The 142,184-nt window shown below is 54.3% G+C and overlaps 1 protein-coding gene across 5 annotated transcripts; it reads right to left on the bottom strand.

Moving 5' to 3' along the window:
• Positions 1-29,720: 29,720 nt before the first annotated feature.
• On the bottom strand, positions 29,721-123,649 carry DNMT3A (DNA methyltransferase 3 alpha). Of its 5 annotated transcripts, XM_081101376.1 has the most exons (24): positions 123,505-123,642; positions 95,802-96,062; positions 87,338-87,442; positions 73,454-73,724; positions 67,036-67,079; positions 66,490-66,636; positions 44,884-45,099; positions 44,461-44,619; positions 43,984-44,091; positions 43,582-43,738; positions 43,120-43,269; positions 42,970-43,014; positions 42,188-42,267; positions 41,611-41,723; positions 41,320-41,503; positions 40,988-41,072; positions 38,876-39,021; positions 38,012-38,102; positions 37,677-37,825; positions 36,637-36,722; positions 34,631-34,700; positions 33,203-33,321; positions 32,332-32,469; positions 29,721-31,229 (listed from the first exon to the last, which is right to left on the bottom strand). In XM_081101376.1, the coding sequence occupies exons 2-24, from the start codon at positions 95,862-95,864 to the stop codon at positions 31,085-31,087; spliced, it is 2,871 nt and encodes a 956-aa protein (XP_080957502.1). In that variant the 5' UTR covers positions 95,865-96,062; positions 123,505-123,642; the 3' UTR covers positions 29,721-31,084. The 5 variants fall into 5 exon arrangements, with proteins under 5 accessions (XP_080957502.1, XP_080957503.1, XP_080957505.1 ...); XM_081101377.1 differs by lacking the exon at positions 29,721-31,229 and having other exon boundaries at positions 31,476-32,469; XM_081101379.1 differs by lacking the exons at positions 29,721-31,229; positions 87,338-87,442 and having other exon boundaries at positions 31,476-32,469; positions 123,505-123,649.
• Between the last annotated feature and the right edge of the window lie 18,535 nt (positions 123,650-142,184).

Genomic DNA, 142,184 nt, shown 5'->3' with positions numbered 1-142,184 from the left:
AGGATACAGTAGGCTCTCCTACGAGATGTCCCCGCAGCCACTCGTTCCAGACAGAACTCTGGGACCAGCAGCCACCGTTCAGATGCAGTGGTGGCCATAACATCCTTTTGTGGAGAAATGCCTTTGTTCGGGCCTCCGGCATGGCAGCTGCTTTTCCAGAAGAATGAGAGCTCTCCAGTTAGGGTGGAGACGGGGAGCGTGACGTGGTGGCCAGGAAGGACTGGTCATGTACATCCATTAGTGATCACGGGAGAGGCATTCAGAAGCCCTGGAACTGCCCTCCTCCCTCCAGACCCAACAATGGTTGCGTGGAGCGGGCTTGAAGTGGCCTTTGTACCGAGCACTTAGCTCAGTCCCTACCTCTGAGCCCCGCCCGTTGGGTGCCCATCTTCCTGTTCAAAGGCATGGAGCAGCCAAGACAGTGGGTCCAATCAGCCAGCCTGAGGCCCAGAGAGCCCACACCTGCCCTCACTCCCGTTGCCCCGGGAGAGTGACGCCAGGTCCAGGCAGAGCTGGTGCACAGTGACCTGCTCCCCGGCAGCTCCGAGAGCTCATTTCTCCCATAAGCACCCAAACCTGAGCACGTGTGTGTGTGTGTGTGTGTGTGCGTGCACGTGTGTGTGTCAGTGACTGCTCCACAAGGAAAGGGAAACTTTTAAAATATATTTTTGTTGACTTCAGAGAGGAAGGGAGAAGGAGAGATAGAAACATCAATGATGAGAGAGAATCATTGATCCACTGCCTCCTGCACACACCCCACTGGGGCTGGAGCCCACAATCTGGGCATGTGCCCTGACCGGAAATCGAACTGTGACCTCCTGGTTCATAGGTCAGTGCTCAACCACTGAGCCATGCTGGCTGAGCTAGGAAAGGGAAACTTTATTGAGGCCCCAGGGTCACGGTGTTCAGGCAGGAAGCCACCCAGTGGGCCCAGGAGGTGGTGGAGGGGCCCTGTTTACCCCTTTTCTTGGGGCTCAAGTTGTTGGTGGGGCCACACTTGTTGCAGCAGTTGATAGAGGGGGGAGGTGGGCTTGCAGGTGGGTGTGACACGCAGCCGATGGTCTAGTCCCAGTTGTAGCTCTGGGCGAGCTGACAGAGGGAGGGATCGATGATGCCACCCAGCAGGAGGAGGCACCAGGTGCAGGGTGGACTCTTTTCTGAATATTGCTGCCTGAGAGGTGCGGCCATCCTCCGGCCAAAAAGTCAGGCACTGCTGGTCAGGCGGGATGCCCTCCTTGTCTTGGATTTTAGCTTTGACATTCTAGGTGGTGTCACTGGGCTCCACCTCGAGGGCCATGGTCCTGCCAGTCAGGGTCTTCACAAAGATCTGCATCTCTGCATCTGCTGCGGATGCCAGCATATCACCCCTCTTTGAAGAGCTTTCCAGCAATATTTTATATGAAGCAACATTCTCGTGGAAAATGGTCAACCAAGGATTTAATCTTTAGCCAGACTATCTTTCAAGAATAAAGATGCCTGGCCGGTGTAGCTCAGTTGGTTGGGCATCATCTCATGCACAAGGAGGTTGCCAATTCCAGATCAGGCACATGCCTGAGTTTCTGGCTCTGTCCAGTAGGGGGCGTGCTGGAGACAGCCGATCAATGTTTCTCTCATTGGTGTTTGCATCTCTCCCTCTCACTTCCTCTATAAAATCAATAAAAACATTTTTTAAAGGTATTTGTTGGTGTTAATCACTAGAACAATAACATACACCTTCCTAAATGCCACAGAATGAGAAAGAAATAACACATCTAGTGGAAAATTTATTGGGTATGTATAACATGTATTTATGCAATGTATGAACTATAAAGTAATATGACAAGCCAAAATCAAATAAATATATTCATATACGTAAATGGACTCGAATCATCTTTAAAGAAAAATATTTTTAGACAGGTTTAAATACTTCAATTCAGTGCTGTATAAATAAACACAAAATGGGGAGATTTGGGAGGAAAATTGATTTTTTAAATTGTGGTATATTCACAGAATGGAGTACTACCCAGCAATACAAAGGAATGAATTCCTGATACATGCAGCAGCATGGCTGAATCTCCAAAACATTTTATTGAGTGAAAGAAGTCAGGAGATATCGTACGTACCATATGGTTCCATTTAAATATGTTTTTATTAATTTTTTTAGAGAGAGAGAAAGGGAGAGGGAGAGAGAGATAGAAACATCAATGAGAGACAAGCATCAACATCAGTCAGTGCCTACTGCACGCCCCTCCTGGGATCAAGCCCACAACCCTGGCCTGTGCCCTGACTGGGAATCGAACCTACAACCTCTTGGTGCATAGGTCGATGCTAACTGAGCCACACCAGCTGAGTCCATAAGGTCCCATTTATGTTAGATCCTTGAATGGGCAAAACTCATCTAGGGTGAGAGAAGTCGGGTGAGTGGCTGCTCCTGGGATGGTGAGGGAGTTGACTGGGAAGAAACGTGAGGAACTTTCTGGGGTTCGGGACATGTTCTGATCTAGATGGCGGATGGGGTGTGGGTTACACAGGTGGGTGCATTTGTCCAAAGCCAACAAAGGCGCACTTACCATGTGTACCATCCACTCTGCACCCCCATGTTAAAGGGAAGAGTGGCCACGTTTGCCCCAGAGTCTGAAGTGCAGCCCCAGCAGAGCAGGGCAGCCTCCCCCGCACCAGCCACCCCAGCAGCACCCACCGTCCGTCTGTGGGATGGGACCCAGGGCTGCTGGTGGCCTGGCCTGAGATGGGCATGGAGAGGACAATGTCCTCAAGGGGCCCTGTCTTCAGCGGAAGCCAGTGGGAGAGAGGCCTGCGGCTCTCTCTCCCTGACAAAGCCATGGCCTGTGTCGGGCAGTTGCTGGCTCCATTCTGCAGGCCTCAGGGGGACGGGGACGGGGAGGGAGGGCGAAACAAAGGGGGTGGTCACGTCTCCATCTTCTCGCTCAGCTTTGAGCTTTGAACAAGCTTGAGGAGTGGAGAGGGCAAGTGTTTTGCTCTGCCCCGGGTTGAAGAGGCAGATTTCCCAGATGGAGATGAACTCGGGGAGGGAGAAGCTTTCAGAGAGCGCAGGCAGGGGAGCCATTTGCCATTGTGCCGGCCGGCCTTCAGCCCACAGCTCTCCAAGTGAAGTGGATGGAGACAAAGGCTGGGAGCCCAGTGACTCACAGCCCCACATGTGTTTTAGACACGAATGATGGCCAAGCCAGGGTAATGGATGGGAAGGTCACCTGGGGATGGAGGGAGGAAAGAGGGAAGCTGGAGGTGGGGGTGCCGCTCTGAAGTTCTCAGGGGACCTGGGGTCCCTCTCACAACCGGCCTGAGGGGCCTGCTTGACTATCTGGAATGACAGACTCAAAACCCCAAGGCTCGCATGTGGTTGGCAAGGTTGCGCCCTTCGTAGTCAGGGGAGGTAAAGGGTGGTCACCGTCCCGCAACCCTGAGTCTGGGCAGAGCATGTGGCCGAGAGGGGTCAGTTGGGACCAAGGCCAAGAGGGGGTCCTCTTACCCACACCCACCCCTGGGGACAAGGCAGGGCCAGCAAACACACCGACACAGGCCTCCGTGTGGGCCGTTATGCCTCCGGTAATAGTTTATTCTGTTCACCTGTGTACATAACTTCGGTGGGTTTTTAAATTTTTTTATATATTTTTATTGATTTCAGAGAAGAAGGGAGAGGGAGAGAGAGATAGAAACATCAATGATAAGAGAATCACTGATCGGTTGCCTCCTGCATGCCCTCTACTGGGGATTGAGCCGGCAACCCGGGCATGTGCCCCTGACCAGAATCGAACCCGGGACCCTTCAGTCCCCAGGCCAACACTCTATCCACTGAGCCAAACCAGCCAGGGCAACTTTGGTTTATTTTTTTGAGAATTTATTTTAAAGAAAGAACTCTGCAAAAGAGTAGATTGAAGGAAGCAAGCGTGGAGGCGGGGACCCCAACAGGAGACTCCAGAGGCGTTCGAGTGTGTAATGGTGGTGGCCAGTGTTGGCCCTGCAGGTGGAGAGGCTGACGGGTTTGAGGTTTATTTGGGAGGCAGAACTGGGGGGACTTACTGATGTGCTGAGGGGCCAGGAGGTAAGTGCGTTAGAGAATGGTCCCCAAGGTCTGGCTTGAACAACTATGTGCCAATTACCAAGACAAAGGCTACTGACACACTGGGTGTGAGAGCCCTTCGAGGCCCTGGGGGGAGCCTGCAGAGGCCACGGTGAGAACCTGCAGACGCTGCTGGGAGTGTAACAGGGCGGAAAACGGCTCCTCGTGAAGTAAAGCACAGACTCGCGAAGGGCCCCGCCATCCACCGTCCCCCGTGCACATGCAGAACTGAAAACATACCACACAGACACTGCGCAGATGCTCACAGCCACACTGTTCACAACAGCTGAACCATGGAAATAACCGTGTCCGTTCACTGGCGAATGGATAAACAAAATAGGATTTATGTTTATGGTGCACAATGCGACTTTATTTGCACACAAAGGAACAGGCTACAATATGGACGAACTGAAAACCGCTGTGCTCAGGGGAAATCTGAGGCACAAAAGGGTCTGTCACATGATTTCCTTTCTAGGAAACATACAGAACAGAAAATCCATAAACAAAATAGATTAGCAATTCTTTTTGTTGTTGTTGCTAATCCTCACTCAAGGATATTTTTCCATTGAATTTTAGAGAGAGTGGAAGGGAGGGAGGAAGGAGAGAGAGAAACATCAATGTGAGAGAGACAGGTTGATGGTTTGCCTCCTGGACACAGGATTGAACCTGCAACCCAGGTGCGTGCCCTTGACTGGGAGTCGAACCCGTAACCCTTTGGTATGCGGGGCAACGCTCTAACCATTGGGTCACACCAGCCAGGGCTAGATGGCAATTCTTTAGACCCGAGGGCAGGGGGTAACGCGGAGTGGCCGCTCATGGGCACAGGGTTTCTGTTCAGGATGATGAAAATGTTCTGATTATACAGTGGTGATAGTTGCACAACCCTGTGAATCTACCAAAAACCACTGAAATACACCCTTAAAATGGAGAATTTTATGGGCTGTGAATTGCATCTACAAACAAAAAGCCAGCTGGCTGGCTGAGACTGGAGCGGTCAGAACCAGAGACTGAACCGAGGGAGAGTCAGCACGGAGGGGACATTTAAACCCACGGGACGGGACGGGACGGAGAGTCACACCGAGGCAGCACGCGCGCGGGAGGCAGAGAGAGGGAGGCGGCCACGCTGAGAGCTCGGGGGGCAGAGGAGGGCCCGGGGGGGGGGCGCGGGGAGCAGAGGCCGCAGAGCGGGGGGCGGACGGGGGGCGCGGGGAGTCGCGGGCTGCAGGCCACACTTCCGACCCGCTCTTTGGAATTCTGGAAAGCTGCTGAACTCAAAGCGAGCCGGCGGTTCCACGCCTGTTTGAGCAGGAGACTGTTCTTTTTGGATATAACGATGTGCGTAGCTCCGTTAGGAAAAAAACGGACTGTAATGGACGGTGCGCTGGCCAAGATGCTGGGGAAACACGCGCGCGCGCCCCGGAGGCCTCCGTAAACGTCACGCTTTTTCTCTTTAACCTCAGCGTCTGTCCCCAGCGCCCCCCCCCCCTCCCCGGGCAGCGCAGCCGCCACCGCCTGACACGCGCCCCCGAACGACGGGGCAGCTGCGCACGGGAGTCAGGAGCGCACGCGGGCTCTTGTCCCGAGTGGCGACTGGACGGGGCCTCTCCAGCCTCGCGCTCCCCCCGGACCCGCGGGCTCGCAAGGCCCATCCTTCGGGGAAGGGCCGGGCTGGAGGCCCCCCTCGCCGCCCGCACCGAGCAAGCCCCAAGGGCCCCCACGCCCTACGCGCTTCAAATGCGCGGCGAGCCCCAGTTCACCGGCCCCGAGCCCCCGCCGCGTCCAGGACGGCCAACCCTGCAGCGGGGCCCGCAGCCGCCCCCACGCGGGACCCTCCAGGTCGTCCCCCCCCCCCCCCGCCACCCCGCCGCCCCGGCCGCACACAGAGGCGGAGGTGGCGGCCCGGCCGGGGTGCGCGGGAGGCACTCGCCGCGATGCACTGACGATGGCCTGGCCCAGCACCGCGGCCCCCGAGCGTCAGCGCCACCTCCTCCTCCCGGACGGGCGAGCGGGCCTCGGCCCGACCCCCGACGGCTGCTCGGGGCGCAGCTGGGAACGGGAAGCCGCGGGTCATGTGACTTTCCTCTCCGCGAGATCGGCGAGGCCGCCGCCTGCAGCGCCACCTGCTGGGGCCTCTGCGCAGTGCCGCGTGCCCGTGGGCTCGGCTCCTTGCTCACCCGCCCTCCGCTCCTTCCTGGTTCATTCATGGTTCATTCATTCTTTCCACCATGGTTTACTGACAGTCTCCTCTGTGCAGAAAGACTTCAGGACTGGGGGTTCGGCATAGGAATCTCTGGGCGGCATTTGTGGTCATCGCGAAAGATGGAAGCCACAAGTGTTTATCAGCAGGGAGCTGATGAAATCAACTATGTCGCCAAAAGGGAATACTATGCGCAGTAGAAAAGATGAAGCTCTCCATAAACTGATAGGGAAGGGTGCCCGAGAGATGTTTTCAAGGAAGAAATGCAAGGTGCAGCCTGTGTGTGTGTGTGTGTGTGTGTAATATTTTTGGTGTAATTGGGAAAATAAGACTGTATGTACATATATGCAAAAGTGTGTTATATTTGCATAAAGAAATACTAGAAGACTAATAAAAATGATTCCTTATGGGGGTAGGAAAACCTGGATAGCCGGAGGCAGGAATGGGAATGACACTTCTCTAGATACATTTTAAAAATGATATAAAAAGGTATCTTTATTGTTGAAAATATTACAGATAACTCCTCTCCCCCCAATTACCCTCTCCACCCATGTACACCACAGAAATTGGCAAACACTACAAATCAGCACCCCTTTTTCCCCAGAGAGCCGTTTGTTAAACATTTACCAGCACACCACTGATAATGCCGAATTCAGAGCATTAGAATGAGGATTAAAGAATATTAAATTAGATTAAGTGAGGTAATGAAAGGCAGCATACAGCCTATAGAGTTAGAATAACTGATCCTGATACCAGCCCCTCTGCCTATCAGCTGTGTGACCTGTGCAAATTGCTTACCCTCTCTGTGCTCCATGTTCTGTAAAGCAAAATAAAACTTATCTTCTGGGAGAATTGTCATGAGGAGTAAATGAATGAGTCCACACAAAGCTCTTGTAATAGCGCCTCGGACAGCATTCCCATTCAGTAAATGCTCATTATTATTTCAGGAACATCCTGACGCTGGTTCACAGTCAGGGGCTCCATTTCTCCTCTGAACTTGGGCTAAGGAGACCACCCTTATTTAATGTTTTCACTGAGGAGGCATTTTCTGCTGGAGTCAGTCCAATCATGTACAAAGTCCTGGGGGTGCACACTTCCCCTTGAACATTGTCTAGGATTAAGTCAAACACATGGAACTAAGGGATCATGTGCTCAGACACAGGGGCCCATTTGCAGGTCATGTGTAAAGGTCAGGAACCCCAGCCGTAACCGGTTTGGCTCAGTGGATAGAGCGCCGGCCTGTGGACTGAAAGGTCCCAGGTTCGATTCCGGTCAAGGGCATGTACCTGGGTTGCGGGCACATCCCCAGTAGGAGGTGTGCAGGAGGCGGCTGATCAATGTTTCTCTCTCATCGATGTTTCTAACTCTCTATCCCTCTCCCTTCCTCTCTGTAAAAAATCAATAAAATATATTAAAAAAAAAAGGTCAGGAACCCCAGAGTCCTTGCAATGTGGGTGAGGAGGACCTGGGCAACAGATGAGACCGACCCACGTGTTTGCTATATACTAGTAGCTGTAGTGTCAGGAAGATTAAAAAATTCTCTGACATCAGAGCTGTGCATCCTACAAGGCTACTCCAGTTTTAACTATCAGAAAACTGGGGCCCAGAGAAGGAAAGATCACAGTTAGGAACCTGATTTTCAATTGTAATTTCCTTAAGGACATGGGGCCATTTCTGATTAAATCAATACAGTCATTTTGAGCCAATGAGTTGGTAAGTATGGGGACCCTGAAATTTCATCTCTGAGGCATCCGTTTCCTTAGCTTTGTATTTGTGTAATAGGATAACAGTTTTGGACAAAGAAGAAAATGGGTTCGACACATTCCATATGCTTTCACTGCCCTGATTACCCGCCTCATAGCGTCTTAAAATGCCAGCACCTGGGCCTTATCCACAGGACACGTCTGCATTTTGGCCAAGTCAGTTACAGAGCCAGAATTTTTCATTCGGTCACTGGTTGGCTCATCGTCACGTAGAATGTCCGAGCTCCGGCTGCTGGGGTGTCCCTAACTCGGGGATCCCAGCCCCACAGAGCCAGCCCCAGCCCCACAGCTCAGCCCCAGCATGGACCACGAAGGTGGGGGTTCTCTTCTTTAACAGAATATACATGAAGAAATAGTCACGGTGTTACCATCTGATGCAAACGACAGTCTAAAATGTGCTCTCCACCCCAGGTTCTGCAGTCTTTGTAGCAGAAGTGATGCCCACTGCCGATCTGGGTTTGGGGGCGGTGAAGACAGGGCCTTCCCATTTGGACAGGGGAAGACAGGAGGCTGCCCATTGGACGGACTTTGCAAATCCAGGCAGGGCTTCATTCCTCGGTCACCACCTTCCTCATGGGCTCCACTCATTGAAACCATTTCTCATTCACCCATTAGAATGAAGGTCAAAGTGCAGCCAGTTTCCATCAGGCAGGCAGAGGGCATCTGCAAAGGGCGTCAGAGATACAGTGAAAACCCCAGCCACCATCGCGCATCCTGAGGGCCCGAGTGGTTTCTTGTACCACCACCCAGAGTGAAACGTGGACCCTTAAATACTGTCCTGGCCATTGTGCCTTCAGCTTCAGGCTTCAGTGCACCATTCATTATGGCTCTTCTGTTTAGTGACTCGAGCATGTCGACCTTCTTGTTCCTCCATGGCAGCATCTATTCACTGTCTCCTGACAGTTTCAGGTGGAAACTTGACGTACAAGACCTCATGCCGGGGCCGCGTCTACCGAGTGTCCAGAGGCAGGTGAGAGCACGTAGCCCCCTCCGGCGTGCAGCATGACCAGGAGGAGGTGCCCCGGGGACCTGATGCCTAGGTCCCCTGTGTCTCTGAAATGCTCTGTCCCTAGGGGCCTAAGGTGAGAGTGTATATTTTCATTTACTTTATAACTGCTCTCCTCTAGAATGGCTCTTTCTTAACCACAGTTGGAAGTCTTTAACCTTAAATAGGGGGACACAGGTGAAGGGTCTGGAGCTAATTCTTGGGGAGTCGTTCACAGGAGAAGCAGGTGTGCCTGTGTCCTCTGTTCCATCTAATGTGAAGACTTAGGAACTACTGGCTTAAGACACAACCAAGGGTGACTAAGCTGTGCCTGACTGGGGGTGTCTGGCCCGCTGGCAGATAGAGATAAGAGAGCGGGTCCCTCATGGGGGGAGGACGTGGGGGGTGAGGGAGGCTCACGGAGGGGAGAGCCTCTCCGGATGGACGGTGTGGCTGGGACGAGTTGAGGATGAGAAAGCAGGCTGTGTGCACACTGTCCTGTCCAGCGGCCCAGCATCCTATGCATGGTTCTCGCAGGGACTCTTTTTCACTGAGCACGTTGACAAGTGCATTTCCCCACCACGCTGTTACTAAAGACGGGCTCTGGGAGAGACAGGGCGGTGTGAGCCAGGCTCTGCCCCGGGTGCTGATGACACAGCTGCAGGGTTTCTGAAATCTTCAAAGAGAAGACAAGCATCATGTGACCCTGGCTCCTGGCCCAGCCCCCCAGGCCAAGAGAGGAAGGAGTTGGCCCATACAATCGGTATTAGGCCTGCTGTTTACCCAGAACATCCAGGTGGAAGTCACCAATAAGCCACTCAGTTCCTGCTGCAGAATGCCCGTTTCCATGGACACCTGGCCTCAGAGTCCTCTCACCTGTCTCTGGACGGCTGCACACTCACTTGTGTGTCTATGTGAGCGTGTGCACACTGGTGCTGTATAGACGAAGCTTGCAGTGACAGGGGAGCCCAAGGTCACTCTACAATGCGGTGTCCTTTGAGTTGCATTTAGCCAGGACCCGTTTCTCAGCCTCCTGCAGCCTGGCAGGGACACAGGCAGCCACATGGTGGCCACAGCTGCTGGAGGAAGGAGCTGCGGCCTCCTGGTGGGAACTGGCTACCTGCTCCCTATCTCAGGGATGCATGGCGATCTCCCCTGGCTGTTGATCCAGCTTGGAAGGGACCTGAATGACTTAGGAGCTGACTAACCACCTAATTCATTCTGCATATACTGTTTCTGGCTGGCACAGCCACCAACTGGTCCCAGGTGTGATCTGGTTAGAAGTGGAGGTTGGAAACCCCAAGGCCACTCACATTCAGGAGCAGTTTTTGTTTTTCAGACTAATTTGACTGTCTGTTCGGCTTCAAAAGCAGTTAAATGTGTTGAAATCTGTGCACGTTGGCTTCAGCATTACTAGCTGGCTAGATCTTCAGGTTACTGTCTTTTCTCTTTAATTAAGTCCATCACATAATAATGTAGACACTTGGTGAAAATTCCAATAACTGACTCAGTGATACCCATTAAACATGAACTTTTCTTGTGCTTAGGTTATTTTTTAATTATGAGATTGGAAACAGGGGGCTAATTTACTCCAAGTTATCTATACATATAAAAGGCTAATATGCCAAGTGTCCCCTCAGGAGTTCGACTGGGAGACCGATCACTCGCCATGATGAGTGCTGACCACCAGGGGGTGGCACAGAAGGAAGGAAGGCCCCAGCCGGCAGGCCCCGATTGGCTCTGATCGCTGGCCAGGCCTAGAGACCCTACCCCGTGCAAGAATTTCATGCATCGGGCCTCTAGTTTTATCAATAAGAGAACAGCAACTAGCTTTGTTTTAAATGATAAAAGGGCCTTTGATATCAAGTAATGGATACACAGCCAAGTTCCACTGGCTCAAGCAGCAAGAATGATACCGGCTTATGTAACAGGACAGACTTGTGAGCCTGCTGCACGCACAGCTGGTTCAGGGGTCCCAACCGCAACAACTGCTTCTCTCCATTCTCGAGTCCTTGGCCGTCTTCATGGTTTGGACTTTTTCCTCCTCTGCTACAACCATAGTCAATAGATACGGCAGAAAAAGACAGTTGATCAAAGGCCAAGTTTCTTATGACTCATGATCACCAAGTAAGAGAGAGCTGCCCCTCACTCTGAAGGTTGGAAAGAGCTGAGGACCACCTGGCCCACTGGGGTCATGGGAACACTGGCTCAGGGCCCTCGGGGGTGGGAGGAGGGCCACCTGGCTCCTGGCTTCCACCATGGTCCACCTTGGGGAGCTTCACACCCTGGCTGCCTAGGTGGGGTACGGTGGGGCAAGCTCAAACCTCTGTTTCCTTCCAGGCCCCAGGGCCACAGAGCCAGCGAGGTGGGTTTCAGGCGCTCTGGGGTCTAGGAAGGTGGCCCAGAAGCTGCCAGGAATGGGTGGAGTTGGAGTGATGGCTGAGGCCAGGGAGGATGGTGCTGATGGGTGAGACTCCATCAAGCAAGGCCTCAAATGCCACAGTCAGAGGGCTGATTCCATTGGCCAGGTTCCTGCAGCTCTTCTTTTTTTAATATATCTTTTTACTGATTTCAGAGAGGAAGGGAGAGGGGGAGAGAGAAGAAACAAGGCTAAACATCATGGATTACTTAACACCCTGCACTGTGGATGGGGCTAACATGCTCCACAGCTGCACAGGGGTGTGAACTCCATGGTGTAACTATGCCCTCCGTGGCAGCACAATTCATGCTACAGCTTACAGTGTCCGAATCTGAGGTGGCCGACCCATTATCTTTTGTCCGGACCATAGCCTTCTCCCACGAGAATGGATTACAAGAGGCAAGCGACCTCTTTACACTGGCTCTCGAACATTTGTCAAAATCAACAGGGGTGCCATAACGGGATTGCCTGAGGGACGGATTGGCAAAATGGCTGAGGACTTGATCTCAACAGGCGACTGGATAAAAATTAAGGATACTATAGGACAAAACCTCGCCCAATTATTATCAGTTCTCTTAAGTGAAAAGGGTGTCCATGTTCCAAATTTACCGATCATAATGGGTGGGGCCCTTACTCACAGGCTCCCTACAGCCTCAGATGACCGTGCTGGACTTGCTGGAAGCCTAAATGTCATATCTACTCATGTAGGATTCACAACCAACTATATGACTGATTTCGCGAAATCGCAAAAGGACTATACCATACACTTCCAAGCTGCTTTTCTGCATGGATTGAACATCTTCTCTTCTCGGTTGCATTACAGTGTATTGCCTGAACAAACCTATTACTTAACACTCTCTGTAACAACCGCACGAGGGAGATTCAAGAAGATTTCTTCTCATTGTCCAAACCTCCAGTCTACAGAGGGATTCCAATCGAAAATCTATCCACACAGGCAGAGACAGGACCAACCAATCGGTATGGTGACCCGGCAATTGCAGCAAGTTTTAAGCTAGGTGTAGAATTATTCATGTCATTACACCAGGAATCCCATGAACTAAACTCTCTTCTCGATTCTGGCCAATCACCTCGCCACCTAGAAAGGTTCTCACCAAGTCATCTATCACCACTACCTGGCCACTTGATTATAGTTTCATTTTGGTATGCGGGCAGCTTGAGAAGTTTAGTTAAATCCATCTCATCTTATTTGAAGGCTGTGTCTTACATCCCTGCCTCATCCCCTACACTTAGGTGGACTTGGGATGTTCTTTTCTCCTTGACGGATGCAAACCAAGTATTTGATCTGGCTGCGAAGGTGGGGGTGTTAAACAAGTTACTACCCATAGGGGTGTCCTTCAGAAGTACTTTAGTTGCAAAATTACTATTAACTGGATCAATATACAAATCTCCTGGGATAACTAGAGTCATGAGGGGAATGAAGCTAGATAAGATTTAACGAGATGTTGCATCATCACCAGACATCAATTCTCTTATAGGAATGCGGAAGCCCCTAGTGAGGCTGAGAAAATGGGAGGGTGATATTAAGGAAACTATTGCATTTATTGCAATTTACTAATTGTCAAACGCATTCCTCTATTCACTCCATTCCCATTCCCCTATCACAACACTGGCATTTATCTTGAAGCATCCATCTTATATAAAAACTGCTGTTTGAAATTTTAACCCTCTATTTCTGGCTTCTGTAAAGGCTTGCTGGCTTAAATAATAAGGAAAATAAGACTGCTCCCATTTCAGAGAGGCCATTAAAACTTCTCCAGATGAAGTTATCAGTGCTGGCACCAGGCCAAGCCTTTGGTCGAGGTCTCAAAGCCCCAGCACATAGGGCCCTTTAAGAACTTGCAAAGGGAACCAGAAAAAACCCCATATTGGGGAGACAAAGAGGGTAAGATAGTATAAATACAGGAAACTTCCTGCGTGATTTCACCCAGAATTTGAGATACATTTTCCTCTGGTCCCACGTGTAATAAATGTAACTCCATCTCTCTAAGTGTTGCTTGGTTCTTCTCCGGTTTTTCTGTAAAAATCTCATCTATTAAAAGCCCTCAGTACACACAGGAGGATAGAATTAATTGTTGCTCCCAAGGACACACCTATTGAAGTAACTATTGACTTATGCCATGTTACACGTGTTGTTGTGCATACATCTGGAGACCCGACTGTTCTTGAAAAAGTTGAGTTAGCAGATCTTTGTGGGGCTGTATCAGCAAATTTACTGTCACAATTATCATTAGCAACTCTTAAGTCCGCAAAATCCTATTATGATCATTCGGGAACAATTCCAGGTGCAATTTACTATAAAGCAATAGATGATATTTTTAGTATTCAAGGACCATGTGGAGGGTTTCACACAATGTGTCTGGTAGAGAATCAGGCCCCCACGGATCTCAGGGAAGTTTGCTGTAAACCTTATCAGCCTTCGTGCCTATGCCCGGCTGTTTGTCCAGTTTCAGAATCATTCTTTAAGTTAGTCGTGATGCATGCGCATAACTGTTTAGAGGCCATTGAAGAATTTCCACTTTACTCCGGAAGGTCAAGAAGAGGAGAAACTGAATGGTCAAGGGAAGTAGGAGGTGAAACAGGACTGAGTGATTCAGTTTATCACCTTCACCAATCCCTTGAGCTTATCCGTAGGGCACTAAGTATTACTTGTAAGCCCCAGTGGTCTTATTATTTACAGGAAACTAATGGTGGGCTGACATTATCGCTGTATAAACCTGGTTTGCGAATCCAGGTTGAGTCAGTTATCTCCTCAATCATTCTTAAATACGATAAACATGTGGATTTGTCTTGTTTGGCTCGCATTCTATCAGTGCCCTTCACTGTGATTTAAGGGGAAAAAAATCACAGTTCAGGGCCTGGCAGGCAGGAGGAGCTCAGACAACACTGTCAGGCTTGCCAGTTCTCTCACGCTCTGCCCCATCCCCAAGCTTTGCTTCCCTGAGCAGTCCCTACCCAGCCAACCGGTGTGCGTCCTTAGAAACGCTCTGGGTCACACCTAAACAAGAGAACCTGATGGTGGGCCCCAACCTCTAGCAGGTGTGCAAGGCGGGCTCTTGAGAGAGAGCTAAACAGATGACAGCCCCATCCTTGGGCCACCTTTCTGGTCTGTTTCCCAGTCATTTAAGAACTGTATTCATATCGGCAAACTGCTCCTGAGAAAAGCAGCACTACAGTATGCCTGCCTCCCGGCATCCTCACCTCTCAAACCTGCTGCCAATGCCTGCCAATTAAGGGTGGGTTTTCTTTTTTCTTCCAGTTTTTTCTTTTTAATATTAAATTTTAAAAAATATTTTTATTGATTTCAGATTGGAAGGGAGAGAAATAGAAACATCAATGTTGAGAATCATTGATTGGCTGCCTCCTGCATGCCCCCTACTGGGGATCGAGCCAGCAACCCGGGCATGTGCCCTTGACCGGAATCGAACCCGGGACCCTTCAATCCGCAGGCCAACACTCTATCCCAGGGGTGGGCAAACTTTTTGACTCGAGGGCCACAATGGGTTCTTAAACTGGACCGGAGGGCCGGAACAAAAGCATGGATGGAGTGTTTGTGTGAACTAATATAAATTCAAAGTAAACATCATTACATAAAAGGGTACGGTCTTTTTTTTTTTTTAGTTTTATTCATTTCAAATGGGCCGGATCTGGCCCGCGGGCCGTAGTTTGCCCACGGCTGCTCTATCCACTGAGCCAAACCAGATAGGCCAGTGGTTCTCAACCTTCCTAATGCCGTGACCCTTTAATACAGTTCATGTTGTGGTGACCCCCAACCATAAAATTATTTTCATGGCTACTTCATAACTGTCATTTTGCTACTGTTATGAATTGTAATGTAAATATCTGCTATGCAGGATGTATTTTCATTGTTACAAATTGAACATATTAAAGCATAGTGATTAATCACAAAAACAATATGTAATTATATGTGTTTTCCGATGGTCTTAGGCGACCCCTGTGAAAGGGTCGATCTCCAAAGGGGTCGCGACCCACAGGTTGAGAACCACTGAGCTAGGCCTTTTCTTCCAGTTTTGTCCAACTTTTAAAGTCCTCCTTTTTAAGCTATCTACACAATGCTAAAGCGTGTGTTGGGTGTTGGTGTATAGAGTGTGCCACGGCAGCACGACCAAGGGTGATCCCGAGTGGGGGGGTGAAAGGATTAAGGAAAGACAGACAAGAGAATAATAGCTGGGTCTCGGTGGGACGCTGCTCCCTGATGAGGAGACAGCGCCAGCGCCCACAAGCCGTGTCTTTATTTTATAGCAGATGCCACGAGGCAAAGTAGGGGCGTGATCACGTTGTTTACAGCATTCTCGTGAGCTCCAACCCTACTCAACTACATGCACCTGAACTCTAGCACAAGACACGTGGGGCTACGTGTTTGGACCATAGGTTCAAGCTTACAACCACAGCCGTTGGCTATGATTGAGTTGGGAGGGCCCTGCCCTTCAGCTGGGACTTGCACGTGGCAATGAGAGGACCCTGTCCTTTCATTAGTCCGAGGCTTAAACCTGGCCAAAACACCGTACCCGCGCCCCACAATAGAGTATGTATTTTTATGTCTTTCTACAATAAGCTTGCCTGCCGTTGTTAGAAACTTGTATTCCTGCTGTATTTTTAAAGTAAGATTTTTTGCCAGCCTCTATTGTCCACTGTTCCATACTAACTGCTTCCCTGGTTCTGGGTTCCTGCCTTTGGTGCCATCAGTTGAATGAGTTCTCTCCTGGCTTCTTACTCCCCTAGATGTTCCTGAAGTTCTCATGTCTGCTCTCTACCCAGGAGTCTGGGGATCCAAGAGGCATTTGTAGCTCCTCCATGGAAGGGCATGTGGTTGGAGATGAGGGAGTCAAACCTGGAGCACAGCAGAGAGAGGTGATTTTTTAAATTTCTGTGAGCTGTTGTCTGGGTTTCCATGTATGTGTCTGGCTGGTTGAGTGTCATTGTATGCATGTGTATATGCACCTGACTCTTTGTGTGTGTGTGTCTGCCATTGTCCATAGGTGTGGATGTGCTGAGTGGAAGAAGGGAGCCACCTACTCATAACATCTTAGCTGAAGTCCTGAGGAAGATGCAGAGGGGATCACCAGGGCCGGTGGAGGGAGCAGGAAGTGATCAAGGACTGAGCCCTGGGAGTGCGGAGTTTAAAGATCAGGCAGGGAAAGGACGATGAGCCACAGTCAGGAAGGCAGAGCGAGAAGTGAACAGGTACGGAGGAACGTGTGGCATCATGGCAGGAATGAACTTCCAGAAGGCTGTGGTCAGAGGTACCTGGGAGAGCTGAGGCTGAGACGTGCCTCGTGGATTTAGCCCAGAGGAGCTAAAAGGCTCAGGGGATGGGGCTAGGCCTGCAGGTGGAAACAGGGCCGGTGGGGCTGAGCAGGTGTGAGTGGGTCAAGGCAGAAGTGCGGCCAATTCTCCGAGAAGGGAGGGAGGAGAGCCAAGAAGTCGCCAAACACAGACAGGCCTTTTCAGACAGGAGGGGAGATGTAAGTCAGGAGGCCGCTGACCTGAGCGCACAGACACCCCACGGAACACACGGAGACGAAGACAGGACACGCGGGACCCAGGCAGACACCAGAACCCCTCACCCATATCAGAAGCAGTTCTCCTCGGTCCCGTGATTCCTGTAGATCCCACCCACAGGAACTAAGGGGCATTCAGACATATACACACACAGAGGTCGGCAGAGGTTTGAAAAACACCTAGATAATATTCTTCAGCCCTTAAAGTGAAGGAGATCGTGTCATCTGCAGCAACATGGATGGCCTTTAAGGCATTATGCTAAATAAAGTAAGCCAGACAAAGAGAAATTCTATATGAACCCACTTATATGTGAAATCTAAAATAAATGTAGAAAAACTCATAGACAGAGATGAGATGAGTGTGTGGTTGCTGGGGTGGTGGAATGGCGGTGGTGGTGAAAAGATAGATACAGCCCCCAGTTCTAGGATGACTAAGTTCTCGCGCGGCTGTGGTTAAATGAGCACAGCTGTAAGGTCTATCTGAAAGTTGCTCAGGGGGGCGGGCCGCAGCGGGGACTGCGCGGGGCTCAGCGCCCCCCATTGGCCCGCCAACAAAACAAGTTGCAGGTCCCCGCCGCGGCCCACTCCCCCTCCTCCTGCTCCGGGGCTCGGGGTTCCGGCCGCAGGAACAGGGGAGACCCGAGGGCCACTGGCTCCAGGAAGCTTCCCTCCAGAGCAAAGCGCCCAAGGTGCACCCAGTCTTCAGCGTCTGCCTCCTCCGGCGGCCAGAGACACGCCGCCCGGCGCTGCCGCCGCCCTCCCTCCCCTCCCCTCCTCCTGCAGCCGGCCCTCTCCAGCTCCAGACCCGGGACTCCCCTCGCTGGGCCTCACCCTGGGCTCTGCTCCCCGCCCCTCCGCCCGCTCGGACCGCGCTCCCCGGCGCCGCTGCCTCCGCCGAGCTCCGTGGGCCCGTGCACCCCGCTCTTCTCAGCTTCCTTCCGGGCGCCCTGCCCCTTCCAGGTCCGCAGTCCCCTCCCGCTGCCGGCTCGGCGCATAGAGCTTTCCAGCTCCGTAACTTCTGTGTTAATGCCGGGCCGTGACTCGGCCTTCCACCCGCGCCCTGCGGACCTCCCCGGCCCGGCCCGGCCCGGCCCGCCGCCCTCGCTCTCCTACCCCCACGCCCAGCCCCCGCCGGTGCCACAGGAAGCGAACTAGAAGTCGGGGCTTCCACGGAAGCAGCAGCGGCTGCGCGTGGCTGACTTCGATCCCTTGAGAAATTTGTTAAGTCTCCCCCAAGGATATGTTTTTCTTTTCTTTTCTTTTTTTGTGGTTTTTTAAAAAATTGACTTGAGAGAGAGAGAGGAAGAGAGAAAGAGACGGGGAGAGTGCTGGGGGCAGTTCCTCAGCCATGACCCCTCTGGTTGCAGGAAGTTGGCAGAACACACGGGCGACAGCAGGTAGAGGGGACATGCCTCATTGCGAATAAGCAGCCCACAAGCTGGCTGGTCAGCGGCAACTTATAGACGCGCTCAGACCGGCGCGGCCTCGTGCTCATTAGCAGAAGCAGGTTACAGGCGGGTGCGCCTGCGCAGAACGGGTATCGCGCCTGCTGAGTCACTGCCCTCCCGCACGTGTGGGGCAAAGGGCCTTCAACATAGTGCAGCCGTGTCTGCCTGCTGCTCACATGCCTATGGCGAGCAGGCCTTGAACCTTTGGGTACGCTGGGCAGGGAGAAACAGAGAAAGAGAGAAACACAGATTTGGGAGAAACGTTGATCAGTTGCCTCCCGTGGGTGGCCAACCCGTGGGTCAAACCCTGACCTACTGTGTGCCCTGAGCAGGAATCAAACCTGCAACCTTTTGGCGTCGGGGAGGAAGCTCTAACCAACTGAACCGCCCGGACAGGGCCCCGAGCGTGTTTTTTTTGTCGTTGATTGCTCTTGCTTTTTCCCAGGGCTCCTTCTGGGGGTGGATGTGTAACCCAAAGGCCCAGGTGAGATGCATAAATCTCTGCCCTGGAGGAGCTCACGTGGAAAGCCTTGTCCCAGGTTCTCAGGAGCGAGTCACAAGAGAGCCAATTCCGTGCCGGTAAGCAACATCACCCTTGTGTGTGGGCTGGTTAAGTTTCTAGTCTAAGGACCTGATTTTTGCCACTTGATGGAGGTTCCTTGATTTCTGTTCTTCAAACACCTTTTCTGCCTGACACATCAATTATACAGGAAAGGATATCGACAACTGTTTAGCCAAATGCCGCACCCGGAAGAAATAATTTGTGTGCCTGTATCTCTCAATTGGGATGTCAATCACTTTCCTGTATCGCCAAGTGTAGGTAGTTACGTTGTTAGTGTAACATAACCTATCCTAAACTGCCTAATTGAAGTTGAACAGAATGTTTAATATCCTAAGTTTTAGCATGGTGAAAGTTGATCCTTTTTCCTAATATTATTTTATATTTGCAAGTTCTTTAAAACAAGTGCATCCTGGTTTTTAACTTTTTGGAATGAAATAGAGAATTTAAATCATCAAGACAAATAATAGAGCAAATGAACTTCACCTGCTTCATTATTTGGGTTACACTACCTTCTTTATTGGGGAATTCTGTAAATGACATAATACAGTAATTAATAAATAATAATACAAGAATACACTCTGTGGCTCTCGTACTCACAACTGTAAACCTCCTTGAGCCCCACACTATCTCTTTTAAAGCTGGTGTAAGTAAAGCAACTCGAAATGCATACAAGAATCGGCAGAAAGATCAATAGAGAGACCAAAAATAGACCCAACTCTACGTGGAAATTTAGAATATGTGGGGGAAATGGATTATCCAGTAAATAGCATCAGGAAAATGGCTGATCATTAAAAAAAAAATTAAATGTGGATCCCTACCTTTCTCCTTCACATCAAAATAAACTGCAGGCGGATCAAAGATTTAAATGTAAACACTGAACCATGGAAGCATGAGAAGAAAGCATGCATATATTTCTTTTGCAACTGCAGAGTAGAAGAGCAAGATACTGATTCCATAAGCCATGAAGGAAAGATTAATCTGATTCTAAAAAGTGTAAAAGTCCTTCACAGCAAAAATAAAGCCTGCTGGTTGGCAGAGCTGCAGCCAGGGGGCCATGCCCTGGGCCTCAGAATCCCCACAGCCACTGAAGCCCACTTGTCTCACACGTCCCAAGTGCTGCCACCAGGCCTCCTCCGCGCTCAGGGTGGCTGTGGTCTGCGTGAGTAACAACAGGAACGGGGAAGCCCACAGCATCCTCAGGGGAAAGGTTCAATGTCAGGTCTTTCGGAACTGGATCTCTTGTGAAACTCCCAGGCCCGGCACCCAGGTGTCTCGTGGTTTATGATTTCTCAACGACATATGCACAGACGTACAGCAATATTCTCAGGAAAGACAGAAAATGCCACGTCAGGAATGGACGCTCACACAGACTGGGAAGGAATGAGAGAATCAAGCCCTGGCCAGAGGGATTTCAAGAGTGCAATAATCGCTCTAGCCAGTTTGGCTCAGTGGCTAAAGCGTTGTTGACCTGCGGACTAAAGGGTCCCAGGTTCGATTCCAGTCAAGGGCACATGCTTGGGTTGCGGGCTCAATCCCCAGTGAGGAGCGTGCAGGAGACAGCCAATCAATGATTCTCTCTCATCATTGATGTTTCTATCTCCCTCTCCCTTTCTCTCTGAAATTAATAAAAATATTTTTTAAAAAAGAAAAGAAAAGAGTGCAATGATCCTTCTGATGTCTCCTTTCCCTGTGAGGAGAGGGCCTGTGACTGGCGGATGCCAGTACTGGCTCAGAGCCTCCGACGGGAGACTCCCCGTGGGGTGAATGCAGGGAAAGAGACAGAGAATGAGGGAGCCCCAGGGCTTGAGCCGGCTCTGTCCACCTAGCCCAACTCCACACTCACAGGGATGGCCTCAGCGCCAGGTGGGAGCCTGCTGGGCACCTGCTGAGCGAGTATTGGAATGGGATGGGTGCCAGCCACCCCAGATCTGGAAGGGCATGCAGACGGGGCCCCCTCCTGGCAGGTGCACTACCTGCCTCCTCCACCGTTCACTCCCCATGCCCGACCCGACCCCTGATCAGCGGGAAGTACAACTCGCTCCCACCTGGGTGCACGAGGTCCAGGGGGAAGGCTGCTCAGACTCCCCCTGCATCTCTGAGCCCTGGACCCCCACCCTCCTGGCCCTGCCCGTGCACCTGCAGCTACAGGAGGTGGTCCTCCAGCCAGCCCTCCCGCGGAGCCTTCCTCTAACCCTCACCACCTGCAAGCCTCAAATCCACGGAGCAGGGAGCCACGAATTGGTCCTAGAACAACCAGGAAAGAGGGGATGGCTTCTCAGAGGAGGCAACGTCTGAGTTGGGTCTCGAAGCATGAAGAGGAATGAGCTTCATGTCCACGAACGGAGAAACCAAGATGACAGTGGCTTGCCCAGATCCCACAGAGGCCGACCTGGGTCCCTCCCTCAGAGCTCGTTGCTCACAGGGTATCAGCCTGGGAGACATTTTCAAAGGATTTGTCAGTCGTTGGGGAAAAATCCAGTGTGCAGGGGTGTTAACTCCCTCTGCCGGTGCCAGTTGGTTCCTTTCTAATAATACCTGGGACCAGGACAGAGATGCAGGCTGGCTGCTGTGGTGACTCCTCTCTCGCCTGGGAGGCTGGGCTGCTAAGGGGAGGGTGGGAACCTGGGTTCTGCTCAGCGGGCTCCTTGGTCGGCCTGGGGGACACTCATTCTCCTGCCCCGCTCTCATTTGACACGAACTGCCTTGCTTTCCCTGTTAGGCATTAGGGTTCTGCGTGAACAGGGCTGCCAGATCGAAGGGATACAGGACAGAATATTTGGGACATACTTAGGCCAAATAGGATGTACTAAATAAGAGACACTTGCGCTAAAAGGTTACCTGTTGCCTCTCTAAAATTCAAGTTTAAGTAGGCATCTGGTATTTTATCTGGCAATCTTAACTGCAAAAAAAAAAAATTAATTTAAAAATAAAATAAAAACAAAGCTAAACAAAAATAATAAAGTGAAATATAAGACGATTTTAAATCATATCCAATAAACTATTAAAAGTTAAAGGGAAATATTAAAAAGAAAATGAAAGATGACGCCTGCCCCGGCCCAGGCCCCATCGCGGTCGGCAGGATGGCGGGGCCTCCCCGGCTCTGCGGCCTCGGGGGGCTCGGCGGCCACTCGCCCGGGAGAGTGACCCAGCGGCAGCCGCCCGGGATCGGACCGCCCTGCTGTGCCTCCAGGTGGCGATCGCCCCGGAGAAACGGGGGCCTGACACCCGGCGCCCCCACCCCCAGGCGCCCCACGGACGGCGGCATTTCAGTCGCGTTGGAATGGAGGCCGGTGTGTCTAGAAACGGCTTCCTGCCGCTCGGAGGGCGCACCGGAAGAGAGAGCGAGCGAAGGCTGTTTCCAGGAACGCCTCCCCCACCCGCTGCGCCTCTGCCGCTCCGCTCGGGGGTGCTGGGGGAAGGGCTGGGGCGGCACCGCGTCGCGAGGTCCCAGGAGGCCCAGGAGGCAGCGCCTCTCGCTGAACTTTGGGTCCCCGCGCCCTGCCATTGAGTCCCGGGCGACACTGTGTGGGTGGGACCGAGCGGGGTTCCTGGTGTGCTGCCTACAAAGCTGAACGCCGCGAGGCAGGGAGAGCGTTTTTGCTGGCGCGGAGAAAAGCCTGTCTGTGCGTTAGGAAAGAGGGTAAGAAAGGCGTCCTTCCAAAACCCCGCCAAGGTAACACACACAAAAAGAAAACCGCAGACCCACATCTCTGATGAGTGCAGATGCAAAAACCCTGAACAAAATACTAGCAAATTAAATACAACAAGGTAGTCCATTAAAAAGACAATACATCAGGATCCAGGGGGGTTCATTCCAGAGGCACAAGGATGGTTTGACGTTTGCAAACTGATCGGTGTAATACATCACATTAACGCAATAGAAAAATCATATGATCTTATCGAGGATGCTAAAAAGCATTCGATGAGACACAGCATCCATTCATGATTAAAACGCTCAATAAAATGGGTATGGAAGGAAAGCACCCCCCTCCCCCCATAATCAAGGCCACGTATGGCAAACCCTCAGCTCACATCACTCAATGGTGAAACACTGAGACCAGGAGAAGGACGCCCCTCTCAGCACGCTTACCCCACATGGCGCGGGGAGTTCTGACCGGAGCCGTCAGGCCAGGGGAAGAGGTAAAAGGCGTCCAAATTGGGAGTGAAGGAGTGAGAGTGTCATTTTTTGCAGATGACATGATTCTGTACGTAGAAAACCCTAAAGCAGCGGTTCTCAACCTGTGGGTCGCAACCCCTGAAAATACATCCTGCATATCAGATATTTACATGATGATTCATAACAGTAGCAACATGACAGTTATGAAGTAGCAACGAAAATAATTTTATGGTTGGGGGTCACCACAACGTGAAGAACTGTATTAAAGGGTCGAGGCGTTTGAAAGACTCACCATCTTTGGCCAAAGCCCTGAGCTCAGCAAGGGCCATGGGTTGGCATCTCTGCAGACAGGACTCCCGCTCTCCCAACCCCGACCAGGCCACTCTCCCACACATGTGCAGGGGTTGGGAGCACCAGAGGCCACATGCTTGTCAAAAAATAAAACCCAGGTTTCTGGTGAGAGGACAGAGGTTCAAGGCCGGTAGCTGAAAGCTGCCCAAGGTCAGACAGGACTCGGATCCTCGAGCTCTCAATGCTGTGGTCCTTCTTCTGACGCAGTCCAGGCACCTGGGACTTCCGTTGAACATGAAGGACTGACTGAGAGTTGAACCCAGCTGTGAAAATTGCTGCTTTAGTTGTCCACCTCTAAGAGGTCACGGGCCCATAACCCCCCACATCTTCAGGCATGTTCCTTCCAACCCAGCTGCACCCCCTCACAGGGTCCCAGTTGAGAGGAGGAAAAGGTACCACTGAGGAGCCGTGGCCATTTAAAATGTATTAGAGCATGACTGGCGTGGTTCAGTGGTTGGGCATCGACCTATGAACCAGGAGGTCACGGTTCGATTCCTGGGCAAGGGCACATGCCCGGGTTGTGGGCTCAATCCCCAGTGTGGGGTGTGCAGGAGGCAGCCGATTGATGATTTTCTCTCATCGTTGATGTTTCTATCTCTCTTTCCCTCTCCCTTCCTCTCTGAAATCAATAAAAAAATATATTAAAAAAATTAAAGTGTATTGGAAAGGAGGAGAAAGGGCTCTTTGGGGTGAAGCCAGGAGACCATCCCAGGGGAGCCCCAACCCCTTTGGGTGTGACTTCTTTGTGGCCCCACCTCCAACATGCACTTCCTCCCCTCCCTGCAGGCCCTCACATAACACCCACATCCCCCAGGAATTACCCACTGTGTACGGCCCTGCTATGTATGGCTTCCGCCTCCCTCTCTCCTTGATTCCACTCAAGACCCATCGAGTCAACCTTGCTGAACCCACGGAAGCTGCTCTTGAACCCACAAGCCTGGCCCTGGTGGTGTGTGTTACCTCTTCCCCAGCCGGGAGGACTGGGAGGCTGGGACGACCCACCCGGGCAGTCTCCGTGGGCTGTGGACTGGTCACTGCACAGCTGCCTTGGCTCCTGCCCAGCCGACCCTTCCCTTCTACCACCAAATGACACTTTGTTTCAACGCAGAAGTTCACAGGGTGGTTTTTCTGGCCTCAGGAACTTGAGGGCACCCCCCCCCACCCCCCACCCCCACCCCCATCTCCTCAACCTTCAGGTAGAGTCTCTACGATCCCGTCTGAACGCCTTTCCTCCCAGGCTCCCCAGGCAGGCACGCCAGGTGAGCTAATTTTCAAAGTGGCCGAGTGGTGTTGCTTCCCCACTGGGGTTAACACACGTGTCTGAACTGGACCAAACTGAAGACGGTGTTTCTTTCTGAACGGAGAGTCTCAGCCCTGAAGAGAGACTGTCTGTGTTGGCCACAGGGAGGGAGAAAGGCAGGCAAATGTGTCAGGAACCACCCAAATGTTCACCTCCTGTGCCCCCCGAAGTCTCATCTCTGGGAATGTACTAGTATCTTAAGGAAAAAATACAATTTATAAGGGGAAACGCCAACACAAAGATCTTTATTGCAGCTCTATTTATAGCTAAAATAAAACGCATAGGTAGAGAAACAAACTTCCAACAAGGAAATGCCATGCAGACATTAAAGAAAATTCTACATCAACACTGAAAAATATTAAGAAAAAAGTCGGATGAAAGTTAAATGTACATTTACAATTCTGTCAAGAAAAATGCCCATGAAAAAAGCCTGTTATTTTTTTCCCCCTCAAAATTTCCCCTTTGAATGTCTTTCAAAACTGCCAGCAAAGTGGTGCCGCCCGAAACCTCCCCCAAATCTAACAAAGTGAAGAAACCTCGAATAGCCCTCCGTTCGTTGGGGACGAGACGACTGGCCGATCCTGCTTGGCACTTAGGGGACAGACAGACAGCACGGCACGCCCGGGGTCTTAGAGAGATGGGGGAAGTGCCCCCAGTTTACACGTGAGCACTCCTCTCTGGATGGGGGCGACAGGAGACTAGTGACTGGCAGGCAGAGTCATGAGGACGAAGGAGACATTGTGTATGGACCCAGGCAGTGAGAGGACCCCCTTGAGCAAGGCCAGCGGTACCCCACATGGCTGTCCAGGGCTTAATGCACTCGGGGCGGCCCCTGGCCCCGCTGGCCAGGGGTGAAAAAGAACCTTTCTGATGCGGGGCTGAATGGGCCGATTTCTGCAGACCGGCGGCCTCATGCAACTCCCCGAATAATCCCCACCCTTGGGCTGGCCCTGGCAGTGTCTGCAAACACTTCTCGATTCTTCCTTCAGCCCAAACGCCTCTCCGTTTCAGGGTCTCTTGCACAGCCCAGACTGTCCACCGCCCGGCTGCTCTCCCCTTAGACACCCTCGTGTGTTGGGGAAACCAAAAGTCCTCCAGCCCCTCTGACCAAGACCCGGGCACAGAGCCCTCTCTTGGCACTTAAGGGACTGAAAACTGTCGCTCATCCCAGGACAGAATTCGATTTTCCGGCAAATGTGTCTCCCTGTAACTTATCTCTGAGCTTCGAGTCAACCACACTGTCCTTTTTTCCACCCCGTTCGCAGTCCCTACTCAACGTTCAGGCAGGTGATGTTTTAGAGAGGAGCTGCATCGTCTGGACCCAGAGCTGGTGGTTAACCCTCTGGAGGCGGCTGCGAACAGCCATGTCAGGGGAGAGGAGACGCGAGACAAAAGGACATTATTGCGGCGCTTGTTCTGTTTTTTCTTTTTGCACAAAAACAGTCCATTTATTCAAGTGTTCTCCAGCACAAGTACATTAGAAAGGAGCTTTATTATATTCTTCTGGGCACAAAAAAAAAATGTGATGAAGGCGGAACTGACAGACTTTCTACATCGGCTGTACGCACTGACCTCTTTAATTATTTCATAAACAGCTATGTCACGAGCATCACACACAGAGATACAACAGGACACCAGCGGCCGGGCTGGGCGCCCGCTCGGGCACCTCGCACACGCCCCACCCGATGTCCCAGAACCAGACTGTGAAATGTACATTATTATTGTCAATAAATAGAGAAGCAACCCTAAAAAAAAATAATAATACAGTGGTGAAAGGATGCTGGAACCAGGAGAAAAACAATGAAAGGAAAAGAGAGGAACTGAAGAGAAAAGGGCAGGCAAGGGCCGGGGCGGGGCGGGGAGGAAGTCCTGCATTGAGCTGCGTGGAATGTGGAGTGACAGTGCTCTGCCAACGGGGCCAAAGCGAAATCGTCTGTAACAGGGAAAGTTATTACCAAATCAGCTACGGAGTTTATTCTTCAGTATGAATACATGGTTTCCCACAAATAAGCACCCGCTACTTCAATGCCTCAGCTAAAACACATGAAATCGCTCATTTAGTTTTCAAGTACAAAGTTAAAATGCCTTTTTAATAATAATATATCAGAGTAAAATAATAGTCTCTTTTAAACTTCACTACAAGAAAACAAAACAAACAGTCATTGTCCAGACAGCAGACTTAATTTAACAATATATATTTTTAATAAAATGTTTTTAGCACCTTGTTGAGTCACCTCCTCCCTCTGCGTATTCTAAGGAATTTCGGCCTTTCTTTTTGTGGTGGTTGGTTGTTGGGTTCTAGGGCTGTGCGGCCAAATCAGTCTGTGAAGTGAAATGGGACTAAGTAAGGTGAGGCTTTCGATCCCTGCTCATGCCCTCAGGCTCGGGGCTGGAGGCCACTGGACGGGGTTTGAGAAAGCCGCCCTCCCACGCCCCTCCCGGGAGCGCGTGGGGGGAGATGTCCAGTTTCAGGAGTCCTTGGGCCTCCGTTCGGGCGAGTTAGCCGGTCACAACTAGAAGAGGGACCTTCCATCCTTGTCCTGGCTGCTTGAGACCTGGTATACGGCCTCCCCCAAACTCCACTGCCTAGAACAGCGACGAGCAAGCGGTCACCGACCAAAGGCCGCCCCGGCTGGGTCCCTGCAGGACACAGGTGGGGGCGGGCTGCCCTGCTTCCCAAAGACCCCGCCCTCCTTTCCCGAGATGGAAAGATTCGAGAGCTCCTGCCGGACAGCGGAGTCCATCCTCATCTACGCCCTCTCTTCCCGATCCTCCACACACTGGCCTCAGCAGGGAAGGGCCAGCCCTCCACACACCTGCCCATCCTGGGCTGGAGGAGGGGCTCCGCTGCTTCCCGCCAGAGGGCAGGACAACTCCAGGGTCACCTCTACTCACAAGGCCTGGGAGCAACCGGACTGGACAACAGATGACAAATTCAGATCAAAACGGGGCCTGGCTGGAAACTCAGATCTCACCCAAACCTTGGCTCTGCTGCTCCCCACAAAGGAACTGCCTGCCCTCCTCAGACCACCTCAGTGCCCGTCAGGCCCCAGGGCCCTCGCCCACAGCTCCAGGGGGCGCCTGTACGTTTCCTGAAAACGACCTCTGAAAGATACCAGTGCCACAGCGACTCTGCACCAAGCAGGGTGGCGACAGGCGCTCACAACCACCTCCAGCATTCACTCCACGCCTGCGTCTACCATCAGAGATGTGAGGGCGACCGGTTCCAGTTTTCCTACGTCCTTTCCCAGGCGGCCCGCTGAGCTGTCCTTCCTGCTCCTGTTCCAGACCTCCCTGTGTGGGGACGGTGGCTACTCCCACCCAGGCGTCCCCAGAATTGCCGGCTAAGCGGGAAGAGCAGGGAGCCAGCCCTTCGTGAGATGACTCCCGTGTCCAACAGTCTTCCCACTGGGTCTGCCTGTCCTGACCTGCACCTTCGCGACCCACCAAAAATCACACGGGCATCTCCAACAGCCAACCATTCCCAGGCTGTCCCCAGAGCTCCGAAGTCCTGCATGCTCTCTCGTGAACTTTGCTAACACGATGTCCAATAGCAAGAAGGCTCTGGGGTCTCGACAGAAAACGGATGGGAACACACCACTGTCACCTGCCAACGGCAAATCCACACCTGCTGCTCCCGCAGCCGGTTCCACGGGGCAAAGGGTAGCACCAGCCAGCCTGAGGCCAACAGGGCCCAGCACTGTCTGCTGGAGACCAGCTTCCTCCTCAGGCCTCGACCGAGGGCTCTGGGGCCCTGGCAGGAGCTGGGCTACCTCCCCAGACCTCTGGCATCACACTCCACTTGGCACCTGCAGTAACTGGGAGGCATCCTCCTCAGTCTCTAGAAGCCTGGCTTTCAGGGGTAAGCGGGCCTGCTCTTTAGAAAGAAAATGCCACAGGGAACATCTCCAGCATCTTCCCTGGGCCGTTTGGTGTCTCCTGCTCCACTGCCTCCACCCTCAGCCTCACCCACAGCAAGTGTAACAACCCCACGTAATCCTCGACCACCGGCCTGTTGGAGCACAGCTCCCCTTTAGCCGGTGACCTGGGCCTGCCCCCAGAAGTCCCCCTGTGGTTGGAAGTGGAGTAAGAGCATCCGGGCACAGCCATGTGGGCATGTCCCCAAGGCCCGCTGCACCCACCACGTTCTACTGCGGGACTGAGCCCACGGGGTGGCTGGTGATGAACTCTCACCCCCGCGAGGGGCACCTGGTCCATCCTAGGGCCTCGTCAGGCTGCCCCGCCGGGAGGAACAAGCGCTCTTAAGGGTCAGCCACAGCGCACCTCCCTGAGCAAGCTGCCGGCCGCACTGATCCTTGGGCTTGCCACCTCCTTGGCTTCCCAGCTTCTTCCCACACCACCCCTCGGGTGCAGCCTGGGCCATGGGGAAAGGCGAATGCCTTCGCGTGAGCAGCGGACAAAGACCCAGGAGAGCCTGAAGCTCCAAGTGTCTGCAGAGGAAGGCCGCGCCGCCGTCCTGACACTGGGGGCTGGGAAGACCTAGCACTGGCCAGCGGGGGAGGGAGCACCTTGGGCTGCTGAGGCAGCCCTCCTCCCCCAGCCCTCCTAGTGGTGCTGGCGGTCTCCAGGTGCAGAGGGAGCTGGAGCAGGAGGAGACGTGAGCACCAGTCAGGTACAGGGACTCCAGAGAGGGAGGGGCAAAGGTACCCCTCCTGGCCACTCCAGCCCCCTGGCCCATCACCACCTGCCACCAGAGCTAGCGGGAAGCAACTGGGTGTGATCTTCAAAGCCAATCTGACAAGGAAATGAGTAGATTGGGGTCCAGAACTAAGCACCCCTAAAAGGAGCAGGACACTGGCTACCGGCTGTGAGCTTACTCCTGAGCAATGAGCAAGGGATTCAAAGCCTTGGTTTAATTTTGTCACCAAATTACTAATTTGCTTGATTCAAAACATGAGGTTCACTGTCCCATTTTTTTATTTTTTATTTTTTTGAGTGGAAGCCCCTTGGCCAAGACAGACCTGGATGTAATTCCATTTTGGTTGAGGGGAGAATAGGTAGGGGGAGCTGAGGGCTGACTTTACTGGTGCCTAGAGTTGCAGGTCAGTATCACAGTTGCTAACAGAAGAGTCTTTTGACATCACCAGGGGCAAAAGAGAGAGCACGCTACCTGCTAGAGGAGAGCACCTGCTAAAATAAAACCTCCTCCTTTTCCTGCCTCAGCACCGAGCAACTTCTGGGATTGACAGTCTACCTGCAATCAGGGCAACAGAGGGAAAGAGCTGCAGGGCCGACTCCACAAAGTCCTGACTCCTGGGGGAGTGGCGGGGTGCTCCCTGGCGGTGTGAGTGCATCTGTTATGCATCGGGATAGACATGTTCCTGTGTATGCGTGTGGGATTGATCGGTGTGGGGCTTACGTCTGCAGCGGGACCCGAAGCTCAGCCTCCTGAGCCCCACTTCCCGGTCCCCACTCCATAATATCTCTTATACATGACCCTATTTATATAGTGCCTATCACCATAGGCCGTTTCTAGGGATGCGAACTTGGGACCATGTGCTTGACAGCACACCTCCCAGCCCTGCCGGTCCCAGGAGGTGCCATCCCCCCTCCCATTATAAAATATATATCTCTATATGCCACATATCTACACCCCATCTATCCAGGCAAGCATCCGCCCATTGGGCCCTCACCCTGGAGCCGCCACTGGCGTCCCGCCTACCGCCAACACCAGGCTGCTTGCCTCGGTAGGAAGCGGAACCAAGTGTTGTGCACTTGGGGCTCCGGGTGCTGCTGACTCAGGTTAAGAGCACAGCGATCACCAGACCAAAGCACTAGAAAAGAAATACACACCACTCCAGTCACACACACAGGAGAGAGACGCCGGCCCTCCCTCCAGCCCTGACACACACGCCTCCAGAGGAGGGGAAGCAGAAGAGAAGAGGGGCGCACCGGAAGCTAGCCTGGGGGACTCCCGGGCCGCCCACCCGTCGCTGCACCTGGTGGCCCACCTGGCCCGAGGGGTGGGGAGCCAGGGCACCAGGGCCACCCCTAGCTTAGAAGCACCCTGCTCCCCGCACCTTGGTTTGAAACCTTAAGGGGAGGGGGGTGGGTTGGGTTTTTGTGTTCTTAACGAAAAATCTGAAAACAAACATAATTATAACCAGAACCATAAGAATAATTATAACGAAAGGTGTCGTCAGCCTCCCCGTATAAAACTGCAGCCTTTGGAGATGACCAAAAACATCGCATTCCAGGGCCAGGAGCCGCCTTGTGCGCAGAGGGCGGACGGTGGGGCCTCATAAAAGAACACACAAAAGGCGACTTCAGACGGGAGAGCACCAGCACGTTTTGTATGTTTTTTTATTCGCTCCAGGCGGGGTTTTTAGCGGCCACTTTCCCACACTCTGGATCAGTTCTGATCCCACCACGAGGAGCCCTCAGATCGGCTAATGTGAAAAACTTGGAAGGGAGACCCCTTATCCTGCCATCTTGCTGAGGGAGTCTCCTTTTTTTGGGAGAAAAAAAAAAAATCAAACGGTTATTGCGTGATCCTGGATGAATCCCGCTCTCAGCTGTCCACGGTCCCGACCACCTCCTCTCACCCCCTTTTTGGCAGGGAGAAGCAGGGCAACGCGGTCCCCAAACCGTCCTTCACCCCCGTGGCACGCCAAGGGGAAAAGCCACCTGGGTGGTGATGGACCTTCTCCCCCTCTCCATCCTTGATTAAAACCCTTTGCGCATAAGGCAACATGGAAGCTGATGTTTTTACTCATCTCGCTGTTTGAAAGCACCATTATGAAGTCAGGTTGTACAGTAGTTAACAGTACCTTTTATATATATATCTCATATCTATCATATATATATAAACTGTAAACAAGAGGTAACAGCGGCTCTAGAAACTGGTTTTCTTCAAGGTTTCCTGTGTGGTAGGCACCTGAAATACTGTATAAAAGGGTCTTGTGGTGTCCTCTCCCTGCTGCTAGTTGGGTTCTGCTTTGCATGACCAGGAATGGTGCTAGCAAGACAGCTCAGTGGCTGGGAGGGGTCTCGGCCTCCTGAGTATGTCTCTACTTTCCGCCCCCTGCTTGTGCTCCTATCTGATCAGGCTAGAGACAACAACAAAAAGTTATATAGTTAAAAAAAAAAAAAAATCCAATACCAATATATAGATTTCCATAGAATTTCCTTTTTTTCTTCTCTCTCGGCAAGGTATCGTTACTATGTTTTGTTGTTAATTTTTGCTGCAATAAACCCTCTTGTTTCAGTCACAGCAAGAAACAAAAACCCAAACAAACAGAAAACCCCTCTGAAAAGAGTAGAAAACAAAAGATCTGACCCAAAAAAAGGGGGGGGGGGGCTAGGGAACATGATATTGTTTTTAAATAGGACTAAAGATTAACATTGAAAAACCAGATGATGTCCAACCCTTTTCACCAGGCAAAGCCCTCCGGTATTTCCGCCTCTGGTTTTTGTTTTAAATTCCTTTCTCTTCTGGGTGCTGATACTTCTTTCCATCCTCATGTTCTTTGTGGTTTTTTGTGTGTTTTTTTGTTTGTTTGTTTTTTTAACTCTGTATCACTACCTCAGTTTGCCCTCATGTCCCTTACACACAAGCAAAATATTCCTTCAGCGGAGCGAAGAGGTGGCGGATGACCGGCACGCTCCACGACCGGCCCAGCAGTCTCTGCCTCGCCAAGCGGCTCATGTTGGAAACGTCGGTATAGTGGACAGGGAAGCCGAACACCCTGGGGAAAGAGGCAGAGGGCGGGGTGAGCGCTGGCGCATGGGATTCTGGGGGATCTTCGCTCCTCTGTCACCCACTCAAGACTCGGACAGCCCGCTGCTGTCTGTGGATTTGAAGCTAGGTAAGATGACCGTGGCCGAGAGAGTTACCACACGGTAGAAGCAAAGTCAGGATTTGTGAGAACACCTCCAGGACAAGGCGGCACCTGAGATTTAGATCTGCAGTGGGTACCTGAAGTCTGAAAGTAATGACTATACACCCCAATACCTTCCCCCAAGAGGGAGGAGAACTCTTGTCTGACTCCACGCCCTCCAGGAGTTCCCGCCTGCTTGTTGTTTGTGTAAGTGGTCTGTCTGGCTGGCTAAGTGGCCGTTACACTGAGAATGAAGGGGTCATCTCGTCTCTGAGTCCAGTTTGCACCCCGTCAGGGTGCTCAGGCTGGAAGGCCCACCTGGTCCTGTGCTGCCCTGGTTTGTGAGGCACCTAAAGGAGCAGCACGAGATAAGATGCTCCTGAGCCGCCATGTTTCCTGGAGCTCAGCAGGACCCCCGGGACCCAAGGCCCCCGTGGACTGATTTCTAGATGCCTCACTGTGGGACCATCCCCAGGAATCGGCCACGTCAGGAAATGCCCGGGTACCCACTGCTCAGGTGGCATCTGTGCAAGACGCCAGCCTGGCCGGGAGACCCCCTCCCGCCAGGACAGCCCCGTGACCCCAGCCCAGCCTTGGGTACCTTTCCATTTCAGTGCACCATAAGATGTCCTCTTTCTCATTCATGAAGACGGGGAAATGCTGGTCTTTGCCCTGCTTTATGGAGTTCGACCTCGTGGTGATGGTCCTCACTTTGCTGAACTAGAAGACGAGGAAAGAGGAACGAGCACTCATTCGCTGGTCATGCATCTGCCACGTGTGCCAGGTGCTTGCCAGGGACTGGCCAAAGTGGGCCTCTGCAGACCCCACTGCCCTGCTCTTCCTCCTACTCTGCGGTCACCCCGCCATCCTAGTCCAATCCTGCCGGCCAACGGCTGGAGATATAGCAGCTGGAGCCACTGTCCTTCCTAAGTCCTCCAAGAACTGCTTCCTTCATAAGTGTAGTGACTTGCAGGCAAAAAGATGCCAGATCACTCCGGCTCAAGATACACAATTGCTGGTCCCTGCTCTCAGGGAACCTGATGCCTGGTGCACGCACTCGGGGAGATTTCTACAGAGTGAAACGGAGCTTCCACATCACAGGAGAGTCGCTGCTGTGGAAACTCACGCAATAGGTCCCGGCCAAAAAATTTAAACGCCCTTGCAGAACTAGGGACCTTGGCAAAGGTTTCTCAGTGTCTGCCTCCCATGGGACACCAAGCAGTGCTTAACAAGGGAGGGCAGAAGGCCAGCAATGACTTCTGATCTCTCTCTCTCTCTGCCTTCCAGACCTTCCTCTAGAGCAGTGGTTCTCAACCTTCCTAATGCCGTGACCCTTTAATACAGTTCCTCATGTTGTGGTGACCCCCAACCATAAAATTATTATTTTTTTTTTAAATATATTTTATTGATTTTTTACAGAGAGGAAGGGAGAAAGATAGAGAGCTAGAAACATCTATGAGAGAGAAACATCGACCAGCTGCCTCCTGCACACTCCCCACTGGGGATGTGCCCGCAACCAAGGCACATGCCCTTGACCGGAATCGAACCTGGGACCCTTCAGTCCGCAGGCCGACGCTCTATCCACTGAGCCAAACCGGTTTCGGCCATAAAATTATTTTCGTTGCTACTTCCTAACTGCCATTTTGCTACTGTTATGAATCGTAATGTAAATATCTGATATGCAGGATGTATTTTCATTGTTACAAATTGAACATAATTAAAGCACAGTGATTAACCACAAAAACAGTATGTAATTATATATGGGTTTTCCAATGGTCTTAGGCAACCCCTGTGAAAGGGTCGTTCGACCCCCAAAGGGGTCGCGACCCACAGGTTGAGAACCGCTGCTCTAGATCCTCCCCTCAGGCCAACTGCATGAATGACCCCGTATCACCCCTAAATTGCACCCCCCATCCCGCCTGCACCCAGAGCTCTAGAGGGCAGGCTCACAGCCCTGGTGGCTGCTCTACGGCACCCCGCCCTCTGCCCTTCCCCCTACCGCCCAGCAGAGGGCCCCGACGCGGCTCACCTTGGCTATTCTGCCGTGTTCCAGACACTCCTGCAGCTCCAGCTTGTCATTCACAGTGGATGCCAACGGCCTAGGAGGCAGAACAGAGGAGGTGACAGCGGGCCCAGGAGGACAGGGACACACCGGGCAGGGCTGACCCAGCAGCCATCTGACTCACACGGGCCAGCAGAGGGGGTCCTGCCTCCCACCTTGTTGTAAGCCCTTCCCACTCCCCCAGGAAACACACACACACACTGCAGCCACCCGCGGACACAAATCCACCAAGTATTAACCCTTAAAAGGCAAATTCAAAAGTGGCCTCAAACTACAAGTAAGCAGGTCACACCTGCCCAGAAGGGGAAAAACCCAAATGTTTTTATTTTTACATCAGTTATTTTAACTGAGTTTTAAAAGGATTCAACAAAGCAAGCTTCGGGGGGCAACAGAATGCTGTGTATCTTGATTATAGTGACAGTTACATGGGTGTGCACACTGGATGGAATTCATTGAACTGTGCACCTTAAATGTAAGTTAAAAAGACAAATGTTGCGCAGTCCCCTGAAGACTAACATTCTGTGACTTCCCAGAGGGCAGACCAGATCACTGAACACCGCCTCCAGCACAGGCCTTTTCTGACCTTTAGAAATACTCAATGAAGGCTTCACTGAGCAGTCCATGGCTCAGTGTGGGAACCTCGGACCCGCACCAATAGCGCTTCCAGGCTCCTCTCAGCTTATGCGTGCATACGCACACACACACACACACACACACACACACACACACACACACACGTACGCACGTACACACACGTACGCACACACACACGTCCGTACGTACGTACGTACACACATGCACACACAAGTACGTACACACACGCGTGCGCGCGCGCGCATGCACGCACGCACGCACGCACACGTCCATATGTACATATGTACACACACGCACGCGCCCACACGTCCGTCCGTATGTACATATGTACACACACACACACACACACACACACACATGCGTCTCTACCTGGTCCCACCTGGTCTCCCTGCTCCTCCTGGAAGCTCAGAGTTGTAGAATTTTAGAGTTGGAAGAAATAGGTGGGAATAATTCCCGAGGATCAAGGTGTGTGGCTTCATGAAAATGCTAGACTATACCATCCTGTCCATTTTCCCAACACACACATCCATCTTGGGAAATTTAGGGGGACGCTCAGAGTTTTCAGATCAGCTGCCCCACTGGCCCATCTCCTCCCCATCAACAAGCCCTTGCAAAAGACAGCAGCCCTGCTGAACGGGGACGGGCCTGAGGAAGTTCCTACAACTTCATGCAAACGACAGAGAGGGAGATTACACAGCTGAGGCCAGATCAAATGATGTTTCCAATTTGCAAGTATTCTCCAGGAGGCTTAGAATCCACTCAGAACATTCTGGAAAATATTCCCTCCATAAGAGATGTCTGGAGTGGGTGGACCTCACGCTGCTTTTCAGCTGCTTTCAACCAGAATCCCTCTCCTCACAGGCCCTTTATACAGTGCAATTATTGCACAGAAGAAATGGAATTTTCTTCATTCCTGGATATTAAAATCTATCTGTGTGACTGAAGAGCATCCTTCCAGCAAAAGACCTGGAACCAACTGAGTGTGGACAAGTGAGGCGGGGCTTCAAACCTGCAAGGCGCTGCTTCAAGATTCCCTCCCTGGACCGGCACATGGTTGGGGGGTGTGGGCACCTCCTTCCCACCCCAACCCCTCTCTCCATGACTTGACCTCAGGAGACTGAAGACATCGCCCGTGTAGGAGAACCTGCAATTCAACTCGGCAGCACGCCGGGTCTGCCCCTGGGAAGGGCGCACTCTTAAAGGGCCTCTTTTCCACGCTCGGTGTTGGTTTCTCGGGCAAGTATTTTCTCTACCCTGACGCCCCTCCCTCAAGAACAGGGCAGAGCTGGCCTGCAAAGCCCACTCGGGACCCCCGCTCCGGGCTGTCCTGCCTGCAGACGCCAACCCGCAGCCGTCCCCGGCCCGGAGCTCTCACCAACCTGTTCATACCAGGAAGGTTCCCCCAGAAGTAGCGGGCCCTGTGCGCGGCTGACACTTCTTTGGCATCAATCATCACAGGGTTGGACTATAAAACAGGAGGGAGGTTAACGGTGAGCGAGAGGAGCAGGAAACGGCGCCAGGAACTTCTGCGAGTTCGGAGCCCGGAAGCCTCAGGGGCTCAGGCTTCTCTCTGAGGAGGCCACCAGGAAAAGCCAGCACGAGACGTGGCCACATTCCACCAGCTCTTACCGGAACCTCGGAGACCAGCACACACCAGCGGAACATTCTGTGACGACGGGAATGTCCGCTGTGTGCGCTGCTCACCGGCAGTCCCTGCCCACCCGCCGCGGGGGGCTAATGAGTACCTGAAACGAGGTGAGTGTGACTGAGGAATTTTAACGTTTATGTAAGTATCACACGTGGCCAATGGGGCTTTGTGAGACAAAGTTCCAGCAACGGTGCAGATGTTCACTGCACACCCCGACTGTGAGCCAGACAGACAACTCGCAGTGACAGAACAGCAGCTGCGACGTTACCCATCCCGAGGCTGGGAGCGTGGGCTTGAGCTCCCGGACCGCCCACCCCCGAGGCTGCCTCTGTGCAGAGCTCAGACCGGGCTGCGTGCTGAGCCGGGGCCACGCTGAGACAGGTCCTGTCTCCTTCCCAGGTGTCAGAGAGCATCTGTCACAGCTGCTGAGGAGCGAGCTGAACCATCGATTCTGCCATCTCCTAGGCTCCCCCCGAGAAACACCACACAGAACCCAACCCTGGGAGTGGGCCCCCCACCCCCTTTACACTCAGGTCTTTCAAGCCCTAAGCCGTATACCTCCCCGAGAGAGAGACCCCGAGTTCTCTTGGGAGGACCTCTAACAATGCTTCCTCCCCACCTCACTGGGAAGCCCCAAGCTTCCCAAATGGGCCCTTTGCAAAGCAGAAGCCCCCAGCCCCCAGCCCCACAATGCAGATGAGACAGGGACAACGCGGCTGTCCAAGGCAGAAGCCGTTAGTGAGTCGGCCAAACCCAGGGTGCCGGCTATACCTCGAGAAATCGTGAGATGTCCCTCTTGTCACTAACGCCCATGGCCACCACGTTCTCAAAGAGCCAGAAGAAGGGGCGGTCATCTCCCTCCTTGGGCCGCGCATCATGCAGGAGGCGGTAGAACTCAAAGAAGAGCCGGCCAGTGCCCTCTGAGAGGCGGGAGAGAAAGCCGTCAGCTGGGCTGTCTGCAGAGCCAGTGGTGTGGCCAGGGCACGGGGCGGGTAAGGGAGGGCAGGGTCAGTGGGAGTAGCCTTCCCAGGGCGGAAATGACCGAGTAGGAAACCTACGTGCAGAAGCACAAGCTGAGAAGGCGGCCAGGCGAGCACGGCACCTACCGTAGAGTCCCTTGCGGGCAGGGTTGACGATGGAGAGGTCATTGCACGGACTGCCCCCAATCACCAGGTCGAACGGGCCCCACTCCTGGATCTGAGAGGATAAAGGGAATGTAATCGGCTTACTGTCCAGAGACAGAGAGAGAGGAAGAGAGAAATTATCTGTGAATTTGGCAAAAAAGTACCTGGACGCGGGGAGAGGAGACCCGGCTGCTTTGTACGCTCACCACCTACACACATTCATGCACATACACTACGCACACGCACACACCCTCCGTGCAGCCATGGGCCAGGCCCCGAGGCCCTCCGGGCTCAGTTTGCTCTACAATAAAGTGAAGGGTCACAGCGGGATAATCGGAGGCCAGCAGGGAAGCCAGTGTCCCCAGCAGGGAAGGCAGCCCCTCACGAGAAGGCTGACGTGAAGGTGCTCTGTGCTCTGCACACTCTGGGCAGGGTGTCTGTGCCATCTCAACGCCCTTCAGCATTCCTGAGGGCCCAGAGTCTCAGCGGTAGACACAGACACCAGAAGGGCAGAGGGTCAGTTAGTCAAGACCCTGCCGGACACCCTGGGAAATGGAGGCTGGTAAAGCTGCCGCCAGAAGTATGAGGACAGGCACCTCACCGCCGTCCTAAGCGCTCAACTAAAAAGGGCCCTGCAATTAGCCAGAGAGCAGCCCGAGCCCCAAATTCCCATTTCACTCTGCCCGTGAGCCTCAAACAAGGAGGAACACGGAAGAGGGACAGGAAGAGAGGCTGGGAAAACAGGGAAAGGAAAATAAATGAACGAAACGCAAGGGGGCTGGTGCTGCCCCGGGAGCTGAGTGCGAGGTGCGGAGAAGGCGGGACGGGACCCCGGCACTGACATACATGCTTCTGCGTGACGCTGCGGACGTCCCCGACGTACATGATCTTCCCCTGGTGCCGCACCATGCCCACCGTGATGGAGTCCTCGCACACCTCCGAGGCGATGTAGCGGTCCACCTGAATGCCCAGGTCCTTCAGCACCAGGAGCCCTGCGCCAGCCGGAGAAGAGCGCGGTCACCTCCGGCAGCAGGTCTCGGCCGGGAGCCCTCTGGCCAGCCCGACACACGGGTCAGCGATGGCCTGAGCCCTGCCCTGCCCAGGAAGCTGCCTGAAATCCTCTGAACCAACTGAACATGAGTGACAGAGACATCGAGGCTGCTTCACGTCTAGCTTGATCTACTTCAGAGGTGGTCAAAGGCCAGGACAGACCAGCCGGACAGGGGGCGGTTTCAGGGTCCAGGGAGAACAGCAGCCGAGTTTTGGTGGCCTCCTCTTTGCTGTTTCTCCATCGTTCACACACTGGTCCTTCCTTATCGCTTCTTTCCCCCAAACAGCTCATCCTGCCGCGACTCTCCCCATCCTTCAAACCCAACGTAAATGCTACCTGCTCTGAAAATGTTTCAGCAACGCCCGCCCCTCCCCTACTCCGTCAGCCCCCAGCACTCTGCGTCCCTCTCCACCTCATTAGAGCAGTGCGTATTCCTAATTCAGCTTTTCTCTTGGGCTACAAATGTCTTTAAGACGGAGTAAGAGTATGAGGTCTCATCCCAACTCACTACAGGCGCTTCCTTACCACAATCCCTCACCAGTGCTTGCTGAATTAACCCTTTGCGGTCCAATGTTATTTTTGGAATTCAAACAGTCTGATCCAAATTAATTGACGGGATTGAATGTTGAACTTTTTAATGTTCTTATTGCTCGACGTTGGACCTGCTCCTAGCGCCTGGTCTGTCGAGTCGGCCTCGAGGTTGGACCGAAAAGGGTTAAGGCAAGGAAACAATGAGAACAGACCCAGCAGCTTCAGGAGAAAGAGGCTACTGTGCTGCCTTTCTTTCCCCTGCGCCCAACAGACCCCCCACCAAGGAGCTTCTACAGCCTCCTGAGCTGCGACAGGGTCCAAGAAGGCCTCGAGGCTCTAGCCTGCGAAACCAACGCTGCACACGAACCTCTCGGTTTATAGAACATGGGCACCGAGATGAAAACATCAGACAAACACCTGGTCTGGGATGCCACCCCTACGCTGGCCCTCTGGCCAAGGTCCCTGGGCTCAGACTGTCCATCTCCCTCTGGTCACATGAAGGCAGGTTCTGAGGAGAGCGACTCCCTTCGGAGGAACTGAGGAGCCCAGCCTGGGAGGAGGCCCGAGGGGGAGATAGATGCGTCAGTGCCACCTTCCGCGAGGGCTGTCTGGCAAGGTCAAGAACCACATGAAGAAAACAGCACCTACAGTGACCCAGCACGCCCTAAAAGACAACGGCTAACGTACAGAACAGAACGAGTGTGCACAGGGAGGCTGTCACAGCACTGCTCCAGCAGTGAAAACACCAGTCCCCGACCCACGGAGGAGTCAATTAATCTCGGTGCTTTCACTCAGTGGCACCTTACGCGGCACTTACAAATGAAGAATGTCGTTCTCTACTGACTGACCTGAGACAGTCTCATAGCCTCATAATTGAAAAGGCGCGTTACAGCACTACACATTTTACCGCCCCTTTGTTGTATCTATGTACGATTACATAAACGCACGCACACAAATCTAACACGACATTCACCAAAACACTAATCACAGGCTTATGGGCAATTTAGATATTCTCTGCTCTCTCGGTTATAGATTGTTTTTTTACTGCGACTTCAAATGAAAACACAGCACAAGGGCCGTGTTTTTGTTTTGGTCGCCGCCTGCCCTTTGAGGCTTTGGGAAAACCGCCAATGACCTCTCAGTCACGCCGTCCTCGGCCGGAAGCGCCCCCCATTGAGGAAAGTGCCCGCCGGACACGCTGGTTTGCCACCGATTTTACTTCCCGATGAACAGTTTCCCCTGCAGGGTGAGGCTTTAGCAGTGGTGATGCTCCCTACGGTTCTGTTTGGTCAGAGTTGAATACACGCATCCCCCTCCCCCTAGAGCTGCCCGTCCCAGGAGGAGGGCGCAGCCCCTCTCGGACCCGTGCTGCTCACCTGTAGCAATTCCGTCAAACAGAGACAGCACCCGGATGGGCTTCCTCTTCTCGGCTGGGACAGGTGGGTAAACCTTCGGAGGGTCCTAGGCAGGGAGCACAACAGACCAGGTGAGTGCCCGGGCGTGCTCCCCAGCTCCGCCCGCCCTCCCAGCCCCGTGAGCGTGACCGGCGTTCTGACCCCGCACAGCCAGCGCGCGGCTCGGGCACCCCTGCTCATCGCCCGGCCCCCCGACCCACGGAAGCACCATCGCTTCAGCCGGTCCGCCCTCCAGCTCCGGCAGGTAGGAGTGGGTGCAGAGAGTTCGGGAGCAGGCCCAGGCCGGCACTCACAAATTCCTGGTCGTGGTTGTTGGCGAAGAACATCTGCAGCCGCGAGGGCCAGTCATCCCGCCTCCGCAGCAGCCCGTAGGTGCCCTTGTGCCCGCACATGTAGCAGTTCCAAGGGTCTTCTTTAATGGCTGCCTGGGCGGCGCCGGGCCCCACCAAGAGATCCACGCACTCCACGCAAAAGCACCTGGAAGGAAGCCCAGTGTAGCAGCGGGACTCCCAGCCCCAGGCCAGTCCTGGATGAAGCACGGCTGGGCAGGTGGGCAGTGGGAGCCCACGGTGGGGGCCCCTCACCTGCAGCAGTTGTTGTTCCCGCACATGAGCACCTCACGCCCGCCACAGCAGATGGTGCAGTAGGACTGGTAGCCGTCGTCGTCGTACTGGTACGCGCACTCCAGGAAGCAGTTCTGGAGGGCAGGGGGCAGTCAGACCCTCCGCGAGCCCCGGGAACCCTGACTCAGCCCTGGAGACATGACCCTGCGACCCATCCAACCAGGGTCTGGCCTACACCACAGATCAGGGAAGGGGCCAGCAGGTGTCCTGGCCCCAGCAGTGGACAGTAGCAAGGAGGCCTGGGCGAAGGCTGGGGAGGGAGCAGCAGCCTTTGCCCCTAGGTCTTCCCCGGGGCCCTGAGGGCGCAGCAACCCACCCGCCAGTCGGCTTGTCCTCCCCCCTTCACTAGTGCCTGGGGAGTGGAGTCCACGTCTGGGGACTGGGATGGGTGTTACAGGCGGAAGACTTTCAGGAGGAAAAATAATGGCAAGTCAACCCTTGAAGCCCAAATGTCTGTTTATCAGAACTTTCTGCTTCCACAGCTAACGCTGGGTCAGTCAGGCCAGGGGGTAGGAGGTGGCATCCCCAGCAGCCCTACCTTACAGTTTTGGCACATTCCTCCGATGAAGAGAGGGTGTTCCAGGGTGACGTTGAGGCTCCCACAAGAGATGCAAATGTCTGGAAAGCAGAGAAAGCAGAGTGAGCGGCACTGCAGGGCCCCCTCTTGCCTCGGACCAGAGCCAGCTCCAGAAAAGCTACAAAAAGGGGGCGTGCTAGAGCTGCCTCGGGCAACAGGGAGGCACTGTGGCCCCCGTTTCAGAAGCCCTGTCCTCTCTCAGAGCATCGATGCCACCATCCAGGAGTGGCATCATACAGGGACAGGAACCGCCAAGGAGAACGGGGCCCTGCCCTGGGTATGGGGGTGGTCTTTGGCAGACCTTACGTCCTGGGCCCCTGCCCCATCCTCCCCAGGCGTGAGGGCCCTGAGCCTGACACACCATCACTAGGCCAAGGGAGACAGACATGGGATGCGAATGACCGCTGGACGAGAGAAGGTGATGAGAGATATAAGGCCAGAAGGTCAGGTTCAGGCAAATTCAATCGAATACAAGAGGGGCTCCCCTCTGGGACCCACTGGAGTGTCCCAAATCCTAATACCAGCCGACACCATCGACAGGTCAGTCAGATTCTGGCACCAGAAGACAGACGTGTGTGTGATGCAGGCTGGAGGTGGTGACACATGCAGGACTGACCCTGTGACTGAGTACTGATGTCCCAGTCCAGCCTTTCTCAGCAGCCATGCCTCTGCCCCAGGCAGCCCACTAGGAGCCAGCCCACCTGCCCGTCCCAGGGAGTCGGTGTCCAGTGCATTGGACTCACCCTCGATGTTCCGGCACTTCTGCCGCACCTCGTACACCAGCCGCTCTGCGGAGGGAGGGAAGCCCAGCATCAGAGGAGGCAAGAGGGCCTCACCCACTCCTCTGAATGCCAGCCTCGCCACGCCACTCTCTCCAGAGCCAGGCTAACTACCTCTTGTGCGTTCGTCGATAATCTCCTTGACCTTGGGCTTCTCGGTTGTGCTCTTCCGGGGCTTTTTGGCTGGTGGGGGTGGCGCATAGGCAGCTGCCTCGGGTTCAACCCACATGTCTGTGTAAACTTCTTTGTAGGGGTTCTTCTCCTCTGGATGGGAAAAGCAGGGAATGAGGTCACGGTTCCCAGCTGACAAGGAATCCCAGCTCCCTCTCCTCCCCCATTCCACCCATAATGGGGTGCAGCCTGGACCTCGACGTGTTCCTTGCTCTCGACTCTCTGGTGCCAGCAGGCCAATGGGGAGCATGTTATTCTGAGTCCCAGAGCAGTACCACCCTACCCGACCCCAGGGGAGGGAGACCACGGCCCATCGATGGAGGCCTGGGCAGCCCTCCCTCAGCATGGCTTCCGCAGGCCTGGCTGGCAGGGGTCCAGAAGGCTAGGCTGGGCGCCCGTGCTGACCTTCTGGTGGTTCCAGGCCCTTGGGGCCAGAGGGCTGGAACCCTCCGAGGGCCCATTCGATCATCTGCTTGTTCTGCACCTCCACGGCCTTGGCAGTGTCGCTCTCATCGCTGTCATGGCACGCTGGGAACAGCTTCCCGGCTCGGCTGCTGGCCACCTGGGGGGCAGCAAGAATGGGGGGTTGGAGGGACAGGCTGGAGGGCAGACTCCTAGTAACAAAGGTGGGAGAAGGTGCAAGGAGGGGGAGGACTGGAGGAGAACGCCTGAAGAGTGTAGAAAGGAAGCGAGGAAGATGGGGGGAAAGGAGTCCACAGGCCTGGCAGGCGGACCCTCTGCCCAGGCCTGACATCCGCATCTCGGCTTCTAGGCCAACTAGCGGTCGAATCCCCACACGGCGCTCACCTGCAGCACTTCGTAGATGGCTTTGCGGTACATGGGCTGCTTGTTGTAGGTGGCCTGGTGGAAAGCGCTGCAGAAGGAGCTCAACGGCATCAGCTTTTCAACACACACCTGGGGGGACAACCACGCCCTCGTTTTCCCTCCCACACGCATCGAGCCCACCACGTGCCTGGCAACAGGCAAGGGTGGGAGGCATCAGAACGCGGCCGCTGTCCTGGAGAGGGCCAGATGCATCAATAAATAACTGCATGATGCAGAGGATCTGAAGGCAAGTGGGAGGGGCTTCCGGGGAAAGGGTTCCCAGGAGGCAGAGACTCGGCAGGCATCCTAGCTGTGAGGCACCAGTGCAACCTCATGATCTCCTGGGCTTCCACTCCCACACACACAGAGTGGGGGCAAGCAGAGCCCACTTCTACCACCCAATTCCAGACCATGCCCCGCCAAAACCGTAGGCCTTGGGCCCGAGACCCCATAACTCACCACTGAGAACTTGCCGTCTCCGAACCACATGACCCAGCGGGTGCCTTCAGCTGCTCGACTCCGGCCCGTCATCCACCAAGACACAATGCGGCCTGGCCACCAGGAGAAGCCCCGCAGTTTCCCCCACACCAGCTCCCCAATGCCAAAGCCCCGGCCGTCCTGGATCCCCAAGGAGCAGAAGTCATTATACAGCAGTCACGAGGCCCTGCCACCCTCATCCCCCCACGGCAACCCCAACCCTGGGCATCTGAGGGTCAGGGCAGCCAGGAGGGAGCTCCATCTGAATGGACCAAATCAGAGCCAAATTGGGGAGACGAAGAGGCTTGGGATCAGGTGGAGAGAGGAGAGCAGGATGGGGCGAGCTGGCAGTGGAGGGACCCAGGACAAAGCTGGACGAGGCAGCTGAAGAAGCCAGCCGCTCACCTCGTACTCTGGTTCGTCATCGGCTGCTTTGGTGGCGTTCTTGTCCCCTGTGTCAGCCCCCACAGGCTCAGGGGTGGTGGCCACAGTGGGGGACGCGGGGTCAGTGGGCTGCTGCACTGCAGGAGGACTGGCCTCCTCCACCTTCTGAGACTCGCCGGACCCCTGGTTCTCTTCCACAGCGTTCATTACTGCAATCACCTTGGCTTTCTTCTCAGCCTGGGAAAACAAGGGACAGAGTTACCTTGGCCTCTCCAGGAATCAGCAAGGCCACCTCACACTCAGGGCGCTCCTCGCAACCTCTTTCTGGGCTGGAGACAGTGGTGGGAGGTCAAGGGCTGGAGAGAGTTCTTCCCTCATCAACTCAACTGGCCTGCCGTGGAAAACAGAGAGATCCGAAGTTGAGAGGCAAACTCCAATCATCTGGCTCCATTCCAGCCTTCTCCTCTGCCCCTTAGGAAATCTTCCTTCCTGGTCTGATCTTTCCCAGTTTATCACCATTATCATTCGCCTACCCTCTGACGTGGAAAGGCTAATTCTATTCAGATCTGAAACGTGCACCTTCGTTTAGGCTCCATCCTCTCCTGTCATATTTCCCAGCCAAGAACTGGACTTCTCACCCTTTTCTCCACAATTTCCCTGGGCAGCCAGGAAATCTGTGTGGCTCCCCGACCACGATTCCAGTTCCGTTGTCGGGTCTACTATGAGGAAATCGGTGCCATGTTTCCTTCCCCACCTGCTGGAGCACCACGCAAAGCCCCGTCCGAGCTCACCTGCTTCCAGGCTGGAGTTCTTAGGATTAAATCCACTGTGCATTCTGCTACCAGACTCACCCCTCCCTTCTCTGCGTGCCTTTCAGATCCATATATAAATACACTTATTCTTTCAACACTTTCTTACTGAGTACAGGCATCCTCTGCCATCCCACCGACAAACCCAACCAAACCCAACCACTGTCCTAGTTGGACAGCCTCCAACCTTTCATCATTTCAGACTTCATCTTTCAGACCCTGCCCCATTCCTTCTCACCACCTGCTCCCAAAGGTGCAGCCTGCAGGGGAGCATGAGATCCTGGATACACAGCTCTGAGGGCCGGCCAACCTCATCTCACCCCAGCTACTGAATCTAGAACACATGGCCCTCAAACTCAGGGCTCCGCACCCATTCCCACCACACCATCCATCTGCCTTTCAATATGAAGCTCTCCCCCAGAGCTTATGAAAAAGAAAAAAGCATCAGAAAGCATCATGGACCACAAGAGCTCTAAGCTGGAAGTCAGAGCATCGACATCTTTCTTAGCCTTGCAACTCATTAACAGCTGACCTCAGAGCAGCCCCTTCTCTTCTGAGTTGCTCCAACCTAAAAAGGCATTTAAATGGAAGGGTTTCTGTTAACCTTTTCTGACTATCAAGAATTCTAGGGATGCGCCAAAGCCTGTTAATGAACCCCCAGATCACAGGGTTCCAGGTTAAAAACCTTGGTCTTAAACGCAATGGCCTACTCTCGTCGATTCATTTCATTCAATCCTCAAGTCTTTGTTTCTGGGCCAGTCGGCTTCCTGTAATGATCCCTAAAACACTAATGATAGAAGTCCTAGTTCTTTCTCTGACTCAACAAATTCTAAAATGGGATCATTTATTCTTTGCCCACAAACAGCTGGGAGAACGAGGTGGAAGAACGCAGAGTCATTGCTCATACCCTAGCCCGGTTCTCACCTGGCACCTGGTGGAACTTCGTCCTCTCCTTCCTACTTTCAATTATCCACCACCACCTCCCCCACAAGGTGTGACGGGATGGGCACTCAACCCGAGGCGGGAGGAGGATTCTCCTCCAGAACCGTCAGCTGGGGCAGCCGACCCCGGCACCAGGCCCCTTCAGATGAGCAACATGACTAGCTGTTCTGCTCCCTTCCCTCTGCCTCCTCCAACTTCAGTCACGTTGACTGATCTAGACCAGGCTGCTACCCTATGACCCAAAGACCCTGCTCACGGGTGACAGGGCCCCTCAACCAGAACAAGGTGTGTAGGTAGCAGAGGGCAGCAGGGAGAGGGGCCTTCCGAGGGAAGGAGCTGAAGTCACTTCCACAGCAAGCAGCAAGGGGTGGGCGGGTGCTGGGCTCCCCAGGTCTAGACTCGAGGAGAGTGGGTAGAGTCGTGCCTGACACCACCCTTCGTCCTCCCCCACAGCCCCTTTGTCTCTCTTCCCCACCCCCCCACAGCCAGTTCCTGAACATGATTCTTCCCCCACAACTTCCCCCAGCTTGTCAGCCGCTGCTGCTGAGGCTAGGAAGCGCCCCCAACCCACTAGGTGCAGGAGAACACGCGCCCGAAACAGTTTTGGCAGGCGGCGGAGGAGGAAGGGGCCTCCATCGTGACACGGCCAGCGGGGGCAGGGGAAGGAAGAAGGGGTGGGTTAGCAGCAGGAGGCAAGAGAAAAGGGGAAGAAGGGGCAGAGACGGTGGCTGGGTGGGGGAGGGGCCTCATTAGAGGAGTCTGCCCAAGGTAGTGAGGGAATGCCTTCTTTCCCCACGTTCACTCTCCCTGGGGCAAACAATGGGAGAAAGAAGGGTTAACTGAACCTTGGCATTTGGGCTAAAGGCTCCTACCCTCAGATCAGAACACCCCACTCCAGGGTGGCCGAGATTGGGCCTGATCAGGGAGATACTACACGCCCCGCCCCCCCTCCCCACCACCAACGTGGCCCAAGGAAGCCACTCTGCCTGGAAAGCCACTGGTAACCCCGCTCTGGTGGCGCGGGGCCTCCCGTCCAGATCTACCTCCTCCGGCAGCTGTCCCACTAACACCCCCCTCCAGGCTGCTTCCTGTTCCAAAGGTCAGAGGTCTGGGCGCCCATGCGGACGCCCTGCCGGCGCAGCAGATCCTGGGCTGTCCCGCGAGCCCCACCGGCCTGAGTCAGGCTGGCCCCCCAGGCACCCACTGAGGTCCCACACCCCGTGTCAAGGCTGCACTGCTCCCGCCACCCCAGCACCGCTGCGTCCTGGCAGCCTGCCCGGTGGCTCCCGGGGACACGCAGGAGAGGAAACTCTCCCTCTCACGAGGCTGCAAGGTTGGCAGGGCCTGAGGGCAGCATGGTCCACCAGCCAGGAACACGGGTCAGCAAGGAAATGCCAACAACCCATCTGCCAGCCAGCTCCGCAAAAGCGTGGCTCCCAGCCCACAGCCAGGCTCCCAGCGCCCGGCGCGGGCCTGCTCCCCGGCGCTCAGACCCCTGCCCCCGGCTCTGCAGGGCTGCTCGTCCCGGCCCCGGAACCGCCGGGCCCCACCTGGGCGCAGCGAGCAGTGCGGCTGGGACTCCGGGGGAGGGAGCGGGCGGGACGGCAGAAACTTAGCATCTCACAACTCGGGCCGGGCAGGGGAGCCGGCTCGCGCGGGCCAAGGAGGCACACTTGACTCTGCCCGGCCCCGGCTGCGGCGGCCCAGAGATCCTCCCACCGGCCCTGCCGCCCTCCGCCCCCGGCCTCTGTCCAGGAACCTACCCATAAGGCCAGGTGCAGCCCCTCCGCCGTCCGGCTCAGGTGTGATGCCCGGCCCCGGAGCTCGGTAAGTAGCTGCCCGCCTGGGGGGAGGGGAAGGGGGCGATGGGGCTGGGGGCGGAGGGGGCCGGAGGGAGGGGGAGGGGGTTGGTGGGGGGGAGGGCTTGAACATTTTCTTTGTCTAGAACTCCAGGTCACGTGGGGCCCGCTGGAGTGCTTGGTTGGCTGCGAGAGGGCCGGGGGAGGGGGCCGGCTCTCCCGACGCTGGCGGCGGGCCAGCCCCTCTCCTCCCGGCCGAGGGGCGCGGGGCCCGGGGGCGCGGCGGGGCCTCCGCGGGTTCCCAGGGCCGGCCCAGCCGGGCTGCAGGCGGTGCCGCCCCTTCCTCCCGCCGGCCCGCCCCGCCCCCGCTCCCCGCCCCCGCCCCCGCCCCCCAACTCCGCGGGAGCCCCGCTCGCGGCTGGGGGCGAGGCGGGGAGCCCTGGGGCAGCGCTGCCGGGAAGGGGGCAGCCCGGGGGTGAGGTGGGCGCGCAGGCGAAAGGCGAGATGCGGTTCGGGACAGTCTGCGAACCAGGAGAAAGTTGTTCAAAGTGAGTCTCAGAAGCGCACCGAAAACAAGAAAAAAAGAAAGAAAAAAAAACGCTTACAGACGAGCAAAGCAGCCCAATAAGTTGTAGGGAAACTCCGCGCGCACAGCGGTGGACGGAAGGCGCCCGCACGAACGGAGAGCGTCCCGAACGTGGCGGGTGCGGGTGGGGGGGAGTGGGGGCTCCCTTCACACGGTTGGGGGGCGGAGAGGGGCGCCTTGAACAGCGGACCCAGCAGTGCAGGCTCTGGAAACCTCTTCCTGGCCAAGTCACTGGGTCCCCTAGGTCGGCCTTGAATTTCTCCCTTTCTTGTGTGCAAGGCTGGGGCTGGGGGCTAGTTCAAAAGTAGAGTAGCTCCCCCTTATGCGGGGGCGGAACTTTGTCCAAGACGACACCCCTCCACCCCCCACCCCCGAAGGTGCCTGAAACCTTGGCTACTACCCAACCCTATATATACTGATTTTTTCCTATCCGCACGTCCCTATGATGAAGTTATAAATTAGGCACAGTAAGGGATTAACAACTAATAAAATAGAGCAATTATAGCAACAGACTTGTGAATATGGTCTCTGGGAAGATCACTGGCCCAGCTGGTGTGGCTCAGTGGTTGAGCCTCAACCTATGAAGGAGGTGATGGTTCGATTCCCCGTCAGGGCACATGCCCGGGTTGCGTGCTGGGTCCCCATGTGGGGCATGCAGGAAGCAGCCGATCAATGATTCTCTCCCATCATTGATGTTTCTGTCTCTCCCTCCCTCTCCCTTCCTCTCTGAAATCAATAAAAACCTAATTTTTAAAAGAAATATCACTGTACTCACCCTTTTTCTTGTGATGACATGAGATGATAAAATGCCTCCATAATGAAATGAAGTGAGGTGAATGACTAGGCATGGTGACACAGTGTTAGGCGTCTACTGACCGTCTGACCATATATATGTCAGAAGGGGGACCATCTGCTGTGGGTAATCCTGGATCATGGAGCTATGACAATGTGGGTGGCTGGGGAAATCTATTATTTTTGGACTGTGGTTGACCTTGGGTAGCTGAAACATAGAAAACCAAACCCCAGATGAGGGGAGAACTACTGTACAGCAATTCCTCCCTTCTCACCCATCTGCAGCTCAAGACTACATTCCTCTTCTTCCAGAGCCTCTAGCTGGAGCGTCAAGGTACAGCCTAAGCCATTTCAAGCGCCCCCCCCCCCCCCTTCTCAGCAGAGGCCCCAGGAGGACAGACACGCGAGGTACTGACAGATTCAGCTAGACTTGGACAGACAGGAGAAAGCCATTGAAAAGCAAACATCTGTAAAGGTGACTGTCATAAGTACCAAGCTCAATGGGCCAGGGTGGCTTAGAAGCCACCAGAACCTGGGTAGTCTGGATGATAAGTGGGGTCAGAGAGGTCAGTGCAGAGCACAGGTGGGATCTGAAGGAGGAATCAGATCTGGAATGAGCTAGGATAGGTGGAGAATAAGAGATGGTAGTCGGGAGGGGGGAAACTTGTCCACCTTCCACCTCCAACCCGACTAAAGCTAAAAGGTGCAGAGAATGATGCCAACAGCTAGATCCCATAGCAGTGAAGAGTCCCTGCAGCTTTTCTGACAAGGGGAGATGGATGGGTAGTTTGGGAAGGTTAGTCTGGTTTCCATTTGCAAGACAAATAAATCCGAAAGAGCAGAGGAGACAAGGTGAATGCTCCCAGGGGAGGCTGTCTGGCCAGTGGCACTTGTCAGAAGATCTGGGCTTGGAATATGGTTCCATCAGGACCTCAAACAAGCCACTTAGCCCCCAAAAGCCTGTTTTCTTACTTGCAAATTAGGCGTGACGACACCTGCCCTCCCAGGCCCTGGAATACCAGCATCTCTTGAGGATCACCTCCTGCCCTGGATGCCTGGCTTCCAGCCACCGTCAGCGGGGACATACCGGCTGGAACCGGTGCCAGTACGATGAGGTCAGGTGGAGAGATCTGCTGTGAAGAAGAGCCCACCATCTCCTGGGGCTCAGCACCGGTCAGAGCAAGCGAGCCCTGAACAGGGAGGAGGACTCCAAATCGGAGTGCCTTCTCCAAATAATTCTTGGGGAGTACAGACTTCCCTCTCCCAACCCCGCTGAGACCCAGAATCCATGCAGCAAGGAGGAGCCATTCGACAAAACACAGACCCTTCTTTCAACCATCTCTCAACTCAAAGTATCTACGTAGTACATTTCCCAGGAGATTCCCCAAGCAGAGATGAGCAGCCCTGAATTCAAACCTCTTGCCTGCTCCCACCCTTTATGGGATGTAATATGACTTGCTTAGCTGCTTCTCTCACTGCTGCCTCCTCAGCATCCAGGCCCTGTCAACAGCCCACTTTAGACCTCACCCTAGGCCTCCTCTCAAAATGAAGTCTGTCTTCTGGCTTGGCCGGCTCTTTTTAATAACACTACCTCATCTATGGCCTCTCCCTTTCCATTATTACATGGCTAACCACCTTCGCTTCTACACTCTGTTGGTGTTGGGGCTGCTTCATCCAGGACTCAGAGTGCCAGAACAGACCAGTCATCGGTTTCACTTTCTCTTGGCTAACTTAAAAACTAGCCTCCCTCCAGCTGCCAGACTTCCTCATTCTCATTCTTTAAAATTAAGCTCACATCTTACGTCTTCTACACAGCTCCCACCTTTAGCAAAAGGAAGCCCAAACTCAAAGGCGTCCCCTCGCAACCGAGGGTACCGTCCCTCTCCTGTAGCTACGGGGCAGAAAAGGTTTCCCTTTTCTGTTCTATCAGAGATGTGTGCCTCTGTGCTCAGCGGGCAGACAGACCCCAAAGCAGAAAAGATGCCAAGATCTAGGGCAAAGGGGGCTTTGGTAAAAGGTCAGGAAAAACCCAGGGCAGCCTTCAAGGATCCTTAGGTCACATTTGTCCTCCACCTTCCAGTGTAACCCTTTCAGGGTGACTACTGGGGTAGATCTTTTGATTGAGATAAAGATAGTCAGCCTAAAAAAAGCAGGGCCATGTAAAACAGCCAAGTTCTTGAAAATGTCATAGAAAGTATGTTGAAAGGAGGAACTCCTAGAGGAAAAGAAGATCTGGTGGATGTCAAGAGCCTAAAAGAAGTGTTGGAGAGGAAGTATCCAGCATGGTCCAAAAGAGAGGGTGACCTGAAAGAGAGGGCACGTTTCCTGTTTGGCAGGCAGGGCGCAGTGACTCAACAGGCCTGCCGAGAACGGCTCCTAAGGACACCTGACTCTTCGCCCTGATCCTGTATTCATCAAGCAGACTTCTACCTTTAATTACATTTTCCAGTGACTCTCATACCAGGAAGTTGCCAGAAACAGCAGGACAAAAGCAAACAAACAAACACACAAACAAACACAGCAGGACAAGTACAGGGATCTGTGTGGCAGGGACACGTCCTGTAATACGTTGGTAAATTTAACATTCTGGTATATGTAGCCCTCCCGCATCTCTGAAGAGCATGATCATGATGAGTGCCGTTAATTTGACTTTCCAGCTCACAGAACTGACATGATACACAAGGCCATGATCCCCCGCCAAAGGGCAGTCATTTTCCCCAGTTCAGGTAGGAATGCCATGACTGCCTGACTGGTTTTAACTCCAAGTCCAGCGTTCAGTTCATGCTCTGTCATAAAATCCAGGGCTCACAGGATGTGGGCAGGTTATCTTACTTCCATCAAACCTGGCATTTACCACCTGGCTCCCTTTACTCAAAATCAGAGAAGCCACAATCCCTAGGAAGCCATCTGCAAAGCCGCACATTGGGGAGACACAGTGTATTTTCTGCCCCACAAACATTCCTACTGACCTCAAGGCCAGGGAGACCTTATCCAGACAAAAGACGATGAGATAAATATGGATGTCTGTTCTGACCCTGTCCTCCCACCTACAGCTGGACAGCCTCAGAGCTACACACTGGACCTCTGACTACCTCCTGACTACGTCCACAGTCTGTATGGCACTCAAGGCCCCCACAATCCACAGCACTTACGTCATGGGTCACGCTCCCCAATCTGTCTGCCTACTTACTATTCCCCAAATATGTGGGGGTTTTGTGCCTTTGCTCATACTCTCCTTGCCCCTCCCCTTCAACTCCCACCAGCCAAATCCTACTTATCCTGGCCCACTTCACCATCACCTCCACCATGAGCATCTCTCTAGACCTGAACTGTCCAATAAGGTAGAAATAATTCAGTTCCTCATCTGTACCAGCCACGTGCCAAGGATCCAGAGCCACCTGGGGACGGGGGCTCCTGAAGATGGCACAGGTTTTAGAACATTTCTATCACTGCAGCAAGTCCCTCTGGACAGTGCTGCTCTGGCCCTCACCCTCATCTTCCCCCTCCTCCTCCGTGCTCCCATAGCACTTTGCAATGCCCTCTTTGCGCCTGCCAATCTTTGCCTGTGCTAAGGTGACTGTGTACTCATCTTTCTCCTCCGCTAGATTAAAAATTCCTAGAGGGCAGGGACTGGGTCTTACTCAGCTTCATGAGGAAGTGGTGTGGACAGCACTCCTTGCACACTTAGAGCAGCGGCTGCCAACCGGAGGCCCCAAAGGCTGGCGACCGCTGCTGGAGAGGACTAAGACAGTGTATGCTGACTGAAACCCACCTTGTCTCATCCAGAATCCACCCGCCAAGTTCCTGCCGGGGGGACAGATACTTTCCATAGCAAAATTCTAAAGGGGCTAAGAGGTCCAGGTCTAGGGCTCCCCAAAGAGGAGGGAACATTTGTTTTCCTATTCCCCTGCAGTCCACATGGAGGTTGCAAGCAAATGACCAGGACTGAGCTGCTCCTGGTGAAGCTAAAAATAGCCACAGAGCCAACAAGGAGTTAGCAGGACTTGTTGCTAAGGAGACCAGTGGCAGAGAGAGCCACCAAGCAGGGAGAAAATATCAGACCTGCACCCAGAGAACAGAGGCCATGGTGGGGGGGCGGGCACTCGAAGTTGATAGGGGTCCAAGGCTCCCACCTGGAGATGGCCTGACTTCTGGCAGCTCCTGACTAATGCTCTAAGTGGGGCAAATGTTTCCTCTGTCCCTCAGTAACCCATCTCCATGGAAACCACCATGACTGGGGTGAAGTACCAGCCCCTGGAAGGAAGGCCTCTGCCTAGAGCTGGTTGTTATGGCAACATCCCCCCTTTCTGTCACTCTTTCTCCCTGCTGGCTTCTCCTGTGGGGAAAGGTGGGGGCCTGGTCTGGGCTTAGCCAGCATGACCAGGGAACACCTGCTTTCTGACAAGAGTCACCTGCAAGGGGCTCTTCAGAAGCTCCTGGGAGCCCAGAGAGGCCAGTCCCTCCTCGGCACAGGGCAGAGCTTCCTTTTCTTCCCACGAGGCTTCACAGATCGTCTTGCCAGAGGCATCCCAAACTCATTCAGGTTTAAATGTATCAGGATCACCCAAGGAGGTTCGTAAAAATATAGATTCCTGGGCTCTCTAAGGTGATCAGCAGCTTGAGTAGGGCCTAGGGATCTACTAAAACCTCCCTAGGTCATCCCGATACTGGCCAGGCGTGGAGACCACCAGTGGCCTGGCTGTCTCTGTCACAATGAGGGACTGAGCCCACCCCAAGGGGCAGGGCCATTAACTGAAGAGGAAGTGGTCTGGGGAGGGGCGGCGCAGGCAGGAGATGCAGGGGGACGCGCCCTCTGTGCACAAGCCCAAGGTGAGGCCCCATCTCCTGGGCCCTTCCCTCCTGCTTCCCCTTCAAGCCAGAACATGCTGTTGCCTTGACACTGGATTGTGATTTAAAACCGAGCCTTTCGACAAGCTGTCCCCTATGGCAGAAAGTGGAAGGTGGAGCGAGGGGCTGGGCAGTCTGGTTCCCAGAGTGTATAGAATGGTGGCAGCCCAGGCAGATGATTTGGGCTGAAAGAGAAATCCATCCTCTTTCGGAGGGAAAGCAAAAGGGTCACCATGGCAACCTGCAGTGTGCTAGCCTGGCTGGGCTCCTTGCCATCACCCAGGAGAGGTGCAGCATTTAGGCAAACACCATGGGGCAGGGGGGCCCCACCCACCTTGCCAGTGGAGTTTGAGAACCTGAAGAGGCCATGCCCTACCTTGGAGTGCACCTCTGAGCCCGCCTGAAACACCTGAACTCCAGGGTCCAGGAGCACTGGGCAGCACGAGCACCTGGAACAGCCAGGCTGGGCGGGGACACTGAGGAGGTGGGGGACAGGGTGGGGGAGATGGGCCTCCACCTTTCCGTTACCCTCAGCCTAGCTGTGTGCCCAAGACCCATCCCACGTGGAACCAGCCCTCATTCAAGACAGCATGCAATTGGGTAGTAAATTATGTGCTGGAGATGCTTTCTCCGCGTGTGGAAGGGAAGCTGGGGAGGCCAGGATCAGCAAAGGCAGTGGGACCCAGGGGAGGGAGCCGGTAAACAAGGGATGGTGCCACCTCCCAGGTCTCAGGCAGGAATGGCCAGATCTCATATCTGCAATCGCATCTGCTCCCCGGAGGATAAGCTGCACAGGCCTGTTCCATACGGGGCGGGGGGGGGGGGGGGGAGGCTTCTCCGCAAACCCCACTCTGCCCGCACTTTCACAGCCCGGAGCTGCGGGGGGTGGAGGGGGGGAATGGTCCACCTGTGAGTGAGGAGGTGCAGGCTGGGCAGGGAGTCGGGAGGGGGAGAGGGTGGGGGTGCTGCAGGTCCCCAGACCTCACTTGCTTCTGACCAGGAAAATCAACAGAAGCAGTGGCTGCGAGGTCCCAGGTTGCTCAGGGTATGGCCGCTGATGACAAAACCTTTAATAAGTGCCTAACGGCCTAGCCTCTTTGGATCAGCTAATGGGACCACAAATATCTGTTGAGTATTACAGATAAGATCAAAGGAAGTCAGTGAGAGGTGGAAAGAACCGTAAGACAAGTTTGCTTGAGGACACGTCTCTAGGAGAGAAGTGATAATTTCATACCTTCAGGGGGAGGGCAGATGCCAGTCAAAAGGAACCCTGTAAACACCCCTCCTCAATGGCCCCGGGCTACTCTCCCCTCCCCTCCTCCACCCAGTCGCCTGGCTCCAGGGGTCAAAGGGAGGGGCTCAGGGACCACCATTCAGATGCAGGCCTGCAGACCCTCTCAAGTTTCAGGGTCCGAAGAGAAGACTCAGGAGGCGCTCAGCCCGCGAGCATTGTGGTAAACTAGGCTGGAAACCGCGGGCGCCTACCATCTCCATCCCAAAGGAAAAATTTGAATTCCTGTACCAGGTCTTTTCCGGCCTTCGGCCCCACCCATGTCCCCCCCCCCGCCCCCCCCCTCCGTCTGCCTGCCTTAGAGCCTGTCCTTCCTCGACTCAGCACCGAACCTTATATTCGATCACCTGGAGAAACACCTGGGCCAGGGCCCTTCACCAAGTTCCAGACCTGAGCACTACAGAGCAGGGCCCAGGCCGGGGCAATGACAAACCTCCCAGAGGATCCCAGTATGCAGCGAGAGCCCCGCTGTGGGTGACGGGGGGGGGGGGGGGGGGGGGGGGGGGGGCGGGGCGGGGGAGGGTTGGTAGCTGATACAGTAATTGCATCTTTGGGGGACTGAGCAGGATTTGGCGGACTTCAAATCATCCAAAGCTTAAGTGTTCTCAAACTTTCACAAGAATCGTCTGCACAGGGCAGAGCTGCCTTTCCTGGCTACAAAATCAGATTTCTCACGGATTCTGCCCCCACTGGTTCAGACTGGGGCCTGGGAGTGCGCCTTTTAACTCACTGCCCAGTGTGATGGAGCAAGACACAAACCCACCCTGTAAGAAACACTGAATTCTGAGAGGATCTTCGGTATGTATAAGACATGTCCAACTCAATTTGTTTTGTTGATTTTTTTTTTTAACCCACAAAGTTGCCTTTCAAACAGCATCTAGGTTCAAAAATACAGAAGCGACTGAACTGCTTTATTCCTATTTTTACTTAATCCACCTGAGTTGGAAGTGAAAATATTTATACTGCCCATCCTTAACTAAAGATGAATGGGGCAAGAGTCATATATGCATCTGTGAAGGATATAAAAGAATGGCAAGTGGGAAAAGTGGTGAAATTCACACACACACACACACACACACACACACTCACTCAGTTGTTAGGGAGGGTATAAATTGAGAGGTGAGGGACGAGGACGGCCACAAAGACTTGATAGACTTGGGGGAGGGGGTTAGAAAGGGCTCCATCGAGAGGTGGAAAGGGGAGCTTTAGTTCCCCAACTCCTTTTGGAGTCTCTCCTGGTTGCCAGCTGCTCCCAGACACCCCAAGTCTCTGTCCCTCCAGTCCTGCTCCTCCCAATGTGGCGGCTCTCCTTGCTTCAGCAGTTCCCTCCCTGCACTCAAGCCCGCACTTGCCCTCCACGTCCATGACTCCTTTTGAGCTGCCTGCTCACCCTCTCCCCATGGACAGCCGACCTGCTGGCTTCTCAACAGCAGCTTGTCCAAAACCCAACTCAAAGCCCACCCCCTTCTAAGAGAACATCTTCATGATGGTGAGGGAGGCAGAGAATTCTTAGACACACATACACACACACACACACACACACACCAGTAAAAGGGGGGAAAGGGTAAACTGGATTTTATTAAAATTAAAAGCTTTGGCTCATCAAAATACACCCGTAAGAGAATGAACAGTCCGTGTCACCTTCCTGTCCCAAACCTGCTTTCCCTCCACGGTTCTCTAGTTCAGTAATGATACCCTCCCCCACCCCACAAAAACACCAGGCAGGTTTCTCCCGTTCCTTCAACCAGAGACAAGGTCTACCACTTCTATCAGGCCTGACTCCCATTACCTGGACCCTCAAAAACAAATGCAATGCCCTCCTAACTGGTCCTGCTTCAAACATCCCCTCTCTGGGCCCCTTACAGCGCTGCCAGGGTTATCTTCCTATTATACACACGCCGTGCTCTCACATTCCAGCTCCCTACTGCACAACGAAGCCTAAATTTCTCACTAAGACATGGCGACCTTTGACAATCTGACCATCTTCCTTTGTAGTTTTATCTCTTCTTTTATTTCCTCCCCAACTCCCACACCCTAGTTACCAGATCTCTTGCTGTTCCCTAAACAACCCAGAAGTTTCATGCCTCCTTCTATTTGTCCTCAGTGGTTCCTTTCCCTGAAATGCCTTCCTCATTTATTCCTATTGGAATTCTCAAAGGACACCTCGTCCAGGAAGCTTTCCAGGAGTTCCCCCAGAAGTTCTCTGGCCTCTGACAGTGCGGCTCATGGCGAACATTCTGAACACTCCTACCTCCTCCACTAGGCAATGTGTGCCTCTAGCACAGCGTCCAGCATCTCCTCCAGCGCCAGCACCGTGCTGTATTTAGTAAACACTGAATTCAAGTCTGTTAAATCCTTCATCTCATGTATTGGCTCCTTATAGAGTCAGAGTCCAGCCTACCACTCAATGCATGAACACCCCAGGGACCTCCCTGACAAATGGTCTGGTTTTGAAAGCAGAGAAAACATTACCATTATATCTTTTCCATTGTTTGCCTCCTAGAAAGCGCTATGAGAATGCTTCTAAAAGTTGAACTAGCTCTAAGCGGTTTGGCTCAGTGGATAGAGAGTAGGCCTGTGGACTGAAGGGTCCTGGGTTCAATGCTGGCCAAGGGCACATGCCTGGATTGTGGGCTCTGTCCCCAGTGGGGGGGGGGGGGGCATGCAAGAGGCAGCCAATCAGTGATTCTTTCTCATCACTTATATTTCTATCTCCCTTCCTCTCTGAAATCAATTAAAAAAAAATATATATATATATATTATATATATATACACACATATATATACATATATATGTGTTGTGTATATATATATAATATATATATATATACACACACACATACACACACATATATATATAAAACTAAATATGCAAGAAATCTTGTGCTCTAGACTCCAAACTCCAAACTCCAGTCCTGCCCACGTGACCTCTCCACAGGGATCTCCACGTGGCTCTTAGCTCCTTGCCTCGGGGAATCTTAGTTTCCTAATAGTAAGGCAGGGATAAGGTAGGGATAAATACAGTTCTTACAATCATTCCGGATCATCTGTCAAATGACAAAGAATTATACAATTTAATGATGCGTTTGATGGTGAGGGAGAACAATCCACGAATGGGAGGAGTACAGGGCCTCACAAGCAGTGGAACATTCTTCCCCAGGGATTTTGGGGGCGTCAGAAGAGGCAAGCGGAACCGGGGCAGGATTGACTGGGAGGTCGGGATTTCCTTATAAGGCCAGCGGGTCTTAGAGTAAGGTGAGCTGGCTAAAGCTGAGTTGGAGGGCTGTGATTGGTGTAGGTTAGGTTTCCTTGTCAGGTGTTCCCCATAAGTGATTGTGACGTGGGCCGGGCCACTGGGGCAGCCTCCATTTCGTGGGTCCCGAAACATAAATTAACTGGATCACCGTTTAGGATTATGGTGAGAAGGCAGTGCTCTTGGCACAGTGCCTGGCATGCGCTAGGTGCTCAGTGACGGCCGTCCCCTTTGGCCCAATTCAGGCTTGGCTGTGGCGGGCGGCCGGATCCTGGGTGAGTTACTACCACCCTCCCCGCCACTTGTTTACTCACCACCAAAAAATGGGGGTTGTTCTAAGAGCCTTTCTCTTAGATGAAGTGATCACTCCAGTGTGCAAACAGCCCATCCACTTAAGGGACAATGGGCGCCTCACTGATGACAATTTCACAGGCGTCGGAAAGAAGGGCCAGCAGCCCTGCCGGCACTGCTGATTGCAGGCTGTCACTGGAGCACCTCTGAAACGGGTGCAGCCTTTGGGTGAAGTGCCCTGGACTGTCATGCCTGCTCTAAATGGCACCTTCTCTTTGAAGGCGGATGCTGTTTTTGAGGCCGCCCTATACTAGTTCAGGTTTTCATTAGTTTGTGTGGCGAGTGAGTGAAGAATGTCCGCCAGTCAGAACACCCTAAAGCTGCTACTTTACATATTTTGCTAATAATCTGGTTTTAGTCCTTAATGGTCTACTTTGTGCTGCCATGTCTCAGGTCTCCTATATACGAAAGCCCAGGATATCACACTTAATTCATCTATTCCCGAAGCCCCCAGCACAATGCCCCCTACTCAGGAGGCGGGTGGAGATGGCTTATTAAATGGAATATAGCGCAGCAGGAGCTGACCCGCTGGACATTCCCAGGCTGTCCTTCCCAGGGCAGACAGGAAGCACAGTCTGTTGAGACTGCAGGGCTATAAAGCAAGAGGAAGCAACATTTGCTCAGCTCACAGAAGCAACAGCGCAAATGGCCAATAAACATATGAAAAGATGTCTAGCCTCACTTATTATCTGGGAAATGCCAATTAAAATCATAACAAGATGCCATTTCCCACCCATTAGATTAGCAAAATATTGATGTTGGCAAAGGTGGGAGTCTTCTCATACCCAGTTTATAGGAGCATAAATTGGTGCTGCCCTTTTGGGAGGGCAATTTGGCAGATTCTGTAAAATGCAAAATGCACGTTCCCTTGGACCCAGCATTTCCCTTTCTAGAGAAGCACAGATGCACAAAGAGGCACACGCAAGGATGTTTACTGTTGCAATGGTTACGCAGTAAAATAGTGTAAACAACACAAATGCCCAGGAAGAGAATGGTTAAATAAAACCATGGTAATCCATATGGTGGAATAGAACAGTAATTACGTGACTAGACTGCCCAGACTTATTATAAGTGAAAAACCAAGCTGTAAAGTGAAACTACGGTGTGGCTCCACTTAAAAAAAAGGGGGGGGGGGGACAACAACTGTGAAGCAAAAATTACGTATTTACATACACACATGGATGAATAGAAAAAAACATGTCATATATACTCCAAACTGATAGCATCAGGTACCAGTGATGGGAGGGGAGGGGTTTTTACAGTAAGAACGTATCTGTGTAAAACTTTAAAAATTTAAAATTATTTTTAAAAAGTATCAAGCTGCTATGATATGCTAGTCCGGTGCTAGGAGCTTTAAATGTTATGTATTACCTTATGAACCCACACAACTCTGAGATTATTCATTCATTTAGCACATCTTTCCCTCGTCCCTCTGAAGGCCAGCCCTGGGGGCAGAGGTGTTCAGAGCGCCCGCACAGAACAAGCCGGGCTAGGGAGAGGCAGGAACAAACGGAGAGGGCTGCTCTCCTGGAGGCGAGACGTGCCTGGGAGAGCAGAGCACAGCCAAGTCTAGCCACAGTGGTCAAGTGACGCCTAAGGCCCCACAGCTGGAAGGAGACTGGGTCGGCATTGGAACTCGCCTCCAGAGGCACCCTTCCCTTCAGGAATGTGAAGGATTCTGCTGGGCGGGAGGGGAGGGGTGGCTGCGTCTGAATGTTGGGGGAGGGGAAGGGAGAAGAGCCTATATTTGGGTCACATATTATCTGTTATCATCACGACTTAATTTGTCTTAAGCATCTCATATGTGTAAGGATGCATGAGTTCCTCCCTTCCGGTTGGGAGCTAGGAAAGAGACCGGTTCCTAGATCCGCAGGACATGGTATCTTGCCTTGAAATAATTCAGAATCGTGTTGGGGTGCAGACATCACTGAGAGAGCCATACCATCACCGGCTACAGGGGAGTCCTAAAGCCCGAAGTGGACCAGTGGAGTCCACAGCCCCTCCCTCTGGCTGGACGGCCGGTCCAGCTGCTCAGCTCGGCAGAAGCCCGCAGTGCTGAGGCCCAATGAAGTAATACGTGCAAGAAGCCCTTCCTAAACCCTAAGCACTCCTGTGGGGCCTTTTGTTCTAATAATTAGCAGGAAGGGGATCCTAGGACTTGCCTTCCTTTGGGAGGAGGAACTGCCTCACCTTTGCCCTCCCCGCTGCTGGGGTCTAGCCAGTTCTCCCAGGCCAGGGAAGGCTCTCCCGGCTCCGCACAGCAAAGGCCCAGTGGGAACAGCAGGAGCGCAGGGTGAAGAGTGGAGGCACCACCTTCCCTGTGGGAGCCTGCCCACACAGGTCCCCTGGCCCCACGCTATTCTCCAGTACACCTGCCAGCACCTCGGGACACCAAGGGCCGAGCTCCCTGAGAAGGTGTCCCGCATTCACCAACCTCCCAACTGCTTAGCAACCAATAAGTATTCCTTGAGCCTATTCTCTCTGCCCAGTACCAGGTTGGGTACAATGGGATAAGAGATGATTAACACATAAAAAATAGTGCAAAACTACTCTATGACACTGGGTGCTACATCCAACAGTATTATCAGTGAGGGCTACAGGGCTGCAGAGAAGGGAAGAGGTCCCTGTAGACTAGAGAAATCCTGGAGAGCTTCCTGGAGGCAGCAGCTCTTCAACTCAATCCTGAAGAATGGATAGGAAAGCACAGCATGAAGAAAGGCAAGAAGGAGGGAAGGAGCCTGGCAAATATAAAGGGGAGACTGGTCTCTCATATTAGAGAATGGTGGTGAAGTGGGGTGGGGTGGTTGTGGAGATCACAGTGAGGGTTGAAGCCTAGAGAAACACCCAGAGGATTTCTGACGTGAAAGGGGAGACAATAGGGAGCCACTGTGTATTCTATAGCAGGGCCTGGTCATGATTAAAGCAGTTTGATCCTTAAAAGGATTAGTAAAGAGGTGCAAAGAATAAGAGCTGAGACAGACAGAAGACAGACAATAGCTTCCCTGCCCCAGCAAAAATTCCCACTGCAGCCTCGGGAAAGGAAGAAATGCCCCGTTTTCCTCATCCACGTATTTTAAATTTCATTTATTTTGTGATATTCCATGTCTTCTTTAAAAAAATTTTTTGGGGGGGCAGGAGAGTCTGGGGAGGTAGGTAATCAGATGGGCAGAAAAGTAAAGCGTAGCCCTCACTTAATAATTGTGGACTGACTGACAAGGGTGGTCACTGGAAAAGGAAACTGAGCAGAGGAAGAAGGCCTCAGAGGAAAGGGGCAGGTGCAGACCAGAGTCTGGTGGGAGCCCCACAGGAGGGCACACAAGCCCCAGCCCCTTCCCGCTGCTCTCAGCCCCCGAGTCCCTGTGTCCCACCACCACAATCTTCCCTTCTTGTGCCTCAGAACCTGCAAGCTGTACACCTCTTACTGCAATGCCCTCCCTCTCCCCTCAATCCCAGTGCATCTGCTTGCTGCTGGATGATGACCCCAGGCAGAATAAGTCTAAGTCCCGTGGGGAATTGCTCTTCTGAGGTACCCCGAACCCTCATCCTATCCTGGGACAACTAAGAGTCCTCTAGGCTTCCAAGCAGCCCTGGTATCTTGCACAGCACTCAGATGGGGGGGGGGGGCGGGGGGAGCGGGGCTGGGGGGGGGGGCCTCTGGGAGTGAGCTCAAAAACTGTGCTCTGCAGGGGCTTGTAAAGACCAGGTGTCTCATTCAGAGGTGAGGAAATGCAGGCTGGACCTTCAGGTGACACAGCGGGAGGGGCGATGTCTTTTGGGGGAGGAGGGCAAGGCAAAGGATCTAAGAGAGCACAGAAGCGGGAAGGGGCTCAAGACAGGCGGAGGTTGGGGGCAGAGATCTGGGGGTGCCACAGCTGAGGGACAGAGGAGGACGCTGAGGAGGTGCAGCCGAGGAACTGGGAAAGAACCTCAGGGACAAGGCAGGAAGGCCTCCGGAGGCAGTTTCAGAAGAAAGGGTCAAATGCCAGAGAACCACTAGAGACGGGAGGGAGGAAGGATTCACCCTGGGTAAGTAAGCCGCTCAGAAATCGGGACTGATGGGGACAGTGACTACTCTTTGGTCTGAGGGGAGCTTGGGAATCTGGAAAGCTACCTGTCTCCCCAACATCCTGTTACTTGCAGCTAGTCCTCCCCCCCGCCCCCGGCAGAGCCCCAGAGGGTAAGTGTGGTCTTCCGGCCCGCCCCACGTGGCAGTAGGACCCTGAATGCTAACCCCATCCCACCCCATGCCCTGTGTGCTGCCTGAGCTGTGGCCAGCGTACAACTCCGCACCCTGGACTCCCCGCCTGAAAATGAGGGGATTGCCAGTTCCGACGCTTGTATGAGAAGTCATGCAATTGTTTGCAGACGTCTCTGGTTATATCCTATGAACAGAACAATTTTACTCGCAGAAATGTAGTTTGTAGATCTCTATATCTCAAGTCGCACAGATCTAAAATATTTTAAATTAAATCAACTTTTGGAGTTTTTTTTTCTGTTAATACTCATAGGTTACTATACTGGCTGGGTTTACGATTTTCTAGAAAAGCTTCTGATGACTGTGGAAGCTGGGTGATATCAGCTCATGGGGGTTCAGTATACTACTCTGCTTCTGTGGGGGTTAGAAAAGGTTCATGATAAAAAAGTCTTTAAATTTTAGTAGAAAAAACAAAACAAAAAAATTTAGTAGAAAATTTAAAGTTGAGAAAATGTATCTATTATCTTAACCTTTCCAGCAAGTTGAGAAAAGATCTTTTTAAATTGAGCAGTTTGAGGACTGTAGAATTTCTAGAAGCTTTCTTAGGTCTAAAAGTCCTTAAGTCTAGCTTCCAGCCCCAAGGCTAAAGAAGGGCAGAAAAAGCACCAGGCATACATAACAAGGGGTTAAAAAGCAAAGCCCCGCCCACCAGGGGGTCGGGAGTGGGGCAACTGACCCGAAGGGTAGAACAGCCCAGTTCCCAATTTCCATCCCAAAGATCACACGTAATGCTCAGGGGCAAGTCCCTCTCTCCTCCTAGACTTCGACTGGCTGCCCCTTTCTAGGCTCTTCCGGGGAAAGTAATCTCTTCCTTCCTGGATCATGAAAGAACTGGAAACAATCAAGTCGCCAAACCCCCACCCTGTTTTGACTTTCTCTAGAGTCTAGAGCAGTGGTTCTCAACCTCTGGCCCTTTAAACACAGTTCCTCATGTTGTGACCCAACCATAAAATTATTGTCATTGCTACTTCATAACTGTCATGTTGCTACTGTTATGAATCGTCATGTAAATATCTGATATGCAGGATGGTCTTAGGCGACCCCTGTGGAAGGATCGTTCGACCGCCAAAGGGGTCGCGACCCACAGGTGAGAACCGCTGGTCTAGAGCAAACCCTGGAACGATGTACTGAGGATCACGCCTTCCTCTGTAGGCCTGGGGTACAGACAGTGAGAGTGAAGGCGAAATGCCCCAGGTGGTTTCACAGCCTTTCACGTTTCCCTGCCTTCCTCTACTCATCACACACGCGGGGAGAGCAGCCGCACCAACTGCGCTTCCCTGGGCCTCTCCCTCCCCGCCGCCTGCCCTCCGCTCACTGCTGCCCTCGGAGGGCTGGCTTGCACCCACTGCACGACCCCCAACGAAGCTTCTCTCAGAAAAGTCACCAGAAAAAAAAAAGAAAAGTCACCAGCTCCCTCCAATGGGCATGAATCAACGAATTCAGCTTCCGCAGGGCAGGTGGCCACTCTCCCCGGAAAACCTTCCCCCCGGAGACCCACACTCTCCCCTTGGCTTCCTCCCAGGCCCCTGCTCTGTCCCCAGCCGCCACCCTTCTCTAGAGGACCATAAATGCAGGGGTTTCTGCAGCCCAGGCCGCCCTCTGCCCAGGCCCCGGCACTTCAGTATTTCCACAGGAACTCTTGATTCCCAAACCTGTTCCTCCCTAGTCAGAGGACAAGGTACAACAGTCACAGCACTCAGGCAGGACCCCTGGGGGGTGTCCTGAGTCCTTCCCTTCCGCTCCTGCAGCCTCCCATCCATCAGCACACGCTACTGGCTCCATCTCCAACATCCATCCCGGATCCATCCGTCTCCCCTGCTGCCCTGAGTCCACTTCAAATCTCTCCTCTGCACAGACCTTCAGTGGCATCCAGTGGCTCAGATTCAACCAGCTTGATGACTGGACACCCGGCTCTCTCTCAGCCTCAACTGGCCCCACTCTCTCCCTTACTCATTTCACTCTGGGCAAACTGGCGCTCATTTGGCCAAACAAGTCAGGGCCTTGCCTGTGCTGTTTATCTGCCTAGAGCAGCGGTTCTCAACCTGTGGGTCGCGACCCCTTTGGCGGTCGAACGACCCTTCACAGGGGTCGCCTAAGACCATCGGAAAACACATATATAATTACATATTGTTTTTGTGATGAATCACTCTGCTTTAATTATGTTCAACTTGTAACAATGAAATTGGGGGTCACCACAACATGAGGAACTGTATTAAAGGGTCGCGGCATTAGGAAGGTTGAGAACCACTGGCCTAGAACATTCTCTCCCACCCGGATCCCCACAGAGCCAGCTCTTCCATTTCTTTAGGTCTCAACTTAAATGTCACTTCCTCCAAGAAGCCTCTCCTGATTCCCCACCCAGAGCAGTCCTCAGTTATCCTCTATTTCAGCCCGTTTACTTGTTTTCTGTCCGTCTCCCCCATCAGAATGTCAACTCCACCAGGACAGGAATTATATATGCAGAGCCGAGTATACTGCTTGATACCGGGTAAGCATAAGCATTCAATAAACATTGTTGAGAGAACAAAGGAACTAGTTACCACCTAAGGATTAAGCAGTCCCCTGAAAGTACCAGAGATTAATCTGAAGGGGAAACTGAGGCTCATCCAGGCCTGACAACAGCCACAGGGGGTGGTGGAAGCTAACTTCCGGTTTTCCAATAATGTGGGACCAGTTGGGGCACAGACCAGAGGCTCCTCACCTCCCTTTTCCAGCGTGCCAGCCACTCGTCCCGCTTGCGCTTGCTGATGTAGTAGGGGTCCCCCGCCTGGAAGGTGAGCCGTGGCATGGGCCGCTGGCGGAGGCTGGACTCCCAGCCCAAGCCACCCCGGAGCCGGCCCCGGGAGCCCTAGGACAGAGAGACAAGAGAGACAGACTGGCATTAAGACGGGCACCGACAGCCCCACTGCAGGGCTGGTTCCGAGCAGGGGACACTGCGGAGGCACTCACCTCGAACAGGACACAGGAGCTCTGACTCCTGGCCTGAGACGTCAACCCTGCCCGTGCCCTGAGTGGGCGGGGGACTGAGGGACTGGGTGGGGGGACACATGGGCATAAACCAGGAGGGGAGGGGGGCTAGGTGGCTGCCTTGGGGGACTTCCAACCTCCACACCCACTTCCTCTCCTCCTCAGGGAGGGATGGGTAAAGGGGCCACGGCCACCTCGGGCTCCCCTCACACACTCGCCACGCTTTCTTCTCCTAGAGTCAGGATCCACAGGGCCCCTGGGGGCTGAGGAAAACACTTGCCTCCATTTTCATTGATTCGATGTTGGTCTCCTTCTGTTCTTTGCCTGTGAAGAGGGAAGAGCAGAGGGATGGTCGGCAGAGTTACAGGAGTGGCTCAGAGGCCCCACCTTGCGCCTGGGGTGCCTGCCATGGGGACAGGAGTCCTCCAGCCGTTTAGTGGTTCCTGTGTCAAACCTGGCGGCCCACCATGTGCCTGGCACCACGCTGGACCCGAGCACTCAGGGCATGGCCGGAGCGGAGCAGGGCCTGGGCCAGACAACAGAAGCAGGGCTGTGGCTTCTCGCCCATGGACTGTCCGAGGCACACAGAAGGGGCCATCTAGAAACGCCCCACTGGGCTCCTCCCAGCCAACAGAGCTCCCTTTGGGAGGAGGGGGCAGACTGCACAGCCTCCCGTGGCCCTGGAATGGAACAACTGGCTCTGTGCGCCGGGCCCTGGGCAGGGGGGCAGTGGGGTACGGGGCCCCTGGAGCAAGACTGTGGCAAAGCGACTTCATTTCTATGAGACTCAGTTTCCTCATCTGGGGAATATAAAGAGGCTGGCGATGATTTCTAAGGTTTTCCCGCAGTTCTCCGTGTTACGGTTCTGTTATTAATATGTGCCTCCGTACCCCACTCCCCTCCCCATTCTCAGGTTCCTGAGCTCAGCCTTTATTCGATGAGATCTCTGTACCCGCTCCTGGCCTGTTTCCTCACTGAGTGAAGGTGGACACCCCTTCTAGAAGCGTTAGGTTATTGGGGACATTAAATGTCTAGAGCAGGGCTTGGCATATAGCAGGTGCTCCATAAAAGTTAGTTTTGTTCCCCTTCCCTAAGGCAGCAGTTCCCTGTAACTCCTCACCTGGATCCTGACTCCAGTTCCTGGGGAGGCTCCCCTGGGGGCAGAGCCCTATCCGGGCCCTGCCCTGCTCCTGGCCCCACGCAGAATATCCCTGCCCTCCTCCCCGGGTCCTCCCCCCCAGGCGCCAGGTCCCTGCCCAGCACCTCCGGTAGGGGCCCTGGCTGTGGCGTTGGGGTGACGATGCCTTCCTGAGCTTCCCACAGGAGGGCAGGGGGAGCAGCCCTCCTCCTGGTTGGGCCCAGAACGCCTTTCTCTGGAGCCAAGAGTACTGAGCGTGGGCCCAAAGGCAGGAAGGTCACCCAGGCTGGCTCGTGGTAGCTGGGTGGTGGGGGCGGGGAGAGGGCCGCTGCGGAGGGGGACACACAAAGAGCCCCAAACGGAAAAAACAGCCCCGACTGCAGCTCCTGAAGCGGAAACCGGCCACAGCACTGACGGCCTCGAATCCTCAGCCCCCAGAGGATGCTGCTTTCCCTCCTTCTCACCAGAGAGGCCGTGGGACATCTGTCTGCGCCCAGCCCGGCCCGGCGCCCAGGGGCAGCTCTGGGTGACGGCGGACCCAGAGCCCCGGGGGACGGGGAAGGCAGGGCCAGCACCTGCAGGAGCGAGGGGCGCCCCGCAAGCGTGGACACCGAGGACCACACGCGGGAACGCCCCACCCGCAGAGCTGGCGGGAGGGCGGAGGGGCGAGAGGGAGGAAGCGCGTAAGTCCGCCGTCTGTGGCGGGGCGTGCCTGGTGCGCGCATGGGCCCGTGGGCGTTTTGTACGCGACGGGCTTTTTGAGGTTGGTCTCACCCGGGCTTTCTCTCTCTTCCAACGTGTCTCCTTTTGGCCCTCTCGTCTCACCACTGCGCGCTCCCCAACATTCCCCCGGGTCTCCCAGACCGCGGCTCCCCATCCTGCCAGCCGGGCCCTCCTCCCCGAAGTCCCTCCTCCTCCCCCGAAGTCCTCCGCCCTCTCCAACCTGCAGTTTGCCCGGCGAGGCCTTGCGCCGCCAGAAGGGGGCGCCCGCCCCCGGATCTGATGCACCCTTAGGCCCTCAAACGTTTCCTACCCGGGACCCTCCGTTTCCTACCCGGGACCCTCCGTGACGTTTGATCTCCGGAAAATCATTTATTCATTCAAATGAAAGGAAGCCAGCGCTGAAAGAAAAGTATTGCAAGGACGATGGAGTTAATCCTCCGGCCGCTAGGTTTTGCCGGTGGGGAAACAGGCCTGGGGAGTGGCATGACTGACTACCAGGGCTGAGAAGGCAGCTCACTTTATACTGCACCATCTTCCCAGATGCTCCCCTCCCGTAACCCCCGGCCCCATGGGCCCCATGGGCCCCAGACAGAATTCCTCTTCCTTACCTAGTTTCTAACTGCCTTCTTCCTGGATTTTCTCCCTGCCGGACTCTGCGCATGCCCAATTGAGGGATACCGCACACACTTGAGCAAGCAAAACAACACACTGGGCTACCTCAGAATGCAGCACTTGTCCGGGGTCAAGGAGGGTCAGCCGCTCTCTCAACACTCCCTCGGAGTCCATCTGCCCCTGGCCCAGACCCAGGGTCACAGGCTGGGCCAGGTGGCCGCGTGCGTCCCCGGGTGGCCCTGGCAGGCTTGGCCGTGACCCTCGGCCTAGGGCATCTCAGGTCCTAGAGGCAGTGGTGGCCAGGGTGCTCCTAACACTACTCTGTTGGCCTGGGACTGTACTCAGCAGGGGGCCACCCCCAATTCCCTTTCAAATGAACCTAAATCTCCATCACTGAGGGCAGTCACCAGCCGACACTGAGCGCTCAGTCAGGAGAGGGGAGCTCTGTGCTCACAGAAGCTGGTCCTTCCCTAGCTGCATCATCCTGGGTCGGTAACTGAACCCTCCGAACCCTCCACCTCCCCACCTGGAAGTGGGGATAGCCTGCTGGGTGGCTCCGCTGGTTGGAGCATCATCCAGTGCACCAAAAGGTGGTGGGTTCGATTCTGGCCAGGCACACACCCAGAGTGTGGCTTAACGTCCAGTCGTCCAGTCGGGGTGCATACGATCAATGCTGCTCTTTCACATTGATGTTTGTTGTTGTTTCCTCTCTCCTTCTCCCTTCCTCTCTCTCTCAAATAAATAAAACAAACAAACATATCCTCGGGTGAGGATTTAAAAAAAACACGGTGGGATCAAAGAGTCTTCCTCCCAGGATCACAAAGATGAAAGAATACAACCAGAGCAGGGCTTCTCAAACTGGAATATGCATTTAACACGTGGGTTCTGATTCAATCGGTCTAGGGCCATGGTCGGCAAACTGCGGCTCATGAGCCACATGCGGCTCTTTGGCCCCTTGAGTGTGGCTCTTCCACAAAATACCACAAAATACCACGTGCGGGCGCGCACATACAGTGCGATTGCAACTTCGTGGCCCATGTGCAGAAGTCGGTATTTTGTGGAAGAGCCACACTCAAGGGGCCAAAGAGCTGCGTGTGGCTCGCGAGCCGCAGTTTGCCGACCACTGGTCTAGGGTGGGGCCTGCGAGTCCGCATCCCTCTCTCTCAGGTGATGCCAGGTGATGGGTGGACCACTTGGAGGGGTGAGGAGATGGCACACTCAACACATGAGTCAAAGAAAGCCACTCTGGCACCGCTACTGTTATTACTGTTAGCATCACGGCATTAGCGCTGGGAGTGCAGGCGCCTTCTTAAGGCCACCACCTGTGTGTCCAGGTGGCTCATGTCCTGATTACGCATCATCTCCCCTGTTCCTCCTTCTTTCTCCTGGCTGTTCTCTCAGGATCTGGGGCTCCCACGGTGCATACTGGAGGGTGCCCAGGCCATAGGAATGCTACCTGAGAGCCCCCCATTTCTCCTGTATGGGACCTAATGAGAGGGGTTCCAGGAGAGGAAGATGGGGTCCCTGAAGAGAGACCTGGCATGAGGGGACCTGAAAGAAGGCCACAGCCCAGTCCCTTCCTTGCTGGGGCCATAGTCTCCTTTCTCCTCAGAACCCAGCAACTGAGTACGTATTCTATGTGGCTGACGCTAGAACAGTGGCCAAGCCCCCAGGAGGCCACTGCCCACTCCTCTAGGTAGCACCTCACCAGGCTCACCATCAGGCAATGCACAGTGGCCTTCAAGGATCCCACCAGCTCTGACCCCTGCCGGCACCTCCCCTGCCTGGGCTGCTGCAGCCACACAGGAGTGCTCTGAGGCCGGATTCTGGAGATCAAGGGAATGAGCGTTTTTGCCCACCATGCTCGGCACGAAGATTCGGAAAAGATCTCACTGCAGAAGTCGCCCTTGAGCATCTCCCCCCTTTTCCCTCACGTCCCTGGCACTTGTCCACCTCCACCCAATTCTGCTACCCCCTCGCTCAGGAGAGCCACCCCCTCCCCTCTCTGTCTGCAGCGTTTGCAGCAGCTCCTAAGCACTCATCCTGCCTCTGGCCCCTTTGTTCATTCCATTCCAGGATCCAGATGGCACACTGGTCTTTCCAAAATGTACAGCCCATCATGTCAGCCCCCGGAAGGGTGGCCCTGCCTGCTCCCTCCTCATCTCACGCCCTTCTCCCTCGCTCTTTCCACGCCGGCCCGTGGGTTTCTGTCAGGCCCCCGAGTGCCCTGCTCGCCCCCACCTGAGAGCCCTATTCCTGTTCTCACTCCCTCCCTGCACACCCCTCACCTGGTGAACCCCTCAGCTTTAGGTGTAACAGCCCAGGCCGGCTGGGTTCCTCTGTTATAGTTCCCCATAGAACCCTGTTCATTTCCTCTTGGAGAACTTATCTGTGTTTAATCACACCCTTTCAGTGCGGATTTCTCATGAATGTCTGTCTCTTCAGAGGACTGTGAGGTCCTTAAGGGCAAGAAGCAGGTTTTTGTTCATGAGGATTTTCCCAGATCCTGGCACAGACCAGAGGGGTGTTTAATAAATACCTGTTGACTGACTGAGGAAGGAGCTCCTGAAATCAAATAGAAAGGGAGGTAGGGAAATCCCAAACCAAAGCAAACTCTCAAGGTGAAAAGCAGCCAGAAAGGACTGCCTGGGCCCTGGGCAGCAGCTGGGTGCCAGTGATGGAGGGGTCCCAGGAACCTGGGAGTCAGCCAAGATCTGCCCCCCGGGGACTGGCACACGTGGTGGGAAAGGGGGACAGGATCTGTCCTGCATACCTGGCCTTTTTAACAGGAGGATGGGGGCTACTTCCTTTCCTCCTCTGTTTTACTCCACTTGGGTCCCTTGAACACACCCACCGAGTGTCAGGCCACAGCCCAGGAGGCACTCGGGTGAGGCGAGGAGCCCTGGACAGGTCAGGGCCCGGGCCTCCCAGCCACACTGCAGAACGGAGGGGAGAGTGGATGGGCACACGGACTCTGAAGCCAGAGACCAGGACAGACTAAAGCCTGGGCCTCCCACTGACAGGTTTGGTGTTTCTGATCAAGTCGCTTCATCTTGGTAAGCCTCAGTCTTTTCCACCTTACATTGGGGATAATAATTCCTCTTGAAGAAGATTGTTTGGGGGAGTAAAACACTGAACACGGAGCACCTCAGAAAACGCTTTGCGCATAGTGGGAGCATCACAGACATCAGCTGAGTGATAAACGCACGGAAGACTCTTTAGTAAGTAAAGCTGAGGTCTCTTCTGGAGATGCTCTCAACCCGGCATAAATGCGAGGTTTGGATCCGTGCAGAATGAGTTATGCCAATTAATCAATTTACTCATTCCATCATACACACTTGGAAGGAAGACTTTTTAAAATTAAAATGCACATATGCAAAGCAACCTGGCAGGGCTCTGGGAGGATCAAATGTGATAATGTATGAGAAAGCGCCTTGTAAACTGTGAAGCCCTGTACAAATGCTAGTTGTGCTCATTACTGACATGTTCACAGCTCGGCTGGCCCTGAGATCGCTGGCTTAACCTGAAAGAGAGAAGTGGGCAACTTTCTGGGGCTCCAGGGCTAGACCAAGAAGCCCTCGGAGGAAGAAGAGGCCTGGACTGGGCAGTGCCCCAGCCCCCTGCCCCTCCCCCACCTGTCACAACCACAGTTTAGTCCAATCATCTAAACTCTGGTGGGCTCAGGACATCTGTGCTGGGAAGGCTCGCTGGGCTTTTAATGCCCACAGGGCATCTTCTGCCCTTGGGCACCCATGCCAGGGGGCTACAAATACAGTGATCCCCCAAACTGAGGTCTCATGGGCGAGCAAGCAGGCCAGGTGGGGCTGAGGGAAACAGGTGCACAAACAGCCTGATGGGGGGGTGTGTCTAGGGAGGGAGGGAGACAGCCATCACCCCAGTCCAGCAAATGTTGGCATTCTGCAACCCACTGTTGCCAGGTCTAGCTTTTTTATTTTGTCACAAGAAGCCAAAACTCTAGATTTTTATGTGAAATATCTTGATTTTTAAATATTGGCAACTAATTTTTTAAAAATGTTTAAAATACTACATGGGCCAAATAAAACCTGTGTGCGGGCTGCATCCAGCCAGTGGCCTGCAGGGCACACCTGGGCAAGGAGACCTTCAGCTACCATGTCCAGCCCACGCCTCCAGGGACCTGTTGGGCCCCAAATCTCCAACTTTCAGGTGAGCCCCAAAAAGGCGGCCCCTTGAGCCAGGGACTCACCTTCTTCTGTGGGGGCTCCTCGGCCGTCCTTGGGGGTGCAGCAGCCATTCTCCACGGCTCGGGAGGCTTCGGGCGGGGTCTCGGCTGCGCCCTCTCCCTCTGCCGGGGCCCCGCCCTTCTGTCCTCCAGCAGGGCTCCCCTCCTCCGGCTGGGGTCCACTCCGCTTCTCCAAGTCCCCATTGGGTAACAGCTCCGAGGGGCCTGAGTCCTGGGCCATGGATGGGGACTTGGAGGCCACCGCAGGGTCCTTCGGCGTGTCACTGCTCTCCACCTGGTCATGGAGAAGCACAGAGAGGGTCAGACCAGTGGAATTCTGGTGGAGACTCTGAAGTTCTGGTGGGAACTCTGTCCAGATAATTTTGTTCGCATAAACGTTCATTCAGTTTTGCATGACGCTCATATGTTCACAATTTTGCTCTGTTTCAAGGGGTTTACAGGCTTGACTTCCTGAAGTCAAGGGATCTATGGACTCCAGCTTAAGAAACGGGAGAAGAATCCAGCCAGGTTTGCCAGCTGGTTCCACAGCCCAAGCTGCACCCCACACATACACTCACTGAGGTGACATAGTCTTCTCTCCCCGAGCCTTCTGCAGCCTCACGACATCCCTACTTTGAAACAGGACCCCTCCGCCGAAGACCAGCCTGGGCTGATCTGACTTCTGTGCCAGAGCCGCCCAGCTCTCCCCGGGGTCTCTAAACCCAGTGACTAGCTGCCAGGAGGGTCAAACCGCCCCCCCCCCCCAAGCATTCCTCTGAGCCCCAAAGCCCAGCACATTCTTTCCCTCAGGTCTGGCCCCCACGGCTTCTCCCAGGTGCTCAGACCCCAGGACAGCCAAGGCCCCGCCAAGCAATTCTCAGTCTGTACAGCACACCCTCCCCAGCGCATGGCCCGAGCTTCCCCCTCCAAGAGGAAATGCAATGCTTCGTCCCCAAGCACCTAAGAACTCCCTACAGGTAAACTATCAATAACAGTTTGGCGAGTATCTTTCTTAGACTTTTCTTCCTATGTATCTACATGTGTAAGTTACATGTGTAAGTTATATGTATAAATTACATGTGTAAGTTACATGTTTAAGTTACATCACGTGTAAGTTACATGTTTATACATATGTACTCACACACTGGTCCAGAATTGTTCTTTCTAAAGCAGCGGTTCTCAACCTGTGGGTCGCGACCCCTTTGGGGGTCGAACGACCCTTTCACAGGGGTCGCCTAAGACCATCGGAAAACACATATATAATTACATATTGTTTTTGTGATGAATCACTATGCTTTCATGATGTTCCATTGGTAACAATGAAATTGGGGGTCACCACACCATGAGGAACTGTATTAAAGCGTCGCCGCATTAGGAAGGTTGAGAACCACTGGTCTAAGATCTCAACTCTGAGCCTGCTATTATTTGGTGACAAACCCCCACGGGTGGCAAATAGAAACTAGGGCCTTGGGAAAAACAATAAAAATAAAAAACAGGACTAAACCAGGGTCCTCCTTGGACGAGCCTGCAGACACATGGAGCAGCATGCGCGCGGAGGGAACTCCAGGCCCCTGGCCAAGCTGTTCTCCTGGCTGTGTGGCAGCCCGGCGGGCGGGCCTGCTTCCAGGAAGAGCACCTCCCATGGAAAGCTGCAAATGTGCGCAGTCCTCCGCAGCGGGGCGGGAGGCGGCAGCAAGAGGAAGAGCAGGCCTCCAGCGGAAGCGGAAGCGAGAATTCCACCACTAGGTTTTTGCACTGAGGCCAAAGCCAGCAGAGCCAGGAGGTCAGACGCGGGAATGCAAGTGGAGCAAGAGGCGTCTCTCTCCTCCGCTGCCGCCCCACGCACGCTCTCCAGGACTCGGATGGATGCTCTCCAGGACTCGGATGGATTTTCCCCACCTCCCTGCGCAAACCAACAGGGCTCCCCAGCCTAGAAGGCCCCGCCCTGGTGAAAGTCCTCTCACCCTCAAGGCTTGCTCTTATGGGAGGAAGTCAGCGGCCCAGGCAGCCTGGAGAGTGGGGCACGCCTGGGCCCCCACAGCCACCCCAGGTCTGGCTGTGCCAGGCACCACACAGCTGCAAGCGGGGACCCCCGGGGGGGGGGGGGGGTGGGATTCCCGCGGGCCCACTGTGTAGGTCACAGCCAATTTCTCACCATGGCCGTGTTCTCCTTTCCTCAAGCCACTTGCTGCCCCACAGACACCTCGAGTTGGGGTAGGCCCCTGGCTCCAAAAGCTGCTCAAGACAACTCTGCTGTCATTCACTTCCTGCCTGGGAACCACATGGCTTCTTCCCACCTGGGACTCACTTCCTGTTGACTGCCAGCTCCTTAGCACAGACAATCAGGAGCACCTGTTCCGAGACCTCACACAGCCAGGCCCCCCCCCCCGTCCCCCTCCCCGTAAGCTCCCCTCCCAGGCAGCCCCACAGGACCCTGTCTGAGGCAGTGCAGACACTCCATCCCCTCAGAGGCAGGCGGATGAGGAGGAAGAGGGGTTACTCTGCACAGCTCCAGCCCCAGGGTTAGCAGCTTCCCTCCCCTCTTCCCAACCGGGCCATTCTTCATGCCCATCCTCTCTGGTCCTGGGTGAGCCTGCATCCCCAAAGCTCTGGGATGAGGGGGAGCTACTGACTCCTGCTGTGGACCCCTTTGATGCACCTTACGCACTGAGAACCCACCCTGAGCCCCTCACCGCCCTCTCTTTGGGGCCCAGGGTCACTGGGCAGATCACCAAGAGGGAGGGAGGAGGTCCACAGGCAAAGGGACTGAAGCAATCCTTCAAATCTCTGGGGAGGAGCTGGGTGCTCCCCAAAAGGGGCATCGCAGGCGAGAAGAAAGCATCACCCACACCTGGAAGCCACTGAGAGCGGCGACCCCAGCCAGGCCTGCAGGCTCCTGCCCCCACCTCCACGCCTTCCTCTCAGCTGCCTCCTCTGCTCTCCCCTCCTCTCCCCTGTCGGTCCCATCAGCTTGTGCCTCTTGGAGGCAGGACCTGTGCCGGGTTAGACTCAGCATGGAGTGGGGCACCTGGCAGGTGCTCCGGATTCACAAGTGCTTCCTTGCGGCTGAAGGCCGGGTGCAGAGCGAGAGCAGCCCGCTCAGACACTATGGGGAGTCTCCACTTCGCTGCATGTCAGATCTGGCTGTTAAAAACTCTGTTTCTGTTTGCTTTTATTTCTGTAGTTGCCTTGAAAGGAGGCACAGCACACCCTGAGACATTCGTTTTTCCCACGGGGAGAGGAGGAAGGAGCAGCAGAGGCCGCCGGCCCTTTTAGAAGGCACCAACCACCTGCAGCTGTAGGTGACAATTTCATCTTCCTTTGCTTCTCACCAATGGGGCTGGGGAGGGGGAGGGGCATGACAGCAATGAGCACACTCTCTTCTCTCTTGGGTGGGTGGGGGCAACAGGTTTGAGACAAGCTTGATCTTGTCGCCCACGTGCCCCTGCCCATGCCCATGCCCATTATGCCTCACTCTGGCTCTTCAAACCCTGCCGCCACCTCCTGGGGGCCCTCAGAATTTGGGGCAACTGCCTCCTGCTTCTCTGTTGCCTACCACCCACCCTTTGAGCTCCTCCTGGAGCAGCTTATTCCAACTTGCTGAAGGCAGTGGTCCTTAATGGGGGGTGCGGGGGGCGATTTTGCCCCAGAGGGCATTTGGCAATGTGTCTGAGACATTTGTGGTGGTCACACTGGGGTGGGGCAGACTGCTGGCTTCCTGTGTGTAGGGGCCAGGCGTGCTGCTAAACACTCTGTAAGATCCAGGATGGCGCCCACAACAAAGAATTATTCATTCAGCCCAAAATGTCAACGTCAAAATGCGCTGTTGCTGAAAAGCCCTGGGCTGAAGGTAGGGGCACTGACCAGAGGCTGCCTTTTTTCTAAGGACCATTTAAAAAACAACTTGAGCCCAGTCAGAGTGGCTCAGTGCATTGAACTTCATGCACCGAAAGGTTGCCGGTTCAATTCCTGGTCAGAGCACATACCTGGGTTGTGGGCTGGATCCTCAGTCGATGAGCGTACAGATAGCAACCCATCAATGTATCTCTCTCACATCGATGTTGATGTCTCCCTCTCTCCCTCTCTCTCCCTCTCCCCCTCCCTCTCCCTCTCAACATGTCCTAGGGTGAGGATTAAAAAAGTAAAGTTAAAAAAATCTTTAAGAAAATACCGTGATAAAGTATACATAACCTAAAATTTACCATTTTAACTGCCCTCAAGCGTACAATTAATTCAGTGGCACTGAAGTACATTCACACTGTTGAACAACCACCACCACCATTCACTCCTCTTCAGAACTTCTCATCATCCCAAACAGAAACTCTGTACCCATTAAACAACTCCCCACACCCTGCCCCCAGGCCCTGGTAACCCCTGTTCTACTTTCTGTCTTCGAAGGAACATTTTAAAGTCATCTGCCCGTCTGTCTCTCACACACACACAAACCTGGGAGGGCTCAGTGCGAGGCCCTGGGCTTTGGACACCTCAGCCTCACCCCACCCTCAGCTCGCAAAGCCTCAGGGGGTGACAGGCTGCTGCCCTCCCCCACCCCCCCGCCTGGCCCCATGGAGTGGGGTTAAAGTCCACCCCGGCGTTTCCCTGTCTCCCAGCCCCTGCGTGCCTCCCGTGTGTTTACAGAGCACATCCTATCTCATTATAGCACTCCCCACACTGTTCCTAATTATTTGTTACCGAGCACAGGACCCAGCGTAAATATGCTGATACGATTAATAGATTTAATTGTCACGACTCTCCTGACGGAGTGTTCCGCTCACTTTCCCCGGGACACGGCCCGGAGGCTTACCTCGGCTCACACACCTTCAGTGGTCAACTTCCAGACGGACCCAGGGACCGGAGAGGCCTCTGGAAGCGGCTCTTGCTCTGGGCTGAGTCTCCGGAAAAGCCCAACCTCAAATCCCCAGGGTTCCCAGGAGGAAAGGAGGCTTTGATGGGCCCGAGCAGGGCCGGGGGAAGGCTGCCGGCTGTTTTCCTGGCAGCAGCCACTGCAAGGTGAAGCCCGCGGCAAAGCAAGCAGGAGCCTTCCGCAGGGAACCTGTCCAGGCCAAAGCCAAGTCCCCAGCCACCCCTCTGCTGCAAGTCTGGTCTGAACCCCCAAACCCCCACCCACCCCTCGCAGGTGAGGCGTTGTCCCCCTCGGTGGGCAGAACTCGAAGGCTCCAGAGAGGGAAGTGACTTTGGAGAGGCTCTGGACTATAGTTATATTTACCACAAAAAATTAAAGCCGGCAAATAAGAAGTAAGGGAGACAATGCATGGGGAACGGGGCCCGGGCATCTGTGGGTGCAGGAGCCCACTCACCTGGCCCAGGGTAGAGGGGGAGGCCCGGAGCCCCTGGAGGTAGAAGCCAGGGTCCTGGGCTGGCTCTGGGCGCCTGACTCCCCTTTTACCCCGTGATGGGGACTGCGGCTGAAAGGGGTCTTCTCCCTCTGACCCCAGGCAGCTCTGGGGAGGGAGGCCCAGCGGCCAGCAGATGCAGGGATGGCCCTCCACATGCCCGTCCTCGGCCTCCCCTCCCCCTCCCTCATGATACTGCCATTGCGCCTTTAAAGCCCTTGGCAGTGCTCAGCTCTGTGCCAGCCGGGAACCCTGGCGTCAGGCCAGTGTTGGCCTCTTGATTAAAGCGCCACACACACACACACACACACACACACACACACACACGCTGTGCACCATCGCCCAGAGGTACTCGCCCACCCCACAGGCCCGAGATGCCACAGAGGGGTGTCAACGAAATCACAGTCCCCTTCCACTCACACCCGAAGCCGATTCCAGCTCCTTGTCTCCTGCAGGCCCAACGGCCCCCACCAAACCCTGGATTTTCCCAGGTTGAGTCCAGTTTCAGAAAACAGCCACGGAGTCCACTGAAGCAGGGCAGCCCTGCCCCACAAGTGTTGGCGCTGGGCCCCAGCGGCCCCCTCTCCTCTGCTCCGGGCCTTCCTGCAGCCCCTCCCTGGCAGCCCTCGGATCTGACTGGCGGAAGTGGCCTTGAGTCAGGGAGCGCCAGAGAGGTGCACCCCACGGCTCCTTCCAAGAGAGGTCCCATATGCGCCCCCTCGCCCCCCAGCCTCCTGGAGCGAATGGAGCCAGGCTCCCGTACTCTGGAATGAGGAGTCTGACCCCTCCAATTTCCTTCTCCCTGGTGGAGCCGCTAAAAGGGCCACCAGTGGGGTCAAGGGACCAGAGACTAAAGAGCAGAGACCAAAGAGAGCCAACTCTGGAAAATCTGGCCACAGCTGGGCACCTCTAGGTCCTACTTCCGTCACCATTTAGCCTGGTAGCTGCCTTCCCACCTGCCCCTGAGCTCTCTCCACCGCGCTCTGCCATCTCTCCACCGCGCTCTGCCATCTCTCCACCGCGCTCTGCCATCTCTCCACCGCGCTCTGCCATCTCTCCACCGCGCTCTGCCATCTCTCCACCATGCTCTGCCATCTCTCCACCGCGCTCTATCATGCACGTACGTGTGTGTGTGTGTGTGTGACTCAAGTTCAGAACGTCAGGGCCCAGCAAAGCTTTCGAAGCCAGTCACTCCGTCCGTGCCCCTGTGGGTCATGGCGAGAAGGCACATGCCTAGTGAGTGGCCAGCCCACTCGGGGTTCCGCTTCCAGCAGGGACACCTGTCCACCTGGAAGAGGGCCTGGCTGTGCTCTTTGAAGTCAACCTCAAAGGATTTCAGGGTGAGTTGAAGGTCCCCTTACAAAAGCCATCATGTATAGAAGATGCACGTATTTAAGTAAAACTCTTGAAATTCTCGTTTTCCACCTCTACCATCCATGCTGAGGGTGACAGGTTTGGTAAGAAGGGAACGCACTGGGGAGATGGCGCTGCCTCTTCTGTGTTTCGTGTACTTTCCTGAAGTTTCTCATGGGTACCTACCTGCCCCCTCCCCCACCTCAGCACTGGGGTGTGCTCATCCTGCCCCACCCCTGGGACATGATTTCATGGCTTTAATCACATCCCCTCTCGGCCTTTGTCTCTCCAGACTCCAGAGTCATAATCTCTTTCGTCTGTCCTCACTTGGCAGCCTTGCTCCCCCTTGATCAATTTAGCTGCCCTTCTCTGGAGCTTTTCCAACTTGGTTACATCTTTCTTAAGGTGGCAGAACTGAAACACAAAATTCCCTGGGTGAGGATGATGAAAGAGCCCCAGTGTCAACAGCCCTGCCAGAGGCGTGTGCTGGCGGGTACCTACCCCAGCAGGAGTGGTGCAGGTGCAGCCTGCTCCAGAGCAGCCTAGAGGCGGGGACCTGGGGTGAGGCTGGGACCTGGGGAAGGCTGGGACCTGAGGGGAGGCTGGGACCTGGGGAAGGCTGGGACCTGGGGAAGGCTGGGACCTTGCGGGGATCCTGGGACTTGAGGGGAGGCTGAGCGGGGGAAGCTGGGACCTGGGGAAGGCTGGGACCTTGCAGGGAGGCTGGGACCTGGGGAAGGCTGGGACTTGAGGGGGTGAGGCTGGAACTTGAGGGGCGGGTGGGACCTGGGGGGGGGGAGGCTGGGGCCTGAGGGAATGACTGCCTTTAGCTGGAGGTGGCCCTGGAATGTGTGACTCTGGGGAAGGGGCCAGGGAGGGATGAAAATATACAGGGATTTTTTTTGAAACAATAAAACAGAGACTTGGGGACTTCACTGAGATGCCCCTCCCACTGGCAGTCTGGAGTGGCCTTCCAAAGGGCCCCTGACGAGTCTGCTCCCTTCTGATGTCTCGGTCTCTGACAATAACCCTGGCGCCATGTCTGAGGTCTGGAAACATCTGTTCTCGCCCCTTCCTCTCCCTCCTCTGGAGCGGCCCGCAGCGCGGGCCCTGCCAATTCTGTCCCCCCACTGCTGCCCCAGCGGGCTCTGGGGGTGTCTCCTGGCATCACCCTCCCTCCCTCTATCTCCCTGCATTCTTCTGTGCTCAGCCCATCCTGCTCAGGGATGCCAGAGCCAGCTTCCCAAACATGCCTCCCATCACTTCAGGCCCCCACCCCTCAGAATCCTTCCAGAGACACACAGCACACTTTGCAGGGGATACAGCGCAAACCACCAGGCTGCCTGCAGACCGCCTCTCCCGCCACGATGGAAACCACTGTTCTTAAATGAAACCCTATTCCACTCGGCCTTCGGGCCTCCCCACTACATGTATCCACGTGCTCATTCCCCCTCCACACTTCACGCAGGAAGGTCCTAAGGTAGGAAAGCCTCCCACTTTTCCATGGACTTCGAAGGTTACCCCCTACGAAGGCCCAAGGCCACATGTGTTCGCACTTGACGTCCAGCCCACAGGCCAGGAGCTTCGGTGCTGGAAGCCATTAGTGGCTGCTGATCTGCCTGGTCGGGTGGGGAACGAACAGGTGAATCTGCAGGGCACAGTCACAAAAGTCTCAAACCTGGTGAGAAAGACAGCCCCGTTTTCTTCACACCTTCAAAAACATGGTAAGGCAGGCAGCAGGCTCACAAGGGGGCGGAGGGGGGCGGTGCGGGGAGGGGAACTCCGGAGGGGCTGGGCCCAGGAAGGACTCTTTCAGAAGTTTGTGTGTGTGTGTGTGTGTGTGTGTGTGTGTGTGGTTTATGAAGGAAATGCAAGTTAACATATCAGCACCAATACCCCAGGTAGAACTCAGCTTCATTTTCACTTCACAGACTGCCTTCCACAAATATTTTTATAGTGAAATGTCACGAATTTGCTACTGAGTGCCTCACATTGTGCTCTGACTCATATTTCTTCAGATGCCCACCGGGCACTGCCCAAGACACGGGACGCTCTGCGAATGTGCGTGTCATCCTGGCACAGGGGCAGTGCTAGCCTCCTGTGCATCCTCCCCGTGTCAGTGTGTGCGCCGCCGAAACCAGCACGCCTGCAGGAAGTGTTGTGCATAAAAAGAAGGCACCAAGTCACTGAGCCAGGGTTCCGGGGGGCAAGCGAAGGAGCGGCTCTGACCTGGACACAGAGGGGATCTGGGCTCTGTCTTAACTTGGAGATGAATCAGAAGGTCATGTCAGGTTGGAAGAGGAGCCGGCGCTGCAGACTCCCAGCAGCTGCGTTACCCGGGACCCGGCCGGCTTCCCCGCAGAGGAGGGTTCCCTGCCTTCCCACAGTCCGTACCCCGTCTTTGGCTCTGAAGTGGGGCAGTTCTGCCCTCTGGAACTCACTCACTCAGGCGTCATGTTGGAGGTTCGGCGTGGAGTGAGTAACTGCTGGCTCTGGGCCGGCCTGGCTGAGCTCAGCGCCTGCTCCCAGCCCCTCCTGCCCCTCCTCCCCCTCCCCGCCCTCCCCTTCTGGGTTATTCTTAGCAAGAGGTGACCTCAGGGTGCTCCCACTGAGCAAAATTAACCCTGGAGGGAGTTGGTGGGTATAAATCTTCAGTAAGTAAGTACATCGAGATACTAAAGAGGCCATGAGCCCGGAAGGGCTGGTCATCCCCTAGAGGGTCTGCTGGGCCCGGGCAGGAACCCTCCCTCCGGGTACCCCAGCTGTGAGCAGCGCCAAGGACAAAGGCAGTCGCAGGGCTTGTCTGGGCTTGTGACCAGGCAGGAACCTGCCTCGGACATCTTCACTCCGTACTCTGTGCCGTCCTTGGGAGCTGGCGAACAGGAAGATGCCTCTTCCGCCCACCCCCGCTGCTCACACCCACACGCAGGCTCACACTCTTGGCCAGCAGAGACCAGCCCGGCATGCCACTGTCCCCTCCTCCCTGAAATGGGCACCCGCCAGCCCGCAGGCCCTGACTTCAGGTGCCAGCTCCCTTCCTAAGCCCCGCCCTGCCCGGCAGCGGCTTCCTGTTTCCTGTTGCCGGCTCTGATCGAAAGCAAGCGTCTTGGCTCTGAGGCCAGCGCGGCGGACGAAGCCATGCCCGGTCTCAGTGGGCCCCCCTCTCCCTCCTCAGACCACCACAGCCTTACCCATTTCCTGGTGGGCTCCCTGGTATTTGGGTCCATCGCCCCCCTCAGGTTATATTTTCTCTGTGTGCTTTTTGGACCAGATCTACACACTTTTTCAAACAGCCCTGCGCTCACATATTAACAAGTAAAATGCTGGACACCCAGTTTTCGGGGTGGCGTGACCGGAGGGGGTGAGGAGGGACGAGCGCTGTGGGCTTTGCGGCTGGGAGGTGTGGGGGCCATCCACTCTGAATCTCACTCAGTCTCCTCATCTGAATGTGAGGAAGGTGGCGAAGCGGGCCCCCATCTCTCTCACAGGTTTGCCGTCAGCACCACCTAAGTCACTCACTGTTGTAAAGGCCTTTGTAGGCATCAGGGGTTGCACAGCTCCGAGCATTTATTCACGGTGTCTGTCCTCAGTGAGGTGGGTACAGTGCTCTGCGGCTCAGCTCAGTGACTACCAGGCTGGTGGCACCAAACATCACATCTCGTGGAAAGCCAGGCTCTTTCCACCTGCTTTTCCAACTGTCGGGGGTGAGAGGCTAGATTTTTGCCTTTTTTTTTTTTTTTTTAATTCCCAATCCATCAAGAAATGTAACTTTTGAGAAATACAAAATCATGCACTTGGATGTGGCCATAGTATCAAACTGATACAAAAGTTTCTAAACACTTATTCTCAAATTGTATAGAGACAGGTGACAGCACATGTCTTTAATTTCTCGGTGTTCATTTTGATTAATTTTACAAACAGTTCAACAGGGAGCATCAGTGTGGTTCGTGCTGGCTGAGCTGGGCTGCCTTCGCAAGGCAGGCTCGACGGGCTGGGCTCTGGGGCAGGCGGAGAAAAGAGGAGGCTGGGAAACACGCTTGATGTGTTCAAGGAGCAGCAAGAAGAGGGGGTTTCTGTTTCTGTGGCAAGAGGTGGATACTGAGCACCAGCACAGGGGCAGGAGAGACCCCGTGGTGAGGAGCCAGATGGAACATTCCAGATCTTGTTCCATAAGAAACAGAGTCCCTGGAGATTCTTGAGCAGAGATGTGCCACGGGCTGTGTTAGGTAGAATTATGTGTGGTCTCCTTTCTAGCTTCCTAGGTTGAAAGCTAAGTCTTATCGATCTGTGCGGCCTCCCCCACCCTGGTAGGTGCTCAGTAGGTATGAAGTATTTGTCCTGGGGAAGGAAGGGCTGGGGGCTGGGAAACCATCCTGGGGTCAGGCCTGGGTGAGGGTGCAGCCAGGAGGCAGGTGCAGGAGCAGGAATGAGTGGAAGGCACCCAGAGCAGATAGGCCTTGGAGGCAAAGATTTCCTAACCTTGGGCCCGGGAGGGATATCGAGGACACTAACAGATGTAGCTCATGCAACCTTTGCACAAATAAAGAGCCCAGCCCGAAGCCAGGTTTTCCTCTCTTGCTTCCCAGCACTTCTCCCTCTATTCCACCTGTGGGGACCCGAGCCCAGCTCCCTCCCCTTTCCAGCTTAGCTGGATGACACACACTCAGCTGCTCCAAGCTCCCTGGCCTGTCGTTCTCAGGGCCACAGCGGCACCAGGTCCCCAGAAACCTTCCCTGCTGTGCTCCTCTGCTGGGGAGGGAGGGAGGCGCCAGGTCAAGCATTTGCTCAAGCACAAGAGAACCAGATGGCCTGTAGGTCCAGGGACCAGGGGTTGACTGACCTCTTGCTGTAGCATGAATTTCCTCCTCGGCTGCCCAATCCCCTACCCCCGCCCCGGGCCCTGCTGTCCAGGAAGCGCTGTGCTGGCTGCTTTCCTTGGGGTCAGTCTTGCTCTGCTTCCCCGATGTGCAAGGGGTTCCGTCCCAACAGCTGCCTCAGCCTCACGCCTTCCCATCAGGCTTGCCTTCCCCACGCTCTCTCTCCTTTCCTGGGGCCTATCTTGAGGTGTCATCTAGAACACGGCCTGCGCGTTTGGGATCACTTTGCTGATGTAAAGCACCACCGGAGTGGCCAGGGCAGGTATGGCTTCTGGCCACATTGTACCGACACGCGGAAGCTCAGAGGTGTTCCGGAACCTGCCCAGGATCACACAGCTGGGCTACGGTCAACCCAGTGCTGTTTCTTCTGTCCAACTGAGGTTGCTGTGGCCTCCTGAAGAGGAAGGTCTGGCCAGCAAGGACAGGACAGATCCCTGTTGAGCACTCGCTCTTTGGTGACTGAATCCATTGAATTCTCCCTGGGTCTAGGACAGCGGTTCTCAACCTGTGGGTCGCGATCCCTTTGGCGGTCGAACGGCCCTTTCACAGGGGTCGCCTAAGACCATCCTGCATATCAGATATTTACATGACGATTCATCACAGTAGCAACATGACAGTGATGAAGTAGCAACGAAAATAATTTTATGGTTGGGTCACAACATGAGGAAGTGTATTTAAAGGGCCAGAAGGTTGAGAACCACTGGTCTAGGAGGAATGCATGCTTACCATCTCTGATTTTTGGAAGGGGGACCTGGTTACCCAGGTGGATTTAAACTCGGTCCGCTGGACTCCACATGCAGACTGTTCCTTCCACACTGCGCCCTGTTCCAGGCTGGAAACACATGACGCGCACTGCCCCTTCCCCACTCGGCCGTACCCCTCACCTCTCGTGTGTACATCTCTGGACACATTTCCACACACCTCCCTCCTGCCCCCGGGGCTGCACCCCACCTCGCAGTGACGTACCCTCCCGCTGGCTCCAGGGGCTCACAGGGAGGCGTCAAAGGGTTGCAAGGTCTTCATTTGCTATAGGTGGGGGCCCTTATCCCCAGCACCCAGATCGGGGACGGTGGGTCATGGGCACACGTGCAGGTGTGCAATCACGTGGTCTCTGACTCAACCTGGCTCCCCACCCACTCCAGCTGGCACTGTGCCCACCTTCTCCCACTAGGTGCCCTGTGGGTGTGGGTGGAGGTGAATGGAGGGGCACCCTGGGAACGCACCCCAGGATGCAGCCTGGAGTCTGCTGCAAGCTGGACATTCCTTTAAAGTCCCCTGTTTTATCTTTCAACTTCATGTGAATTTTTCATTTCAGGACATAAAATACTCATGTTTACGTTAATATTAAAATGCCTAAAATTAACAGTTAAATGCCTTCATTTCTACCCCCTCCCATCCCCTTCCTCTCCAAATCTTCAAGCAGAATTGGGAATGGTGCACTTCGACCATGCAGGTTCCCCAACCCCAGGCTCTGAGAACCACCCAGGCCCAGCTGTTGCGGCCTGCCCTCCCTCCCTCAGCTGTCTCCTTTCACGCCAGCCCTTCACCCTGGCGCTGCCCAAGGGGAGACTCTACTCTGCTGAGAGCATTTCCTTGAAGGGCAGTCACAAATCCGGAGCTCTGGCTCCTCTCCTTACCTTCCTGCCTCAAGTTTCCCATTCGCAGCTGGAAGGGGCTAAAAGAAAGGAACCAGCTGTCTCTGGTGCTGGCAGATAATCATTGCTCTGCCTCAGTTTAAGGCATACGAAGGCAGGCTACAGCCCGCAGGCCTTGCCCTCCAGAGCACTCCTCATCGTGGGCAACCTGAGCCCCTCCTAGACTCGGGGGCAGCAGCACCTGGCTGCCTGGGGCTTGTGGGCAGCCTGTGCCCACACTTCCGTGGGACTTAACCAGGACCCAGTTCTCCTCCCTTACACAGGGCCTTCTTAGCCTGCATGTCTTCCCTACTCACTCTGATCAGACCCCCTATCTAGCTCCCATCCTCCGGTCCTCTGGGTGGGTGTGTGGATGGGGAGGGCGGAGCCAGTGCAGGCAGGTTAGGCAGAAGCAAGTTCTGCCCTGTTGGGATTCTTGCTGCCCTTTCAGAGGGAAGGCGGGAGTCAGGGGCCTGGTTCAAGTCCCTGCTCTGCCCGAACCCACAGTTTCCATGTAGAAAAGGGAAATCGTGGGAGTGGTTGAGGGGCTCAAAGAATGGAGAAGCGACCACATCGCAGTGTCTTCACATACCCAGGGGCCTGCAAGACACCCATCACTGCGTGTGCGCGCGTGTGCGTGTGCGTGTGTGTGCGTGTGTGTGTGTGCTGTGGGGGTGCCAGGACACTCACCAGGAGGTGCTTGCGCTTTCTCCCAGGCCGCCCCACCTTCCGTGCAGTGGTGCTGGGCTCCTGCCGCTCCTCCTTGCCACGCGCCTCCTCCTGCTCCTCTCCCTCCTGCGGGCACAGACACAGCCTGTGAAGCCACGGCTGGATCCAACAGGCCTCCTCCCCGTGCCACCCCCACCACAGCCCCACTCCCGGCCTGTGCCATGTGGTCCCCCCATGGCAGGGATAAACGTCACCCCCTTCTGCCAGGAAAAGCTTGAGCCACCCTGAGCGCCTCATTTAAATATACCCTCGGGGGGCTTAGGGGCAGCCCCAGATACCCCGTGCAAATGCAGCTCTCCCTCCTGGTGGCCACATTTCTGAATTGCAGAATCACGACACACACTGACAAAGATGGTGTTTTTGGATATGAATTTATTTATATGGAAGAAAGTCTTACACAGTACAAAATTAAATTAGAGGTCTATTTAATGAATCATCTTTATTGAAAAGAATAACATCACAAGAAAAGCAATATTAAATTTAGTAATGAATACTGGCAGTACATGCAACACTTGGAGCGAGGACTAGTAGGCAATGAGGCCTTTTGCAGATGCTGTAAATATAATAGATCCTGAAGGGTCTGCCATGTGGTGCTAGCATTGCATATGCCTGTCACCTCCCAGGATCATCTCAGGGTCCATGTCCTGGTTCACCTTGACCCCCCTCAGTTATTATTATGAGGTCCACTAGGCAGCCAATGAAAGAGGTGACTGAGATCAGAAAGACCAGCGGCTCTGGAGGGCTGTGTGGAAGCATGAGCATTTACAGTGATTCCAGTGCCACGCGTGTAATGTGGCCGTTCACACCGTCAGCCTCTGTCCCTCCCTGCTCATCGTCTAGCAGCACACCTGCTGCTCACCTCTCTGCAGGCCCCACCTGGGCAGGCCGTGCATGTGAGCATGTGTGTGTGAGTGTGTGTGTACGGGGTCCTGCGGCTATATCTCTGCAGACCTGGTACTCAGGCGGTCCAGACAGGGCTCTGCTGGCCAGAGAAGCCAATTCGTTTCACTGAATTTCACAATCACAGGCGGGCCCTGGGAGGCCAGCCAGCCAGCTGGCAAAGGCTGCACATGCTTCTTGTCCCAGGGGGCCTGGGCAAGTGGCTGGCTAGATCCATCAAGTTCATCCCCTCTACTCAAACACCAACTTGAGACATCTGCTCAGCGGATGCTGGGTCAGGGCATCCGGTGTACGTCCTGAAGGAGCACGTACGTCTGGCTGGCTGGCTCTGGGGGCGGCTTGGTGGGATGCATCTCTCTTGGAGAGATGGGTACCGTGTCTCGGTGTGAGGCTCCTGGGACAGCTGTGTGTGGATGTGTGCACGTGAAGGCCGGTGTGTGCCTTCACCTTGGTTTGCCTGCATGCTTATAATTTTACTCTGTGTGTGTGTGTGTGTGTGTGTGTGCACACTTGCTCACGTGTCAGTAGCACACTGCACAGTAGGGCAGTGATGGCGAACCTATGACACGCGTGTCAGAGGTGACACGCGAACTCATTTTTTTTGGTTGATTTTTCTTTGTTAAATGGCATTTAAATATATAAAATAAATATCAAAAATATACATCTTTGTTTTACTATGGTTGCAAATATCAAAAAATTTCTATATGTGACATGGCACCAGAGTTAAGTTAGGGTTTTTCAAAATGCTGACACGCCGAGCTCAAAAGGTTCGCCATCACTGCAGTAGGGTATGCAGTGGAAAGACCCATAGGCTGAGAATTAAAACACTTAAATTTTTATTCTAAAGGCCTCACTTCCTGGCTCTCCCCTGGTTAGATAACCTCTCTGAGCTTCAGATTTCCCGCCTGTCTAATGGAAAAAGAATAATACCATCTCTGCTTCCTGTAAAGTGTAAGAATAAAAATGAAATAATGTATGTGAAATGCTTTGTTAATTACAATGTACCATAGATTTGAGAGATTATTATCGCCATAGTCCAGCTCATCAGAATGAGAAGTTGTATGTGACTTAAAATAATCCATCCAGTGAGCTGAGTTAAAATGTAGGTCAAAGCGTAGCCTCAGACATCGAGAGAGGCTGACGGTAGCTCCCTAATCTAGCAGGCCACCACATGTGAAGGTGCTTTGAAAGCTGTAAAGAGTTACATATGTAAATGTAAAGTGACATGATCCTATTTAAGCCTGGAGAGCACACTGGAGTCATAATGATCAGAGTGGCACTGGAGCCTCATGCATGGTAGCACTTGTGCAGGCTAGTGGATTTGTGCGTGTGCCTCTCTGTGTGCATGAACTCATTTATTGAGCACCTACTGTGTGACAGTCACACATCAAGTATTTTTGAGTGCCTTCCCTATGTCAGGTGCATCAGTCTCGGCACTGGGGGTGCCAAGGTGAATAAGACACAGTCCCTTACCTCAAGGAGCTGGTGGCCTGGCTAGGACAGTAGTTGGCAGTTGCAGTGCTGGATGGTGGGTACTAAAGGAGAAGGACCTATGAATTCATTCTAAGTGGGGGATGGGAGGAGGAGGTCCAGGAGAAGGGAATCCAGGAAGTAAGCTGGAAAATTCAAGGTCTGCTGGCCAACCAGAGGGAAGGTAGCTGGGGTAGAAGAAAGGGTCTATGCCAAGGTGCTGGGGAGGGAAGCAGCCCGCTTTCACACCTGGTGCTGTCTGTTTGCACACAGGTGGGAGGAAGGCAATGGAGAGAGGAGGCCCAGGCTGCTGGCCAGATCCTGAGGCGCCTTCCTTCACACGGGCTAAGGAGCTTGGCTTGATCCTGTGGGCTCCTGGGAGCCCCTCAGCAGGGGCTTAAGCTCTGCGAGTGACATAATCAGCTTTGCATTTTGGAAAGATCGCGGCGCTCCAGTGTCCCCGAGCATCCCCCTGCAGCAGTCGCAGCCAGATGGCGGATGTGTCTGTCGCAGTGAGTGATGGCTGCATATGCAGGGCCCTGAGCTGGGGTCTGCATGGGGCAGGAGGGAGGACGGGGCAAGGAGGGAGTGATGCACTTTTTGAGAATAGTTCTGGTTGGGATGTGCTGTGGGAGCGGAGGAGGTTAGCCATTCTTGAGTGAGTATCACATGTCAACTTCCCATATTTATTACCTCACTTAATTGTAACATGGCTGTGAGAGAGCTATTATCAGCCCCATTTTGTAGGTGAGAAAAGCGAGACCCAGAGAGGTTAAACATTCTTGAAGTTATTTGTAGTAAAGGGCAGAGCCAAAAGTCCAGCCCGCCTCTGCCCTCCAGAGCCCACCTAGGAAGAAGTTCAGCCCCTCCTGCCAGTTCCCAGTGGAAGGGAACTAATTAGTTCCCTTACTTGACAGATGAGGAAACCAGCCTGGGCTCAGATCTGTTCCTGCTAAATTCGTTACTGGTTTCCAGCTGCTCCGAGTCCTGTGGATCAGAGTCTCCCCTTTCAGAGTATTAGCGACGCTTCCTAATTCGGTGCTACTTGCAGATTTGATAAGCATATTTTAAATTCCTTCGCTCAGCAAAGATATTGAATGAAACGGGTCCCACGTCAGAGGCGAGAATGAACCCCTGGCTACGCCTTGCCTCCTCGAGGGACCCGGCCCCGCGCCACCTGCTCACCCTTCTCGGTGGCTTAGCCCCAAGCTGGCCGTGTGAACACAGTCAGGGCCGGAGCACCAGACGCCACTTCCCCCTTTGCCCTGTGACTTATGACTACATCGAGGAAGAATGATATGTTGACTGAGAACAACATGCTTTTCACAAAGCCGTGCTCCAGGGCCTGAGGGGAAGGGCCTGGCGTCACTCAGACCCGGGTGCGAGTCCTAACCCAGGCTCTTGTGGACCTTTGGTTTCTTAAGCACAGCCCAGAGGTGCCCCGGGCCTGAATGCTGGTCCAGGCATAAAGCACCTTGCCCCCCAGTGGCCTGAGGCACAGGCTCAGTCCACGGCAGCCTCCCTGGGGAACCCCACACTCTCAACCGGGTCAGGACCTGGACAGGTGGCGTGGCATCAGGGCATTCCACCCCTTTCTCCTGGGCTGAGCTGAATTCAACAGGGGAAACAAGGTGCTGAGCACATGTGGCCTCAGGTGAGGAGTAACAGTCCGGCACATGGCACAGGGGCCCCCAAAGGCTTTCTCCACGTGCCGATGGGAGCTGGGGCTTGCCGGTCCTGAAACGTCAAGGGCCTTTGTTTGGGACCATTTCTGCATGGTAATCGGGGTTCCTTCTTGCTGACCAGATTAAGTGATAAAAAGTAATAGTGCCTAATTTATAGAGCAATTATAAGAATGAAACAAGAGAATGCAAGTACAGAGCTTCAAAGAGCACCTGGCAGATCATCAGCGCTGAATGCATCTGGGCCAAAAGAGATTGGGAAGCAGCGAGATCGGGATCCAGCCAGAGCCGTGGGTTCCTGGCCAGGCACTGATTCATAACATGGGTATCCGAGGAGGTCCTTCCAGCCCTGAGGCTCGGAATGCTCTTGGTCCTCTTTGCTGTTGCCTCTGCCCCTCTTTCTCCCCTCCACACAGGACCTGGTGCCCTGCCTCCCTAATCCTCTCTAAGCCAGGACCCAGATTCCTGGCCTCCCACCATCTCCCCTAAGGCTAGCTCCCCTCGCTCTGCTGTGGCCCACATTTACTCAGCTGACCCACCCTGGCCAGAGCACAGGAGCTCAGACCCCCAAAGCTTGCCTCCTCCCAGCTTCCCCAAGAAGCCCCCCATATGGTTGGGAGGCTGCAGGGAGAAAGGATGCTGGGCAGGTGCTAGGGAGATACCACATACACAGACCTCTCTGTGCACGCCCAGCCACAGCGTGGCCACCTCAGCCCGTCATCCACAGCTCTGCACCCCACCTCCTGATCCTGGCTCTGGGATTGCTCTCCGGTGAAGGGGTCTCACCCCCTGTCATTTTCTTCTCTATTTTATCCGCAAAATATTTCCTGAGCACCTACTCTGTGCCAATTAGGCCCTGGGGCCCTGCCCTCCACAGGCAGCAGTGGGGATGGCTATTATCCACACCGGTATTTCTCAAACCCCCTACAGGACTGGTTACAGCATCGATGGCTGGGCCCTTTCCCCAGAGTTTCTGAGTCAGCAGGTCTGGGGGGAGGCCCAAGCTTTTGCATTTCTAACCTTTCCAGGTGCTGGTGTGGCTGGTTTAGGAATCACATTTTTTAAATCTATAATAATAAAAGCATAATATGCTAATTACACCGGACATCCTTCCGGAAGACCTTCCCGACAAAGCCGGGGCTGTAAGAGAAGCCCGGGTCCCGGGTGCCAGAGGGAAGCTGGTGCCGGCAGCCGGGGGAAGGAAGGCCTACTCTTGCACGAATTTTGTGCATCGGGCCTCTAGATATTATTTAAGTTTCAAGTGTACAACATTATAATTCGACACCTGTATACATTACAAAGTGATCACCCCCAAAAGTGTAGTTGCTATGCATCACCATATAAATGACCCCCCTCTCCCTTTTGCCCACCCCTCAACCTTTTTACCCTCTGGTAACCACCAATCTGTTCTCTGAGTTTTTGTTTTATTTCGTTTGTTCAGTTTCTTTTAAGATTCCGCATATGAGTGAAATCATATACCTTTGTCTTTCCCTTTCTGACTTATTTCACTTAACATTATACCCCTAGTTCACTGCAGCATTATGTACAATAGCCAAGAAACAACATAAGTGTCCATCTATGGGTGAATGGGTAAGAGCCACATTCTGAGAACCACTGGTTTACAACAATTTATAATTCAAGGCAGAGTAAAGCAAGGGTTTCGACCAGAGAAAAGGAGAGACAATTAGGAAAAGAGCATTGCAGGCAGAGGAAACAGCATAAACAAAGGCCTGGCAGCTCCAGGAAGTACAGGAGTGAAAGGTGCATGGAGGCGTGGCCTGGAGGGCAGCTGGAAGGGCACGTGGGGCCGGGCGGTGGAGGGGCCAGCGGGTGGCCACACCCCTCCCTCTGGCTCCCAAGCAGTCGCTTTGTGCCAGGTACCCTTGGCACCTCTGCCAGGTTCCTTGGGCTCCAAGCCCATCTTCCCCCTCTGTAGCAACAAGGCACCCCTGCCCAAGGCCTGGCTTTCACAGGCTGCTGTGGCAGCTGTCAGTGTCTCTACCCACCCTCCCTGGGCAACTTCCTGGAGCTTCGGGAGCCAGCCCAGAGGTGCCAGGGAGGTGTTCCAGGTGAGCCAGCATGTGTGCTGTGGGCGTGCTCCAGCCCCAGTCTACCAGCTCGCTCTATCTGCACCGGGATCTGGGGCTGGGTATGTGTTTGTTGCCGCTTGAGCCAGAGCAGTTACTCTGGGTGGATAATAATAGCAATCGTAATCCCTCATAATTGGACCAGACTTTGCTGTCTGCAGGGCACTTCCATGCCCATGACCTCATCTGACTTCCGCAACACCCTGCAGAACAGGCACAGCTAGAGTTACCATCCCCGTTTCACAGCTGAGCAAGCGCAAGCCCAGATGGCCTGAAGTCACATCTCCAGTAAGTGGCATCCTCGGGCTGGGACCCGGGACTACTGACTCTTCACCCAGGGAAACATCTTTCTCTGTTCTAAACTGTCTTAACCGAGCACCCCACCTGCTGCTCTCCCCGGTAGGGCCGGCGGCTCTGCTGCCCAGTGCAGCCTGGTCCAGTACCAGGAGGAGTCTGGCCCAGCTGTCCCCACCTTCCCCACCTGTGGGGGGCAGCTGACCATCAACTGCAAGTACATGGACACAAAGCTATGTCAGCACCAGTCAGGACATCGGACCAGGGGAGGAGGGCCAGGGTCACCTAATCCAACAGAGAAGCAAAGCCAGGCTCAGGGAGGACAGGGAATTACCCACGGCCGCAGCTGCCACTCAAGAGCACAGGTGGCCACAGATGGCCGACTCGATGGCGGCAGGGTCTGGGTCTGCTGCTGCCTGAGTCCTGGCTGGGAGTCGCCCGGAAGACGTGGGTAGCTTGGACTACCTGTTCCTTTTCTGTGGGGACCAGACGGAAATGACCTGTAGCCCCCGGAGCCCGGCCCGGTGGGCCGCACAGGCACGTTCTCTCCAGCTTGTTGGGTGTGCGCTCCTCCATGGCACTCAGCAGGTTTCCAGGCGGGGAAGGCAGGTGTTTGGGCTTCATGCTCCGGTGCATGCGTGTGTGCGTGTGTGTGTGTGTGTGTGTGTCCATACCAGGACCCACGCAGGGGGGCTCTGTGGGAAAGGCTCTGATCCAGGAGGCGGGAGAGCAGGCTCCCATCTGGACCCACCACTAAGCTGGGCTCAGCTTCCTCATCTGTAAACTAGGGCCATCTGTCCTTGCCCCACTTGTTCAAGGGTTGTCCCTAAAGGACCAAAGAGATGGAAACCACCCAGAAAACAGAAACACACTGTACAATGAGCAAGCCCAGGAAGGAGGGGAGCAGGGAGCAGGTCGCAGAGCTGCCCCGACAGGGCTGGCAGAGCTGCCACTCCCCGAGTGCTCAGGGCCCACACACCCAGTGCCAGGTGTCCATGCCAATTCCAGAAAGACGCCTGTGCTCCACGAATATCCCCGGATACCACCAAGAACCACCATCCCTCACCCCTGCGCAGGGAAAGAGGAGCAGGCAGAGGGAATTGTGGGGACCACGGCATGACAGATAGGGCACCCCAGGAAGGCCAGTGGCCGGGACAGCTTTCCCAGAAGGGTGGTGGCAGGGTTTACTATTCCACTGATGGAGGGGGGGTTGTCTGTGGGTGACACAGCTTGGTGAGGTCCCAAGGCAGCCTGTCGGGACCCAGCAGGGACTCCCACCAGTTTGCTGTGAGCTCCTCTATCTGGTTTAGGCCCATGCTGGAGTTTGGCAGAAGGGCGAAGAGGTCACTCCTCACAGAGCTCTGAAAACAAGGAAGTCACCAGCTCCATGGGCAGAGGTGCCACTTGCTCGGAGCCTGGGGTCAGGGAGGGGGACAGGAAATCACCATCTCCATGACAACTGGTGTCACTCCAGCACGTGGCACACCGCAGCCCTGTGCCTGTCTGTGCTGGAGGCAGCGCCCTCACACGGTGTCACATCTACCAAGGCCCCCTGAACTTGTCCTGGGCCTTCCAGAAGCTAGTGGACACTCTGGGGAAACAAGCAGCTAAAACAGGTAAAGTGACTCACCTAAGGACACAGCTAGTAAAAGGCCAATCCCAAAAGGCATCCAGGTCTGGGGGCTCTGCCAGGCAAACCCAACAAAGACACAGACCTAGGATCTGAACCTCCGCTCACACACCACGCGGGAGAGAGGGAGGAGGAAGGAGGAAGGGGGGAGGGGGGAGGACTGGGTCCTGGATCCTGACTACCTGGCTCCAAGTCCCACTCCACCACCAGGATCGGCCTCTGCAAGCTCCCAGTCCTCAACTAGGCCCTGGGCGGAGGCGGGGCGGCGCGGTCCAGCGCTCAGCACATCTGAGCCCGTGTGACCGGGAGGCAGGCCCTCCCCGGCCTGGGCTAGGAGGTTCCCAGCAGAGCCAGCTGCTCACCTTGCGGTCCTCCTCCCGCTCCAGGGCGGAGCTGCTGGTGTCCCCGGGGCCGCTGGAGGGCATGGCGGGCAGCTGGGCGGCGGGAGGCAGGCTGGGGCTGCGCGGGGCTGGGGGGCGGCTTGGCTTTGGGGAAGGGACGATCGTAGTCTTCGTAGCCGAGAGTTAAAACTTAGACATAGATCCGGGCGGGCGCGGAGTGAAACAGTCCGGTGAAACTCTGCCTCAGGCTGCCGGCGGGTTTGGGGGTTCCGATGGCTCCACCTGTTGGAGAGAAGAGGGGTCAGTGGGGCAGGGCACCCCCACCCAGGCCCCGCTGGTCCCACCCCCGCCTCCAGGCTGGGCCCGCAGTCCCAGGTGCTGGCCTGCGAGGCCTGTTCCTCCCACCTCGCTCCCTTCCCGGCTCACCAGCAGCTCAGCAGCCTAGTCCTGCAGAGAATGGGGAAACGGAGGCACAGGCGGGCGCTGCCTGGCTTCCGTCGGGGCCCCTTCTGCCTCCGAGGCGGCACCAGCCCCCCGGGTGTCCGCGTCGCTGTGGCCCAGTGGGAGTCACTTCTGGGACTTCCAGCTGCCTCCCGCCTCCTCCCTTCTCTTCATTCACGACTGTTCTTTCCTTTGAACGCTTCCCACACCCCTCCCACCCCAGCCGCCCCCTGGGAAATCCCAGAGGTCCCCAGCCCAGCTACATTTTCCTTCTAATCTGTCCTCCCAGCACGCCACCCCCACACCGCTCCCACCCCACGTGGAGGAAGTGAGCAGCAGTCACAGGATGTAGCGAGATGAATGTCACCTTGCTTTAGGACCAGCGCTCGGGCCTGCAGAGAAGCTGGGCTTGGCTGGGGCTGTGGGCTGAGGCCTAGGCCTGCAGCGCCTGGGGCCAGGACACCGGGTGGGGAGAAGCTACCCACAACCACCGCCCGCAGAGGGAGGCTGTGAGACCCCTCGCTCTGCCACCCCATCTGCCTTCAGAAACTGGTGGCCTTGAGGGGGGCCCTCCGAACCCACACAGCTGAATTTTAGGGGATTTTCATCCTCCCTGTCTCAGGTGTGGGCCTCAAGCCAGTGAAATAACAAAGCCGCAGGCCTCCGCTGGGGGTGGGAGTGCTGCAGGCTTCCACCCCCTTCACGCAGACAGAGTTTGCCTGCTCCCCACCCACCAGAAGGCGAGTGGGCCAAGCCCCTGCTCCAGAGAGCCGGCCAGGGCCGGGGCGGGGATTGGCAGGAGGACAGGGAAGGCAGGCTGGATGGGGCCCACCCACACCCTTCCCCTTCCAGTTCCTGCTCTGCTTCACGGGGCTCCCCTCCCTCTAGGGCTTCTCCTCCCTCCCCCTCCAGCCAGGCGCCTGGAAAAGGAGGAAGCAGTGAAAGCACAGGCTTGGGTCTCTCCAGGGCACAGCCCCTTCCCCAGGGACAAACCCCTGGCTGGGAGGTGGGTGCCCAGTCCTGGCTCTGCCCAGGGTGTGGAAGGGAAGCTGGAGCTGGGGGGAGCCTCTTAGGACCAGGACAGGGGTCCCTGTCCATTAAAACCCAGATACAGGTGAGCCCTAGGAGCCTGAGGTCTAAGGCACACGTCCAGGCTCAGCCCAGAGCTGGCGCAGTGAATGTCTGCTCCCCAGCCCAGGAGGGTGTAGATGGCGACAGTGAGAATAGCCTCACATGTCTGGCGCTGTGCTCAGCACTGACAGCCATTCCTCCCTTGGGCCGCTCGTGGTATTATTACTGCCCCTCGTTTACAGTTGAATTTAGGCTCGAAAAGGTTAGGACTTGTTCATATTCAGTGTCAAAGCAGAAGCTGGGACCCAGATCTCTCTTTAAAGCAGCTCTGTCCCCCAACGTACACCACCCACGAAACGACTCCTGGGAGCCCACGGGAGAACTGGTCCAACCCAGAACTCTATGAGACTTCCATCCACGGTAAGCCAGCCAGTCCCACTCACACCCACTCCGCTGATTAGCTTAAACACCCCCAATCCCCCCACATCAAAACCTTCCAAAGGGTGTGGACGCTGAGAGGCAGGGTCTGGTGACAAAGAGCACTGAGCCGGGAGTTGGCAGACGTGCGTTCTAGTCCTGACTCAGTTTCTCTGGCCTGTCACCTACCTCATCCATCAGCGTGGACAGCTGGACTAGATCTACAGGCGTCTACTCCAGCCCTGCCAAGCTGAGCCCCAAGAGCCCCCGCATGGGATCTAAGGGGTAAGAGGCAAATACTGCTGCCCTGAGGCCGAGAAGCACCCAGGGGGCTTCTGTGAGAACAGCGCCTGCAGCGAACCTCTGGCTGCCCGTGAGGAGAGGAAGACGGAGGGAAAAGCAGAGCATGGCAAGGTGTTGCCCCCGACCACGGCGGACACTGGACAGGAAAGAAATGCTCTTCCCTCCTCCCCGCCCCCACCCGAGCTGCAATCACTGTCCTCACAGCAAATGCAGCTGACATGGCCGCTCTTTACGTTCCTCTGTGTTACTCAATGGAACAGACCTGTCCGTCAGTGTCCTGCACAAGCACCCAGCACCACCTAAAACCATCCAGCATGTGGCCAGGCAGGCCGTGCACTGCACCTCTCCAGGGCCTGCCGTGATGGCCACGGTCCAGGCCTGGACGCGGTGCTTCCCGCCTGGCCTTAGGAGCTCCCCCTTTTTCTCTCAAGTACCCCTGCCAAGGGGAGGGATCTGCTCCTGGTCCCACAGCCCCAACACAGCGGCATGTGTCTACCATGGCAGCTCTTTGCCAGGCACGGCCCTGCTGCTCCTGGCGCTGAGGCCTCCTCCACACCCACGCCAAAGGCTGCACCACAAAAACGCCACCAAAGAAAAATCCTTGCCAAGACCCTACCACCATGAGAGGCAGCCTTTATTTCCTTCCTTGTACCGCTAATGTGCAGAGTGGCCATGAATAATGCTTATAACCACAACATAAAAACAATTTTTTAAGGAATCCCATCATGAAAATATTTTGGTATCACAACGGACAAGGTCACCATCATCGCTAGTTCAATCATAAAACTGCTGTGGAAAAAGAAGTGGGATTTTGACTATACATAACCAATTTCGCGACCTTCTAAATCCAACTTAGTGGAAAGGGTTTTTAAATAAGATGTAAAGTCACAGTGTGGGCTGAACAGAGGGGAGACACCACCAACGAAATTCCAGAATCTGGAAAAGCAGACTTGCAGCCGCCAAATTTCAGGCAGCACATGCAAACTGATTTATAACAGAGTCCATAACAGACACCTGATGTGACAGCACCGGTACCTCCGGGACCAGGGATGACGAGGATGCATGTGTGAAAATAAGATGATGGAGTAAAAGAAGTAGAACCCCTACATCCACCTCCCCCAGATGTCTGAAGGGTTATTCCCTATAGAGCACAAAACAGAGGGTCTTTGCACAAAATGTCAACTAGCCAGTTGAGAGTAAAGGTAATATGCCAAGACCAAGGAGATGAAGGTTATAAATGGGATGTTGTGTCCTACCGGCTACTCCCCCATTGGACTCCTAGAACACTGGCAGCAAAACCCTTACCTTCTTTTCAGTCCAAGTGGAAAGGCCTAAGGATACAAATACTGACACCAGAACCCAAGTGGTGTCCAACTGGCTCGTGTAGGTTAACCAGTGGACCTGCAAGTCAACAAGCCCCACCATCACGCTCATATCTTCCAATCAGCTTTTTAGTCCCTTGTCCTTAACTTTGGAGGGACAACCAAGGACCTCTAGACCAGCGGTCACCAGCCTTTCGGACATCATGGACCACCAGTTGGCGACCACCGGTCCAAAGGTTTTTCTTAAACCAGTGGTTGCCAACCTTTCGGCCCTCACAGATCACCAGTGGGCCGTGGACCACCGGTTGGCGACCGCTGCTCTAGACATGTAAGGGAAGCCTCTAACTTGGAAGATAAAGGCCAGGACCGATAAAACCAAAACCAAAACAAACAAAACACACGTTATGCACAAAGACAGTACTACATTCATGAAAAAAGAATGTGATGCTATTAAAAAAGAACATTCAGAGAACATAAAAGTACTCTTAGAAATAAAAAAAAAATTGTGCTAGTTGAAATACAAAACTCAACAGACGGAGTAGATTAAAAAGAAAAATAAGTCCTGAACAGGTAGCTCAGTTGGTTAGAAATACCCTTGAAATTCTGAATATAATTCTCTAATTAGAACTCTTTACCCAGCCTAATGATCATTTAAGTGTGAAAGTAGAATAAAGAGATTTTTCAGGCACTCCTTTCTCAGGGAGCATGGGAAGATGTCCTCCAAGAGAAGGGGCGAAGGTGGAAGAGGCCAGAGAACATGGAAGGCCGTGGTTCGGGCTAAGCAGCTTGACTCAGGGCTCAGGCTCGGTCAGTGCTGTGGGCACTGCGGACCCTCCCAATGAACCTCTTTTCAACCCGACAGGTGTCACTCACTGTCCGTACTCGACTGCCTGGACACAGGGACCGGATGGACTTGGATACTGACAGATACCCGTCCCGGGTGATGTGCTCCAAATGGGGAAGCAAACCACGCGAGAGGAAGACACGAGATCCAGAAAACAGGAACTCCAGCCAGAAGGAGGGCAAAGGGAATGGTAAGGATGACCACAAAAGGAAGTCACAGAACAGCAGTGACAACGTGCAGAGAGCAAGAGAATGGGCACCAAAAAAATGGAACGGAAATATATAGTAGTTGACATGACTGGCCTTGTGGAAAGCCATGCTGACAGCTATTAGAAGGTGTAGCAGGAAAAGAAGGCAAAGGAAAACACAAGGGAATTATTAGAGAAAACAAAAAGGAAGTCAACTATTGTAGTACACTAGAAGGCTCAGCTGCTACGTTAGTGGATTTAACGCAAATAACAGTTGCATTATTTGATTTAACAAATACACACACATATGTACACGTGTGTATGTATGTGAGTGATACTACATAGTATATTGATTTCCTACTTGCTGCTGTTACAGATTAGCACAAAATTCATGGCTTAACACAACACAAATTTGTTATCTCGCAGTTCTGGAAGTCAGAAGTCCAAAATATTTCTCAGCACTGGAGACGCTGGGGGAAATCCATTTTCTTGATGCTTTCAGCTTCTGCTGGCTACTCTCATTCCCTAGCTCGTGGCCACCTTCCCCCCTCATAGCCACGACGGCCAGTGTTTCTCTGCATCACTCTGACCATGTTCCCTTACATCTCTTTTGCTGCCTCTCCTGCCCCTGTCTTTCACGCCTAAGGATCCCTGTGATTACACGGGGTCCACCCAGATAATCCAGGATAATCCCATCTCAAGATCCTGAATTTAATCAAAGTACCTGTTGCCATCTAAGGTAACATATCCACAGGTTCAGGGGATTAGGCTGTGGCTGTCTTTGGGGGGCCAGTCTCCTGCCCACAACATGCTTACCTGTATATTAATATATGCGTTAAACATTTTTGAAAATCACTGCTAGGCCCCTGTGAATAGTATGCCTGTGGGAACGACATAGGAGGATGGCTGGGGAGCGGAAAGAGTGGCCACGTAAGAGAACTACATTCTTACTTACAAGATAGGAAATGGGTGAAAAGTATCTAAAATGGAAGAGTCAAAAGATAAACACATTACTCAGAAATGTAAGTGTAAAACTGCGAGAAGAAATAGTTCAAAGGAGTTGCCTCAGAAGAGGACGAGGGTGGGAGTAGACAACGAACAACTGAATTTCATGAAGAGGTGTTAGTACGATTTGACTTCTCAAATTATACGCGCGTACGACTGTGAGGAAATAAAATTAATTTTTAAAAGAGAGGATGGGATGGGAATGAGGGCTTACACCCAACTGCAGTCATGGTTTGGGCGTGGCCTCCAGCCTCTACAGGAGTACAGCTCAGGCCCTGCCATCTCTGTTGCTCTATGAAACCATCACATCCCACAGAATAACCATTATCAGCTCCTCACACCCACACAGAGTTCCGTCACCAGCTATAAAAGTTGTACCTCCTTCCCCACCCGCCCCTCCCCGCCCCCCGCCCCACGAAATATTTAATTCTTGCAATACGTCACTTCCAGCCCCTGCACAGCGTGATGTACCTCCCTCACATCCCTCCCAAACTGCACCTGTGCATGCCATTGCTACATCCCTAACCATGACCATGGCTCACTCATTAGCCCACCTCAGACCAAAGGCCCACAATTCAGCCATCTCCCAGAGCCTCCAGACAGCCCCTGCCATATCAGCTTCCATGACACTGTCCCTACATAGTCCCACCTTCCTCACCAACACCAACCCCATCGCACCCCCCAAGCTGATCACCCCAAGTCTCAACTCCAAGCATACTCCAACCAGCAACAACTAGATTGTCACCCCACAGTCTTACCTCAACAAGGGCTCAGAGAATTGCCTTCTTCCAGAAACAAAACTGTCTTTGCCCACACACTTGAATCCTTGCTCCACCAAAAGCGGTCCTGATGTTATCACCCTAAGAGGCCTTTCCACTCCATCTCAAGTCCTCTATCTGAACTGCTGAAAAATACTGACCATCTCTCAGCAGGTCCTCCTTCTTCCCTTTATCTGAAGTTCCCACAGTGGACTTCGCTTGTTTAAGTCTATCTAGTCACCTTCCCCTCCTTCCCATGGGGGTGTTGGTTGGTTGTGCTGACCCCACCCCCACTTCAGTCAGAGTGAGCATGTGACCAAGCAGGGCCAATCAGAGGCCTCCCAGGGAGGCTTTGGCACAATGGAAAGATGCTAATATGGTAGGATGTGAGTCAGGAGCTGCTGGCTCACCTGAGAACAAAGGGATGAAGACAGAGGGATGGAAAACTCAAGTCATTGTCCCTCCCTAGATCTAGCTGTACCTGGAGGCAGGGCATCTGTCAACCTCTCACAACGTGAGTGAGTCTGTGCCTTGCGGCTGACAGTCCTGACTCATATGCTAATCTCAACCTCCATAAATCCTCCCTGCGGGGCCCACTATGTGGGTTCAAGTCCTGGCTGTTGTGTGATTACTTATCATCCGTGTGACCGGAGGCAAAACTGTGCCTCAGCTTTCTCAGCTGTAAAATGGGGGAAATAAGAGTAGCCACTTCATAGGACTGTTGAGAGAATTAAAATGAAATGCATTTCAATGCTTACAAGAGAGCCTGACACACAAAAACAGACTCCATCAATTTGAACAATTAGTAGTTCCTGACTAACCAGCCCACAGCTTTCCCTTCTTTCTTGAAATCACTGGAGCGCCACGAATGCCCGCTGCTCAACCAGCAGTGTCTTTATCACGCTCCCCAGACATGCCAGGTCCTGTAAGAGCATTACAATCTCAACATCTCGTTCATGCTCATGCCAACCCTCTGAAGTGGGTACTATTTTTATCCCTGTTGTCCAGATGTGAAAAAATGAGGTATAGAGAGGTTAACGGAGCTGCCTAAGGTCATCCAGTTAGTAAGTGAGAGAGCCAGATACAACGCCAGGTCTGTCCCACCCCAGAGCCCACTGTTCCCCTCCAGCACGATCTCTTACAACTAGCATGTGACTGTCGCAGCCACATTAACTTTGGGCACGGATTGGTCAGACAACAAAATTTTCAGTTAGTCTCCCTTTCCTGGGTAGGTCTGCCATGGGGGCAAGAGCCGGGGCGGTGACAGGCACACAACCTTACAATCAGTGCCCAGCCCAAGGTGGGAATCATCCATTCATTTATTCATTTGCCCATTTACTGATGCCTAACAGGCGCCAGGCACTGTGCTAAGGGACATGCGTTGTCCTCTTTCATCCTAACAATCCTGTGAAGTAGCTTCTATTGTTATTTCATGGGAGACAATGAGGCTTAAAGAGATTTATTACCTCTCCAAGGTAGCCCAGGTAGGAAAGTCCCAAGGCAGGATGAGGAATCCAGGTCTGTCTAACGCTGGAGTCTCTACACACGTGTCAGCACTCAGCCAGGGGTCAGCATGCTAAGCACAGACCCCAGATCATATCTGTGCCCTGATGTGACACCAGCCCACAGATAACAGCCTCCTGGCTGAGTTTCCTATTGAGCTTGGGAGGAGTTACAAATGAGCCCTGTGGGTGACAGAGGCAGGAGAGTATCTGGTGCCCATGTCACCCAATCATCTGCCAGGGCCTGGTGAGCTGGGGGCCAGCAGAAAGCTGAGGGGAGACATCAGGGCCTCTAGACAGAGATGTCTATCCGCCACAGCCTCTCGGTCACAAGACGGGGGCTGGATGAGGAGGAGGAAGGTCTCAGAGACACTTTCCGACAGCTCATTCTCTCTCAACACGAGTGAGATGCTCATCATCATACCATTACCCTGACTTTCAGAAACATCCCTTCCACCCAAACCACCAGCTGCCCATACACCAAAGCCAACCCAACAATCCTGCCATCCTCTCCCCACTTCAAAGCCCATCTGTCTGGCTCCGGAATCACAGTCGGATGACGTGTGGTTCTTCCACCCCCCTCGAGGCCAGGGCACCGCCAGCGTTGAGTATTTTTGGTCACACCAAATCTGCTGCCGCGATGCTGGCCACACCGGCAGAGATGAGTTGAATCAGACTCCTCCGCTCGCACTAAAGGTTACCATGACACAGCCCCACAGCGGAGAGGGGAGAAAAAGGTTTAAATCCAAAATAGATGCTGGTAAGGAGATGACGCTGTTCTTGGGAGCCAACATGAGTAATACAGCCTTGCACAGAGGGGCATGTGTTTCTGAGGGTGACGGGTCAGGAGAAGCCCTGCCCTGTGTGTGTGTGTGTGTGTGTGTGTGCGCACGTGGGTTGTGGCAGTCAGGTGGGCTCCCCACGCCCTGGGAGTCAGGGGCACAGGGTGGCCAGGCTGGCAGCCCCTGTGAGAATCAGCCATGTGGACCCTGATGGGGCCTGCTGTCTGAGGCAGCCATGAGCATGGGTCTGATTCTATCCTCCCCTGGAGGCAGCCCATGGTCTACACCTGTGCGTTTCTCTGCTTTTCCAGCGTCTTTAAAGAATGGTCCATGCCCTAACCGTTTTGGCTCAGTGGATAGAGCATCGGCCTGCGGACTCAAGGGTCCCGGGTTCAATTCCTGCCAAGGGCATGTACCTTGGTTGCAGGCACATCCCCAGTAGGGGGTGTGCAAGAGGCAGCTGAATCGATGTTTCTCTCTCATCGATGTTTCTAACTCTCTATCCCTCTCTGTAAAAAAAAATAAAATTCAAAAAAAAAGAATGGTCCATATCCGCCAGCTGCAGAGCCTCTTTACTTACCCTCCCCTGGATCTCTGCATCTGATCCCCACCCCTTCCTATATCTCTGAATCCTCTAAGGCAGTGGTTCTCAACCTTGGCTGCACATTAGAACCACCTGGGAATCTTTTTAAAATCCTGATTTCTGGGCCTCATCCTCCGGAATTCTGTTTCTTTGTTATGGGGTGGGGCCACAACATTAGTAACAAAGAAACAGAATTGCCGGAGGATGAGGCTCAGAAATGAGGATTTTAAAAAGATTCCCAGGTGATTCTAATGTGCAGCCCAGGTTGAGAACCACCACTCTAGGGGCACTGAATGTTGCAATCCCCAAAGGGGACACAATGGTTCCACTGGAAGGCAAGTCATCCTCTTGGCTTTTCCGGACCCCTTATGCCACTGAACCAACAGACAAAAACAGGAGTTACTCCACCGGCTGGAGTGACGGATCCCGGCTCCCAAGGAGAACTGGGCTGCTGTACACACCAGAGGCAGGGAAGACTGCCTGGAACCAGGGGACTCTCTCAGCTCCCTCTTAGAACTTCCACGCCCAAACCACCAGCTGCCCATACACCAACTGGTGGTTTGGGTGGAAAATGGAAAACTACAGAAGAAAAAAACTACAGAAAAAAACTACAGAAGAAAAAAACTACAGAAAAAAAAAAAGGAGGGGGAACAACTGAAGATTCAGATCCTTTGAGAATCAAGGTTTGGGTCATTCCACCAGGTGAGAGAGGCCTGACCTGCCAAGGTCCTGGCTGAGCACAGAGGAAAACAGGATGGGTAATGGGAGAGGGAAGCCCAATGCTGAATGTGACCTTGTGGACAAAAACAGAAATGAGACATGTAGTAGTTTTGCATATTTTCCATTACGTGATATATATGTGTGTGTGTTTATTTGTACATGGTAACTGTTTTCTTTTTCCTCCTTCTTCCCACTATTTTATATATTATGTTGTTGGAAGTTAAGTCTATAATTGAGTCTAGGTAGAATATTCGGTGGGGCTGTGGCTGAATTTGAGAAGTTATTCATGTAGACAGAGATTGACAGAATGATTGGTGAGACTTCTCATTTAGGGAAAAGGAAGTTAAAGTGTCCTTCAGCAAGAATAGCTGTGTCTTGACAGGTAGAAACATAGCTGTTTTGTGGCTCTAGGGGAGCTCACACGTGTGTAACACGGTGCAGTGGAAGCGGTGTGCCAAAGCAGGAGGCTGCACCAGATCATTTATTCACCCTCATTGCCTGCGCTGTGAACACAGACAGACCCTGCGCAGATTCCTCCTCTGCCAGCTGGCACATGAAACTGGTCGCAGAGGGAACTTTATTCAGATCCAGTGTGTTCTCTTGGAGGGTCCTTCACTGTATACAGCCTCTCCAGGAGCCAGATTCTGCTGCCTCGGTGGCTTCCCCAATGCCCAGGCCTGTCCTGTCGCAGCTTCTCCAGCACCAGGTTCCTGTACCACGCAACTCCCAGTGCCCTGCTGCTGCAGTGAGGGCACTTCTCCAGCACTAAGCTCCTCTGCCACACACAGCCTCTCCAGCACCAGGCTCCAGCGCCACACACAGCCTCTCCAGCACCAGGCTCCAGCGCCACGCACAGCCTCTCCAGCACCAGGCTCCAGCGCCACACACAGCCTCTCCAGCACCAGGCTCCAGCGCCACACACAGCCTCTCCAGCACCAGGCTCCAGCGCCACACACAGCCTCTCCAGGGCCAGGCTCAGCGCCACACACAGCTTCTCCAGGGCCAGGCTCAGCGCCACACACAGCTTCTCCAGGGCCAGGCTCAGCGCCACACACAGCTTCTCCAGCACCAGGCTCCAACGCCACACACAGCTTCTCCAGCACCAGGCTCCAGTGCCACACACAGCTTCTCCAGCACCAGGCTCCAGTGCCACACACAGCTTCTCCAGAGCAAGGCTCCAGTGCCACACACAGCTTCTCCAGAGCAAGGCTCCAACGCCACACACAGCTTCTCCAGAGCAAGGCTCCAGCGCCACACACAGCTTCTCCAGAGCAAGGCTCCAGTGCCACACACAGCTTCTCCAGCACCAGGCTCCAATGCCACATACAGCCTCTCCAGCACCAGGCTCCAGCGCCACACACAGCTTCTCCAGCGCCAGGCTCCAGCACCACACACAGCTTCTGCAGCACCAGGCTGCAGCGCCACACACAGCTTCTCCAGCGCCACACACAGCTACTCCAGTGCCAGGCTCCAGTGCCACACACAGCCTCTCCAGAGCAAGGCTCCAGTGCCACACACAGCCTCTCCAGAGCAAGGCTCCAGCGCCACACACAACTTCTCCAGGGCCAGGCTCAGCGCCACACACAGCTTCTCCAGGGCCAGCTCCAGCGCCACACACAGCTTCTCCAGCACCAGGCTCCTATGCCACACACAGCTTCTCCAGCGCCAGGCTCCAGCGCCACACACAGCTTCTCCAGCACCAGGCTCCAGCGCCACACAGCTTCTCCAACACCAGGCTCCTGTGCCACACACAGCTTCTTCATAGCAAGGCTCCAGCGCCATACACAGCTTCTCCAGCACCAGGCTCCTGTGCCATACAGCTTCTCCAGCACCAGGCTCCTGGGCCACACAGCTTCTCCAGTACCAGGCTCCAGCGCCACATAAGCTTCTCCAGCACCAGGCTCCAGCGCCACACAGCTTCTCCAACACCAGGCTCCTGTGCCACACACAGCTTCTTCATAGCAAGGCTCCAGCGCCATACACAGCTTCTCCAGCAGCAGGCTCCTGTGCCATACAGCTTCTCCAGCACCAGGCTCCTGGGCCACACAGCTTCTCCAGTACCAGGCTCCAGCGCCACATAAGCTTCTCCAGCACCAGGCTCCTGTGCCATACAGCTTCTCCAGCACCAGGCTCCTGGGCCACACAGCTTCTCCAGCACCAGACTCCTGTGCCACACAGCTTCTCCAGCACCAGGCTCCTGTGCCACACAGCTTCTCCAGCTCCAGGCTCCTGGGCCATACAGCTTCTCCAGCGCCTGGCTCGTGCAGTGTGACAGCAGCAGCCAGCATGTCACCAAACACCCGCCTTGGGTAGTTTAGTAGCCGTGTGCTCCAGCGACATACTTCCTTATGAACAAATTTCTTTGGGACCCAAAAGGATGGATTTCCAGTGAGTTCCAGAGTACAGGTTTCTAGTAAGTTCTGCCAACATGGCACCACAGTGCCTTCCCTGTCGCCCAGGCAGCCATGGCCATGTCCTCTCCATGAAGGTCAGGATCTCAGGCTGGGGGCACTCCATGGCAACCCTGTGGGTAGTGGCTGTTCTCACACATGCCGCTTCTATATTCTTCGCCATTCTATTTACCTCTTACCAGCTAATCGCTCATACACCAACTGTTACAGTTAATAAGCCTTCATATTACACTTTTCCTGTTCAAATCGCCATGTGGTTTCCGTCTCCTGAACGCACCCTGACTGATACAGTCACCCACAGCCTCAAACGGCCTTTGTCCACCGCGAGGTCCTCGAGCTCAATTCAGCGTCCTTGCCAGGTAATCAGCGCCCGCTTCGAGCACTCTCAGCACTCACGCACGGAGTGCCCTGCGGAGCCGGCACGGGGTGCGGCGACCCCGGCTCCTGGAAGGTCACAAGCAAGCGGCTCTTTGGCTCGCCCCGCCCCCGGGACTCCACTCGGCTCCAGGCTGTTGGTTCTCTGCCACCCGTCGGGCTCCTCTGCTCTGTCTTCTGGGCGGGCTTCCATCTTGCTCCCCCGACTGCACAGTGGGCGCCCCTCACGGGCCACTCTGCCTTCAGCTATGCCCCCAATTCTCCTCCGCTGAGCTATGTGGGCGGAAATGCATGCAGCCCTCCTTCCGCAACCCCTCCATCTTTAGTTTCTGGACATCTCCACCTGGGTGGCCTGCACTCACCTAAAATCCTCCTCTCCTAGCACCAGATGCCTCGGTCTCTTCTGGCTTCTGTCTGTGTGGAAGCAGCAGCACCCTCCCCGCAGCCGCCAGAGCCCCAAACTCCAGAGAGAATTAAGGTCCCACCTGCTCTCAGTCGCCGCCCTCCAGCGGCCACCCGGCCGCCCGGCCACCCGGCCACCCGGCCACCCGGCCACCTGGCCTCCCGGCCTCCCGGCCACCCGGCCACCCGGCCACCCGGCCACCCGGCCTCTGCTCCGCCGCCCCCTCCAGGCCCTTTGCACCGCAGACCAGAGCTTGGCAGGTACTCTGCCTCGGGCCTCGCTGCCTCTGGAGTCTCTACCTGCACCCAAGCCTTTCAGCAAGGCTCCCGCACACAGCTTCCCCGTCAAAACCCAGGATGCCCGACGCAAATGTTCTAACTGATTGTGCTGATGGTGACAACTCTGTGAAGGTGCTAAAAACCATCAAATTGCACACTTTAAATGAGTGAATTGTACGGTATGTAAATTATATTTCCATAAAACTATTGTTGTTGTTTTTTTAAAAAGGGAGGTATTACAGTGGGCGGGGAGTGAGGGCGGAGGGTGGGGCGGGAACTGGGAGGAGGGGAGTTATGGGGGGGAAAAAAAGAGGAACAAATGTAATAATCTGAACAATAAAGATTTAATTAAAAAAAAAAAGGGAGGGAACTATGATGCCAAAGATGTTCAAACACGGTAAAATCTAAACTCTGGTCTGGCCCTACACCCCTATTCCAATGGCCTCAGCAGACTGCTCAGACCTTGCCCCCCACCTCTTCCAGATGACCCCATCATTCCAGGCCAGGCACTCTCCCCCAGCTTACACCCCCTCTTTCTACACTTGTGTCTACACTCACACCATTCTCTCCTCCAGAGGGCCCACCAGTCCCCTTCTGCCCCTTCCTTTAGCAACCCCCACCCCCTCCATCCCTTTTCCTCAACAACCCCCCAAGGGCTCTTTAATCATCTCTGTCCTGTGGTCATTTAGCTTTTCATCTGTATGTAGATGTGTCTGTTTCCCCAAACAGATGAGGTTAGAGTTCATGTCTTACCCCTTGCTGCCCCCTAAAGCTCAGTGCTTCTCCCCCTCCTGCCCCTGCCCCTATTCTGGGTGACCCTGGAGGCAGAGAGGACTGTGTGAAATCACTCCCAGGCAGCTGCAACATCCCCAGCACAGTGCTGCGGTGCCTAGAGTGACTGCCCACAACCCCCATTCTAGGGGTCGCTTGGCAGAGTCCCCAGGCACTGTGCCAAAGGAAAGGCCCTGGGCCAGGAGCTCCTAGGCTCCCGCTTCACCTTGCCCAGGCCAGGATGTACACCTACTTGGGGTGTGCAGGCCCCCCCAGCGCCCAGGTGTCCCAGCATGAAGGGGGTCGTGAGGGTCCTAGGTCAGGGTGCCAGTGGATCACAGGAAGCAGGGGGCTGGCCTCCCACCCTCCAGGCCTTCGGAGGCTGAGTCCCTGGCCAGCCTGTGCATTCTCTCCCCACACCATCCCCGCATATGCTTCTCCCACCTGCACCTTCCCACCCTCTTCCCTGACCAAGTGACCGCCCAGCTGACCCACGCCCAGGCCAGAGCCAGGAGGTTCCCCCAAGCGTCTTCAGGACCTGGGAGTCGCTGTGGGAGCGCAGCCCCTCCCTGCCCACGAAGGCAGGAAAGAGTCTGCCGCCATCAGAATTACACTCTGCTTGCCTTTCTCCTCACCCTCTGCCCCAAGCGAACCAAACCAAACTGTTTGTGGAGGGGTCAGGGAAGGAAGAGCCCCAGGGTACTGGGCAGCACAGCCCAGAACCATGAGCCCCTGGCCCAGCAGCCCTGGCGCAGTTCATCTACCCCTTGAGCCCTAAGGAGGTTCAGCTGGACCCCACCTCAAGCCCTGGCTCCTCCCCTCAGAGGCGCGGGCCTTGCTTTCCCAATCTGTACAATGGGGTGAGTGGGTGCGTACCTCAGAAGTCTATCTGAGCTGAGTGTTTAGCACAGTGCCTGGCACATCTAACCATCAGTTTTTTTAACAAAGTATTATGTGTTTAATCAGGGCAGAAGGCCAGTGAAGTGTCCTTAGGAAACCTAGACTCCGGCTAAGGCCACACCCAGGAGTGGCTCTTGCTCGCTCCTGGGAACAGCTGCTGTGGCCTGACCCAGAGTCCCCTCTCTTAGCTCATGCCCAGAGCCTCCTCTGACGCCCCAGCCCAAGGCCCCTTGCCACCATAGTGGGTAACCTCTTTAGCAGAGCCCTTAACCTGCCATCATGGCTGTAGGGGCGCTCAGAGCCACAGACACAGATACACAAACACACACAAACAGACACACACACACACACACACACACACACACACACACCCCTCAGGCTCCAGGCTCCAGGGGAGGATTTCAGGCAGGGCCTCCCCGCACATGCGCCGCACATTCCACCGACGGCATGGGCCAAAGAGGCATTTGGAAACCAGCTTGGGAACCTCATAACCATTCATAACGTTGTTCTGAGAGAAAATACAAAACATTGCCCTATAAACAAACATTTGCAATAGAATTCCTCCAAGACTAGGAATTGCCTGTGCTAGAAAACTACCAGAGCAAGAAGAGAAGAACCACATAAAGTTAGTTTGCCTTTGCAAAATTAATACCAATTACAAAAACATTTATGTGAACTGCTTACCATTTACACTTAATTACCATGCAACACAATTATGTATACCATTAGGGTATGCCAGGTTAATTAAGCTGTACATCTCAGCTGATTATCCCCCCACGCCCTCAGTCCATATATGCCCAACCTCCAGAGGGCTGGCCCTGTGACGGGTCTGTGCACAGGTGTGTGCAAACCGGAGAAATGGTTTCCACTCAAATCGACAGTGGTCCCCACCACCCCACACCCGGCCAGAGATGGCCTGACTCGGGCCCAGGCCTTCTTGCCAACACCACCAAAAGCAGCCTGCTGAGAAGCCCGCTTCCCCCCAGGCCTCCTCTGGAAGGCAGAGCTACTTCAAAGGTCTCCCCAGGGGCGTGGCTACATGTGGCAGGGCCACCCTACAACCCAATAGCCACCACATGTGCCTACTCACAGAAGAAGCTGGCTTCACTGTCCAGACCAAGGTGACCCCAAGCTCATTTCTGAGGCCCCTCTAGGGCCCTGCACCCCTTTCTCCAGCACACTGAGCCAGCTGTGGGGCAAGGTACCAGCTGTGGTCCACTCAGGCCTACAGGGTTCAGAGCCTCCCCACCTCTCTTTCTGCTCCCCACACAGCCATCGATCAGCAGCTCTGCACACACCACCCCCTTTATTAAAAAAAGGAAATGACCCCACTCCCCCTCCCTACACACACTAATTCCCATTTAGCTTAGCAGATGCTATTCAAATACACGGGGGTTATCCAGGTTTGGGAACAAGAGTCGATGGAACATGACAAACGGACCTTCCCAGGAAGGAGGGGCTCAGTGACCGGGGCCAGGCAGGCCAGGCCGCCCGGGAGGCAAAGCAAGCAGCAGCTCAGTGAGGGAAAGAAGGGTGTGTGGGTGTGCGCCTCCTCGGTGCCAGACTGGGAGCACGCATGGCTGAACTGTAATCCTCAAACACCTGTGAGGCCAACTGCATAAGGATTCTTTTAAACGAGTGACATCAAATACCCAGGTTTAGTGCAAGAAGCAGTGTTTGAAACAAGCAAACGAGCAAAAACACCAGCCTGTGAGGTTAGCTCCACTCTGCAGATGGCAAAACTGAGGCTAAGAGAGGCTAAGTGATCTGCCCAAGGATACAGTTAGGAGGGGACAGGGCTGAGGGGCCATGCTACCTCTTGATCCAGTGATGCTGACTTGGCTCAAGCCATATTTTCTAAAAATTCTTTCGAAACTGCCTTTCCAGCGACACTCGAAAGACTGATTTCTATTATAGAGGAACAGTCTTATTTCTTTCTTTTCTGTGTGCTTACCCAAACTGCTGCCCTCAGCTTATCCACACCTGTCTCAGTGGGCCTGCCTATCAGTGGAAGGTGGACGTCCATGTGGTAATTCACACACCATTCTCAGAGGGTGGCAGGACGTGCCCCAGGTCGTGCAGCTGGGGGTCTAGGCCTTGCTCCTCATTGCGGGGAGCCCCTGAGAGGCCCCAGCTCAGGCCCCAAATCATCAGTGCCTCTCATGCACATGGAACACACGCCTGCTTAAGTCACTTCCCTGCTCAGAAGTCTCCGCGGGTTGCTTCCCGTTATGGAACAAAATGTGCCTGTCTTCCTAAGCCACCACGCTGCACCCTGCCCCTCCCTGGCCTCCACCTCCAGGCCTGGTGACAGGCTCTCTCCTTCTGCCAGCCTGGTCAAACCCAAGCTCCACGGGCAAACCTCACAGCCCTCACGTCTCCACCCCACTCCTTCCTCCCACTTGAAGCACCCCCAGGTTCTCGAGACCTCCGCCAACTTATATCCTCACCGTGGATGGCCTCTCCACCCACGCAGCTGGTGAGCCACAAACCAGGCTCCATGGGCAAACGCTCACTGCCTTCAAGTCCACGCTCCACTCCCCCTGACTCACTGTACTCCCCACCCCTCAGCTGTTCCTACAGCTCTGCTTCCTATCTGCCGCACAGAGCACCCTCCTCCATGCCCACACTGCGGCTCCCTGGACTTCCGGCACCGGCCTTCTGCCTGGGTTCCCTGGCCCACCTTTACCTGTCCAGTTTCTCTTCCTTGATGCCCCAGGGTGACCTTTCTAAGATATAAATACGAGCATGTTTCTCCAAGCCCAGCAGCTATCAATGGGTAACATCCCAGCCTTCCATGGTCCAGCTCTGGCCCAGTCCTCCAGCCTCACATCCCACCGTTCCTCAAATGCCATCACTCCAGCCTCGTCAGGTCAGAAAATGCCCTTGGCCACCTGGCTAACTGCTCCCCACCCTTCAAGACTCCACTCAAGCGTCACCTCCTTTAGAAAGCCTTTCCGGATCTCCCTTTGCCCTGAATGAGATGTCCCTTCTCAGACCCTCCCCTCATCCCTCCCTGCCCCTCCCTGCCCCCCCCCCCCCCCCCAACTAGTCCCTTTCATCTTTGTAGCCAGTGCCTGGCACATAGTAGGTCTTTAGCAAAAAGATGAACTTTATTTGTGGGTTTGAAGCAAGGGACCTCCCACGAGAAAACCGGAGAGCTGCCAGGCCTGCCAACTCGGGGCCCTTGCATCTCACCATGATGAACCCCAGCTCTCTGAGTCCAGGCTGCGTGGAGGGTGTTGACAGAAGAAAATGCAGAGGCAACTGCCCAGCCCCACTGGGCTTCCCAGCGGAGCTTCCAGTACCAGGCAGGCCCTCAGGCCACCAGCATTTAGGCTGGGACCCACCAGCCTGTGAGAGGATGGCAGCAAGCACCACATTGTTGCTGGTAATAAAACCATTAGGAACGGTGGTGTAGTGTTGCCAGCTGCTAGCTATGGTCTGGACCCTCCCATGCCTCTAGGCCAGGGGGCAGAGCCAGCCCTGCCAGCAGCAGGCCCAGAACCCAGAGGAGAAGCCACTGCTGGCTCTGGGCCCAAAGAGACCAGAGGGCAGGGAGGGAGAGGGCTTGGGGCTTGGGGGACCTGCTGGGTCCCCAGTGAGAGACTGACGAAGTCCATCCAGACTAAAGGCCCAAGATCAGATGGCCAGGGCTGGGGGACTCAGATCAACCAGCCAAACCCTGGCTTTACAGAGGCGGGAATGGAGGCTCCAAGACTCCTAAAGAGTGAGGAAAACGACAGGCAACATTTGTAGGCTCTTATCGTGCACAGGGGCCTTCATGGGGGTCATTACACAGAGTCCCTAAAGTCACCCTCGTGACCCCATTGAAAGAAAAGGAACTCAAACCTCCTGAACACCTACTATGTTCCAGGCAAAGTGCTGTCTGTTTTCCCAACATATTTCATTTGATTCAGGTAAGATGTGGACACTCTTCTTATCCTTGATGGACAACCTGCAGCTCAAAGATGTTTGTCTCAAAGTAACTGATTAGCAGTGGGGAGTCCACGGAGGGGCCAGCTCTGTGCTTGCTTCCATGACCCTGTCCTTCTATTTCTCTTCCTACCTTATTCCAGGGCAGGGCCAAATAATTATACACACCCTTCCTCATGTCATATCCAACAGGGGCAGCCTCAGAGGGGAAAGCAAGCTCCTAGAGCAGCGGTTCTCAACCTGGGGGTTGAACGACCCTTTCACAGGGGTCGCCTAAGACCATCGGAAAACACATGTATAATTACATATTGTTTTTGTGATTAATCACTATGCTTTAATTATGTTCAATTTGTAACAATGAAATTGGGGGTCACCACAACATGAGGAACTGTATTAAAGGGTCGCGGCATTAGGAAGGTTGAGAACCACTGTCCTAGAGAGTACTCACGGGTGGGGACTGGGCTGGGGGAGGGGGCTGTGGAAGGGGGAGGTGGATGTTGTTGCCAATCAACAGGCAGAGGAATTACTATCTGTCCCTCCTCACCTCTCCACCCTGTCACCTGGGTCTCTGCCACCTGCTCATGGCCTCAGATCACAGAGCCGGGTACAGCTTGAGCCCACATGCCCGATGAATTCCCCAGGCATCCCTTCCACTCCCTGGTGGAGCCTCCAGAAACCCCATTTGGTCCTCCATCCGTCAGCCTATGCTCCACACCTGGCCCGGGCCCTGGTCATACCTTCAGTTCCCAGGGAACCATAGATTGTAGCCTTTTGGGAAAACCCTCAATGATTTGTTTCCCATCCTGGATCAGAACTGAGAGTTTCAAGTCACCATCCTATAAAGCTAACTTGGTCCACTGCCCCGGTATGTACCTAGGTGCAGCCAGCTGCCTGCTGGCCACTCTCGCCCAGTCCCTCCAAGCCCAGGCCTTCACTTGGAGGCCTCGGTGTCTGCAGAACTTCTCCCTGCAACCTTCCCAGAGAAGACAAGTACCTGAGCAACCCTACCCTTGGCTGTCAGTCTCCAAGCCAGTTTTTTATCCATCATAGAAAGAATCCATCCTTCCAGCCCTAGGGTGGCTCAAATTTTTTTCATGTTCTTATCCAGAAGCTTTAAAAAATGTGATTTTATTTTTGTTGTTGTCATTAACAGAGCAACACATGTACATTGACAGTTTTTCAAAGGTTACAAAGTACATAAAGTATACAAACTAAAAGGCAAAGTCTTTGCTGACAGGTTTGCTGTGTCCCCCTCGAGATAACTTTTCCTATGTATGTACAGCTTACCAATGTATAGATTCGTATATATTTAAAGATTCACAAAAACAAGACTATACTCTGCATATAGTTTTTTGGGGTAATCCAACCTCATATCATGGACATCTATGCGTCAGAATAGACATGCTTACTACCCCATTTCAAAGGCTTTGGGGAATCTAAACAGATCCCCCTTTATCCATAAATTTATTTATCCTTTCAGAATCTATAATTCTAATCACACAGGACCATTCCTTCCAGAGGTCCCTTCCCAACAGGTCTGCTTGCCGGGGCCGTTGGAGGATCCCACCCCTGGCACAGGCCCGAGCACCCTCACCTGCTCCTCCCTGGGTCCTCTGGGGAACCTCTGGGGGGAAGCTTGTCGCATGTCCCCCCGCGTGGGCGTTCCAGGACATTCACTATGCCTGGGCCCACATGCAACCCACAGTCCAGTAAGCCACAGATCTGACCCCACCACCCCATAATATCCCTCCTAAGCATCTGCTAACCTTTTCAAGTGAGGCCCACTGGCACACTGGGATCTAGCTGATCTATTAGGTCTAGAATACCTTCTGCACCGACCCCCTGACCCAACTACACAGTAACACAACAGTAAGAGCACAGAATGAGTCGGGACGCCCATGTTCCAGCTCTCCAGTTACTAGTTGTTTGAGATGTTCCTCTATCTCCTCTGAGCACCCAGACAGGACAGCTAACAACTGGCTCAGAATTAAAAATGACCTTGACATTTGAAACAGAGAGGGAAGATCAATAGGGATGACAATGAGCAGGGCCATGACCGCAAAGAGAAAATAGGAACCTGGTAATAGATGCAAATAGGCTGAGAAGCAGTGGGGGTCAGAGGGGATCACAGCAGGATGGGGATGGGCGATGCTCAGTTACAGTTAAAAAAAAAATTCCACTCCCCCCTGGGATTTGGCTAGGAAAGCCCCGGGCCTCCGCACCTCCTCCCCCGCCGCTGTCCTCCAGACAGGCCTGCGATGTGATCAGCAAGGGAGATGTGGCCTGTCGGGCCCTGACCACTGGCTGTCCTTGTTCTGGGCTGCCAGGCACCTGCAGCCACACCTGGGGCACAGCTGCCAGGAGAGGGCACATCCCTTTGGAGTTAAAGGCTCAGTTCTGCCGCATGTGAAGGAGGGAGGCGGGAGCGCAGGGCAGAGTCAGGTTCTGCACCCCCATTCACAGCCCCTTGCAGAAATATTCTGGAAGCTGGGGCACCTCAATCTAGGGGAGGGGGTGTAAATGGGACATGGACACCATGATGCAATCACTGGCATGCAGACTTTACCCTGGCTGGTGTTCCCCTTAATCACAACCCCCCAGGGTTGGTGTAATTTAAACCCTGCTCTGTTTCTCTCCAAGTCTGAGCTCTTACGCTCTAGACTACAGACTATAAAGGAAGCATCAAGATTCTAGGCCAACAGCTCATTGGCCCCTTCCCCTCTCTCCCTTTCCTCCCTCTGTGCTGTCCCCACCCGCCCCCGCAAAGCCACCACAAGCAGGTCAGTTCAGGGTGATTCTTCATGGGCCACATAGGAGTTACAGAGCACAGGGCCCACTCTCCCCAAATCAATCTACGGCCTCAGCACACCTGTGGCTCTGTCTCCCCAGTGGCTCCCCCACACTCCAGCCACCCTATCCCCAACAACCTAGCTTCATCCTCTCAGCCTAGAAACCGTCCCTCTGTGTTGAAGCCTATCTCACATGCCACCTCCTCCAAGAAGCCCTCTCGGATCCCTTCAGTTGGTTGTGACCTGTCCTTTGAGCACTTTATCTCTCCCTGCCCTGTGACCCTGGTTTGTGGTCAGTAGTTGGGCACACCTGAAACTCACTTTGTGTCCCCTCAAAGCCTAGCACACAGCCTTGCCCACAGGAAGTGCTTAGTAAGTCTCTGGAAACAAATATACTGCACTCAGAACAGAATCAGAATAGAGCTGAAGCTGCTTGTGAGGGATTGGAGGTGAATACAAAGACAACCTGTTGACAATGCGACTTGTTAAACTCGGCAACAGATTGCTAAGTGGCTCTGAGGAGCCGCCCACCTCTGAAGATTTTTCAATCAGAAGCAGCATTTTTGTCAACCGTCCAAGATTTTGCAAAAGAGGCAGGAAGGTGGACAAGACTTCTCAGGGCACTTCCTGCCGTGCGGGTCCACGTAAGCTGCCCACATAACGAAAATAATCACGGCCAGCTAACACCGAGCACTTACACTCTGCACATTATCTCGCTCAATCCTCACGACCTCTGAGGACAGCCTGGTCTTATTTCCCTGGCACAGGCGAGGGAGCTGAGGAGGAGTCAGTGGCCCCAGATCCCACAGCTGGGAAGTGTCAGAATGCAGCTTCTTCTGACTCCTTGGCCCTCACTTCAGTGGCCCTGAAACAGGCTTATGTCTAAGCAAGTCGGATTTGTGCCCACTCGGCTGCACACAGTACACACAGAAAGATGTGTACACAAAAATATGCACAGGGGACCACGTGCACCACACCCTGTCCTGCCCACACACTTAGCCAAGTGAAGGCAGGCTTGGCCACACACACATAGCCCCGACACCGCAAGGATCTCAGGTTTTGTAGTTTTAGGGAATAAATTAGTCAAAGACAGAAATGACGGAAAACGAGCCCTCGGCCCTCGGTATTTGAGTGGAGAGGAATCTGGCACCTTAGTTTACTACTGAAGTCCGGCAGAACAGCAAAGCAAAGCACACAGGCCCAGAGACGCCCGGTCTCAAAGGGCAAGCAGGCTCCAGACAGGCCCCACTGTCTATCACGTACGGGAAGGGAAGTAGAATAGATTCCTGCAGGCCATGCCTTGGCCCTGACTATTGCCTGTTCCCAAGCCAGAGGCCAGCGATGCACCCACCATCAGTGGGGCATGGGGTGGGAAAGGGCACATGGGCACCAAGTCAGGGGCCCCAAGTCCACACAAGGAGAAGGGAGCAGGAAGTGCAGAGGGCAAGGAGCATGTGACAGGCTCACAACTGGCCCTCTGGCCTCAGGCTCAGGGTAGCACTGGAAGAAAGGGGGCCTAGTCTCGCATGCAAACAGCCCCCAACCCGGCTCCAAGCATTCTCAGGGCTCAACGCTCTCCTTCAACCCTAAGTTCTAAGGCTTGGATTCTAATGGTAACATTTCAGGCCCAAGGATGGGGAGAGGATGGTTTATTTTTCACTCCATGAGAGAACCAGCAAAACTGCTCTCAGAGCCCTAACCTGTCTGGCTCAGTGGATAGAGCATCTGCCTGCGGACTCAAGGGTCCCAGGTTCAATTCTGGTCAAGGGCATGTACCTTGGTTTCGGGCACATCCCCAGTAAGGAGTGTGCAGGAGGCAGCTGATGGATGTTTCTCTCTCATCGATGTTTCTCTCTATCCCTCTCCCTTCCTCTCTGTAAAAAATCAATGAAATATATTTTTTAAAAAACTGCTCTCAGAGTCCCCTTTTTATTTGGTTCCTCCCCCCCCTCTCCACGCCCCAAGGAGCCTTGAATATACTTGAGCCTAAGGAACTGGCCTAAAAGTAGGCGAAGGCCATTCGGGGAAGGCGGAGCAACAGCAAGCGAAGTGAGCACGTCCCCAAACCCTCCGCCACTAAGGAGAGGACAGGGACTAAAAACAGATGTGCAGCAAGCTTCCCCGCCATTCAGCAGACGCCCATGGAGGCTCCAGAGGGGCAACGCAGAGGCAGCCGAGGCAAGGTCCCTGTCCCATGGACACCACAAACTGGGAAGAGAGAAAACAGGCAGAGCAGCAGCCCAGGAGAGCTGTGCAGGGCACCGTCTAAGTTCCCCCTTCCTCCCTGCGAGGTCTCCCTGGGCAAGTGTTTTCCAGCTGGTCCTGTCTTTTACAGAAGGCCAATGGCACCGATGTGTGTGACTGTGATCGTAAAACATTCATGAGAGACTCAAGTGCTTACTCTAAACTGGACCTGGGAAGAAACCTCAGAAATTATGCGCACACAGAATTACACACAACCCCCGGGAGGACACGCACGTCTGCAGTCTTACACCAGAAGCTGAACTTTCCTACACCAAGCATGTCAAATCCGGCCGTGGGTTTGACATGCTTGTGGAGTCAGACGTGACAAGCCTGTGTCCTGCAGGGTGCCCTCCCCTCACACCACCTCTGCTTTCAAAGGTCCATCCCCCCAGGGAGGGGGGCTGCTCTCTCACAGACCTCCTCTCCCGGGAAGCCTTTCTTGATTACTGTTGTGTGGTGGGGAAAAAAAATAAAGACCACCCTGCCCCCTTTCCTGGGTCTGCAATTCCACCATGAGAATCAGAGCCATAGAATTTAAAAATTGGAATGGACCTTTAAGGTCCAGCCCAACCTCCACCCCACAGAGGAATCCTGTCCATAGACACCCTGACAGATGGCCACGGTCAGTCGTCCTCTCCTCGGCGTCTCCAGTGCCTGGGGAGTGGTCCTTGCACTGCGGACTTACTCCTTGAGTCTAGAAGGAATTCACCGTTTCTAAGGTGGGCCTCCTATGGCAGGCAGGCCCAGGTGCCTGGGAAGGAGAGCCAACAGAGCCTCAGTCAGCCTGAGCCTGGAGCTCTGCCTCTGGTAAGCAGCTGAAGACAAGCACCCAGGAGCGGACAAGGGGCTGGAGAGGGAGCCCAAACAAGTGGGGCCCGGAAGGGAGGCAGGCAAGCGCACACAGGCTCACACTTTCACAGAGCTAGCTGCCTGTCAAACAGCCCAACCAGGGTCTCAGCGTGACCTGGGGGCGCAGGGGCACCACCTCGCCGCAGAGACCAAAGCTTCCAAGCCCAGGCAGCTCCTGCAAACCACCTGGAGAGGGCCCTGCCAACGGAGGGGGCGGCCCAAAGGGGGCCCGCCTGACAGCTGGGCTCCCCCAAATCCCACAGGCCAGTCCTCACACTCCAGCGACGACGCTTAAGGAGAAAAAGCTTCCCCGGCTGCAGCTGTCACATCTGCCGGGGAGGGAGGAGGCACAACTGCGGCGCAGCACCTGATCCCAGGATCCCTTCGCAGCCGCCAGCCCAGGAGGCCGGTTCAGCCGCTGGCAGCCCGGGGTGAAACCTGAAGACCGAACAGTCCCCCAGGGATGCTGATGGCAGCCTCTGGGCACGGCAGCGAGGGGCACGCTGGGTCACAGGGCAGAGGGCGCGTCTCGGGCGGGCTCCGTCCCCCGCTGGCTGGCAGGAAGGAGGGCCCAGTGGTGCGCTTCTGGGCTAGGGCCTCCCTCCGGCCTGCGCAGCCCCAGCTGCCCAGCGGGGTGCAGGACGCCATCTTAGGTCAAGGTGCAGCCACGGGGGGCGCCCCTCGGGGGCTGGGAAGGGAGCCCCTGAGAACTGACGGGCCCCATTCCCCACCCAAGGCGCCAACACCTCCTCAGCTGGCTTTGCAGTGGCGAGAGGAGGCGGAAGGACGGAGGGGATGAGAGAGGGGGGGGGAAACAGAGGTGGGGGTGGGAAGGGAGTGGGTTCCCCAAGAAGGGAGGCTCCAGGAAAGCCAAACGAAGTTTGGCAGCCGGAGGACGGCGGGCCCCAGCGATGAGGGGTTGGGGGAGGCGGGGGGGGGGGGGGGGGCGGGACCTGGACCCAAGCCAGCTCGGTCCGCGCGGAGGGGGAGGGAGGACAGGGCGGCCTGGGGGAGGGGAGCGGGGTGAGGGCGGGACACGGACCGGGGCCGCCTGGGCTCCGAAGCCGCGGACTCCGGGGCGTGGGGACTTGGGCCGAAGACCCCGATCTGCAGCCGCGGGCGGCCTCGTCCTTCACGGGGCCGACGCGAAGCTTTCAAGGACACGTCTGCACCGGCCCGGCGGGGGTGCGTGTTCGTGTGTGCGGACGGGGTGTTTCTGCTGCCGGGGCGACCCCGGACGCCCCCACCCGCGCGCGCGCGGCTCCCGGTCCGCCCCGCAGCTCCCGCGGCCCGTGTTCCGGCCCCCCCTCCCGGCCCGGGATGTTCGCCCGCCCCCGCCCCGCCCCCACACTGCGGCGCCACCGCCTCTGCCACCGCCGCCGCCCCGGCTCCCACGGCCCGCGGCGGGGGCAGGGAGGAGCCAGGCACGGCGTGCCCCCTCCCGCGCACTGACCGGCCTGCTCCGGGGAGGTGTGCCCCCCGAGTGGCGCCCTCCCCACCCCCGTCGCCCCTCCCGGATCCACTGGCAACCCACACCCCCAGCCACAGGTGGCCGGAGGAGGATCGCGGCACCGTGTTCCCCGGCCCGGGCCCCCGATTACCCCTCGGACCGCCCCCGGGGGCCTCCCGGGTCCCCCTCCCGCCGGGCCGAGGAGGGCCGGGAACCGGGGGGAGGGGCGGGGGGCCGGGTCGTGCCAGGCTGCCATTTTCTGCCGCCGCGGAGGAGCCTGCGCGGGGCCAGGCCCCCGCCCCCTGCCTCCGCTCCCTGCGGGCCGCGGCGGGAGCGGATCATGCCCGGTCGGGGGTCCGCGCCCTCTCGCGCCCCGGCCGCAGGCCCCAGGCGGGGCTCCGGGACTGGCGCAGGGCCGGAAGGCGGGGGTGGCCGGTCCGGAGCCCCTGCGGCAGCGCAGAGCGGGGCACCGCGGCGGAGGCTAGCGGTGGCGGAGGCCCCCCCCCCCCCCGCGGCATTGTATAGACTTGAACTTGAGCCCACGGCGGAGCGGGGGCGGGGAGGGGGCTCCGCGCAGGGAGCAGGCGGGACCGGAGGGGGCGCCTGCCCAGCCCGCGGTGACATAAACAAACCCTCAAACGCCCCGCACCGCCCCAGCCAGCCTGGTCCGCCGTCTCCGCCCGCAGCCTTGGCCCCGCGGAGCGCCCGGCGCCGAGTTGCTGGGGTCCGGGAGCGTGCCCCGAGCCGGGCACTGCCCGCCGCCGTGCCCCCCAACCCGGCCTCCCCTCCTCCTCGCCCGCCTCCGGGCCGGCCGCCCGGACCGCCGGTAGCGGCGCCCATTACCGTGTGGCCGGTGGGGTCAGGCCGGCCCGGCTGCGCGCCCTGGTGCTGCGGCGCCGCGTCCTCTGGTCTTGACGCCGCCGCCGCCCGCGCGCCCGCCCTCCCTCCGCTCGCTGTCGCGCTCCCTCTCTCCGCCTCCTCCGCCGGGTCCCCCCCTCCCACCACTTCTCTCCGCCTTCCTCCTTCCCTCCCTCCGGCCGCCCGCGGGCCCAGGCCTCCGCCCGCTGCTCGCCCCCCGCGGCCGCGCTGGCCAGGGGCCCCGGCGCTGCGGAGCCGGCCCGGGAGGCAGCGCCGACTGGGGGGCCCTGGGGCGCCGCAGCGGGAGCGGCCTGGGCGCGCGGCCGGTCCTAGCGCCCTCGGTCCGACTTCCTGGCCTCTGCGGGCCCGCGGGGGGGTCCCCGCACGCTGCTAGGCGGAGGGCTGGACCCCCAGCACCCCGACCCTGCTTGGCCTGAGCACCTCGCCTCGGCCGGGCTCCGGGCCCCTCCACCGGGGCCCCGACTGCAGCCACCACCCACCCACCCCCGCGAGGCGCTCTGCTACCTGGCACAGCCTCGGCGCTGGGTCCCCGCATCCAGCACTGGCCGCAGGGACAGCGGCCCCTCCTCTCCGGGCGGTGTCAAGTGCCTCCCTCCCCGCAGTCCGCGGAGCCCCCAGCCGCCTTCGCCCTGCAGTTCTCCCGACCTCCACCAGAGCCCACTGCACTCTGCCCGCTCAGCACCGGGCCCGGGGACAGCAGCGCCAGCCCCTCCGCCGCCGCTCCCATCCACCCCGCCACCCCCGCCAGGTGCCGCGGGCCGGTGGAGGCCGCCCACTCAACAGGGCCAACCAAGGTCGGGGCGCCAGGCCGCTACAGGATGAGCCCCCTCGAGGGGGGTGAGCTCCCCGTACCTGGAGGTGTCCAAGTAGTGCCCTCCGTTGGGCAGTGGAAGACCGAAAGATTTCACGGAATTGGAGGTTGAACTAAATGACATTGACGATCCCTTCCGGGTCTAAGATTCTGTGCGCACCTACACACAACCTCACATTTACCCCGTTGTCATGGGGGCTGTTTCTGTTTCCCACATAGTTCTCAGGACGCCATGTTTCTGATTTGGGGCATCTCTGTCTACTTCCAACAGCACAGTCACCCTCCGCTCATGACTCTCCCAACTGCCACTTTGGGGGCTTGAGGCTTGCCCCCCCCCCCCCGCCCTCTCTCTCCCCCCCTTTTCGTCCCCCTCCCTCGGCTTCTGCTTTTGTCGCCACCAGCCATCTCCCGCTGTGCACCCCCATTCCACCCAGCACTTCAGCTATATGGAAGTGACCTGAACTTCCTGACCCAAGACATGGTGTGCTCCCTTCTCCAGGCACCCACCACCCCACTTGTGGGCAGGGGCACTTTCCCTTTCCCCCACCAGCTTCGCCCCTTTGAGGGTCACAGGAACAGAGTTACCAAACTCTTTGGGACATGGAGCTGACCTTTCATCCAAGAGGTTGTCCTTCTGGAAGCCCATGAATGCTTCCAGGTCCTTTATTCCGCCCCACTTCCTGAACCTCGAGATCAGGGGCCACTCAGCACACAATCTCCGGGCCTTTTCCAGTGTCACTGCACTCAAGTGGTCGCCCTATGCCACTGATGTTAAGCCCTGCTAGCCATGATCTCCATCTATCCAGTTCCAGAGATTCGCCATGGTCCTTCCATGAGGACAGGGACCTCATCTGTCATCTCTGTAGCCTAGCACTCAGCGCGTAGTAGGCTCTCAAGAAATCTTGGCTAAATGAATATGAGCATCGCAGGCTCTTGCCACCTTGTTTTTGATGTCAAGACGGGCATCCACAAACACTCTGAAGCAGTGGTTCTCAACTTTCTGGCCCTTTAAATACAGTTCCTCATGTTGTGACCCAACCATAAAATTATTTTCGTTGCTACTTCATAACTGTCATGTTGCTACTGTTATGAATCGTAATGTGAATATCTGATATGCAGGATGGTCTTAGGCGACCCCTGTGAAAGGGTCGTTTGACTGCCAAAGGGGTCGCGACCCACAGGTTGAGAACCACTGCTCTAAAGCTGGGCTAAGGGGACGATCCTGTTTAGAAAGATGGCTGCCATTCCTCTCCCTTCCTCAAGGGTGTATATAATACTGCCTCCAAATAGCAGCGGCTGTTCAGTGAGCCTCTCCTGTGTGCCAGGCACCTGAGTTGGCATTTCCCCCTTAGTCCTTCCGAACCCTCCTGGGTAGTTCGTATTATCCTCACTCTACAGATAAAGACACTGAGGCTTGGGAGAACCAAGATGGCGGCATAGGTTAACGCCGGAGTTTGCTGCCTTGAACAACTACTTCAAAAGTGAAACTAAAAGACGGAATGGACATCACCCAGAACCACAGGAACGCTGGCTGAGTGGAAGTCCTACAACTAGGAGGAAAGAGAAACGCATACGGACACTCAGAGGAGGCGCAGTGCTGAAGTCAAATTCTGAGGTGCGGAGTGCGTGGTTGGCGTTTTCAATCGGGAGGGAGTCGCAGACTCTGAGCTCCAGATACAGGCGAGTCTTTAGGGACCCAGACTCAAACGGGAGAAGCGGGACTGTCTGGCTTCGGTCAGAGCGAGTGCAGCTTTCTCTCCGAGGTTTGCAGCGGGTGCTGGGACTCAGAGAGGCAGAGCCCCTGGGGACAAGACTGCTCTCTCCAGCCCACCCTGTTGATCCAGTGCGACCCGCCCCGCCCAAGCCCTGCACAGAGGCATTTGCCGGATAGCCTCAGGCAAAGGCTAGATTAGCACCTCCCTAGAGGACAGAAGTTCTCTCACTGCAGACACAGCTGATTCTCACAGCCACTTGGCCTGGAGGTCAAACCCTCCCTGGTATTAGCTACAACAATCAAGGCTTAACTACAAGACTGTGCACAAAGACCACTAGGGGGTGCACCAAGAAAGCATAACAAAATGCGGAGACAAAGAAACAGGACAAAATTGTCAATGGAAGATATAGAGTTCAGAACCACACTTTTAAGGTCTCTCAAGAACTGTTTAGAAGCCGCCGATAAACTTAATGAGATCTACAAGAAAACTAATGAGACCCTCGATGTTATGCTGGGGAACCAACTAGAAATTAAGCATACACAGACTGAAATAACGAATATTATACAGACTCCCGACAGCAGACCAGAGGAGCGCAAGAATCAAGTCAATGATTTGAAATGCGAGGAAGCAAAAAACACCCAACCGGAGGATCGGAATGAAAAAAGAATCCAAAAATGCGAGGATAGTGTAAGGAGCCTCTGGGACAGCTTCAAGTGTACCAACATCAGAATTATAGGGGTGCCAGAGATGAGAGAGAGCAAGATATTGAAAACCTATTTGAAGAAATAATGACAGAAAACTTCCCCCACCTGGTGAAAGAAATGGACTTACAGGTCCAAGAAGCACGGAGAACCCCAAACAAAAGGAATCCAAAGAGGACCACACCAAGACACATCATAATTAAAATGCCAAGAGCAAAAGACAAAGAGAGAATCTTAAAAGCAGCAAGAGAAAGAAACTCAGTTACCTACAAGGGAATACCCATACGACTGTCAGCTGATTTCTCAACAGAAACTTTGCAGGCCAGAAGGGAGTGGCAAGAAATATTCAAAGTGATGAATAGCAGAACCTACAACCAAGATTACTTTATCCAGCAAAGCTATCATTCAGAATTGAAGGTCAGATAAAGAGCTTCACAGATAAGGAAAAGCTAAAGGAGTTCATCACCACCAAACCAGTATTATATGAAATGCTGAAAGGTATCCTTTAAGAAGAGGAAGAGGAAGAAAAAGGTAAAGATACAAATTATGAACAACAAATATGCATCTATCAACAAGTGAATCTAAGAATCAAGTGAATAAATAATCTGATGAACAGAATGAACTGGTGATTATAATAGAATCAGGGACACAGAAAGGGAATGGACTGACTATTCTTGGGGGGGGAAAGGGGTGTGGGAGATGTGGGAAGAGACTGGACAAAAATCGTGCACCTATGGATGAGGACAGTGGGTGGGGAGTGAGGGCGGAGGGTGGGGCAGGAACTGGGAGGAGGGGAGTTATGGGGGAAAAAAAGAGAAACAAATGTAATAACCTGAACAATAAAGATTTAATTAAAAAAATAAAATAAAATTAAATTAAATTAAAAAAAAAAAAAGACACTGAGGCTTAGTCAAAGCCACACAATTGGGAAGTGGTAGAGCCAGGATTCAAGATGGGCAATGCAAGTTTCTATTCAGTAGAACTATTTATGATGAAATCACTGGGGGCCCATGATGTGTGTGACCATGGATATCTGTGTTGCTGGGGTCAAGCAGTCCAAGCTGACCTTGTTAGGGCGTTTGTGTGAGAAGCAACCATGTGGCTACAGGCTTGGTTCCAGAGCCTGGCCCTGGTGAGGTTGGCATGAGAAGGACCCTCCAGGCGGTCCCGAGAAAAGGCATATCAGCGCTGGCTAACCCTAGTGGGCCTTCCTCACCACACATCACACTGGGTCCAGCCTAGACTGGTTTAGCCTTTGGGCTCCTCTACCTCCCTCATTTGTGTCTGCCCTACTGTGGCCTGACCAAAATCAACCAGCTAGGTTATCCAGTGGGAACAAACAACCCTAAGTCTTGGTGACTGAAAACTATAAAGGATCTGTGGAAAACAGTATGGGATCCCTCATAAAAAGTAAACATATAATTACTATGCAATCCAACAATTCCACTTCCAGGTGAGAGAACTGAAATCAAAGACTTGAGTAGACACTCGTGCACCAGTGTTCATAACAACATTATTCACAACAGCCAAAGGGTCAAGACAACCCAGATGCTCCTCAACTGCTAAATGGATCAATAAAATGTGCCACATATACACAACACTGGAATATTATTCAGCCTTAAACAGGATGGAAATTCTGACACATACTACAAAATGGATGAACTTCGAAGGCATGCTAAGTGAAATAAGTCAGACACAAACGGACAAATAGTGAATGAGGTACCTAGAGAAGTCAAGTTCACAGAGACAAAGTAGAACAGTGGCTACCAGGGACAGGGGGAGGGAGCAGTAGGGAGTTAGTGTTCAGTGGGTGCAGAGTTTTAGTTTGGGAAGATGAAAAAATTCTAGAGATGAAGAGTGGTGATGGCTCACCATATGTGAATATACCTAATGCCTCTGAACACTTAAAAATAGTTAAAATTGTATATTTTATATATGTTTTACCATAATAAAATAAAGCATAGTAGAGTTGTAAAATTAAATGTATTAAATACATTATTAAAAACATAAAGTTTATTTTCTTGCTCCTGTTACATGTCTGTGGCAGTCTGCAGAGGAGTTGAGCTCATTGAATTTTCTGGGACTCTAGCTGACAGAAGAGCCACCCCCTCAAGGAGACCACTGGAGAGTATCACACTGACAACAACCACTTGTCACTCACTGGCTGGAACCAGTCACACAGCTCCATTCAACTACAAGGACCCAGGAAGTAAATGCCACTATGGCCCTCAGAGTAGGGAGAATCAGACATACTTAGCAACCAGCTCCAGTGACTGGCACGGGGGTCCTTCCAGCTCCTTCTCCAACAACATGTTCCTATGACAGCCTCCACCCAGGGACTCCAGCAGAAGACTCAGTCCCCACACCCCTGACGGAGATGCCCTTGGCCTCAACACCCTGCTAGACCTCATGTCCTCTCCATCGGTCAGCTTCTGAAACCACTCCACTTGCCTTTGCCACACCTTCTCCCTGACTTCCAAGCCTGGCTCACCTACCCTCCCTGCTCAGTGACTTCAACCCTACAGCCACTCACCACTCAGGCCATCTTATGCCCTGCGTGTCACACCCACTAGGAGAGCTACCTCCTGGACCATGGTCCATGTAGGCTCTTCATCTCTACCAAACGGTGATACGTACTTGCTCTACGTTTCAGGTACAGTGGTTAGGGTAGTCAAGACTCAGTTGCAAGTGACCGAATCCCAGTCTAAACTAGCTTAAAGAGAGGGATTCAGTAGTTCAGAGTTTAGACAATTGGGAAGCCCAGGGTTGGGGATTCAGGAATGGATAGATCCAGAGCTTGCTCTTCATCGCCCTCCTCTGCTTTCCCTCCTATTTCAAACAAACTACAAGACAGTCTCAGGGCTAGGGATTACTCAGCCTCTGAAGGAATCCCCAGGAAGCCGTGACCATATCAACATGAGGCTGGCCTTCCCCAAAGAGAACTTCTTCCCTGCAGGCCGTCAGGCACAGCCACAGAGGACAATGAATTAGAGATTCTCCCTGAAGCTGGACCAGGACCTGGCTCCACTGTGGAGAAGTGAGCCCTGGTGCCCGGGGCCAGCGGCACGTGGTGCAGGCATGGACTGGCAACCCGAGTGCTCTTTCTCTTCTCCCCTCCTCCAAGCTCAGTCTTCAGTGTGGATAACCTAATGTCTGTTCATCCTCATAGGCTTGGTGTTTGGGGGTGATTAGATCTATAATTCAGCCACCATTACAGAGTAAGAAGCCACACTGAGAGAGATGCACATCGCTCAGACATCCTGAGTTTAGAACTAACTGGTCATGACTTGGATTATCTTCCTTTGGGAAGAAGGGTGACTGCATTTTTATTGTAGATGACGTGGGTTCTTTATTTTAGTAGGCACATTTAAAAAATATCTTCTTTATTGAGGTGAAATGCATATGACATTAAATTAACCACTTCAAAATGTACACTTCAGTGGCCTTCAGTACATTTGCAATGTTGTGCAACCAGCACCTCTATCAGGAAGCAAGACATTTTGAAAGTGCCTACCTGGGAAAGAAGGCACACATGGATGCACGCCCTACGCCTTGGGGTGCTGGCTGGATCTGTCGGACCCAGCGCCACCTCCTGCACCCAGTTGGGCATGTGATCCATGCTATCCCACTGGCTGCAGAGCCTGGTTCAGGGTGGGCGTGTGACCAAAGCCAGGACAATTTAAGTGGCCCTCGCCTGCTGAAGGACAGCTGGAGTGCTTCCAGTTTTTAACCTCAGTTAGGAACCTGAGGTCAGGGAGGGGTTGTGAACCAACTGGCTCCAGGGTACACAGGCAGCATATGATACAACTGGCATTCAAACCCTGGTCTGTTTGCTATAATCATGTCGGGCTATTCGTAGGAAACCTCAGGCAGGTTCAATGGCAAATATGGAGACTTGAGAGTCACTGATAGTCTGACATTTTGAGAGTCGTGTTTAAAGAAGGTGAGTCTGAAGCAGAGCGCGGCAGCTCAGCGGTGAGCAGATCTGTGCTCAGCTCCAGCAGAGGGTCTAGGGAAGCGATGAGCTGCCTTCCAAAGGGAACATCTATTGCTGACTGAAAACAGGAATGACGAGGAGAAACATTCACTGATTTAGGTTGTTATAGTAACATCCAGATAAAATATATATTCAGGGGCTGGAGGAGAAGAGGAACTGCACACAAATGAGCTGGTGGAATGGGGAACACGACGGGAAGGAAGTCACCACAGACATGGTTCTGACTGCTTGCTTAAACCATGAATGAGGGGCTTTCTCTCTCTCTGAGGGGTGTGGAGACCAGAGATGCTGGGGTGGACCACAGTCTGGGGTGGGCAGAGGTGATGGCAAAGCAGAGAGAAGGGGGGGTCAGGAACCCGTGTCAGGAATCTGTGGGTGGCTTAGTGGGTTCTCTGGCTCAGGGTCTTTCACAGGCTGCAGTCCAGGGGTCTGGCTACAGTCATGTCAAGGTCTGACGGGGGAAGGATCATTTCCAAGCTTACTCACGTGGTGGTTGTGGGCAGGGCCCAGTTCCTCATGGGCCGCTGGATGAGGGCCTCAGTTCAATGCTGGCTGTTGGCCGGAGGCTGCCCTCAGTTCCTCGGCATGTAGGCCTCTCCATATGGCAGCTCACAGCTTTGTCAGAGGGAGCAAGCAGGGGATAGTGAGAGAGTGTTAGGGAAAGGTGGGAGACGCAGACTTTTATAACCAAACCTGAAAAGCCTCTGCCTTATTCTCTTTGTGAAAAGTCACTCGGACCAGCCTGCACGCCAGGGGAGAGTGCCGGAAGCCGGTCCATCCTTGCTGCTTGACACAGTCGCTGCAGGAAAGAAACATCTGCACAGCATATGTTTCAAGGGACCTGGCGTATATAGCATACTGTTCTTAATATGTTTGCTCCCCTTAGCGCTGTGTGTTTTAACCAAGGTCACCTCTCCGAGAAAGGTTGTTTCCCCAGGTAGGGATTTTTCCCTGAAGTCAGGGAGGGGATAAAACTCCTTAACTACGTGCCAGGCGGGTAGTTAATCACTTTTACTAAAAACAATCACGCTTAAGCTACATAATCTTTACTCCCTGGAATGGAGATAAGAAACGCCCTAACCTTTGGAATAGAGATTGATAGGATTGGAATCAACTGGTATAAATACAGATGTAACAAGACAACAGGACACACAGAACCTAGACACAGAACCTACACAGAACCTAGAGACAGAAGAACTTCACTGGAGAGAACATGGCAAAAGATCCTGGACAGAAACTGGCCACAGAACCTAGAGACAGAACCTAGCGAGAGAACCTGGCTGAAGAACCTAGAGACAGAACCTGGCTACAGAACCCGGATAGAACATGGCAAGAGAACCTGACTAGAACCTGGTGACTGAACCTGGCTGGAGAACCTGGACAAAACCTGGCTGGAGAACCTAGCAAGAGAACATGGACACAGAACCTGGCTGGAGATCCTAACCAGAACTTCGCTGGAGATCCTCCAGAACTTCGCTGGAGATCCTGAACAGAACTTGGCTGGAGATCCTGGCTAGAGATCCTGGCTAGAGATCCTGGCTAGGCTGCTGATCAACTGAAAGCTGTCTCCGTGTCATTCCTTCTTTGCCGACTCCATCCACACCTTTGGGGACCCCTGGACCTGGACCCCAGCAGGAGAGGATTATTACATAAGCTTCTAAACACCAGGAAGCCCTTGCAGAAGCTGCCTACTACACGGTGCAGAGACATGGTGGCTCCTGAAAGAGCAGTGTCAAGAGGGTGTGAGAGGCAGAAGACAGAACAGAGGGAAACAGTGGTGGTGCCCACATCTTAGCTGCCCAGCATTCAGGGAGACATGGGCAAACTGAGGGCCTGCACCCCACTCTAGGTCCCCCGCACCCCACTCTAGGTCCCCCGCACCCCACTCTAGGTCCCCTGCACCCCACTCTAGGTCCCCCGCACCCCACTCTAGGTCCCCCGCACCCCACTCTAGGTCCCCTGCACCCCACCCTAGGTCCCCCGTACCCCACTCTAGGTCCCCCGCACCCCACTCTAGGTCCCCCGCATCCCACTCTAGGTCCCCCGCACCCCACTCTAGGTCCCCTGCACCCCACCCTAGGTCCCCCGTACCCCACTCTAGGTCCCCTGCACCCCACCCTAGGTCCCCCGTACCCCACTCTAGGTCCCCCGCACCCCACTCTAGGTCCCCCGCCATCCGCAGGAGACCCCACCCAGCTCAGTCATTTGCCTGGGCCTGCTTCCCCCACCCACCCCTCACCCCCAGCAGAGCAAAGCCACACCAGCAGGCAGTGCCTGGCTCGCCATCTCCATTTCACCCGCTAACACTTGTCATCGAGGCACAGGAAACTTTTCAGGACTCGGGAGGACGGGAAGCAATTCCCTGGCCCTTCCCACACTCCAGGACAGCCGTGGGCAAATTACGGCCCGCGTTTGAAATGAATAAAACTAAAAAAAAAAGAGACCGTACCCTTTTATGTAATGATGTTTACTTTGAATTTATATTAGTTCACACAGACACTCCATCCATGCTTTTGTTCCGGCCCTCCGGTCCAGTTTAAGAACCCGTTGTGGCCCTCGAGTCAAAAAGTTTGCGCACCCCTGCTCCAGGACCAGCAGCAGCCAGCTCCCTGTCCCATCTGGAGAGCCATCCCCCTCCCCCTGCTGAGCCTGGCCAGCAACCGGAGCCGTTTCCCTGTCCCCACTCCAGCTCGGTGCTGTCTGGCTCAGAGGTACTGGGTCCCCGTGTGGAAGGGACACAGGGAGGTGCTGAGAAGGTGGCACCAGGGAGGCAGGGAACGGAGTGAAAGGGGAATCCTCAAAGGATAAGGCTGAGGCGGAACCCAGACTTTGGGAGGTGCAGAGGACAGAGGAGCAGGTATACATCTCAAGCCGCATGTCGGATGTGCAGGAAATGTAACTATTTTTAAAAGACCCATTTGGGAGAAGGGGCATGTGGCAGGCAGAATAATGGCCCCCAAAGATGTCCACATCCCTAATCCTTGAGCGTGTGAATGCGTTAGGTCACATGGCCAGGGGAATAAAGGTTGCAGATGGAATGAAGGTTGTTCATCAGCCGGCCTAAAGACGGACAGGCACCCTGGATGATCGGGGTGGGTCCAATGTAATCACAGGGTCTTTAGAACTGGAGGAGGGAGACAGAATAGTCGGTGCCAGAGTCATGCAATGTGAGGACTCAATCCATTGTAGTTGGCTTTGAAGGTGGAGGAAGGGGCCATGAGCCAAGGAATGTGGGCAGCCCCTGCATGTTGGCAAAGGCAAGAAAATGGACTCTCCCTTAGGACTTTCAGAGAGAACCACAGTCCTGCGGACGCTGCCCTTTTCTCGTTCTTTTCCCAGCTGCTCCACACTGAGGCCTGAGCCCAGGGGTCTGAGTGCAGCCTGGTCTAAGGGTTGGAAGATCCAGATTCCAACCCCAGTTCTGCCTCTAACTTGCTCTTTGAACCTGAGGAGTCATTTTACCGCATTTGACCTTAGCTTTATGAAACATGGGCTTGGTAACAGGCTCCCTGCCACCCTCAGACCACAGGTAGGGATGCTTAAAGCCTGAGAAAATTCTGAGGCCCACTCCCTTTTGCACTTTTTAAAAAAATATATTTTTTATTGACTTTAGAGAGGAAGAGAGAGGGAGAGAGAGATAGAAAAATCAATGATGAGAGAGAATCATTGATTGGCTGCCTTCTGTACATCCCCTTACTGGGGATGGAGCCCGCAAACTGGGCATGTGCCCCGACCGGAATCGAACCCGGGACCCCTCAGTCTGCAGCCGACACTCTATTCACTGAGCCAAACCAGCTGGAGCCCTTTTGCACTTTTATTTTTTTTCTAAACCAACATAAGATCAGGGCCAGGAAGATAGAAATGACCCCCAAGGAGGGGGCTGAGAGAGCAAAACCCCCTGAGAGAGTTAAACAAACGAAGAGACAGAGGGCCAGAGAAGTTAAGTAAGTTGCTCCAACAGTGAGCTGGGTAAAGACTTCCAGCTAAGGCATTGCCCTTGGGAACTTTAGTCCCCGGATGGTGTCAGGGTGCAGGGCAGGATGTTTGTTTCAGGCAGATATGGATTTGCGTGCCGGCCTGGCCACTCACCAGAGGCTGTGAGCTTGGGAGTAATGATATGGAGAGTGATGATCCTGCCTGCTTCATGCAGTTGTGGGGGGAATTAAATGAGATAATGCTGAGTGCCTAGTACAGAGCCTGACATGTAGTACGTATTGTACAGACGTCAACTAACAGTACTTTTATTCATTGCCTCCTCATTTCCCTCTATCCTTATCTCATAAGAGGAGAGAACGAGGAAAATTCCCTTAATAGGACATAATGCTCCAAAGGGCTTTCAGGTTGAGCTCTCATTAGGGCCTAATCAGAAACCTTGAAGGCACAAAGGCCAGCAACTATTGTGTCCATTTTAAGTCCAGGGCAAGACCAGCCCTGGACTCCCAGCTCTACTCTGTGCCCACACGGAGTTTCCCAGAAGGGCCAGGGCTGAGATGGCTGAGGCAGTAGGCCCAGGCTTGTCATCAATGTGTGAGACTCTGGGCTCATAGCTCTGCCGCTGGGCAGATCTAACCCTACCCCGTCTTTGCAGTATCCTCCCTCCATAGTACCCCGTCTTTGCAGTATCCTCCCTCCATAGTACCCCAGGCTCCCAGCATCCAAGAGCATTCAGAAACCCACCTACCCCAAGGCACCTTGACATCTCTTTACTTACAGACCAAGCCTATTATTCCACAACTAGAGGCCCAGTGCACAAAATTCTTGCACGGGTAGGTTCCCTAGGCCTGGCCAGCAATCAGGGCCGATCGGGGCCTTCAGGCTGCCGGCCGGGGCCTTCCTTCATTCCTTGCCACTCCTAGTGGTCAGCACACGTCATAGTGAGAAGTCAAGCTCCCAGTTGGTCGCACTCCGAAGGGGACAATTTGCATATTAGCCTTTTATTATATAGGATTAATGAGTTCCCAGGAGCTGAATGTGACCTGTAGCCCTGAGCCCTGGGGATATTGGGGGCCATGAACAGGGCAGGAGAGCAGTGGAGAGGGAAAGACAGGCTTGGGCAGGGATAGGTTGGGGTGGGGCGGGGAGGATCTGGGCCATGGGAGACGATTTTCCTTACCAAAACTAGGCTTGTATGTTCCTGGGGACAAGGGACCTAGGAGTAAATTGGAACTAAGAGGGGAAATAGAGGCCAGGTGTTCAGCCACACCAGAGAGGGAAAGGATATGCATCAGTTTACCTCCAGCACAAGCTACTTTACTTCGACACTCAGGGGTCCCAGGGTTTGGGGCCTCTCACTCAGGGAGTGGCGGGATGAGCATGTCTTCGGTGTCAGGGTGGCTGCTGGCTCTGCCAGGGCTCATGTGGGAGCACGAGAAGCAAGTCCTCTCTCACCACCATGGTGGTCTTGGACAAAGTGGCTCCCCCAGCCCCTTGAGCCATGACTCAGCAGATTGTCTGAACTGGTGGCTGACCTAGACCCTCCCTTCCCAGTAACCAGCCGGGAGCAGGGCCCATGGAGTTGCCCCGTCCGTTTCCCGCCTCCGCCGGGCACATTATCTTGCAGTTTCCAGAGCTAGTTTTTCAGAAATCTCGAAAATTCCTCACCCACCAGGGAGAGGCCTGGACCTGTATTTCCAGTTCTCACAGTTCCACTGGTGATAATCAGACCAGCATCTCTTCTCCCTTCTCGGGTGATTTTGGTGTCAAACCTTGGCCTTTCTGTTCTATACCCATGACTTCCTGTTTTGTTTTGTTTTTTGGACACGCACAAGAGAAACAGGGGCAACTGGTAGAAAAAGAACCTAAAGGGATATTCTCCTCTGTCTAAGTTAATGTGACATCCAAATGATATATAAATATATTTTTAAAACCATATTTCTGGATCATGGAACCAAGATGGCAGCATAGGTAAACACATATACTTGCTGCCTCCCACAGCCACATGCAAACTACAACTAAAAGACAAAATAAATATCATCCAGAGCCACGGGAAGGCTGGCTGAGTGGAAGTTCTACAACTAGAAGGAAAGAAAAAAGTGCATTGAGACTGATAGGAGGTGCGGAGGTGTAGAGGTGCAGAGGTGTGTGCGAAATGGGCTGGCAACTGGGTGCGCTGTTGTTTTTTTCAATCAGGAGGGAGATACAAGCTCCCGATTGCTCTGAACTCCAGTTCTGGGCAAGACTCTGGGGACCCAGACTCATACGGGGAGAATCTGGACTGTCTGGCACTGGGCCGGAATACAAGGGCAGCTTTCTCTCAGAGGTGTTCACAGCGATCATTGTTCTTGCACGGGGCCACGGGACACAGAGACCCAGGGACCTCTCCAGGGCAGAGCTGACTGACAGTCATTGCTGTTTGCTCTGCCCTGGTGATTCCCTGAGACCCCACCCCACCCAAGCTGTGCACAGCAGCTTTTGCATATGAATGGCCTGTTCTTTTACAACCTAAAACCTAACAAAGTGCAGCTGGGTCAGAGAGCTCCAAAGCTTCCAAAAGAAGGCCCAAGGCCCAGCAGCAGCAGCCTGCACTGCTTCACAGCTGGGTCTCATCTGGGCACTTCCAAATCCCAAACAAAGAGGAGGAATCTGCAGATCTCTCTGTAGCTCCTACTGGGTGGCCTCAGGCAGTGGCTGACTTTGCACCTCCTTGGAGATCCAAGACCCAGTGTACCTAATGGTCAGTGTGAAATCATACCAGATTACAACTCTACACATCCATAAGTGACACACTCAAGGGGCAGACTCGATGAGCACCAAAGCCCCACTGAAGCGAGTCCTGCTCCATAGGGGTGTCTCCTGCAAAGCAGCTCTCCCACTGTAGTTCCAGCTGGTCCTCACAGCCAATTGGCCTGGAGGTCAATTCCTCCCAGTGATACCAACAGCAATCAAGGCTTAACTACAACAAGACTGTACACACAGCCCACAAAGGGGTGCACCAAGAGTGTCCACCCCAGGTAAATGGGGAGGCTGAGCCACTGGGCCCTTTAGGACACCTAGCATACAAAGCCACTCTATAAACACAGGGAAGCAGCCAAAATGTGGAGACAAAGAAACAGGTCACAAATGAAAGAAATGGAGGAAAGCAAACTACTGGATATAGAGTTCAAAACTACAGTTATAAGGTTACTCAAGAATCTTCTAGAAACCTCCAAGAAATATAGTGAGACCCTCCAGGATATGAAAAAGGACCAATCAGAAATTAAGCATACACTGACTGAAATAAAGAACAATATACAGAGATCCAACAGCAAACTAGAGGATCCCAAGAATCAAGTCAAAGATTTGAAATACGAAGAAGCAAAAAACACCCAACTGGAAAAGCAAAAGGAAAAAAGAATCCAAAAATATGAAGATAGTGCAAGGAGCCTCTGGGACAACTTCAAGTGTACCAACATCTGAATTATGGGGATGCCAGAAGAAGAGAGAGAGCAAGGTATTGAAAACCTATTTGAAGAAATAATGACAGAAAACTTCCCCCACCTGGTGAAAGAAATAACTTACAAGTTCAGGAAGTGCAGAGAACCCCAAACAAAAGGAATCCAAAGAGGACCACACCAAGGCACATCATAATTAAAATGCCAAGAGCAAAAGACAAAGAGAGAATCTTAAAAGCAGCAAGAGAAAAACAGTTACCTACAAGGGAGTACCCCTACGACTGTCAGCTGATTTCTCAACAGAAACTTTGCAGGCCAGAAAGGAGTGGCAAGAAATATTCAAAGTGATGAATAGCAGAACCTACAACCAAGATTACTTTACCCCGCAAAGCTATCATTTAGAACTGAAGGTCAGATAAAGAGCTTCACAGATAAGAAAAAGCTAAAGGAGGTCATCACCACCAAACCAGTATTATATGAAATGCTGAAGGGTATTCTTTAAGAAGAGGAAGAAGAAGAAAAAGGTAAAGATAAAAATTATGAACAACAAAGTGACAACAAATACATATCTATCAACAAGTGAATCTAAAAATCAAGGGAGTAAAAAATCTGATGAACAGAATAAACTGGTGAATATAATAGAATCAGGGGCATAGAAAGGGAGTGGACTGACAATTCTTGGGGGGAAGGGGGTGTGGGGGGTGTGGGAAGAGACTGGACAAAAATCTTACACCTATGGATGAGGACAGTGGGGGGCGGGTAAGGGCAGGGGGTGGGGTGGGAACCGGGTGGAGGGGAGCTATGGGGGGAAAAAAGAGGAACAACTGTAATAATCTGAACAATAAAGATTTATTTAAACACACACACACAAAACAAACATATTTCTGGGCCTTTGTGAGGAAGGTGCTTCCTGGTCAGAAATTTAACATGGTACTTGGCACATCGTAGGTGCTCAATTAAATAAAAACTTCTCTCCCCCACCTTCCCCACTTGGGAGTGCTGAGAGCACCTCCCCTGCTACCCTGCCTGACTGAACCCCAGCCCGCCTCCTGAAACCCCCGCTGCAGAGGAGGGCAGGCTGTCCTGGGCCTGCAATGGGCGGGGCGGGGGGGGGGGGGCCCCCCCGCACGGACTGCACAGAAAACCCGCCTGGGCCCAGCAGGTCTGCGGCGTCTCCGGAGGGGTGCTCCTCAGCCTTGCTTTCAGGTGGGGAATGAGGACCATGAAACGCATGAGGATTATTTCAGGTCCGTGCCCCGGCCAGGCGAGGACGGGCAGGGCTGCTGGTCACCAGGCAGGAGCCTCGGAGAGGGGGCTGAAGACCTCGGCGGCCAGCCCCGCAACCTGGGCTCCTCCTGGGGCCTCCGGGCCACGAGGTGGAGGCGGGGCAGCCCCCGCACCCCCGTCCCAATGCCTGGGGGCCGGGGAAAGGAGCCACCCCCTCTCTACACCCACCTGCTGCACGGAGGCTGGACTGGGCCCCAAAGACATGTCACTGAAGCCTTTATAAACACGACTGTGTCACTCTTTTTTGAGCCACTAGTTTCCTCATCAAACCCATTCTTCCGGCCGAACAGGGATGATTTACGACAGAAAATTAGGGGGAAGTGGTGGGAAAACTCACTTGAGTCAGCAGGTTGGAAATCGGCGTCCGCAGCTCCTCGGCGGCCCCGCGCGTGGTCTGATTGGCGCGGGAGGAAGAGGCCGCATCTCCGCGGCCACGGAGACTCACTCCCAGGTGGGCCCGCCCCGCGCGGCAGGGGCGCTCCTCACCTCCAGGTGGCGCCGGGTTGGGGGCGGAACGTGCTGTCTGTCACCCGTGGGAGGGGGCGTGGCATTAGAAATGCTGTCTTCTGATTGGTTGGGCCCAGTCTCGTTTCCCCCCCCCCCCCTCCAGAGCAGGTCTAGGGAAGGCTCCCAGGCTGGGGGTGGGGTAGAGTGGGGGAGGGGGGGTTGTGTGCTGTTATTTTTTTCTTTACAATTAGAACTGAGTTTCCATTTTTTAAAATAATTTTATAAGACACCTCATAAATTTACACACCGGGGCGGGGGAAAATGCTTGGTCAGATATATTGTTTAGAGCTGAAGTTTAGGGTCTACCACTCAGCCAGACTTTCCTTTTTCATGTTTCTTTAGTCTTTGGCTGCTGTCTGTGTATTACCAATATACCTGGATCTGTGGGGCATATTTTATTTGCACATTTGACGGCTGTTTGTTAAGCTTCCAGCTGCAGCCAGACATTGGGCAGGGTTTGGCTGAGTCAGTGGTGAGCAAAGCAGACCCGGCCCTGCCCTCCAGGAGTCCACAGACATGGAGCAGCAATCACACACGTGTCCAACTTAAAAGTCCCTGTGACCGTAAATGAGAAGTGGCGGGTGCCCTGAGAGAGGAGGGTAGTTTTTTGTTTGTTTGTTTTTAATATATTTTATTGATTTTTTACAGAGAGGAAGGGAGAGAGATAGAGAGTTAGAAACATCGATCAGCTGCCTCCTGCACATCTACTGGGGACGCGCCCGCAACCCAGGTATATGCCCTTGACTGGAATCGAACCTGGGACCTTTCAGTCCGCAAGCCGACGCTCTATCCACTGAGCCAAACCGGTTTCGGCAGAGCGTAGTTTTGAGTTAGTGAAGCGCTAAGTGCCGGCAGCTCAGCCACTTTCCCAAAGAGCATCTACCGAAGTTTTAAGTCCTCATCTCAGGAGACCCACTGGCTCCCTTGTGAATCTGGGGAAGCTGTGGAGGTGTCATGGGAGATTTGAGGCGTTTGGGGAATGCCCTGGGCAACCAAAGTGGGCTGCCCGCCTCCTGTGGGGTTGGTGTGGAGAAAGCCCTGAAAAGGGTGTAATTTTCAGAATATTCTTTTCTTGTTCCAGACAGGAAACCATCTTTTGGGATTGGATGTGATGCAGCGGTTCTCAACCTGTGGGTCGCAACCCCTTTGGCGGTCAAACGACCCTTTCACAGGGTCGCCTAAGACCATCCTGCATATCAGATATTTACATTACGACTCATAACAGTAGCAACATGACAGTTATGAAGTAGCAACGAAAATAATTTTATGGTTGGGTCACAACATGAGGAACTGTATTTAAAGGGCCAGAAGGTTGAGAACCACTGTGATAGAGGGTTGGTAAACTTCGTCACTGGAGAAAATGGCCAAAGAAGGACTGGCCATTTCCTGGACAGTCGTGAGTACAGCCATCAACATGACGTGGCCCCAAGGTCACACCGTACGAACAGCTCCGTTTTGCGTTTGTCTAGGCAAATTTTACATCGACCGCTGCTGAGCAAAAACAAACAAACAAACAAACAAACAAACACAAACACCAGTCTGTGAACCCAGGGCCCAGAGTCCAGAACACAGTGTGGACTACAGAGGGAAGAAGGAGAAGGAAAGGAAGGCGCTAGTCTGAGGCTGGATTAGCTTCTGGGGGAGTCTGGCCCGGGTGGCGGGCAGTGACATGACCTAGAGCAGTGGTTCTCAACCTTGGTTGCACATTAGAATCACCTGGGAACCTTTTTAAAATCCTGATTTCTGGGCCTCATCCTCCGGAAATTCTGTTTCTTTGTTATGGGATGGAGCCCGGAGGAATTTCTGGAGGATGAGGCCCAGAAATCAGGATTTTAAAAAGATTCCCAGGTGATTCTAATGTGCAGCCACGGTTGAGAACCACTGACCTCGAGGGTCATAAACTGCTAAGGCAAAACAATCCCTACCAGAGGGATTTCCTGCTGCAGATATTGTGTGTTTTTCCTTTGTTCACCTAAACAGCTTCCAGTGACTGCAGAGACACAGAAGCGCTCACACAGGCCCTCATCCCCATGACTCACTCTCTAAACCTTCACCAGACTCTCCCCTCCCCCTGATGTTACACAATCATTTTATTGCCTGCCTCCTGCACTAAAACGTAAACTCCCTGAAGGCAGGCACCTGGTCCTTCTTTACTGTATCCCCAGGGTCTAGAAAATGACTGACACATAGGAGGTGCTCTCCAAATGCTTGTTCGATGAATGAATGGAGCAGATTCTTCGTAGGAAGAGAAACCTCCCTCAGTGTAAAGGTAGACTGTGCACAGCCTTCTCTAGTCTGGGGCAAACCAGCCTCTTTGTCCCGAGAAATGGTGGGGGGAGACCCTGGTGTCTCAGAGGTATTTGCCCAGAAGCACTCATTTTAGTCACCAGGAATGTTGGGAAACATAATACTACAAGTTGTAAGGAGACCTACAGAAATACGTCACCATCCCTGCCCTCAGGCAGCTGTAGTCCAGTTGGGAAGATGAGAACACGTGTTAAGAAGTTCCAAAGCTCAGGGTCCTCTGGGTTAACTGAAAGGTGATACGAAACATAAACATGTTAAGGGAGGGGTGTCCAGGCTCAGTGGATGTTAGCACCCCGACTGCGACAGCGCGGCAGGGTCTCTCAAACTCTGCCTCCACTGCTTGTTCCCCACACACCACCCTGCTCTCTTGCTCATCAGCCCAGGGTATTTCCTGGACAGTTATGACTACGGCCATCATCATGACGTGGCCCAAGATCACACCCTAGGAACAGCACCGTTTTGCGTATGTCTAGGCAAATTTTACATTGA

The sequence above is a fragment of the Myotis nattereri genome (assembly GCF_964212035.1).
Source record: "Myotis nattereri genome assembly, chromosome: 10".
In the NCBI taxonomy this organism is placed as follows: domain Eukaryota; kingdom Metazoa; phylum Chordata; class Mammalia; order Chiroptera; family Vespertilionidae; genus Myotis; species Myotis nattereri.
The sequence above is the reverse complement of the archived record's forward strand: the minus strand, read 5'-3'. Positions and strand labels throughout refer to the sequence as shown.

Coding starts and splice junctions, on each gene's coding strand:
- DNMT3A (XM_081101376.1), bottom strand. CDS start 95,864: ATGCCCTCCAGCGGCCCCGGGGACACCAGCAGCTCCGCCCTGGAGCGG. Junction 73,725..87,337: donor GAAAGCGCAAGCACCTCCTG/GTGAGTGTCCTG, acceptor CTCCATGACCAG/GTGGAGAGCAGTGACACGCC. Junction 43,739..43,983: donor CCATCTACGAAGTGCTGCAG/GTGAGCGCCGTG, acceptor GCTGCCCCCCAG/GTGGCCAGCAGCCGAGCCGG.